General features: G+C 46.0%; 2 protein-coding genes, 2 long non-coding RNA genes, 1 other non-coding gene and 1 pseudogene across 18 annotated transcripts in view; 2 read left to right on the top strand and 4 right to left on the bottom strand.

Annotated features, from left to right (window-relative positions):
* The window catches only part of AP3B2 (adaptor related protein complex 3 subunit beta 2), a 50,544-nt gene extending 797 nt beyond the window's left edge, over positions 1 to 49,747 (bottom strand). Inside the window, exons 1-25 of one of the 4 annotated variants that reach the window (XM_024232511.3) lie at positions 49,421 to 49,747; positions 29,378 to 29,453; positions 29,158 to 29,232; positions 28,735 to 28,830; positions 21,403 to 21,563; positions 21,095 to 21,161; positions 20,820 to 21,002; positions 20,455 to 20,738; positions 20,009 to 20,063; positions 19,563 to 19,634; positions 17,921 to 17,983; positions 17,486 to 17,618; positions 17,087 to 17,196; positions 16,274 to 16,450; positions 6,671 to 6,857; positions 5,381 to 5,499; positions 5,173 to 5,229; positions 4,761 to 4,869; positions 4,293 to 4,416; positions 3,726 to 3,900; positions 3,485 to 3,545; positions 3,051 to 3,157; positions 2,618 to 2,846; positions 2,092 to 2,176; positions 1,745 to 1,842 (exon numbers count right to left, since the gene is read on the bottom strand). In XM_024232511.3, coding sequence (XP_024088279.1) covers positions 1,745 to 1,842; positions 2,092 to 2,176; positions 2,618 to 2,846; positions 3,051 to 3,157; positions 3,485 to 3,545; positions 3,726 to 3,900; positions 4,293 to 4,416; positions 4,761 to 4,869; positions 5,173 to 5,229; positions 5,381 to 5,499; positions 6,671 to 6,857; positions 16,274 to 16,450; positions 17,087 to 17,196; positions 17,486 to 17,618; positions 17,921 to 17,983; positions 19,563 to 19,634; positions 20,009 to 20,063; positions 20,455 to 20,738; positions 20,820 to 21,002; positions 21,095 to 21,161; positions 21,403 to 21,563; positions 28,735 to 28,830; positions 29,158 to 29,232; positions 29,378 to 29,453; positions 49,421 to 49,533 — 3,016 coding nt within the window. In that variant the 5' untranslated portion in view covers positions 49,534 to 49,747. Of the gene's footprint in view, positions 1 to 1,744; positions 1,843 to 2,091; positions 2,177 to 2,617; positions 2,847 to 3,050; positions 3,220 to 3,484; positions 3,546 to 3,725; positions 3,901 to 4,292; positions 4,417 to 4,760; positions 4,870 to 5,172; positions 5,230 to 5,380; positions 5,500 to 6,670; positions 6,858 to 16,273; positions 16,451 to 17,086; positions 17,197 to 17,485; positions 17,619 to 17,920; positions 17,984 to 19,562; positions 19,635 to 20,008; positions 20,064 to 20,454; positions 20,739 to 20,819; positions 21,003 to 21,094; positions 21,162 to 21,402; positions 21,564 to 28,734; positions 28,831 to 29,157; positions 29,233 to 29,377; positions 29,454 to 39,597; positions 41,347 to 49,420 lie in introns of those variants that run through there. The other 3 variants (XM_024232512.3, XM_054531767.1, XM_054531770.1) reach the window with 3 other exon arrangements.
* Positions 31,731 to 32,344, bottom strand: LOC100454203 (serine/arginine-rich splicing factor 9-like; annotated as a pseudogene).
* A 25,506-nt stretch (positions 49,748 to 75,253) lies between the features above and the next one.
* LOC112129072 (uncharacterized) lies at positions 75,254 to 89,847 on the bottom strand. Its single transcript, XR_002911493.3, has 3 exons — positions 89,737 to 89,847; positions 77,861 to 78,002; positions 75,254 to 76,986 (listed from the first exon to the last, which is right to left on the bottom strand). It is a non-coding gene; the product is annotated as an uncharacterized LOC112129072 (long non-coding RNA).
* Positions 89,848 to 89,851: 4 nt separating this feature from the next.
* Positions 89,852 to 137,228, top strand: LOC103892573 (uncharacterized). Of its 11 annotated transcripts, XR_008513727.1 has the most exons (7): positions 89,907 to 90,222; positions 93,970 to 96,121; positions 96,239 to 96,274; positions 121,523 to 121,713; positions 131,407 to 131,503; positions 132,754 to 132,806; positions 136,822 to 137,228. It is a non-coding gene; the product is annotated as an uncharacterized LOC103892573 (long non-coding RNA). The 11 variants fall into 11 exon arrangements; XR_008513725.2 differs by lacking the exons at positions 131,407 to 131,503; positions 136,822 to 137,228 and adding an exon at positions 127,314 to 127,752 and having other exon boundaries at positions 89,902 to 90,222; positions 132,754 to 135,367; XR_008513728.2 differs by lacking the exons at positions 131,407 to 131,503; positions 136,822 to 137,228 and having other exon boundaries at positions 89,908 to 90,222; positions 132,754 to 135,365.
* On the top strand, positions 95,287 to 95,413 carry LOC112129268 (small Cajal body-specific RNA 15). Its single transcript, XR_002911675.1, has one exon. It is a non-coding gene; the product is annotated as a small Cajal body-specific RNA 15 (non-coding RNA).
* FSD2 (fibronectin type III and SPRY domain containing 2) lies at positions 98,024 to 128,114 on the bottom strand. The gene is made up of 12 exons (XM_054531778.2): positions 127,400 to 128,114; positions 127,159 to 127,254; positions 123,429 to 123,659; positions 120,904 to 120,926; positions 119,421 to 119,542; positions 112,726 to 112,881; positions 110,403 to 110,537; positions 109,518 to 109,668; positions 106,544 to 106,677; positions 105,812 to 105,944; positions 101,409 to 101,585; positions 98,024 to 98,923 (listed from the first exon to the last, which is right to left on the bottom strand). Exons 1-12 carry the CDS (start codon positions 128,039 to 128,041, stop codon positions 98,671 to 98,673), a joined length of 2,253 nt encoding a protein of 750 aa, XP_054387753.1. The 5' UTR covers positions 128,042 to 128,114; the 3' UTR covers positions 98,024 to 98,670.
* Positions 137,229 to 142,689: the final 5,461 nt, after the last annotated feature.

Below are 142,689 nucleotides of genomic sequence, written 5' to 3'. Positions count from 1 at the left end.
AAGGTATCATGCAAAGGGCAGGTCAGAATTTAAATCATCAGTCTTGAGGAGAGGGTACTTCCCTCTCAGACTGGGCCCTCCCTCAGGAAGCCTTTGTCAGCCTCTCTACCCCTCCCACCCAGGCCGTTATCCATGTTGTTACCAAAGACTGATTTGGCGCTTCCTCCATCAGACATCTGGGCTACCAGCCCCTTGAGAGTGGCCAGTCAGTTCTTAAGAGGTTCGCCCATCCTGAACCTCACACCCTTTGATCTTTCCCGGGGGGCCCTCCAACCCACATTCAACTCCCACTCAGCTCCTGGAGGCTAAGCCCTCGCAAAAAGATCACAGGTGGCTGCTGTGATCTCTCAGCCAGGATCCAGTAGTCACATGCAGCATTCACAGGTACATTTTTAATTGCACCTCTGCAGTAGCAGCTCCAGATCTAGCCAGGGCTCCTGAAGCCCCCAAACCTTCACAGCACCCCCAGAACTCCTCATTCTGCAGGGCTGACTTCTCTCCACTCACATGATCTAGGCCCCCCATGGGAGCTCCTCCATCTGCTCTCCTGCACACCAGCAGTCTTCTCTTCAGCCTCTTTCCTCCCTCCACTGCTTCCCCCATTCTTTACCTCCTTTTAGAAACTGACATCCCTCTCCTGTTTCTTCCATCCCCTTCATTCCTGATTAATAACATTTTCTTGTCTTTGTTCCTTCAATCTGTTCATGTTCAAGTGTCCCCGTCTCCAAAAAATCCTTTCCAGAAGCGAGATCTTTCATCGTGCCAATGCCCTGTCTCCCTCATTCATGGCTAAAGTCCTCCAAAGAGGACTCCATTTACTTGAGCCGTGGTCTCCCTCAGTGCACTGCAATTGGCCTCTGTCCCTCCTTTAGCAATGACCCTCTCTCCCTCAGGTTGGCAGTAGCCTTTTATATGCTGACTCTGAAGGTCTTAGGTAACTGTGGTTTGCAGACATCTTCTGCCTTGTTGTCTCTCCTGGTTCTCCTCCCACCTCTCCCTGTGCTCCTTCTCTTATCCCTCCCCTCCTCTTTCTTCTGCAGAATTCAGGTTTTCCCCCAAGGTTCTGTCCTTGGCCTTCCTATTTTCTCCCACCTCCCAGAGTGATCTCATTCATATTCACAGCTTCCATTACCACCTCTGTGCTCGTGACTCCAGCTTCCAAGTGTTTCCTGGGCATAGACCCATATTTTCAGTTGCGTACTAAATAGCTCCTCCTGAATTTCCCAAATGCATTTCAAAATCAGCTTATCCAAAACTAACCATGGTCTTCCCTCCTCCCTCGCCCAAGCCACTCTTCTTTCTTCTAGGCCAGAGGTTTTGCAAATTACAGCCTCCAGACCAAATCCAGCCCACCACCTATATGGCCCACAATGTTTTTAATATTTTTTAAGTGTTGGGGGAGCAATCAAAAGATTAATATTTCATGACACATGAAAATTACATGAAATTTAAACTTCAGTATCTATAAATATAAATGGAAATTTCTTGGAACACAGCCATACTCATTCATTTACATACTGTCTGTGGATGTTTCTATGTTTCAACAGCCACAGTCGTGTTGTAACTGCAACAGAGACCACATGATTCTCTAAGCCTAAAACATTTATCTTTGGCCCATTACAGAAAAAGTCTGCTGACCCCTGGTCTAGATGAAAGACACCACCATTGTCCCTACCATCCAAGCTGGACATTCTGGAGTCAGTTTCTATACTTCCCTCTCTGCCCACTCCCAGGGAGCACTCACCCTGTTCCTTCTTAAACTCATTTTCACTCATAAACACAGGGGCCATCAGCTCCCCAACAGGTGGCTGAATGGAGACGTAGAACTGTCGGGTCTGGGTGCTGGGAAGGGTGGGAGGAAACAGAGGGAGAAGAATTAAGGCCATCATCTCTCCCCTCATCTCCCACCCTGTGTAGAGGCATAGCTTGGAGGCAGTGAGAGAGTGAGGTCAGGAATGAGGGTCTGAGATGGCTTCCAGACCCACCCAATCATGATGTATCCCCACTAAGCACCACCTCCATTTCCAGTTCATTGTTACCCTGTCCCTTTCCAGCCCATCCTCTCACCCCCACCTCGAGTTGGGCACATACCACAGCTGGAAGTTGGCTGCCTGGGTTGAGTCACAGAAATTAATGCCCATTACAGCAGTGGCAGATTCTCCAGGTGCCAGGGACTCTGAAGTGGTATAAGGCAGTGAAGGGGAGACGGAGGGCCACCATCACCTGATAGGTCTAGAACCCAGCCTAGCCCTACTCTACCTTCCACTGTCACAGCTGACCAGCCCTCTATAGAATCTTGGCTTTCTTGGCTCCTGGAGACTATTCCTGGTTTCCTCCTGAACTCTAAGCACCCTTTCCCCGACTCACCCTCACCACATTTAAGTTAGTCCTGAAACAACCAAGGCCCAAATCTGCTGCTGCAAGCACCTCCCGCCCTGATGTGAACTTGCTTATTTCATAATCTGTCTTGTCCACCAGAGTGTTGATCATGTTAGATGCTATCTCTGTGCCCCTACAGCTTGGCCCCTGGCCTGGCACAAGGAGGGTATCAGCAACCACAGAAAGACTGACTCTGCCCAGGAGCCTCCTCCTCCACCCCTTCCAAAGCCCTTCGCACCAATTTCGGGAAATTCTTGGATGCTGATGCCAGCAGGCAGTTTGGGAGTGCCCACATGCAGGCCCTTGATGGGGGTATCAGAGCTGTTGGAGAAGTGGATGTGCACAGACACCATGTGGGGGTCCCCGGAGAAAGGTTGGCGGCTGAAGGTGTAGTCCACAGCCAGCCCCTCGCCAGCTACCCGGTGCAGCAGCTCCTGCCGCCCAATACCCGACACTGGACTCAGAAGCTAGAGTGGAGGGGTAAGGAAGGACAGAACTGAGCAAGATGGAGAGAGCGTGTCCCAGCATTGTCCCCTAGGGCCATCCAGCAGCTAGGACTCAAAGCTATCACATCCTCCATCACACCCACCCCCCACACACATCCACACCATAGGATGCAGCACAGGGATGTGTCCCTGCCCCAGCCCGGTCCCCTCCTCCATCCCACTCACCGACGGTACCAGGGTGGAGTCTGTGAGTGTCAGGCCCTCCAGGTCAGCAGCCAGACTGGTAGACACAATTGCTGGGGGAGACACAGGCTGGACACTGGGAGGGGTGACTGTGGGAGTAGATAAGACTATGAGGAGGCAAAGTGGAGGTGGCTTGGGTTGAGCAGGGAGCCTAGGGATCAAGGAGCACGCATTTCAGCACCATGGACAGCGGGGGCACATGGCTGCCTGGAGGCTCTCGCAAAATACCCATCCCTAGACCTCAACCCCAGACCTGGGGAGGTCAGCCCTGCTGCCCTCTCAGGCCTGAAGATATGTTCTGTCTGCTCCCCTGCTCCCACAAGACCTGAGGAACCCTATCCAGAGTCCCTATGGGGCGTTCTAATTCATGCTCCCCAGGCCTCCTTTCCCCTGTGACTTTCACCACCCAAACTCACAGTCCTCTAGATCAAGCAGGGAGATCTCCTTGGTTGCAGGGGCACTTTTGCTGCTGGGAGGCTGAAAGAGAAAAATGGGATGTGGGTGTGGGGAAGGGGAGCACCTTGGCATGTTCTGGGTTGGGTAGAAGATGTCATGTTCTGTTCTGGATGGTAGGGAGATAGATGTCTGGGCCTGGCCTGGAAGTTGGGGAGGGCCCTGGCCCATGAGCACACCCTGACTCTGCCCCAAGGCTCTCACTGTTTTCCTCCTCCAAGAGGCAGGTTCCAACTGCTCCTCCTCGGACTCCGATGTCATCTCGGACTCTGATGAGCTACTGCTGGAATCGCTGCCCTCATCAGAGGATGACGCTTCTCCTTTTCCCTCTGGCACCTTCTTCTTTGTCTTCCTCTTATCATCCTCCTCACTCTGTTCACTGAAGGAGTGGGAAAGGTGGGCTCAGGCCTGGCCTGGACATTCCCTCCTTGCTTCACAGAAGCAGGAGAAATGCTGAAAAGCTGGAGTGGTGTGGGGAGCCTGAGCCAGAAGGGTTCACACCTGAGGTCCTATAGCAGGGACCCCGTGAGAGCTTGAAGCCAGCTTGTGCCAACTCAGGCTCCAGGACCCTGGTTGCTTCTCCACACCAGCCCATGAGGCCTCAGAGATCTCCTGCAGCCAGCCAAAGTAGTCATCACGTGAGCTGACAGCCCCAGCCAGCTCACGAGGGGCTCAGGGGCTCTTAGGAGACTGGTTAAAGCTCAATGCTAGCCCTTCGTTCCAGGAAAGCCCCCTGAACCCCACCAGCCATCTGGCTAGCTCCCTTCTCACCTCTCACTGCCTCTCCCTTTCTCCTCATCCTCATCCTGGTCTTCATTGTCGGACTCACTGCTGGACTCCCCAGAGCCGCTCTCGCTGCTGCTCTTACTGTCCGATTCACTCTCAGACTCAGGGTCTGTGGAGGAACAATATGAGGCCTCCTCCCTCATACGTAGGCCTCCTTGGGTCTGGAGCATACACCTGGGTTCCACCTTCACATTCAGTACTGAACCCTCAAACCTCTCTGACCTGCCCCCAGCCCTACATGCCAGCTAGAACTGACAGAAACACAGGTGGACTCCATGGATAGAAACCTGCACAAGCACACACACCTGGAACATGAATCCCTCAGGTGCACAAACAATTCACAAGCAGGTGCACACCCCTAGACACACAACCATATACATATACCCCTCATATAGTCAGTCACACAGATGCATGGGCGGAGCACAGAGGACCCCAGCTCTGCCATCTGCTCACCACTGTCTGCGGACTCCGTGGGGCCTGACTCCCCCTCAGAGTCTGAGTAGAAGGGTTTTTCCTTCTCCTTTCTCTTCTCCCGATTTGAGCACTTGGTCCATTCAGGTACCTGGAGATGGGGGTAGGGTGCAGGGTCATTTCATCATGGTTGGGGAGAAGGAAGGCAGGCACAATCCCTTACCCTTTATTCCACCTCTTCGTGAGACCCTACCTGGTCTGTCCCACAAAGGGAATAACAGAGGAGGAAGAAAGGGGCACTGTCCATGGAGGGGAGGGAATGCTGCTCACAGAGGGGCACTGCCAAACCAAGGTGGAAACAGAGTATGGGAAGGCCCAGGAGCACAGCACACAGGGGAAGCAGAGGGACACAGACAGGGCAGGGGAGAGAGCACACGGCACACGAAGGTGGGACCTCAGTGTATTCGCCCAACAGGCCCACGTGAGTCTCAATAAGGGAGAGATCTTCTTCCTGTGTGTGTGGGGGAGGGTGTTAGGAGGGCTGGGCCGGAACTGCCAGGGCTCCCTACTGTCTGCCCCCACCAACACACACACACGCGCGCGCGCACACACACACACACACACACACACACACACTCTCTTCAACCCTCCACCTCGCTGACCTCCACGTTGCGCACAGATGGGTCTGGGGCTTCCTCCGGCCAGTCTGGGAGCTCCTGGTAGCCTGTGGCCTTGGCATTGAGCAGGTGGGACAGTGAACCCAGCTGGAAGTGGTCCCGGTCTAGGGATAGGTTTAGAGGTCAGGCAGGTAGCAGCAGTGAGGGAAAGCTCTGGGAGCTGTTTCCCAGGTGGGGCTGGGTTGTGATTCTGGTCGGGACTTCCCAGGTGGGTAGGGGAAGGAGATGGATGTGTGCGCTAATGGCTCTTCCACTCTGACTGCACCTTTAGGCCCACATGCTGGAAGAAAAGGCTGTCTGGCCAGGCCAGAGCAGGGACTGAGGGCCAGGGAAAGGCAGCCTACAGAGGTGGGCAGGAGGAGACTCTGGGCCCACAGATGCTGCCGGCCTGTCTGCTCAGGAAGCACGTCTAGTCAGGCTCTGGACTCAGCAGGGAGGGATGAACAGTCAGAGCATGAGTGTGTGGAAGTCTGGGTCAGAGGTGAGGCACCGCTGGAGGAGGGCAGCACAGGCATGTGAGTGAGGATGGTGTCAGGGAGAAAGGGACTGTTGCCTTCTTCCTGGGAGAATTTCAAAGCTGTGCCCACCCTCAGAATCTCCCCATTCATGAGGTCCTGGCAAGAGAAAAAGAACGAAAAGATACCCAGAAGAACTGAGCTTTGTGAAGGAGGCTCCCTTCTGTGTAGGTTCCTGGCTTCCACTCCTGGGGTCCGGAGAAGCAGCGGGAGGACCCTTCCCTCCCAGGCCCATCTCAGGGCCATTGTCTTGGGAAAAGAGGCCTTAAGGGCCAAGCCCAGAAACAGAGGCAAGGCTGAAGCCCTGGGGCCTGGGATTTGGACTGACTGTAGTGACTAAGCTCACAGGATGCAGGCAACTGCTTTCTCAGGACCTTTATAAAAATATACACCTCTCCTTTGTGTGTTGTTTTGCTTTCTGCCTTCCTGGGTCCTTGGTATTTAAGATCTTGGTATGTATTCCAAAGCCTAGTGTCTGTTCAGGGAGGGAGATGGAAAAGGGAGCCTGAGAGGAAAGGAGGCAGGAGTCCATCCTGGCCAGGAAGGCAGACCCTCAGCTGAGATGATGCTGGCAGTGGTTGTGGGCAGGTGAAAGAGTAATTTCTGGTGCCACAGGAGGGACAAAAGGAGTGAACCAGGGAGCAGGACTGCCCACAGAAGCCTGGTGCCTGGCTAGGGGCCTCAGGAAGGTCTGGGACAGAGACTCTGGCCAGTTCCTTTCCATTTCCCTAGGAAGGTTACCCTTGATTTCAGCTCCCACCTTTGAAGGATGACTCCAAGACTGGAGCTGGTTTGGGTGCCAGGAAGAGCTTCTTGGCATGGCGGCTGAGGGCCCCACCCTGCTCGGAAGGGACGATGAGCTGCCGGGTGAAGCGCGCCCGGTCGCGAATATCATAGTTCTGGTCATATTTGGCTAGACTCAGCACATACTGGGTCAGCAGCTTGGTCTGGAGGAACAGGAAGAGGTGGGTCAGCTGATGGGGGGGTGGGGACACAGGAGGCTCAGAAACAGATTCTTTAAGCCGACACTTGCAGGCAGAACATCTCCTCTTCCTGCTTAGGACCAGCTGCTTCCACCCAGCTGTCCCTCCCCACCTGCCCTTGTTCTGGGCTCAGAATTTTCTCTCATCTCTCTGGCCATGCCTCCTGATGATCCCAACTTTGACAACTGCCTTGGGCCAACAAAAGAGGTTTTCCTTTTGGACCTTCCCCACTCCTGGCTCTGGACTCCATTCTTCCCTAGGTTTGTAGTCCCTACCACTCCAGGCCTGTCCAGCCTCTTTACTCTAGGGCAGCAGGGTATGTGGAAGTCTGGAATGCTCTGCTGGACCTCACAGTTTCCAGGCTCCACCACCAAGGGGGAATTAGACAACAAAAAGACAGGGCGGATAAACAGGGGTCCCTTTGGCAGGGGCCACCCTCATGCCCTATCCACCCACTTAGTAGATTCTGAGCAGCCCAGGGGTCTCAGAGGTCTTTATCCTTCCCTGGAAGCTTCTAATGACATCAGGGCAAACTGCAGCTGCCCATGCATTTGCCAAGGTCATGTAGGGTTCACAGTCTACAGTCAGGGAAGCTACAACTGCAGACCTAAAATCTCTCCATTTCTGCCATGATCTTGGCCTAATCTAACCTGCCTTAACATGGCAACAGTGGTAGCAGCCATCACTTATCAAGTGCCTTCTGGCACCAACTCTGTGCTAGGTGCTCCACACTAGCTCATCTAATCTCCCCAAGCCTTCTGAGAGGTAGGCATTATTGCCCCCATTTTACAGAAAAGAAGCAGGATCATTAAGGGGCTTTTCCCAGGCCAAGGAGCCCATCAGTACTGCACCTAGGCCTGCATCTGCTGGAGCTGCACCCCATCTGCTTCCCTTCACTGCCTACCTGCTGACATAAGGAGCCTGCCGTGGCCCAGGTCTCCATGTTTCCATCGCTTGTGACCAAGATCAAAACCACTAAGTAGTCAACAACCAGAATGCCCAAGGGCATCAGGGGCCGGCAGGAGGGAGCCTGGAACTGACTCTGTTGTTCTTGAGGTTTATGGTGACATACTGTTACATGTAGCCTTGGACATGGTTAACCCAGCTAATCTGGCAGGGACATCAAGCAGATGTCCATAAGGGGCAAAGCCCCTCAGATGCTGACCCAGAGTCGGAGCAGCTGCTTTGGCAGAATTGCCCCACACCACTCTAGAGGGCCACTGTGATTCCACATTCCTACCTCCAATCTGGCCCACAGGCCCTCTTCAGCTCAGTCCCTTCCAGCAAAGCAGCACCTCCGATACTGTTATAGTCACAGATAAGCAATCCCAATCCCATGCACCCCTAATAGAATAGACTTAAAAATATGAAAATAAGATGCCGTCACAACAGATTTCATCACCAACCTGCCCCTCTCTTGGCCAGACACCATCTAAATGGCCAGGGCTAGTGGATGCCCTTACCAACATGGTCGATTATCAAGAGGCTGCTGATGCCTGTTTTGGTTTGGACAATGTCTTCCTCCACAGATTTCCCAGCTGGCTGATCACAGACTCCCTCCTTCAAGTCCTTGCCTAGTTCTAGAAAGAACTGTTTGATATTTGGATCCATCTGTCCACAGCCTTAACTGCATGTTAACAACCAACGCAAGAAGGGGCTGGCCCACCACCTCAACACTGCAGGATTTGCCTATAATCATTCATTACCCTTCTCCACCCCAAGGGGCCATTCCTTGTGGATTGTGGCATCCTGTGTGCACCACCAAGACCCTCACCTCATCTAGCCAGGATGTGCAGGAATTACAGTCTGTTCAAGAAGGCCTCTGAGATACACTCCAGTATGCCAAGAACAGAACAAGGCTCCCCCCTCACCAACAGGCTGCAGTTCTCAGGGAGGAATTTTAAGTGGGAAACACTGACTCCCTTTCCATAACCTATGCCAACGTACATGCTACCTTGCAGCTGCCTGCTAATCATGCTTAGAAAACTGGCTATTAAAAAAAATTGAAATATATCCTCAATTCACACATTACACATGAGTAAGTTTAAGCTCTACATGGATGTGGCAGACAGATTCTAAGGTGTTCCCCACCAGTAGCTGCCTCCTGGTGTTCATGCCTTTGTGCAATCCCTCACCTTGGGTATGGGCAAAACCTGAGACTTGCTTCTAACCAACAGGATATGGCAAAGGTGGTATATGACTATATATGATCCTATGATTATGTTTTATTAAAAAGACTCTGTATTGGAAGTTCTAACTAGAGCAATCAGACAGGAGAAAGAAATAAAGGTATCCAAATTGGAAAAGAATTCAAATTATCCTTGTTTGCAGATGATATGATCTTATATTTAAAAAATCTAAGGATTCCACTAAAAAACTATTAGAACTAATAAACAAATTCAGTAAAGTCGCAGGATACAAAATCCACATAAAAATCATTGGCTGGGTGTGGTGGCTGATGCCTGTAATCCCAGCACTTTGGGAGGCCGAGGCAGGCGGATCGTGAGATCAAGAGATTGAGACCATCGTGGCCAACATGGTGAAATCCTGTCTCTACTAAAAATACAAAAATTAGCTGGATGTGGTGATGCACACCTGTAGTTCCAGCTACTCAGGAGGCTGAGGCAGGAGAATCGCTTGAACCTGGGAGGTGAAGGTTGCAGTGAGCCAAGATGGCGCCACTGCACTCCAGCCTGGCAACAGAGCGAGACTCCGTCTCAAAAAACAAACAAACAAAATCAGTAGCATTGGCCAGGCACAGTGGCTCACACCTGTAATCCTAGCAAGCACTTTGGGAGGCCGAGGCAGGCAGAATACCTGAGGTCAGGAGTTCGAGACCAGTCTGACCAACATGGAGAAACCCTGTCTCTACTAAAAATACAAAATTAGCTGGGCATGGTGGCGCATGCCTGTAATCCCAGCTACCCGGGAGGCTGAGGCAGGAGAATTGCTTGAACCCGGGAGGCAGAGGTTGTGGTGAGCGGAGATCGCATCACTGCAGTCCAGAGCCTGGGCAACAGAGTGAGAACTCCATCTCAAAAAAAAAAAGCCATTGCACTCCAGCCTGGGCAACAAGAGCAAAACTCCGTCTCCAAAAAAAAAAAAAAAAAAAAAGTCAGTAGCATTTACTTTTTTTGGGGGGGGGACGAAGATGAAGTCTTGCTCTTGTCCCCCAGGCTGGAGTGCAATGGCACGATCTTGGCTCGCTGTAACCCAACATGGGTTTCGCCATGTTGGCCAGGCTGGTCTTGAACTCCTGACTTCAGGTGATCCACCAGCCTCGGCCTCCCAAGATGCTAGGATTACAGGCATGAGCCACCACGCCTGGCTGTGAATTCATTTTTGGCAAAGGTATCAAGAACATACATTAGGGAAAGGAGAGTCTCTTCAATGAACGGTGCTGGGAAAACAGGATATCCACATGCAGAACAATAAAACCAGACCCCTATCTCTCACCATATGCAAAAATCAAATCATAATGGATTAAAAACTTAAATCTAACACTTCAAACTATGAAACTACTAAAAGAAAACATTAGAGAAATTCTCCAGGACATTGTACTGGGCAAAGATTTCTTGAGTAATACCCCACAAGCACGGGCAACCAAAGCAAAAGTAGACAAATGGGATCACATCAAGTTACAAAGGTTCTGCACAGCAAAGGAATCAACAAAGAGACAAGCCACAAAATAGGAGAAAAAAATTTGCAAACTACCCATCTGACAAGGGATTAATAACCAGAATATGTAAGGAGACCAAATAACTCAATAGGAAAAAAAATTCAATAATCCAATTTAAAAATGGGCAAAAGATCTGAATAGACATTTCTCAAAAGAAGACATACAGACAGCAAACACATATATGAAAAGGTGATCAACATCATTGAGCATCAGAGAAATGCAAATCAAAACTACAATGAAAGGCCAGGCATAGTGGCTCATGCCTGTAATCCCGTACTTTGGGAGGCTGAGGCAGGCAGATCACCTGAAATCAGGAGTTGAGACCAGCCTGACCAACATGGCAAAACCCCATCTTTACTAAAAATACAGAAATTAACAGGGCGTGGTGGCGCACGCCTGTAGTCGCAGCTACTCAGGAGGCTGAGGCAGGAGAATCACTTGAACCACAGAGGCAGAGGTTGCAGTGAGCCAAGATCGCACCACTGCACACTCCAGCCTGGGTGACAGAGCAAGACTCTGTCTCAAAAAACAAAACGAAACAATACAAAAAAAAATGATATATCATCTCACCCCAAGTAGGCTTATATCCAAAAGATAGGCAATAACAAATGCTGACAAGAACATGGAGAAAAGGCAACCCTTGTACACTGTTAGCGGGAATGTCTATGGAGAACAGTTTGGAGGTTCCTTAAAAAACTAAAAATAGGCTGGGCACTGTGGCTCACGCCTGTAATCCCAGCACTTTGGGAGGCCGAGGTGGGCGGATCACGAGGTCAAGAGATCAAGACCATCCTGGCCAACATGGTGAAACCCTGTCTCTACTAAAAATACAAAAAATTAGCCGGGCGTGGTGGCAGGCACCTGTAATCCCAGCTACTTGGGAGGCTGAGGCAGAAGAAGAATCACTTGCACCCAGGAGGCAGAGGTTGCAGTGAGCCGAGATCACGTCATTGCACTCCAGCCTGGGAAAAAAGAGTGAAACACCGTCTCCAAAAAAAAAAAAAAAAAAATACTACAAATAGGCCAGGTGCAGTGGCTCACGCCTATAATCCCAGCACTTTGGGAGGCCGAGTCAGGCGGATCACTTGCGGCCAGGAGTTCGAGACCAGCCTGGCCAACATGGTGAAACCCCATCTCTACTAAAAATATGAAAATTAGCCAGACGTGGTGGCGGGCACCTGTAATCCCAGCTACTTGGGAGGCTGAGGCAGGAGAATCGTTTGAACCTGGGAGGCAGAGGTTGCAGCGAGCTGAGGTCGTGCCATTGCACTACAGCCTGGGCGACAGTGCAAGACTCCATCTCAAACAAACAAACAAAAAAAACTAAAAATAGTGCTACCATATGATCCAGCAATCCCAATGCTATGTATATAGCCAAAAGTAAGGAAATCAACATATTGAAGTTATATCTGCACTCCTACGTGTATTGCAGCACTGTTCACCATAGCCAAGATTTGAAAGCAACTTAAGTGTCTATCAACAGACAACTAGATAAAGAAAATATGGTACATATGCACAATGCAGTACTATAAAAAAAGAATAAAAAAGAATGAGATCCTGTCATTTGCAACAACATGGATAGAACTAGAGGTCATTAAGTGAAATAAGCCAAGCACAGAAAAACAAACTTCACATGTTCTCACTTATTTGTGAGGGCTAAAAATTAAAAAAATTGAGCTCATGGAGTTGGAGAGTAGAATAATGGTTACCAGAGGCTGAGAAGGGTAGTGGGTGGGGGGAAGTGGGGATGGTTAATGGGTACAAAATTATAGTTAGATAGAATGCATAAGATCTAGTATTTGACAGCACAACAGGGTGACTACAGTCAACAATAATTTATTATACATTTAAAAATAACTAAGAGAGTGTAATTTGTTTGTAACACAAAGAAAAGATAAATGCTTGAAAGGATGGATACCCCATTCCCTGATGTGATTGTTATGCATTGTATGCCTGTATCAAAATATCTCACGTACCTCATAAATACATACACCTACTATGTACCAATAAAAATTAAAAAATAAAAAGAAGACGGTCTTGCTAGCAGACTGGCTCTAGAGACTTTCTCCTTTGTGGCTTTGGAGAAATTAAGCATCCGTGTTGGGAGGCCCATATGGCAATGAGCTAAGGACGGCCTCTAGAAGGCAAGGGCAGTCCCCAACTGACAGCCAGCAAGAAGCCAGGGCCACAATCCTACAGCTGCAAGGAAGTTTGGCACCATGTGACTTGGAAGTGGACCTTTCCCCAGTACAGCCTCCAGATAAAAACTCAGCCTTGGCTGACACCTCAGTTGTAGCCTTGCATAAGATCTAACTAAGCCATACCTGAATTCTCGACCCATAGACACTGAGAAAATAAACGTGTGTTGTTTGAAGCCACCAAATTTATAGTCATTTATTATGTAGCAGAAAACTAATACAATTGATTTAAAAATGTGAAAGTAGAAAAAAATTTGGAGAAAATTCTTTTTAATTTTTTTTTATTTTTGAGATGGATCTTGCTCTGTGGCCCAGGCTGGAGTGTGGTGGTGCCATCTCAGCTCACTGTAACCTCCACCTCCTGGGTTCAAGCAATTCTCTTGCCTCAACCTCCCAAGTAGCTGAGATTTCAGCGCACCACCACACCCAGCTAATTTTTTTGTACTTTTAGTAGAGACAGAGTTTTGCCATGTTGGTCAGGCTGGTCTTGAATTCATGACCTCAAATGACCCACCCACCTTGGGCTCCCAAAGTGCTGGGATTACAGGTGTGAGCCACTGAACCCAGCCTGGAGAAAATTCTAAGTGAAAATTTTAATTGAAATGTGAATGAGAAAAAAAAGTATTAAATATGAAAGCATTGAAAAGAAGCAGAAAAGTTTAAAATATTGGACAATAGACAAATGTACAACTTCTGAATGACTATATATAGGAATAAAAAATAAGGAAATATAAAATTAACGGTGGTCTTCTAAGTGGTGGACTTATTAATAGTTTAAACTTATAATTTTCTGAGTTTTCCAAATGTTCTATGATAAGCATGGATTACCTTTAGAATATTAAAAAAAGTTTACGTTTTTAAAAGCAATTCTGCAAAATTTGTCAGAATCTTCCATTCACTGTAAAGGCAGTCACATGGGAGGGTTGTAGATCCCACTGTGCCCCTGGCAGACCCTCCTGCCACACATCTCACCTGACATATAAAAGCAAACTAACCTGCTAGGCAGTTTCCCCGGGTTCTATATCCAGGTGGATGTAATAGCCACTTTGACTACCAACCCCCCCATCCCCCGCCACCTGCTTAAGCCTGCGTGTTATGCCTTTGTGGCCTCTGGTCTAGAATCTGATTATCTGCTGATCAATAGCAGGGCAGAGGCCTCATCTTGGTCATTTCCTTGGCCTCATCCTGGGCCAGGATCTGGCATGCAGTGGGGCCATGTCCAAATTGGAGAGAATGACTGAGATTACTGTGGCCTTTTAGCTGGGCAGATTGCCACCCATGGTCCCAGGATGGGAAGCATCACTACTGTTCTGCAAGCATGGTCATGTGCGCATCCAAACCACCTCCCTCCTAGTACACCAAGGACTCCCCCTTCTTTACCACTCCCAGAAGAGGCTGGGAAGAAAGGAGAAAGAAAGGGAGGACCAAAATCTTTATTGAATCAAATAACCATTCTAAGGGGCCTGCAAAAACTCACTTTCAGGTGAAGGGCGCCCTGGAGGTGAGTGTCCATTTGCCTGAACAGCCTACTCTGGGTTCCCTGACAGGGGTCCTTCCTAGGGGAGGGTTCAGCTGTATATACCCACAGCTCGCTGTGCCAACCCTGATGACAGCTTTTACTGCTGTGTTTAAAATGTTTATTTTTGTCCTGTTTCTCCTACTTGGCTGTGAGTATCTGGAGACCTGTAAATGTGTCTCACTCATTGTCATATCCCCAGAACGCAGCACAGTACCAGGCAAATAGTAGGCCTATATGTTAAATAAATGAACAAATGCACATGTAGCTCACAGTAACAACTTGGGGAAATGCCATGCGGACAGGCCCAGGCTTATGAAAACATGCCAACTTCACCATCCTGGGGTTTAGGACTCTGGCTCAGTGCTGAGCATGTCAGACTCCCACCTACGTATATGTTAAATAAATGAACAAATGCACATGTAGCTCACAGTGACAACTTGGGGAAATGCCATGTGGACAGGCCCAGGCTTATGAAAACATGCCAACCTCACCATCCTGGGGTTTAGGACTCTGGCTCAGTGCTGAGCATGTCAGACTCCCACCTACCTGGGTGGCTCCCCACCCAGGCTGCGTCATCTTTTCAAACATTCCTCCCACTTGCTCCTTCCTCCCACCCGAACAAAGGAACTACACAAATATTTGTTCAACGATTGAATGCTTCCCCATGGTGCTCTCTCTCCCCAATCTGCTTTGCCCACAACACTGATAACAAGGTCAGGGTCACAGGGTCCAGTGTCTCTCCTCCTTCCACCTGAAGACCTAAGCTTTGGAAGTTACTTTTGATAAGGCTAGCATATTTAATTATACAGATTCAGTTGCCTCCACATGTAGCTGCTGTCCTTTCTGACTCCTGATTAGAGTCCCAGCACTTGGTGGCCCTGCCTACCTCAGCTTGAGCCTCTGGGGCTCACTCTGGCCACAATGGATCAAAGAAGCCACTGAAAAAGACAAGTGCCACCATCCAAAGACTCCCATGCACAGTGGACATGGCAGGGATGCTACAGTCTCCAGGGGATATCCCTGCTATAAATCTGTAGACCCCAGCCACCTAGCCAGAGGTTTTGCTTCAAGGATTGGCAGAGTCTTTTTATAAAAGGGCCAGAGAATAACTGTTCTAGGCTTTGTGGGCAATACAGTCTGTTGCAACTAGTTAACCCTGCTGTTGTAGCACAAAAGCAGCCATAGGTAATTTGTAAATGAATGAGCAGGGCTGTGTTCCAACAAAACTTTACTACAAAAACAGGAATAGGCCAAATTCAGCCTATGGGCAGTAGTTTGCCAATCCCTGTCCTGCTTAACTGAGTGGGAGAGTGTGGAAATTGTCATGGTGTTTGATGTCCCTGACACCTTGAAAAGCTCAGCACATTATGCTTCATTTTAGGAGAATCTCCTGGAAGCATCTCAGGAGATGCCAGACAGCTAGGAGGCTCTGAACACCCTGATACTACAACTTAGTTGAGCCTCATCCTTGGCTATGTATCTCTTATAACCTTTCACCTTGGGAATGACAGTGGCCACCAGCACCACCCAAGCCCAAGCAGAGACTCACCCCCTTATCTTTGGCACAGACTGGCCAAGCATTGTCAAGCTTTGGGAAGAAGCACAGACCACATCTGGGATGCATGTTCTCCCATCAATACCTGCCACTGTTGGGCCCTTCCCTTATCCCAATCAACTGTGGTTCTTCACAGCCCCAGCGTTCCAAGGTGGCAGACAGGACTCTTGTACTAGCAGACTGGAGGTCACAGCTTCATAGAAGAGTCTCTTCAACAGTGACCACCAGCACTACAAGGTCTTTGAGTCCCCAGAATAGCTGTGGGCACTGGGGTAGCATTGGTTATGTGCGCAGACCAGCCACCTTCCCTGATTCTTCTTTTCCAAAATAGGAGCTAGAGTTCAGCCCTGCCTAGGGAGGGCCAAAAGAATACTGTCTAGGGAGTTTCTGGGGACCAGAGTATCTGGGGGGTCTTCTCTTAATCTTTACCTGTTTAGAGTTGGTCAGGTAGAGCTTGGCTGCCAGGTTGATGACCTGCAGCTTGACAATATCCTCCTCTGCTGTGAATGACTTGGCCATTTTTCTTAAGACATCGGGTGCAATCCTGGGGACATGCTCACAGTACTCTCCGATGAGCCACAGGATGCTGGCTCGGGCCATGGGCACCTGTAGTTGTGGGAGAGGAGTGAAGATGGGTAAATGTGGGAAAGTGGGGGGGTAGGATTGTGAACTTCCAGGGAAACAGCACTCCTCATCTGTGCTGGCCTATTGTATTATGGGTTCTCTGGAAATGGGAGTTGGGGGTGGTGGGAGAGAGAGAGGTTAAAAGGTAGACATTTCCTGGACAGCATTTCCCCTCTTCCCTAGGGCTTCATTAGCATAGAGCTTTCAAGACCCTAAGTCAGTCATGATGTAAAAGATTGACTTTCTGGATTCATTGTACCCCCAGTGCTTTATTTCCATGTTACTCTCCAGAATCTTTGGGAATGCCTTGTTTAGATGTTTCAGCTTAGCAGTGCAATAGTAAAACACAAGATTTGTCACTCAACCATGGTTGGCTAGAGCTTTAGAGAGAAAGCAAGAGTAGTAGTAAAGTCCATGGTGCTCACTGAGGGTCTCCAAAGGGAAAGCAAATCAGGGGTAACAAGGTCAGGGTCACATGGTCCAGTGTCTCTCCTCCTTCCACCTGAAGACCTAAGGTTTGGAAGTTACTTTTGATAAGGCTAGCATATTTAATTATACAGTCTTGAAATCATGGGGAGGACCTTGAAGTGGGGAGTGAAAATATGGCTTCTCCCTCACCTGGATGTTGTCTGTAAGCTTTGCCAAGTGTTTGATGATCTCTCCATGTTGTGCTGGCTGCATCTGTAGCAATTTCTTAATGACGACCACTGACTCTGCAACCACAAGCTCTACGGAACAAAAATGAGTGTGTGGACCCCAAGACAGTCAGATGGCCACACTCAGGTGGACAGACACACACCTGCAATGCCCCAGGCCCTTGGCTCTTTCTCTCAACCCCCTTCAGTTCTCTAGCAGCCCTCAGAGGTGTAGGAACACTTGGGCCCTGATCAAGACAGACAGACCAATGGATACACATTGTGTCTAGGCAGACTGGTGGATATCCACTGGCCAGCAGAGTCAGACCTGCAGGCAGACACCCTCTGATCATCACGGTTAGACACTCAGGGAAACACTGACCATCACGGTTGGACAGCAGCTGCACCAGGCCATTGAGGCAGGTGTCACGGACTCGGCCGATGTTAGTTGCACAGCGTCCAATGGCCTGGATTGTGGCTGCCACGAAGTCCTTGTCCATGCTGCGAATATAGGTCTGTGGGATATAACAAAGCAATCTCTCAGTGACTCTGCAGGCTTGAGGGTGACCTTCAAGAAGGCTGTGACCCTTCATTTTATGGCTTATCATGCCGGTGACTAAGACCTGGGAAAGGGGGCAACAACTCCACCCCCAATCCAGTGATTCCTTGGCCCAAAGCCAGCCAAACACATTGGAACGGGAATGTAAGATAATAGTTTCTCCAGCCTTGGGCTCATAAGAGGAGGTTTGACCCACCAGGGCACAAGGATCTGATGGGCCCCTCTCCCAGGCCCTTCTGGCTGGGAGCTGGCCTGTACCTGGAATTCCCGTAGGACAGTAGGAATGTTGGTCTCATTAGCCAGGTTGGTCAGCACTTCCAGCTGCAGGGAGGGGTGGAGAGGCAGAAAATGGGTGGGGTGGCCAGTGGGCTTTCTGTGCTTTCATTCCAAATACACTTCACAGACCAGAAAACAATCCTCATGACAGCCCTGCATCATCCTCAGACTGATGAGAGAATTGACAGGTTATGAAACTTGTCTAAAAAGTAAGAGGACCAGTTTGCCTCTTAAGTGGATTCCCTACACAGTATGCTTACAGTATGACGATGTCACCTCCCCACTGCATTGAAAACGTAAAGCTTCCTATTGCTTTCAGGATGGAGACCATCATATTCACCATGGTCTGTAAGTCCCTGAATGATCTGCTTGCTGTCTACCTCCCATCTCCCATCACTGTCCCCCTTGTCTTCCAGGCCCCAATCCCACTCCACTTCCTAACCCAGGGTCTTCGCAGATGCTGTTTCCTCTGCGTGGAGCAGTTCTTCCCATTTCTGTCCCCGCATAATTCATGTTCATCTCTCAGGCTTCAGCTCAAGTTTCATATCCTCCAGGAAAACTTCCCTGGCACCAGACTAGATGAGGTCTCCCTATTTTATGCCCTTATAGCTCTCCACACTTTCTCCCATATTTTGTAAATGGACTTTTACATTTGCCTTGTGATTAACTGCTTAATGTCTCCTCCTCCCCACATCTGTAAGCTCCACAAAGGCAGATTAGAAACTGTCCCTGATTAGTTTGCTCTATCATGTACCCCTAGAACATAGTGGATGTTCACAAGGGTTAGGAGGATTAACAGTTGCTGAAGGAAATCACTCAATAATGAGGCAGCAGAGCAGGAATCAAATGGAGGTATGGGCTCCCGCCACTTTCCTTGTCCGTGAATGTTTGCAGGAGAGCCTGAGGGGGCAGGTGTGTGGGGGCCATAACACTGTGGGTGGGAGAGAAAAGTGTGAACCTTGGAGTCAGCAGAATTATGTGACCTGGGGCAGTTACCTCCCAGAGTCTTTTTTTTTTTTTTTCTTTTGAGATGGAGTTTCGCTCTTGTCACCCAGGCTGGAGTGCAATGGCACAATCTCAGCTCACTGCAACCTCTGTCTCCCAGGTTCAGGCGATTCTCCAGCCTCAGCCTCTCGAGTAGCTGGGATTACAGGCACCTGCCACCACGCCTGGCTAATTTTTGTATTTTTAGTTGAGACAAGGTTTTGCCATGTTGGCCAGGCTGGTCTTGAACTCCTGACCTCAGGCGATCTGCCTGTCTCGGCCTCCCAAAGTGCTGGGATTAGGCGTGAGCCACTGTGCCCAGCCAGAGTCTATATTTTTATAAAAGGAATATAATGTACACATCCTGGGATTATTATGAGGTGATATCAGGTTACTTCAGTTATGAGGAGTAGCAGGTGTATACCAGGTACTAGGCAAAGAGCAGTTCCCTTCTCCCCCTTCTCCCCCTGACCCTCCTTAGCCCAGCTCCCTGAACAAACAGCTCCAGCTGGGGCAATCATGGGCTCCTGGGCTCAGCCCCAGAAATAGGCAGGCACCAGGGGGGCCACTGTGAGTTATTTGAGTAGGTACATGGGGTGGGGAGGGCTGGGAGGCACATGCACTTCTGTCCCTCACTCACCTTCAGGATCTTGATCTGGGTGGGGTCGGTAGACCTGATGTAGAAGCTCTTCAGGTAGGGCTCAAACATACCCTGGCACAAGAGAGGCAGCCAGGGAGCTCCACCGAAGCCCCAGGCCTGCCTCACTGCCCAGAGACACCCCTCCTATCCTGACCCAGCGCCCAGGATCCTTCCCTCCTCACCACTGCCCTCCACTCCTCAAGTCTTCCCTCGTCCATCTCAGATCTGACCAGCTCTTTTTCCACTGGACATCCCCTCAGCGGCCCCTCAGGATCCAGGCCCTGCTCCCTATCTATATTAGGAGCCTCCCCTGCCCTATCCTCTGCACAGCCAGGGTATTCCTCCATCTTTCCTTTCCCCGGCCCCGGTCCCAGCCCCGACGACGCCTCCAGTGCCTGCAGAAGCGGCCCTCGGACAGCGAGGACAGGCCGCGGTCGCAGGCTCACCCGGCGCTTGATGGACATGGTGGCCACGTTCTGGAGCACAACGTACTGCACCTCACTGCGGAGAGGACGAGTCAGAGCACCCCGGGACCCTCGGTTGGGGCAAGGGTCAGCGGACGAGGAGAAAAGGTGGGGCAAGTCGTTGCGGGGAGAGGACCAGTGCGGAGGGCAGGACTACGGTCAGTGTGGAGCGGGTGGGCAGAGGTGGAAGCGGCTGGTGAGCGTGAGGGGGCGGAGCCTGGAAGCCCGTGGGGCGGGGCGTGAGGCGAGGGAGGGGGCGGGGCGTGAGGCGAGGGAGGGGGCGGGGCGTGAGGCGAGGGAGGGGGCGGGGCGTGAGGCGAGGGAGGGGGCGGGGCGTGAGGCGAGGGGGAGGGGGAGGGGGAGGGGGAGGGGGAGGGGAGGGGGAAGGGAGGGGGAGGGGAGGGGGAGGGGGCGGGGGCGGGGCGCACCTGTGGCTGCGCAGCAGGCGCACTAGCGCCTTGGCGATGACGCCCACCTCCGCCTTGGGCGCCAGGTGGAAGTAGAGCTGCGCCACCGCCATGACCACCGCGGCGCTGCGGCTCTGCAGCAGGGGTTTGGTGTTGCGCAGCAGCAGCCGGTGGTCGGGGTCCATGACATAGGGCTTTCGGGCGGGGAGGGCCGCGGCGGCCGTCTCCTCAGACCCCGCGCCCTTGGCCTCGTCCTCCTCTGAGCCGTAGAAGGCTTTTTCCGCGTTCTCCTCTAGCAGGGATTCCTGGACGGGGAGACCGACGGGTCTGTGGGCGCCTCCCCGGGACACACTTCCGCCCGCTCTGCCTGGGCTGGGCCCACTCACGTTCTGGGTGGGGCTCAGGAACTGCGTGCGGGCGTAGCGGGTGAGCATGCTGATGATGACCACCTGGCCCCACTCCTCCACGTCGATCAGCAGGTTACAGAGTTTCCGGTAGTTTTTGTGAATCAGGTCGATGCGCTCCGGGCAGACCTCCTCGAAGGCCATCACCACGCTGCCCGCCACCAGCTGGGGAAAAAACAAAGACGAGAGTGTGAACGCGAAGGGTGGAAGGCCGGCTGCCGGTCACCACCCCTCCCGGAGCGCTCCTATACACGCACCGTGGTCTTGTCAGCCAGAAGCTTCTCAATGACTTCTATCAGCTGATCCTTCTGGTCAGAGTCCAAACTGAGGGAGAAATCGGTGAGGGGAATTTGCCACTCTCAGCCCCAGCCTTCCCAATATCTGTCCAAGCCATGCTCACCTCCTGCACCCCAACATTATTGTTCTCCTCCATCTCTGTCAGTACCCCAAACTACCCTCCTCAAACCCTCTGAAAAGCAGCAGGCAAGACTTAGGAAAGGCCATGGGTGGGTTGGGAACTTAGGAACCAGCCTCCTGGGGAGCGTGGGACAGGGCTGGGGCATACCTGTAGAGTTTAGGGATGGCGTGGGCAGCTGTTTTCCGCACATAGGGTGACATGTCCGAGGCGGCTTCCTTGATAGCTAGCATCATGATGGGCACTATGATGGGCACACGGATGCTAGAGAGGACACGGAGGGCACTGGCACGAATCAGCTGGTTGGGGTCCTAAAGGCAGAGGTGGAGGCAGAGCTAGGAAGGGGCACCAGGTGCCCTGATGGGGGGAGGCCACACCTTTGTAAGTCACTGTCCCCAGCGACCACCAGCTCTTGCTTCCCTGCCCCTTGACTGGAGCCTGGATGGTGTGCCAGTGATGGGTATCTGGGGGACACTTAATTTTGGCTCTGGTTGCAGAAATCTGACACCTGAACAGGTGTTGCAATGGGTAGCTTCACTTCCAGAAAGATTGAAAAACTTTCAGAATACCTAAAATTGCTGAAACACTTGAAACATTTCCTGTTCCTTGTAAGGGTTTTTTTGGAGGTGTCTGTTTTAATGCCTGAGGTGACCGCCCAGCAGATGCAAGCTGGTCTCCCTTCTGGAGTTCAACCTTACACTCCTTTCTCCCAGAAATCATTGCAAAAGCTGCTGTTCTTCCACAGTGTTTAAAACAAAATAGGGGTGTAGGCCCTTCCTTTTTTTTTTTTTTTTTTTTTTTATTGAGAGGGAGTCTGGCTCTGTCGCCAGGCTGGAGTGCGGTGGTGCAATCTCGGCTCACTGCAACCTCCGCCTCCTGGGTTCAAGCGATTCTTCTGCCTCAGCCTCCCGAGTAGCTGGGACTACAGGCGCGCACCACCATACCCAGCTAATTTTTTGTATTTTTAGTAGAGATTAGGTTTCGCCACGTTTGCCAGGCTGGTCTCGAACTCCTGGCCGCAAGTGATCCGCCCACCTCGGCCTCCCAAAGTACTGGGATTACAGACGTGAGCCACCACGCCCGGCCCCAAGCCCTTCCTCTTTATTCCTATTGCATCCTATACAGAACGTATAAAAGCATTCATTACACTGTATTGTGATCATGGGGCTTAGGACTGTCTTCCCACTATCAGCAGCAGCAGCTATATATTACAGGCATACCTCGGAGATATTGTGGGTTTGATTCTAGACCTCAACAATAAAGCAAATATCGCACTAAAACGAGTCACATAAATTTTTTGTTTCCTGGTGCATACAAGTTATGCTTATAGTTACAGCTGCTTGGGAAGCTGAGGTGGGAGAATCACTTGAGCCCAGGGAGTTGGAGGCTGAAGTGAGCTACATATGTTCATGCCACTGCACTCCAGACTGAGCAACAGAGTGAGATCCTATCTCCAAAAAAAAAAAAAAAAAAAAAAAAAAAGTTATGTTTACAATATACTGTAGTCTACTAAGCAGGCAATAGCATTATGTCTTAAAAAAACAATGTAGGCTGGGCGTGATGGCTTGTGCCTGTAATCCCAACACTTTGGGAGGCTGAGGCAGGAGGATTGCTTGAGCCTAGGAGTTCAAGACCAGCCTGGGCAACATAGGGAGACCCCAGTCTCTACAAAAAAAAAAAAAATTGAAGTCAGTCCTCTTAAACTCTGCCTCTGCTTTATCAACTAAGTTTATGTAATATTCTAAATCCTTTGTTGTCATTTCAACAATGTTCACAGCATCTGCACCAGGAGTAGATTTTTTTTTTTTTTTTTTTTGTGACGGAGTCTCGCTCTGTCGCCCAGGCTGGAGTGCAGTGGCGAGATCTCGGCTCACTGCAAGCTCCACCTCCCAGGTTCACGCCATTCTCCTGCCTCAGCCTCCCGAGTAGCTGGGACTACAGGCGCCTGCCACCACGCCCAGCTAATTTTTTCTGTTTTTAGTAGAGACGGGGTTTCACTGTGTTAGCCAGGATGGTCTCGATCTCCTGACCTCGTGATCCACCCGCCTCGGCCTCCCAAAGTGCTGGGATTACAGGCGTGAGCCACCACACCCGGCAGATTCCATTCTAAGAAAGGACTTTCTTTGTTCATTCTTAAGAAGCAAGTCCTCATCCATTCAAGTTTTATCATGAGATTGCAGCAATTCAGTCACATCTTCAGGCTCCACTTTTAATTCTACTTCTACTTCTAAGTAGAATTCCACCACATATGTAGTTACTTCCTCCACTTTAGTAGTGAACCCCTCAAAGTCATCCATGGAGTTTAGAATCAACTTCTTCCAAACTCCTGTTCATGTTAATATTTTGACCTCCTCCCATGAATCATGAATGTTCCTAATGGCATCTATAATGGTGAATCCTTTCCAGAAGGTTTTCAATTTACTTTGTCCAGATCAATGAGAGGAATCACTATCTATGGCAGCTCTAGCCTTATGAGATGTATTTCTTAAATAATAAGACTTGAAAGTCAAAATTACTCATTGATCCATAGGCTGCAGAACTGATCTCGTGTTAGCAGGCATGAAATCATTAATCTCCTTGTACCTCTCCATCAGAGCTCGAGTGAACAAATGCATGGTCAATGAGCAGTAATATTATGAAAGGAATCTTTAAGCGGTAGGTATCAACAATGGGCTTAAAAAATTCAGTAAACCATAACTGCAAACAGATGTGCTGTCATGGCACTGTTGTTCCATTAATAGAGCACAGGCAGAGGAGATCTGCCATAATTCTTAAGGACCCCAGGATTTTCAGAATGGTCAATGAGCACTGGCCTCAACTTAAAGTCACTAGCTGCATTGGCCCCTAACAGGAACCAGCCTGTTTTTTAAAGCCAGGCATTGACTTCTCCTCTCTAGGTAGGAAAGTGCTAGATGGCATCTTCTTCCAGTAAGAGGCTGTTTCATTTACATTGAGCATCTCTTGTTGAACACAGTCACTTTCATCAATGATCTTAGCTAGATTTTCTGGACAACTTGCTGCAGCTTCTCCATCAGCACTTTTGCTTCACCTTGCATTTTTTTGTTATGGAGATGGCTTCTGTACTTAAACTTCATGAACCAACCTCCACTAGCTTCCGTCTTTTCTTCTGTAGCTTCCTCACCTCTCTTAGCCATCATAGAATTGGAGAGATTTAAGACCTGCCTATGAATTAGGCTTTGGCTTAAGGAAATATGGTAGCTGGTTTGATCGTCTATCCAGACCACTTAAATTTTCCTATATCAGCAATAATCCTTTCTTGCTTTCTTTATCATTCATGTGTTTACCGGAGGAGTACCTCAAACTTCTGGGTTCAAGTGATCCTCCCACCTCAGCCTCCCAAGTAGCTAAGACTACAGGTGCGTACCACCACATCAGGCTAATTTAAAAAAAAATTTTTGTAGATGGTCTTGCTCTGTTGCCCAGGATGGTCTTGAACCCCTGGTCTCAAGTGATCCTCCTGCCTCAGCCTCCCAAAGTGCTGGGATTACAGGTGTGAGCCACCGCGCCCAGCCTGGAGTAGCACTTTTAATTTCCTTCAAGAACTTTTACTTTGCATTCACAACTTGGCTAAATGTTTGGAGCAAGTGGCCTAGCTTTCAGCCTATCACGGCTTTTAACATGCCTTCCTCACTAAGCCTAACCATTTCTAGCTTTTGATTTAAAGTGAGAGATGTGTGGTTCTTCCTTTCACTTGAACACTTAGAGGCCATTGTAGGGTTATTAGTTGATCTAATTTCAATATTGTTGTGTCTCAGGGAATAAAGAGGCCCAAGGTGAAGGAGATGGGGGAACAGTCAGAACACACACAACATTTATTGATCAATTTCACTTTCATCTCTGAGCATGGTTTGTGGCACCCCAAAACAATTACAATAGTAACATCAAAGATCACTGATCACCGTAACATATAATAATCATTAAAAAGTTTGGAATATTGTGAGAATTACCAGAATGTGACAGAGGCACAATGTGAGCACATACTGTTGGAAAAATGGCACTGATAGACTTGATTGATGTAGGGTTGCCACAAACCCTCAACTTGTAAAAAGTGCAATATCTGGCAATATCTGCAAAGTGCAATAAAATGAGGTGTGCCTATACTATTAATCTTAGAGAATGACGGGAATAGGAACACTAGAGAAGGGTAGATATTACCCTGACTTTCTGAAATGGAAAAAGATAAGACAAGATCCTCACAATTGCAGGTAAAATTGATGCTCATTCCTGACAAAATTCTGGAATTGACTTTTAAACAGATGGGTTAGAAACATTTATTGAAAAGGAAGGAGTCTCTGTTTTCTTAGAGACAAATAGTTACATCAACTGCTGAAACCTGTTTTCCTTTTTTGTGTGTGAATATTTTATTTGGGAAATGATTATAGATTCACAGAAAGTTATCAAAAAAAATGTGTTTTCCTTTTTGATGGGGTAACTAGGCTGGTCGATATTAGTACTTTGTATCTTGATTTCAGTGATATGTTTGTGGAAGTCTCATAGCATTTCCTGCATTGCTATTTTTTAGGTAGGCCTTTTGTTTCACCTAATAGCCAAGCATTTTTAAGAGCAGAATTCACATCTGTTTTATCTCTGTGTCACCCACAACCCTTTGCACATGAAAGGTGTTATTTATTTATTTATTTATTGCTATTGAATAAGATCCTTCCTAACAAGATAGAAAAATGCCAGCTGTCTGTACAGTCAGGTGGGTCTACAACTTGGTGAAATATACTTGGAGAAGGTTTATTAACAGATCAATGTCAACCTGGAAACATGCTATGCCTCAGTCTTTTGCCCTGGTCCAAATAGCTTATCAGTATCTTGAAAGAAGACACAAAATCAGGAGGGACATAATTAAGATTCAGAATCACCCTGGTTTGGACCCTGTGCTAAACTGATAAAATGAAATAGAGTAGGGTTTCATAGGGGGTTCAAGGGACCAACTGTACAAAGACAGGATGTAGGGAGACCTGGATTATCTGCTTGCCAGTCAGAGGTTTGATTCCATGAGGGATCTCCTAAGAAAGTGAACATGGCCCTAGCCTGGGCTAGGATTGAAAGAAGGGAGAAAGCTGGATTGAAATGATTGGTTCCAACATGCAGGAGAGACCAAAAGCCAGTGACAACAAAAAAGAAAACAAGTTTTAAAGGAATACATATATAGTATGATGACACCATTTACAAAACATTTTATATTGCTTAACAATATGCAAATTACTAGCACAGGAATAAATACATACCTATGAATGATAAACAAGAGAAGATATATAGGAGGCTTTGGCTATTCGAGAAATGTGTCATTTCTTATGGATATTCATTATATTATTCTTTATGCCTTTTGTGAACCTGTAGTAAATTTTATTTTATTGTTTAGATACAGGGTCTCCCTATGTTGCCCAGGCTGGAGTACAGTGGCTATTCACAGGCGCAGCCATAATGCATTACAGCCTGAAATCAATTTTTTTTTTTTTTTGAGATGGAGTCTTACACCGTCACCTGGGCTGGACTGCAGTGGCACGTTCTCGGCTCATTGCAACCTCTGCCTCCCGGGTTCAAGCCATTCTCCTGCCTCAGCCTCCTGAGTAGCTGGGATTATGGGCACCCGCCACCATGCCCAGCTAATTTTTTGTATTTTTAGTAGAGATGGGGTTTCACCATGTTGGCCAGGCTGGTCTTGAACTCTTGACCTTGTGATTTGCCTGCTTCGGCCTCCCAATGTGCTGGGATTACAGGCATGAGCCACCGCACCCAGCCTGAAATCAATTTTTAAAAATTATAGTTGTGGAGGTTTCAACAAAATAGAATGGTTTAAAAAACACCCCAACTAGTGGTAGTTGTCTTGAGATGGAGCAAGTTGCCTTATGAAGGAGTGAGGTCCTTATCAGAAAAGATGACCTGTTAGATATGTTCTAGAGTAAAGGCTGGCATGCTACAGCCCTTGGATAAAATCTATCTATTGCCTGTTTTTTATATAGATTTATTGGAACACGGCCACGCCCACTTGTTTATGGCTGCATTTGAACCATAAGGGCAAAATTGAGTAGTTGCATAGTTGAGACTATAAGGCCTACAAAACCTAAAATACTATTTGGTACTTTGCAGAAAGAAATTATCACACTGAGTTGGACTAAATGAGCTCTGGTTTTCTAAAAGGGGGACAGGGTCAGTTGGTAGAGACTATAGGTGAAAATCTGTACAACAATTTCATATTAGTTTTTATACTTAACCCTTACTCAAACCGAAAGATTACTTGCCAATCTAAGATGGATTCCATGGTTTTGACTTATAAAAAGAAATCTAGCACAATGTGTGGCATAGAGACACCCAAGTATTTGCTAAATGAATGAACTGTATATTCAAGTGACCATGCTTTCTACCCTCACCCCAAAGAAGCCGACTGTCAACTCCTCTTGCTGGCCATAGCAGATTGGACAAGGGGTGGACCCTGGATTTGAGCAGCAATCCTATCTACCCAGCAACCTACAGAACTTCTGGATATGAAAAGATGAGCTGGACCTTTCACAATCTCTCTCACAGAAATTTGAACTAAAAGTATCCAGGCCAGAAGTACTGGCTCATGCCTGTAATCCCAGCACTTTGGGAAGCTGAGGTCACTTGAGCCCAAGAGTCCAAGACCAGCCTGGGCAACATGGTGAAAACCCATCTCTACAAAAACTACAAAAAAATTAGCCGAGCATGGGGATGCACGCTGAGTAGTCGCAGCTACTCAGGAGACAGAGGTGGGAGAATCACCTGAGCTCAGGGAGGTCGAGGCTCCAGTGAGCCATGATTGCACCACTGCACTCCAGCCTGGGCAACAGAGTGAGAACCTGTCTCATAAATAAATAAATAAAGGTATGCAAAAATAGGGGACTTAATGGTTGTAATCAGAGCTGAAAAATCCAATATGGAGAGAGAATGGCCTTGAAATGGCTGTCTTTACCCTCAAGATGTCTTAGACTAACCAGAAAAGCCCTTAGGGGAGACTTATACATGCACCTAACATATGTAAATCCAACTAGAGGCCTTGGGCAAAATGAAACAAAAGGTGAGAATGGTGTGGGGGATTCAGGCCACTGCTAAAGGTTGAATTCTACCTGGCTGTGGACCACAATTCACACCTTTACACAAAGGGGGGTGAGGGTTGAGGGTTCTCCATTGCTAGAGACTCTCCACTCCCCAGGGGCTCAAGTGGTTCATACTAGAAGCAGCCATTACCACAGGCTCCTGGGAAGAGAGACAGGGGCCCTGGGTACCCACTTCATCTCTTATGCCCCTTCTGAGCCCAGCTTCCACTCTCTGAGTGTCTGGCTGGCCTCTCCTGACTGTGACCCTCCCACCTTTAGGCAGGTAGGAAGGGGTCTGCAGAGCCCGGTCCCATGCTCATGGCCTCTCCCTGGGCCTACTCCTCCGACACAGCGCCAACGAGGCCCAGGCCCTGGTAGGCAAACTGAGACCCCTGACCTTTAGGCCACGTTGGAAGGTGGAGATGGACAGCAGGGCCAGGTCTTGCTGCTCCTCAGCGTAGCGTACCAGGTACACGTAGACAAGCTTCTTCACCTTGGGGAGAGCAGGTTTCTCAGCAGAACGCTTCTCAGCAGGGACCTGTGCCCGCCCCCCTACCCCTGGGATGTCATCTCCCCAGCCAGCTGTGGTCCATGGGGACAAATTCTCCCAGTGGGGGAGAGCACCCCTGAGTGTATCCGGGTCCTTTACCTTTGATCCACTTCCAGTTCAGGGACATGGAGACAGTGTCTTCTCCTGGCTCAGAGACATTTCTCAGCAGGTTGGGGCCCCAGGGGCTAAATCATTTCCTTCCTCACCCCAAGCTTGAGTTTGGTCCTGGGGGAGGTGGGGACAAGCGATCCCTCACTGGGTAGTGCTCACCTCTATGTTCTTACAGGCCACGTTCTTCACCACCGCGGGAAACAGGTCTGAAGCATTCTTTCCTCGGGCAATCATCTGGGTGGTGGGGTCAAGATAGGGGAAGAGGGACAAAGCGAGAGGCACAGCACTAACTAGAGGGAAGGTCTACAAGGAGCTAAGGAGAGCTGCTCTTGGCCACCCAGGCCCCGCCCCGAGGGAGGCCTCCTCCTTCCCCTCTTACCGCCACAATCCTCTTCATGGCCTCCAGCTTGAGCGAATCCTTGTTGGTGTCCAACATCTCCTTCAGGTCATCATGCCTGGTGGGAGGTACAAGAGGTCAGCTGAGGGCACAAGGGTGGGGATGGGGTATTAATCAGGAGGGTCCAGGCACAAAGAAGGGACATGGCCAGGGGAGGCTCAGGCAGGACCTGACCCGAAGAGGGACCAGAGCCAGGGGCAGCAAGTAAAGTACAGATCAGGGGAAACATGTGGCCAGCTAATATTATGGGTTGAACTGTGTCCTTCCTAAAAAGGATATGTTTAATTCTTAACCCCTACTACCTCAGAATGTAACCTTATTTGGAAACAGAGTTGTTGCAGATGTAACTAGTTAAATGCAATCCTACTTTAGTAGAGTGGGTCTCTAATCCCATATGCCTGGTTTCCTATAAGGAGACAGCCATGTGGGCTGGGTGTGGCGGCTCACGCCTGTAATCCCAGCACTTTGGGAAGCTGAGACGGGAGGGTCACTTGAGCCCTGGAGTTTGAGACCAGCCTGGCAACATGGTGAAACAATGTGTCTACAAAAAATAAATTAAATTGAAATTAAAAAAAAAAAAGAAGACAGCCACTTAAAGAAACAGACACAGGGAGACTGCCATGTGAAGGCAGAGGATTGGAAAGATGCGTCTACAAGCCAGGGAATGCCAGAGATTGCCAGCAAACAACCAGAAGCTAGAAGGGGCAAGGAAGGATTCCCCTATGGGTTTCAGAGGGAGCATGGTCCTGCCGACACCTTGAGTTCGGACTTTTGGCCTCCAGAGCTGTGAGACAATTCATTTCTGTTGTTCCAAGAAACCCAATCGTGGTACTTTTTTTTTTTCAATTACTAAACTTTTTTTTTTTTTTTTAATTATACTTTAAGTTCTAGGGTACATGTGCACAACATGCAGGTTTGTTACATATGTATACATGTGCCATGTTGGTGTGCTGCACCCATTAACTCATCATTTACATTAGGTATTCCTCCTAATGCTATCCCTCCCTCCTCCCCCCACCCCACAACCAGCCCTGGTGTGTGATGTTCCCCACCCTGTGTCCAAGTGTTCTCATTGTTCAATTCCCACCTATAAGTGAGAACCTGCAGTGTTTGGTTTTCTGTCCTTGCAGTAGTTTGCTCAGAATGATGGTTTCCAGCTTCATCCATGTCCCTACAAAGGACACGAACTCATCCTTTTTTATGGCTGCATAGTATTCCATGGTGCGTATGTGCCACATTTTTTCTTTCTTTTTTTTTTTTTGTGAGATGGAGTCTCGCTCTGTCGCCCAGGCTGGAGTGCAGTGGCGCGAACTCGGCTCACTGCAAGCTCCGCCTCCTGGGTTCACGCCATTCTCCTGCCTCAGCCTACTGAGTAGCTGGGACTACAGGTACCCGCCACCACCACACCCAGCTAATTGTTTGTATTTTTAGTAGAGACCGGGTTTCACCATGTTAGCCAGGATGGTCTCGATCTCCTGACCTCGTGATCTGCCTGCCTTGGCCTCCCAAAGTGCTGGGATTACAGGTGTGAGCCACCGTGCCCAGCCATGACACATTTTCTTAATCCAGTCTATCACTGATGGACATTTGGGTTGGTTCCAAGTCTTTGCTATTGTGAATAGTGCTGCAATAAACATACATGTGCATGTATCTTTATAGTAGAATGATTTACAATCCTTTGGGTATATACCCAATAATGGGATCACTGGGTCAAATGGTATTTCTAGTTCTAGATCCTTGAGGGATCGCCACACTGTCTTCCACAATGGTTGAACTAGTTTACACTCCCACCAACAGCATAAAAGTGTTCCTATTTCTCCACATCCTCTCCAGCACCTGTTGTTTCCTGACTTTTTAATGATCACCATTCTAACTGGTGTGAGATGGTATCTCATTGTGGTTTTGATTTGCATTTCTCTGATGGCCAGTGATGATGAGCATTTTTCTAAACGTTTAAAATATATTTCTAAGCAGAATGGGCCAACTCAGTCACTGTAACTGTTGATCTCCACAGCAGAGCAACCCACAAAAACAGAACTGATTTTTTACCCATAATCAGGAATGAAAAATATACAACTTGTTTCTGAAGCAAAACCACAATTTCTGCAGTTTAAAATGTTTCACTGCTAATATGGCCCTGGTAGAAAGTTTGTAGTCTTTTTTCTTCTTTAAAAAAAAAAAAATTAAAACAATTTCCTAAGACGCTAAATCCTCAATCTGGAATGTAGATTCTGAGCACAAAGCAGCTCAGTTAACCTAAAAAATAAAGAAAAAATTCCCATCACCTGTCTCAGTAGCGCCTGAAAGGAGAGAAGTGGTGTGGGGAACCCCTGCTTTAGTATTCAGAGTCATGGCCCCTTGACCCAGACCGAGACCGTGAGTAGCCATAGCTGGTGCTTCTCTCAGGATAAACTCGGATGTAGGAAGTTTCACTATCATGAGAGAGGAATTTGGTGTCATCCAAGTTAGGCAGGGCATATTCCATGTCTTCTTTTCTGAGATACTCAACCATCCCCGCACCGTCCTTCTGCACATCGGCATAACAGACATCCCCAACTTCTCGCATGTGATCCTTCAGGTCCTGCCAGCTGCCTGATGGAGGAAGTCCTGAAACAAGAACTCGGAAATCAGATCTTCTTGCAGAAGGCCCATCCCTCCCACCACGGGGCCACCCACCCCGACTTCGGAAGTCCTGGAGAACTCCACACGAAGCCGACACTGGCCATAATCATAACTATTTCTTCCATAAATAGCATCCTCTGCATCTGGGGAGTCCTCAAAGCGCACGAAGGCGAAGGGCACAAGGCAGTGCCCATTCTTAAACTCGATCTCGCGGATGCGGCCGTACTTGTAGAAAAGGTCTTCCACGTCCTTCTCGCGCACTTTGGTCGGAAGGTTTACCACGTAGATGCGCTCGTCTGCCCAGCCCGACATCCGCACCGCCCAACGCCCCCTCCCCCCACCACCAGCCCCGCGCAGAGTCCCCGCGGGCTCTGAGGCGCTCAGCCGCACTGCATTGTGGGAACGAGGAGCAATTGTGGTACTTCTGTTACAGCAGTGTAGGAAATGAATGTGGCCAGGAACAGCCAGCCAGGAAAGAGGAGGAAGGGTTTGGGGTGGGAAAGTATGGACCCGGCTCAAGGAAAAGGACTAGTTGGATGGATAAGAAGGACCAGCGGAAAAGAGGCAGATGCCAAAACAAGAGCAGGGTGCCCTTGCCCTGCCTCCAATATGTTTCCAAGTCCTGACCTCTCAGACCAAACTGATTCCAGGGACTGGAAGGGTCCCAGAGACTCCATAGATGGCCTCACAACAAAAGCCAGACCTGTCACTGAACATTGAACAGCCATTCAAGGAAGTTATTAAACTCTAGTGGGATGAATAAAGATTTGAGTAAGTGATCCCTTGCACTTGGCTGAGAGGAATAAGGGTAGTGCTAAGCCAATAGACAGGTTTCTTTCTTTTTTTAGATCTCATACTTCATTTCAAAAAATTGAAATTTCAAAGGGAACATTTTGTCAAACTTAAGTGACAGCAAAATTCATCTGGAAAAAAAAAATCAGTAGGTAAGAACTCCAAAGAATATTTTGGGAAAAGGAGGAAACAATGATAGACAACTCACCCTCTTGGACTTCAAAACATAAAACCACGAGACGATGATAAAAGCTGTTTGGTACCAGGTTAAAAACCGAAGGTCAAAGGTCACGGGGGGAATTTCATAAAAGGTCTAACTTGATAAATTATGAACCAATAAGAATCTCCCCCCCGCCCCTGCCCCCTCCCCTCACCGCCCCACTTAAATAAATGCTATTGGGACAACTGCTTTGCAGCACTTTTTTTTTGTTTTTGTTTTTTTTTAGATGGAATTTTGCTCTCGTTGCCCAGGCTGGAGTGCAATGGCGCGATCTCGGGTCACTGGAACCTCTGCCTCCCGGGTTCAAGTGATTCTCCTGCCTCAGCCTCCCAAGTAGCTGGGATTACAGACATGCACCACCACGCTCGGGTAATTTTTGTATTTTTAGTAGAGACAGGGTTTCACCATGTTGGTCAGGCTGGTCTCAAACTCCTGACCTCAGGTGATCTCCCCGCCTCATACTCCCAAAGTGCTGAGATTACAGGTGTGAGCCACCGCACCTGGCCAGCAGCAAATAATTTAACTTGTATACATATTTCACCCCAAAATAAATCCCACATTTGCTTAACAGTTAAATTATTTTTAAATACAAAAGAAGGAAGGGAAGATTTTATTAAGGTCATAAAATTATTAGCAACAATATGGCTAGGTTTAATTTTTATTTGTTTTTGTTTTTCTTTTTTTGAGACGGAGTTTCGTTCTTGTTGCCCAGGCTGGAGTGCAATGGCGCGATCTCAGCTCACCGCAACCTCCACCTCCCACGTTCAAGCGATTCTCCTGCCTCAGCCTCTCGAATAGCTGGGATTACAGGCATGCACCACCATGCCCAGCTAATTTTTGTATTTTTAGTAGAGACGAGGTTTCTCCATGTTGGTCAGGCTGGTCTCAAACTCCCGACCTCAGTTGATCCGCCCACCTCAGCCTCCCAAAGTGCTGGGATTACAGGTGTGAGCCACTGCGCCCAGGCCTTTTTTTGTTTTTTTGTTTGAGACGAAGTCTCGCTCTGTTGCCCAGGCTGGAGTGCAGTGGCGCAATCTCGGCTCACTGCAGCCTCGACCTCCTGGGTTGAAGTGATTCTCGTGCCTCAGCCTCCCAAATAGCTGAGATTACAGGTGTGCATCTCCATGCCTGGCAAATTTTTTGTATTTTTAGTAGAGATGGGGTTTCGCCATGTTGACCAGGCTGGTCTCAAACTCCTGGACTCAAGTGATTTGCCTGCTTCGGCCTCCCAAAGTGCTGGGATTACAAGTGTGAGCCACTGTGCCAGGCCTAGGTTTAATTTTTAAACTTTGGTTAGAAACTAAATTTATGAGGAAAATAAGGCAACTATACTAGCTTCCTAGAACCACCATAACAAAGAACCACAGGCCAGGCATGGTGGCTCACACTTGTAATCCCAGCACTTTGAGAGACCGAGGCAGAAGGATTGCTTGAGCTCAGGAGTTGGGACCAGCCTGGGCAACATAGTCAGACCCTGTTTCTACAAAAATAAAAAAAATTAGCCAGGCATGGTGGCACGTGCCTGTAGTCACAGCTACTTAGGAGGCTGAAGTGGGAGGATCGCTTGCACCAAGATGTTGGAGGCTACAGTGAACTATGATTGTGCTACTGCACTCCAGCCTAGGCAACAGAGCAAGAACCTGTCTCTAAAAAAAAACAACCAAGAAGTACTACAGATGGTGGCTTAAACAACATAAATTTATTTGCTCACAGTTCTGGAGGCTGGAAGGCTGAGATTAAAGTGTCAGCAGGGTTGGTTTCTTCTATAGCCTCTTTCTTTGGCTCGTAGATGGTTCTTGTGATATTGTAAAGAAATATATATTTGGTCTCTACATCCCATTTCTGAGACAGAGCTCCTAAAACTCTTGATGACAGGGATGCTAGGAGAACTTCTGCTCTAATATGTGGTCTTCCACCCAGTTCCTCACACAGAGATCCTAAGACCTTTATAACTTCCTGAGTGAGAGGAACATCTGACATGGAAATCCCTTGGAATTTCCTGGGTGATAGAAGCATCTTTTGTTATCAGATGGTTGGAACTTTTTTCTTTTTTTCTTTTTTTTTTTTTTTGACACTGAGTCTTGTTCTGTTGCCCAGGCTGGAGTGATGCAGTGGGGGCAATCTCGGCTCACTGCAGCCTCCGCCTTCTGGGTTGAAGCAATTCTCCTGCCTCAGCCTTCCAAGTAGCTGGGACTACAGATGCCCACCACCACACCTGGCAAATTTTTGTATTTTTAATAGAGATGGGTTTCATCATGTTGGCCAGGCTGGTCTCGAACTCCTGACCTCAAGTGATCCACCCGCCTTGGCCTCCAAAAGTGCTGGGATTATAGGCGTGAGCTGCTGTGCCCAGCTGAGGGTTGAAACTTTCAATCCCAGTATTTGACCTCTGGGGAATGGGGAGTGGGGCTGATGGCTGAGTTGATCACATGGCCAAAGATGCGATCAATCATGAAGCCTTCATAAAAATCTAAGAGGACAGGGTTTGGAGAGCTTCCAGACTGTGGAACATGTGAAGGTGCCTGGAGGGTGCGGTGCCTGGAGAGGGCATGGGAGCTCTGCACCCCTCCTTCCATACCTCTCCCTATGCATCTCTTCATCTGGTGTTTGTCTCTATCCTTTATAATAAATGGGTAAATATAACTAAAGTTTCCCTGAGTTCTGTGAGCCACTCACAGAGTTGAACCCAAGGAGGGGGGCATGGGAACCCCTGATTTATAGCCAGTTGGTCAGAAGTATAGGTGACAACTTACCACTTGGAATTGGCATCTGAAGCAGAAGGCAGTCTTGTGGCACTGAGCCCTTAACCTAAAAAATCTAACACTAGATTGACTTGAATTAGAGAACACCCAGTTAGTGTCCGCTGGAGAACAGGTTGTTGGTGGGGAGAAATCTCCACCCATTTTTGTGGCCAGAGGTGAAGCACTCTCTGGTGAGTGGTGTGTATGAGAGTAGGAGAAACACACTTTGGGTTTTTCTGTCTCTTACAACCATCTTCTCTGTCTTCACATGGTCTTCCTTCTGCGTGCCTATATCCAAATTTCCTCTTCTTATAAAGAAATCAGTCACATTGGATTAGGGCCCCCCTTAATAACCTCATTTTAACTTAATCACCTCAAAGGTAACATTCTGAGGTACTGGGGGCTAGAACTTCAACATATGCATTTTGGAGGGACACAATTCAGCCCATAATAGCAACAAAAGGAAAAATATTTGGGATATGGTAAATTAAAGTTTAATATTCGAAATAGAGGCCAGGCGTGGTGGCTCACACTTGTAATTCCAGCACTTTTGGAGGCCAAGGTGGGCAGATCACTTAAGGTCAGGAGTTCGAGATTAGCCTGGCCAACATGGTGAAACCCCATCTCTACTAAAATTACAAAAATTAGCCGGGCATGGTGGCACACACCTGTAATCTCAGCTACTCAGGAGGCTGAGGCATGAGAATCGCTTGAACCCAGGAGGCGGAGGTTGCAGTGAGCCGAGATTGCGCCACTGCACTCCAGCCTGGGTGACAGAATGAGACTCCATCTCAAAAAAATAAAAAAAAGGAACGGATATACATGTATAAGGTCTCTCTCCAGCATTCACTGTCAGGGCTGCTACAAGCCCATCTGCCATCTGCATGCCCCTCCAGGTAGACACAGCCCTGAGCTCTTGCTCCCCGTTCCGTGCATGGAGCATGGGCTGGTATTCCTTGGCCAGATGCCCTTGTGCAGTGAACAATGTGGCTAACCATACTCAGAGGATGCAGAACTGGTGATCAAGAAGTGATCAGAGAATTGTTAATAAACCCATGAAAAAAATGTGTCTATAAATAGCTGATAGAGTTGTGTGAAACTGATGCACTCATATGTTGCCAAGACAATTCCAAAATGTGGTGAGCAGCTGTGTGTGGGGACTCGCACACACTAATTTCCCAGATGACACTCTGATAACCCACAGCTTTGACCCAGGCCCAAGAACCCAGCTTGAGAAATATCACAGTGATAAAAATTAAAAATCAGGCCAGGCACGGTGGCTCTCGCCTGTAATCCCAGCACTTTGGGAGGCTGAGGCCGGCGGATCACAAGGCCAGGAGATCGAGACCATCCTGGCTAACATGGTGAAACCCTGTCTCTACTAAAAAATAAAAATAAAAATTAGCCGAGTGTGGTGGCGGGTGCCTGTAGTCCTAGCTACTCGGTAGGCTGAGGCAGGAGAATGGCATGAACCTAGGAGGCGGAGCTTGCAGTGAGCCAAGATCACGCCACTGCACTCCAGCCTGGGCAACAGATCGAGACTCCGTCTAAAAAAATAAAAATCAGTATGTGCAAAGTTAGTCACAGACATGCAACATTTAGAAATGACAGAAAATCAGAAATTGGGGATAGCACTGTTAGGAGAGGAAAGGGCATGATAACAGTCATAAAGAGGCAAATGACTGCTGCTAATGCTGAGAAATGAGTGACGAATGCTGAGAGGAAGAGAAGAACCCGACAGAACACGTGCCTTAGTCACAGGGCTGCAGAAATGCGTGAGTACCTGACGTCAAACAAGAAGAGGAGCACTAAGAAAGTCACTATCCCAAGAATGGTAGAAACTGCTTTCCTAAAGAGATTTTTGATGGAAAGCAAAATAGAAAGATGATGCCTTCCAGCATTATCTGAGGCCCTCGCTATCTGTCATGTGAAGACAGAAGAAAATATCCAGCCCCATCATGTTATCTGAAACTCCCCCACCTGGGGGGATGCCCCCCAAATCAGAGGACACCTTCTACTCTCCCAGGGTCAGGCCAGGGCCAGAAGACATCACCCTCTTACCCTCCCAAACACAGACCAGACTGTGAGTTTCTTAGTGGGTAGGAGGCTGAGCTCAGGACACCTGGGGCGTGGGCATAGGTACAGACCATTGAGCTGGGTAGGCCTGGGCAGCACCGAGGGCCTAGGAACAATGACAGAGCTGGGCACCAGCTTCCCTGAGATATGAATGCACAACACTGCACACCAGGATCCTCAGTACGCACACCCCACAGACAACTACACATTGATACCACCCACATATACCTCAGACACTCCCATGTCCCCCGACAGACATACCTACACCTCACAGACAGCTCATACAAACATACCTACAGGCCTCGCAGACACCAGTAGAATCCATACATAAACCCACACACACCCACAACATCCTGCCTACACAACACCCAGAGAAACATACTCCCCCACATACAGACACCTCCCATAGAAAAACTCTACACACATAAACCACCCACACAACTCACCTACACACCTACAAACCCCCCAGACATATACCACCAGAAGACCTCTCCCCACTCTCCCACACCTTCATATAGACACACATATCCCATAATGTCCCCCACAGACATATATCACAAGACCTCTCCCCGCTCCCCCACACCCTCATAGAGACACACACACCCCACACATGTCCTGCCACACACACACACACACATGCCACATCACATCTAATACACAGACAACTTGGACCAAACTTGGCCTCTCCAGTCTCATTCACCAAAATGGTCAGTGGACTCCTATTTGAGATTTTTGATGATAAATGTAGGCTTCTAAGATCAAATATATCCAGCCCCAAAGGTCCTCTGATCTCCTTCTGAGGAGTCACCCTGGGACAGCTTTTCCCTGGGCTTCCGCGGAAGGAGGGCCAAGTTTGCCCAATCTCCTTTACCTCTGGGTATTCCCTTCCTCACCACACCCACAAATGCCACACACACCTGTCAAATGCACACACCCCAGGGCATCCTCCCCACCCAGCCTAGTGAGTACATTCCAGGCCCCTGAAGGAGAAGGGGAATGAAAGAGGGCAGGACCACTGGACCTAAAGCAGCCAGCACAGGCAAGACTGATTGTCGAATATACACTGACACAGACGCAGCCACCACCTGAGGTGAGACCGCCCTGGGCCTCTCGTCCTCACTCCCACCAGCTTCCGTTCCCAAGAGGCAGAGGCAGGGACTAAGGCACAACACCCTAAGGCCATGAAACTTTATCTCCCATAGTCAGATCCCCTTACGCTTCTGCGCTCACTCTGGCCTGACCCCTAGTCTGACCTAGCCTAAGGGACTCTTCTGGGGGTGGCTGGAGCCAGCCAGGGGGTCCGGCATGGCACTGGGGGTCAGTCATGCTCACCTCCCCTGATATATACCTCCCTGCCACCTCTTACCACCTAAGCTCCAGTCCACTGGCAGGCAGTGGCTGGCCAAACCCTGTCTGTGCTTTATCCTGTCCCCAAACCTCATCCAGAGCCCACTCCAGTGGGGGCCTGTGGGGAGAAAAGGTCAAGGTGGGACCTCAACCCTCAAATATTTCACTGTCCTCCTCCCCTCAGAGCCTCCAGGGAGTTAAGCCCCTCATCTCTCCTCACTCATACCCTCAGCCCCCATACCGTGTCCCTGACCACCTCCCTCCGCCCAGCCTGGACCCTAAATGCCAGCCTAAGCCTCCATCAGAGGAGGTGGGACCTGAAGGGGTCTGGGCTGAGATTGCAACTGCCCATCCCTGGCCTTCCTGGCTGTGTGGGTAGGGGGTTCCTGTGGGTTCCTCTATACCGTAGTGGCTGGCTCTGGCTCTGGCTGGCCTCTGGGCAAGGTCCTTCCAGAGATGCTTCTGGGGTCGTGTCTTCCTCCTGGGCCTGCAGCCACCGAAGCTCCTCAGGCTCCAAGGCCTGGTACCAGGGCGGGGGCCCACCTTCGGGAGCCAGCACAGGGCTAGCAGCCTCTTGATCAGCTCCACAGGCCCCTCTGACCCCGGGCCTCACCACAGCCCCCGGGAGCTGCAGGAATCGCTCCATCAGGTCCTTCTCCAGGAAGGGACTGAGCTGGCCAGGGCGCTGGGGCTCCTGTCACAGTCACCAGACGGCCCGCCCCCAAAACTTGGTAACCGGACACTGGCAGGGAGGGAGGCTCCGGTTTCCTCTTCACTGCTCAGAGACAAGGCCTCCAGAGGGAAAGAAGGGCAGGAACAGGAGACCAAGCCTACCCCTAGTTTCTGGACAAGTGACTACAGGGTCAGTGGAGTTGATAGAGAGATGAGAGATGCCCTCTTCAGCTCCAATTCCACCGCCACAATTAGACTTCAGCCTCCTGAGAAATCTTATATAACCTCTTCTCACTGACCCTAGGCATCTTAATCCTCACCTGCCTTTCCAGAGCCAATACTTGATTTATTCCTTCCCATCGACTTTCTCTTATCTCTACTTCCTCCTAGCACCCTCCCCCCCCGCAACCCCTGTGTCTATCCCTCCAACTGCTCTCACATCCTTGGCCCTCTTGTCCCACTGGTCTCCAATGCCACTGGCCTGCCAGTGGTGGGTGGCTTTTTTTTTTTTTTTTGAGATGGAGTTTCACTCTTATTGCCCAGGCTGGAGTGTAATGGCATGATCTCGGCTCACTGCAACCTCCGTCTCCTGGGTTCAAGCAATTCTCCTGCCTCAGCCTCCCAAGTAGCTGGGATTACAGGCATACACCACCACACTCAGCTAATTTTTGTATTTTTAGTAGAGATGGGATTTCTCCATGTTGGTCATACTGGTCTCAAATTCTCAACCTTAGGTGATATGCCTGCCTCAGCCTCCCAAAGTGCTGGGATTACAGGCGTGAGCCACCGCGCCCAGCCTGGTTGGCTTTATTCATTGTATTTGAAACCTCTTTGACCCTCAAGTCCCCATTCCCAGCCTTGCCCTTATGGCTTCTCTACCTGGTTCCCAAAAAAGGGAAAGGCTTTAGATGAAATCCCCTGCAGTTCCCTGCCCCAGACTCCCATCCATCTGCATTTATTTACTTATTTATTTATTTAGAGATGGAGTCTCACTCTGTTGCCCAGGCTGGAGTACAGTGGTGCCATCTTGGCTCACTGTAATCTCCACCTCCCGGGTTCAAGTGATTCTCCTGCCTCAGCCTCCTGAGTAGCTGGGATTATAGGCATGCGTTACCACAACTGGCTAATTTTTGTATTTTTAGTAGAGACGGGGTTTTGACATGTTGGCCGGGTTAGTCTCGAACTCTTGATCTCAAGTGATCTGCCCACCTTGGCCTCCCAAAGTGCTGGGATTACAGGCATGAGCCACTATACCCAGTCTCCATCCGCATTTATACTCTCCTCTCCTCCTGCCCTCTTCCCTCTGGGCAGAGCTGGTCCTCCCTGCTCCCAGGCTAGTCCTCCCACCCAGCTCAGTAAGCCTCCCCTCCCATCGCTCAACGTTCTGTACTTCTTCTCTTCTTTTCAGCCTCTCTCCCAACAATCGCTCCTTCCCATCAGCAGTTAAACTTGCTCTAGGCTCTCCCGCCTAATATCAATAATAAACAAAAATATGGAGTCTTACATTTTAGGAAACAACAAAAAAAAATCCAAAATAACAAAATAGACAAACTTCCTTGAACTGAGGTTCTCCTCTAGCAACTTTCTCTTTTACAGTCAAATTTCTTGAAAGCAAAATTCCCATTCACTGTTTTATCTACTTACCTCCTGTGTGCTCCTTTATTCATTTTAATCTGGCTTTAGATGCCGATTTAGAATTTGGGGTTGAAGGGTCATGATCTCTGCAACTTAACATGGTTCAACCAAAAAAGTATACGAATAGATGGTTAGATAAAGCAAATATGGTACGATGTCAATGACAGTTGAATCTAGATGGATGATATACATGTGTTCATTGTATTATTCATTTTATTTTTCTATATGTTTTAAATCATCCACAACAGAATGCTGGGAAAGAAATAATCTAGCTCGTGTTCTCCTTACTTTGCCAGAATTTGTCTCCCAGGGAAGGAGGTGGGGAATAGAGTAGAAAGGAATTGAGCTCTTCTTTGTCAACCAATGGTCATGATTTTTTTCCTTGTTTGATTTGACCTTAATGGGCATTGAAATTACTGACCACTCCCTCCTTCTTGAAATTACATTGTTTTCCTTCAGCCTTTAGTTCACCTCTTGGGTACCTTGAAACACTTTCCACTGTTCTCTGGTCACCTCTAATGTTGGTGTCTTCAGGGTTCAGACTTGTGCAGTGTCTGAACTCATTTTATACCTCCTCCCTGAGTTATCTTCACTTCTGTGGCTTTAATTGACATACATATGTTAATAATTCCCTAATCTCTCTCCTGGAACCCAAATCGTAATATCCAGCTACCTAATAGGGTAATATGTCCCTCAGAGTTTACAATCTCAATATGTCCAAAGCTGGGCTCAACATTAATTTTCCACAAATTTGCTTGTAGCATCTTTATTTCCAATTACACTGAATAACACCATCATCCATCCAGTTGCAGGAACTAGTAACCTGAGTAACATCCTTGTCAGGCCTGAGCCCAAGCTAAACCATCATATCCCCTGTGACCTGCATGTATATATCCAGATGGCCTGAAGTAACTGAAGAATCACAAAAGAAGTGAAAATGGCCTGTTCCTGCCTTAACTGATGACATTACCTTGTGAAATTTCTTCTCCTGGCTCATCCTGGCTCAAAAGCTCCCCCACTGAGCACCTTGTGTCCCCCTCCCCTGCCCGCCAAAGAACACCCCCTTTGACGGTAATTTTCCACTACCTACCCAAATCCTATAAAACAGCCCCACCCCTATCTCCTTTCGTTGGCTCTTTTTTCAGACTCAGCCGGCCTGCACCCAGGTGATTAAAAAGCTTTATTGCTCACACAAAGCCTGTTTGGTGGTCTCTTCATACGGACGTGCGTGAAATTTGGTGCCATGACTCGGATCAGGGGACCTCCCTTGGGAGATCAATCCCGTCCTCCTGCTCTTTGCTCCATGATAAAGACCCACCTAATGACCTCAGGTCCTCAGACCAACCAGCCCAAGGAACATCTCACCAATTTTAAATCAGGTAAGCGGCCTCTTTTTACTCTCTTCTCCAACCTCTCTCACTATCCCTCAACCTTTTTCTCCTTTCATTCTTGGTGCCATCTTTCAATCTCTCCCTTCTCTTAATCTCGGTTCCTTTTCTTTTCTGGTAGAGACAGGAAACGCATTTTATCTGTGAACCCAAAACTCCGGTGCCGATCACCGACTCAGGAAGACAGTCTTCCCTTGGTGTTTAATCACTGCGGGGATGCCTGCTTGATTATTCGCCCACGTTTCAGAGTTGTCTGATCACCGCAAGGACGACTGCCTTGATCCTTCACCCTTAGTGGCAAACACCACTTTTTGGGGGGGCAAGTACCCCCCACCCCTTCTCTCTGTGTCTCTACCCTCTCTTTTCTCTCCACTTTCCTGGGGGGCAAAGCACCCCCCACCCCTTCTCTCCGTGTCTCTATCCTCTCTTTTCTCTTCACTTTCCTGGGAGGCAAGCACCCCCCACCCCTTCTCTCCATGTCTCTATCCTCTCTTTTCTCTACCACTTTCCTGGGGGGCAAGCACCCCCCACCCCTTCTCTCTGTGTCTCTACCCTCTCTTTTCTCTGGGCTTGCCTCCTTCACTGTGGGCAACATTTCACCCTCCATTCCTCCTTCTTCTCTCTTTGCCTGTGTTCTCAAGAACTTAAAACCTCTTCAACTCACACCCGATCTAAAACCTAAATGCCTTATTTTCTTTGCAATGCCGCTTAACCCCGATACAAACTCGACAATGGTTCCAAATAGCCAGAAAACAGTACTTTTGATTTTTCCATCCTACAAGATCTAGATAATTCTTGTCGTAAAATGGGCAAACAGTCTGAGGTGCCTGATGTCCAGGCATTCTTTTACACATCGGTCCCTCCCTAGTCTGTGTTCCCAATGCGACTCATCCCAAATCCTCCTTCTTTCCCTCCCGCCTGTCCCCTCAGTCCCAACCCCAAGCGTCGCTGAGTCTTTTCAATCTTCCAATCTTCCTTTTCTACCGACACATCTGACCTCTCACCTAATCCCCAGAATGCTCCTCAGGTCGCTCCCCACCAGGCTGAATCAGACTCCAATTCTTCCTCAGCTTCTGCTCCTCCACCCTATAATCCTTCTATCACCTCCTCTCCCCACACCCTGTCTGGCTTACAGTTTTGTTCTGCGACTAGCCCTCCCCCACCTGCCCAACAATTTCCTCTTAAAGAGGTGGCTGGAGCTAAAGGCATAGTCAAGGTTAATGCTCCTTTTCCTTTATCCGACCTCTCCCAAATCAGTTAGCATTTAGGCTCTTTTTCATCAAATACAAAAACCCAGCCCAGTTCATGGCTCGTTTGGCAGCAACCCTGAGATGCTTTACAGCCCTAGACCCTAAAAGGTCAAAAGGCAGTCTTATTCTCAATATACATTTTATTACCCAATCCACTCCCAACATTAAATAAAACTCCAAAAATTAAATTCTGGCCCTCAAACCCCATAACAGGACTTAATTAACCTCGCCTTCAATGTGTACAATAATAGAGTAGAGGCAGCCAAGTAGCAATGTATTTCTGAATTGTAATTCCTTGCCTCCAATGTGAGAGAAACCCCAGCCACATCTCCAGCACACAAGAACTTCAAAATGCCTAAGCTGCAGCAGTCAAGCATTCCTACAGGACCTTCTCCATCAGGATCTTGCTTCAAGTGCCAGAAATCTGGCCACTGGGCCAAGGAATGCCTGCAGCCCAGGATTCCTCCTATGCCTTGTCCCATCTGTGCGGAACCCCACTGGAAATCGGACTGTCCAACTCACCCGGCAGCCACTCCCAGAGCCCCTGGAACTCTGGCCCAAGGCTGTCTGACTGACTCCTTCCCAAATCTTCTTGGCTTAGCAGCTGACGACTGACACTGCCCAATTGCCTTGGAAGCTTCCTGGACCATCACAGACGCTTTGGGTAACTCTTACAGTGGAGGGTAAGTCCATCCCCTTCTTAATCAATATGGAGACTACCAACTCCACATTACCTTCGTTTCAAGGGCCTGTTTCCCTTGCCTCCATAACTGTTGTGGGTATTGACGGCCAGGGCCAGGCTTCTAAACCTCTTAAAACTCCCCAACTCTGGTGCCAACTTGGACAATACTCTTTTATGCACTCCTTTTCAGTTATCCCCACCTGCCCAGTTCCCTTATTAGGCCGAGACACTTTAACTAAATTATCTGCTTCCCTGACTATTCCTAGGCTACAGCCACACCTCATTGCCACCTTTTCCCCCAGTTCAAAGCCTCCTTCACATCCTCCCCTTTCATCTCCCCACCTTAATCCTCAAGTATAGGACACCTCTATTCCCTCCTTGGCGACTGATCATGCACCCCTTACCATCCCATTAAAACCTAATCACCCTTACCGTGCTCAATGTCAATATCCCATCCCACAGCAGGCTTTAAAAGGATTAAAGCCTGTTATCACTCACCTGTTACATCATGGCCTTTTAAAGCCTATAAACTCTCCTTACAATTGCCCCATTTTACCTGTTCAAAAACCAGACAAGTCTTACAATTAGTTCAGGATCTGCGCCTTATCAACCAAATTGTTTTGCCTATCCACCCCGTGGTGCCAAACTCATATACTCTCCTCCTCAATACCTCCCTCCACAACCCCTCCACAACCCATTATTCTGTTCTGGATCTCAAACATGCTTTCTTTACTATTCATTTGCACCCTTCATCCCAGCCTCTCTTCGCTTTCACTTGGACCGACCCTGACACCCATCAGGCTCAGCAAATTACCTAGGCTGTACTGCCACAAGGCTTCATGGACAGCCCCCATTACTTCAGTCAAGCCCAAATTTCTTCCTCATCCATTATCTATCTTGGCATAATTCTTATAAAAATACACGTGCTCTCCCTGCTGATCATGTCCGGCTAATCTCCCAAACCCCAATCCCTTCTACAAAGCAACAACTCCTTTCCTTCCTAGGCATGGTTAGGTACTTCCACCTTTGGATACCTAGTTTTACCATCCTGACTAAGCCATTATATAAACTCACAAAAGCAAACCTAGCTGACCCCACAGATCCTAAATCCTTTTGCCACTCCTTTCCATTCCTTAAAAACAGCCCTAGAAGCTGCTCTCACACTAGCTCTCCCTAACTCATCCCAACCCTTTTTCATCACACACAGCCAAAGTGCAGGGCTGTGCGGTCAGAATTCTTACACAAGAGCCGGGACCACGCCCTGTAGCCTTTCTGTCCAAACAACTTGACCTTACTGTTTTGGCCTAGCCCTCATGTCTGCGTGCGGCGGCTGCCGCTGCTTTAATACTTTCAGAGGCCCTCAAAATCACAAACTATGCTCAACTCACTCTCTATAGTTCTCATAACTTCCAAAATCTATTTTCTTCCTCACACCTGACGCATATACTTTCTGCCCCCCTCCACTACCTCTCAGAAAGCCGAACTCATTGCCTTAACTCCAGCCCTCAGTCTTGCAAAAGGACTGTGTGTCAATATTTATACTGACTCTAAATATGCCTTCCATATCCTGTACCACCATGCTATTATATGGGCAAAAAGAGGTTTCCTCACTACACAAGGGTCCTCCATCATTAATTCCTCTTTAATAAAAACTCTTCTCAAGGCTACTTTACTTCCAAAGGAAGCTGGAGTCATTCGCTGCAAGGGCCATCAAAAGGCATCAGATCCCATCGCTCAGGGCAACACTTATGCTGATAACGTAGCTAAAAAAGCAGCTAGCATTCCAACTTCTGTCCCTCATGGCCAGTTTTTCTCCTTCTCATCAGTCACTCCCACCTACTTCCCCAGTGAAACTTACACCTACGAATCTCTTCCCACACAAGGCAAATGGTTCTTACACCAAGGAAAATATCTCCTTCTAGCCTCACAGGCCCATTCTATTCTTTCGTCATTTCATAACCTCTTCCATGTAGGTTACAAGCCACTAGCCTGCCTCTTAGAACCTCTCATTTCCCTTCCATCGTGGAAATCTATCCTCAAGGAAATCACTTCTCAGTGTTCCATCTGCTATTCTACTACTTCTCAGGGATTGCTCAGGCCCCCTCCCTTCCCTACACATCAAGCCTGGGGATTTGCCTCTGCCCAGGACTGGCAAATTGACTTTACTCACATGCCCCGAGTCAGGAAACTAAAATACCTCTTGGTCTGGGTAGATACTTTCACTGGATGGGTAGAGGCCCTTCCCACAGGGTCTGAGAAGGCCACTGCAGTCATTTCTTCCTTTCTGTCAGACATAATTCCTCAGTTTGGCATTCCCACCTCTATACAGTCCAATAACAGACCAGCCTTTACTGGTCAAATCACCCAAGCAGTTTCTCAGGCTCTTGATATTCAGTGAAATCTTCATACCCCTTACCATCCTCAATCTTCAGAAAAGGTAGAACAGACTAATGGTCTTTTAAAAACACACCTCACCAAGCTCAGCCATCAACTTAAAAAGGACTGGACAATACTTTTACCACTTGCCCTTCTCAGAATTTGGGGCTGTCCTTGGAATGCTGCAGGGTACAGCCCATTGGAGCTCCTGTATGCACGCTCCTTTTTATTAGGCCCCAGTCTCATTCCAGACACCAGACCAACTTGGACTGTGCCCCAAAAAATTTGTCATTCCTACTACCTTCTGACTAGTGATGCTCCTACTCACCATTCTCAACTACTCATACATGCCCTGCTCTTGTTTACACTACTGGTTTACACTGTTTCTCCAAACCATTACAGCTGACATATCCTGGTGCTATCCCCAAACTGCCAGTCTTAACGCCCTCTTAAAGTAAATAAATAATCTTTGCTGGCAGGGCTATGCTGAACCTCCTTGGGCACTCTCTAATTGGATGTCCTGGGTCCTCCCAATTCTTAGTCCTTTAACACCTGTTTTTCTCCTTCTCTTATTCCATTTAGTTTTTCAATTCATATAAAACCGTATCCAGGCCATCACCAATAATTGTATACGACAAATGTTTCTTGTAACAACCCCACAATATCACCCCTTACCACAAAATCTTCCTTAAGCTTAATCTCTCCCACTCTAGATTCCCATGCCACCCCTAATCCCGCTCGAAGCAGCCCTTCAAGGCTATGGAGAAGCAGTATCTGTCCATACCCCCCCCCCCCCCGCCAAAATGTTTGCTGCCCCAACGCTTCAACATTATTTTATTTTTCATATTAATAGAAGAAGACAGGAATGGCAGGCCTCTGAGCCCAAGCTAAGCCATCATATCCCCTGTGACCTGCACCTATACATCAAGATGGCCTGAAGTAACTGAAGAGTGAAAATAGCCTGTTCCTGCCCTAACTGATGACATTACCTTGTGAAATTCCTTCTCCTGGCTCATCCTGGCTCAAAAGCTCCCCCACTGAGCACCTTGTGTCCCCTGTCCTCTAAACCCCCACCCAATATCCAATTAATCATCAGGTCTGAGGCTTCCACCTCTTCCACAGCCTCCAATCTTCTGCCTCTCCCCGGTCTCAGCCACAATCACGCCAGGCCTGTGAACCTCAGGACCCACCTCGCTTGTCTCTTGCTCAATCTGGCCCACCTCCAATCTCTTCTCCACAATGCAGCAGCCTGACGTCTTTCTAAAATATAAATCTGATTATGTCGCCTGCTTAGAATCCTTCAGGAGTCCTCCCCACCCTCTTTTCTGGTCAGTCCAGTGGCTCACACAGATTGTGGCCTGGCTCTCAACCTTCCCGAAAGCCCTTTCCTCTGCCTGGAACATACCTCACGCTCCTGTCTCCCTTCTCTCCGGCGCCAGAGACTAGGTCCTCTTCCTGCTCCCACTGCCCCCATTACACTCGACTATCCCTGACAGCTTCTTCATCTGTGCTCCCCTCTAGAGCAACCTGAGCAAGGAGGGTCTCATGTTCACAGTTGTATTCCGTGACTAGTTCAGGACTCGACAGTTGGCTTTTCATAAATGTTTGTTGCAGAATTTACGAATAAACAAATGAAGAACCAAACGAACGAATCAAAGGTGGGGGAGGGTGTGAAGGTGGAGCTGAACTACAGGTGCAATGCCAGGAGCCAGGAATGTGAGGGTCAGATGGAGATGGGGACCAGAGGGAGGTGAAATGAATTTGCAGCAGGGCCAGGCTGGGAGGCTGTGCAGGCACTTCCAGGGACCGCCTTCCTGAAGAGGCCCCAGGCTCAAACTCAAGTTCGCTGACTCAGACCCCTCCCCCACATTTTTGGGAAGCCAACCCGCCTAGCACGAAAAAGGAAGGGAACCCGTAACGCAACGCCACAAACCGGAGAAACACCTGGAACCACAGGGTTTCTCCTCTCCAAACCGAGCTGGCCCATCCCCCGCCAGCCCCTATCTGCCCCTCGCCGCGTCCTAGGCCGGCCCCTGGGGCCGGGGTGCCAGCGCTGCCCGCGCTGGGCCGGGGCTCCACGCCGCAGGCGGGGGCCGGGCGGGCTTCCGGTCGGCGCGACCGGGGCGGGGCCGGCGCTGGGGCCGGGCGCTGTCCATGGTGCCCGCGCGCCTCGCCCCGGCCCCGGCCCCAGCCCTCCCGCGAGCCTCCTGGCCGGCTCCCTCACCGCTTGTAGTCGGAGGAGAAGATGCCGCCGCTCGCGGGGTCGTGGCCGTACTCGGGCTCCCCGGGGCCAGCGGAGCCGCCCTTGTCTTCGCTGTAGGCGGGGGCGGCCGACATGGGGCGGCCAGGGAGACTTCGCCGAGGAGGAGGTTGCGGGGCCGGAGGCCGGCTGGAGCCGAGGAAGGGAACGCGGGCCGGGCCGGTCCGGGCTGGCGAGGGCGGCGGCGCGGCACGGGTTCAGCAGAGGCCGCAGTGTGCAGCGGCGGAGGCTGCGCGCGGATTTCTCAATCAGGGCCGCGCGCTGAGGTCTTAAAGGCACCGGCGCCAGCCGAGTGGAGGGCGTGTCCGCGAGGAGGCGACAGGGGCGGTGCGGCAGGGCCTGGCCCCGCCCATCCCTAGGAAATGCCCTCTCTTCAGGCCGTCTTCTGCCCTTTAAAGCGACTTGGCTCATTTCCAGATCTGAAGGTGGGCGAGGCTGCTGGACGGACGCTGGGACCGTCTTGCAGGGGATGTGGAACACCTGCCCCCACCCCCGACCACCTGGCCTCGGCGGGACAGGCTTCTGGGGCTCCGCTCTCCCCAGACGCACGCGCGGATGCTCACCCACGCCGTGGAGGGAAAGCGGGATATGGAAAGAAGGCTGTGCCCGCAGGCTGGGGGTTCTAGAGCGGGAAGGGGTCACCGCACCCGAGGACTGGCCTCAGATACCTAAGGACGCTCCCTTTCCCGCCACCTTTCCTACAAAATCTGGCTTGGCAGCAGGAAGCCGAGGAGCTTCCTGGAGGTGGTGGAATTTAAAGAATTAAGGTCAGGGAGCTCCGAGGAGCCCTTAGGGGCTTAGAGAGATGGGGAACAGGATACAGAGGACGGTGAACATCTAATTAAGCCTTGGAAAGTAGTTTAATGAATCTTTCTGAAGCCTCCACGTCCACCCAGGAGGGCCAAGGTCATGCCTAATCCGGGGACACGTCCACGTCCACTGACACCTGAAAAGGAAGAGAAAGGGTCTGGTGTGACCACCAGCACTCCTGAGTAATGTGAGCCCTCCAGTTCAGCTCCCTAGCCCGAGGGACCCCTAGGCCCAAGGAAGGAGGGCTTGGATCAGATGGAAAGTAGTGAACTGGCCTGGGGGAAGAGGTAGGATCCAGTTGGGCCCGAGTTTGGGGCATCAGTTTAGGTGGCTGGAGTCTCTTAGCTGGGCATGGGGACTGGAGGAGTTCCTAAGGCCTGAGTCTTGGTCTGTAACTAGCATCCCGAAGTCTCATGGCCAGAATTGGCGGGCCTACCTGGGAAGGAGTGGGGCCCAGAAAGGTGGAGCTTGGCTCAGTAGAAAAGTTCTATTGGGGGTAATTCTACTGGGGTAAGGTTCTATTGGGGTAATGGGAAGGTTCTGTTGGGATAACCTAGACAAGTGGGTGGGTCTGCTTGGTTCTGGTGGCTTTGTGCCTGCCAGAGAAAAGTGGATCTTGAGTTTGGAGAAAACTGGCCTGGGTGGGGAGTCGGGAGAGAAGGGCCTGGATTTTGCAGTTGCGCGTTTGTAAGGCGCTTTGGCTAGTCTGCTCAGGAGGTGGGATGGGTCCTGTGCAGGTAGCTGGGCCACGTTCACCGAGCTGCTGGAGCTCCCATCTATTTGCCGGGGGTCCAGGCTGGGACCTGGGGCGAGCAGACGCAGTGCAAAGTGCACACAGTTGCTGCGCGTGGAGTGATAGGATGGTGGGTCCGCGTCCATCGCTTCGCTCACTCTGCGCAGCACGCGCCAGCGGGAGCGTAGCAGCGGGCGCTGCCCCTGTTTGGATACGATGCCTTTCCAGGAGCCCAGAAACTTCCCAGGAGCCCACAGCCTCCTGAGTTCTTGCCTGTGGGGATCGCAGAGGGGTGCGGATCACAGCCAGCTTAGGTCCTATGCCCTGTGATCCCGCACCCCCATTTCCCGAGACCTCAGGGACCCTGAGTGCCCAAACCCTATTTTCAGAGACACGTACCCCCAACCTGGGACTTCAGTCTTTATCCCCGAGTAGCCAGCTCACTGGTGGGGCGTGGCTTGGCTGGGCAGCCTCTCTGCAGACTTAGGCCTGTGTTTCTGCTGGAGGCACTCACCCTCAAAGTGGATGATCTCTCCATGGCCACAGTATACGCCCACGTGGGCCCCGCACCAGCGTCAGGTGGGGGACATCAGCCTGAACAGGAAGAGGTCTCCTGGCTCAGGCTCCCTGCCCTCCAACTACACAGCCTCGAAGTGTTGACCCAGGAAAGCCTCAGAGAGGAAGCACTTAATGGTGCTGACTGCCCCAGTCAGGGCCTGCATGGAGAAAGGGACCTGACTTCCTGGCATTTACAAGGCCCGGGATAGGGAGGAGGTGGGTCCTTCCACTGACCATAGGTCGGATGGTCTGCCCAGGGCTCAGGGAGACCTATCTTGGGCTTGGGCCCAAGGCAGAATGTCTTCACTGCCACACACTTTCCTGCTTGTGCTTAAGGGACTCCTGAGGTCCAGATATCACAGATACATCCTGCCTCGAGCCCCTACTGAGAACCCTTCAGTTCCAGCAAATGGTACCTCCTCCCCATCCGTCTTCTCATCTCAAAATCCAGCCATTCCATTCTCTCCTCCTCCCCCCTGCTCTAGGATCCGCTTCCCCAAGCAGCTCCCATCTTGCCACTGCTCCTGAAGGCAACACCAGGGACTGGGTGGGTGTCAGCTGGTACCTGAGTTGAGCAGACCTGAAAAAATCGGGAAACCTGGATGAGATCTGGACCTAGGACAAGCATCTCCTCCCAAGTCTGTGTGGAGAAGGACCTCTCCAGCAACCTCTGTAGAGCGGCTGCTCATTTGATCCTTAATACAATCACGAGATAGGAACAATGTCCCCATTTTCAGGATAAGGAAACAGGTTTACAGAGGCTATACATCACTGGAGTGCACGCAGCTAATGTATTCCTGCATGACTCTGTGCCCGGTACCCTTTGTACTAAAATCAGTCACCTCTGTTAGCTCTTCTTCCTCCATAAGGAAGTGAGAAAACCTGCTTAGTTCAGGCTTCTCCCATCTCTACTGGAAACAGAAGGCTTTTGGGACTTGGGAGGATGGCCCCATTGCCTGCACTGAGCCTGAGGTTTGATCTCAGAGCCTGGGAAAGTGGGTGAAGGTAAGACCTGTGGGCATGGAGCTCTCCAGGGGTGTTAGAGGAGCTGGGAGCAGGAAGTAACACACTACCACCAGGTGTCTGGGCATCTTTGTTGGAAGGGAGCAGAATTGGCTCCAGCAGATTTGCATATGGGTGGGAAAGACCCATATGCAAATGAAGAGCCAGGCTGCCCAGGCCCACCATGCAGAATGCCAGCTACTGTGTGGCTCACTGTGTCTCTCCCATCCCTGATCCTTCCTTTTTCTCCTGGCCCACTCCATAGTATCTTCTGCATTTTTTTTTAAGATGGAGTCTTGCTCTGTCTTCAGGCTGGAGTGCAGTGGCACGATCTCGGCTCACTGCAACCTCCGCCTCCTGGGTTCAAGTGATTTTCCTGCCTCAGCCTCCCGAGTAGCTGGGACTACAGGCACCCACCACCACTCCCGGCTAATTTTTGTATCTTTAGTAGAGATGGGGTTTCACCATGTTGGCCAGGCTGGTCTCGAACTCCTGACCTTGTGATCTGCCTGCCTCGGCCTCCCAAAGTGCTGGGATTACAGGCATGAGCCACCTCGCCCAGCCAAATCTTCTGCTTATTACTGGGTGAGTCTCATTTTCTCAGGCTGGGAGCTGTGGAAGACTCAGGTGACTAACTCATCCCAGTCTGCCTACAACTTCCCATGTGTTAAAATTGGAAACCTTGCATCTCAGGAACCCAGGAAAACCTGAATATTGGGTTCCCCTAGGATCTGGTCTCCCCCTTTCCATCTCCCACAATCTCAGAAGGCCACAGGGAGAACCCAGTCATGTAAACAGCTCTTTGGCTTTTGGTCATGCTCTCCTACCGTCTACTAGGTAGTGAGGGCACCTTGAGCCCTACTCCCCTCTACCCTCACTCCTGCTGGGCCAAGCAGAGGTTTACAGCTATGGAAGAGGGCAGACTGTTCTGGCCCCTGTTGAGGCAGTGGGCACCCCACCTGTGGAGAGGACAAGACAAGCTGAAGACTTCTCCAGTTACCTGAGATGTGAAGCTCATCTAGGGAGGAAAAAAAAAAAAAAAAAAAACCCAGCCATCACCACGTGGCCACTGAGGAGGTGAGGACAGAGGCTGTCTAGCCTCTGTCCTCTCCCCCTCTGGTTGTGCACTCCTCCTGTGGAGCTGTTTGTCTGTCAGTGCATGGTTGTGCATTTGATGTGCATGTGAGTCTGCACTAAAATGCTGGACATGACACGGGACTGGGATACCCAGCCCTGGCTGTGCCACCTCTCTATATGCGACATCAAACCAGCCCCTTCCTCTCTCTGGGCCTCAACTTCCTGTGAACTAGGGACAACAAGCTCGAAGGGCTGGACATCACAGGGCCGTTGTGAGGCAGTAAGAGCTCTCTGTGAGCTGGGTAAGGCTAGCCGGCAAGCTTTATTTATCTAAAGTCTGCCGCTAAGCATGCAGATGTGGGTGTGGAGAGGAAGGGTGGGGAGAATACATCTTTCCCAAGAACAATGGGCCCTCAGAGGCTGGCGGCCTCCCTGTGACCCCTGCCCCAGAGCTCTCAGGGAATCACCTAGATGGAAAGGCCCTGGGGAGCAGGGCCCCACCCCGACTCTCCCTCTGAAAGTTCCCCAGTGCTGGTGGGGGTGGGGAGGCACCTCAGCCACCATCAGCTGGGCGCTAGACTTTGAGTCAAGGTCTGATGAGGACATGCTCCTTCAGATAGGGGATGTAGGTCCACACATGGTGCTCCATCCATAATGATTTATTGCCAAAAGCTGTGCTAAAGCATCATTTAGCCCTAACAATAATGACTTGAAGTAGATGATGTTATACTTCCCATTTTACAGATGGGGAAACTGAGGCTTGGAGAGGTTACAAGCTGGTAAGTGGCACAACCAGGATTCAGGCCAAGTGGTCTGTCTCCAGTGCCCGTGTCCTTCACCACTGTACAGTATCATCTTTCTCACGCTGCTGGCATGTGAGGTCCCCCTTCCCCAGACTCAACTGCCAGGAAGTGCTGACCCCCGTATCCTTCCTGACCTGGAGAAACAGCTACCCTTCTCCTTAGTTTTCGCTGAGTCAAGCCACCGTGTTCTTTGTAAGAAAGAAAAGGGGGCAAGACCCTGGAGCTCTAAGAGCCCAGGGAACAGAGACTCCCACTCCTGGGGCACCTGGCCTGATCATGCCACCCACCCCATGGGGATTTCTTGCTGGGGGCCTGAGCTCTTCCTCCCCTCACCCTGACTGAGGCTTTCAACAGAGCAAAGTAATGAGGGTGGTCCTGCAGCTGGGCGTGAGGGTGACAGGCAGTCTTTCTGAAGCCCAGGGCTCTGCCTTTCCCCAGAACTGGGCCCCTGCACGACCCGAACCAGTGGGGTCAACCCAATTTAGTGACAACCCTAAATTGTCAGTTCCTCTCCTCACCTTTCCATTTAACCTTGGACAAAGCGTCCCTCTGTGGAAGGCAGGGCTTTGGGATCACTGCTCCTAGCCGCCCACCTTCAGCGGGAACAAGCATCAGGGAGTAGGCAGTTCCCTAGCACACCTTGCTTCAGCCCTTCTTCCTTCCCATACAGAGCCTTTGGTTATCCCTTCCCTCTTGGCACAGAGCAATCCCACTTGAATCTGAGCCCCCAGCCCAATTAGCTCACCTTGCAGTGGCCACGCTCACACCTTGCTAGATGTTCTTCTTCTGTGGCTAGAGAAGGAAGGACAAGCTGGCCATCCTTCAGGCAGATAAAGGGACCAAGAGGGAAGCCCTGGGGCCCTGTTCGTCATCACTGCCTAGGCCAGTCTGACAGCAGCACTCCTTCCTCCTAGCAGCTCTGAGGCTGGGATCCAGGTGGGTAATTGGTGCCCCCACCACCCCCTCTTCAATCCTCCTGGTGTTTAGTCCTACCCAGACCTGCTTGTGCCTCCTCTCTGACCTGGCTCTTCTCCTTCCACTGACCTCCAGTGTGCTCAGATGCCTGCCACATCCCCAGACTGTGGTCAGAGAACAGTGAATGGTTTAAATCCCTTTAAATTTATTGAGGCTTGCTTTATGGAGTAACATATGGTCTACTCTCGTGAACATACCATATGTAATTGAAAATGTTTATTTTGCAGATTAGGGTATAGTATTCTATAAATATCAATTAGGTCACAGTAGTTGATAATGTTCAGATCATCTATGACTTCACTGATTTTTTGTACAGTTTCTCTGTCAGTTGTTAAGAGAGGGATGTTGGCCGGGTGCCATGGCTCACGCCTGTAATCCCAGCACTTTGGGAGGCCAAGGCGGGTGGATCACGAGGTCAGGAGTTCAAGATCAGCCTGGCCAAGATGGTGAAACCCTATCTCTACTAAAAATACAAAAATTAGCTGGGCATGGTGGCAGGTGCCTGTAATCCCAGCTACTCAGCAAGCTGAGGCAGAGAATTGCTAGAACCCGGGAGGCGGAGGTTGCAGTGAGCTGAGATTGCGCCACTGCACTCCAGCCTGGGCAACAGAGCAAGACTCCTTTGTTGCGGGAAGTCAGGGACCCTGAACTGAGGGACCGGCTGAAGCCATGGCAGAAGAATGTGGATTGTGAAGATTTCATGGACATTTATTAGTTCCCCAAATTAATAATTTTCTAATTTCTTATGCCTGTCTTTACTGCAATCTCTGAACATAAATTGTGAAGATTTCATGGATACTTATCACTTCCCCAGTCAATACCCTTGTGATTTCCTATGCCTGTCTTTAATCTCTTAATCCTATCATCTCGTAAGCTGAGGAGGATGTATGTCACCTCAGGACCCTGTGATGATTGCGTTAACTGCACAAATTGTTTGTAGAGCATGTGTGTTTGAACAATATGAAATCTGGGCACCTTGAAAAAAGAACAGGATAACAGCAATGTTCAGGGAACAAGAGAGATAACCTTAAACTCTGACCGCCAGTGAGCCAGGCGCAACAGAGCCATATTTCTCTTCTTTCAAAAGCAAATGGGAGAAATATCGCTGAATTCTTTTTCTCAGCAAGGAACATCCCTGAGAAAGAGAATGCGTCCCTGAGGGTAGGCCTCTGAAATGGCTGCTTCGGAGGGTGGCCGTCTTTTACGGTCGAAGCTGTAGGGATGAAATAAGCCCCAGTCTCCCATAGCGCTCCCAGGCTTATTAGGACAAGGAAATTCCCGCCTAATAAATTTTGGTCAGACCGGTTGTCTGCTCTCAAACTCTGTCTCCTGATAAGATGTTATCAATGACAATGTGTGCCCAAAACTTCGTTAGCAATTTTAATTTCACCCTGGTCCTGTGGTCCTGTGATCTTGCCCTGCCTCCATGTGCCTTGTGATATTCTATTACCTTGTGAAGCACATGGTCTCTGTGACCCACACCCTATTCGTACACTCCTCCCCTTTGAAAATCACTAATACAAACTTGCTGGTTTACAGCTCAGGGGGCATCACGGAACCTGCCAACATGTGATGTCTCCCCCAGACATCCAGCTTTAAAATTTCTCTCTTTTGTACTCTGTCCCTTTATTTCTCAGACCGGCTGACACTTAGGGAACATAGAAAAGAACCTACGTGAAATATCAGGGGTGAATTTCACCTGATATCTGGCTGAATTTCCCCAGATACCCCTTCTCAAAAATAAAATAAAATAAAAAATACAAAAATACAAAAATTAGCCGGGTATGGTGGCAGGCAACTGTAATCACAGCTACTCAGGAGGCTGAAGCAGAGAATTGCTTGAACTCGGGAGACGGAGGTTGCAGTGAGCCGAGATCATGCCACTGCACTCCAGCCTAGGCAACAGAGCAAGACTCCATCTTAAAAAAAAAAAAAAGAGAGGGATGTTAAGACTTCCAAATATGATCGTGGCATCGTCTATTTCTCCCATTAATTCTGTCAAATTTTGCTCTGTGGATTTTGAGATTAAATTGTTACATTAATTTTTTTTTTTTTTTTTTGAGATGGAGTCTCACTCTGTCACCCAGGCTGGAGTGCAGTGGCCCAATCTCGGCTCACTGCAAGCTCCGCCTCCGGGGTTCATGCCATTCTCCTGCCTCAGCCTCCTGAGTAGCTGGGACTACAGGAGCATGCCACCACGCCCAGCTAATTTTTCTGTATTTTCAGTAGAGGCGGAGTTTCACCGTGTTAGTCAGGATGGTCTCGATCTCCTGACTTTGTGATCCGCCTGCCTCGGCCTCCCAAAGTGCTAGGATTACAGGCGTGAGCCAACGCACCCGGCCTTAAATATTCTATGATTGTTGTCTTTTATCATTATGAATGTTCCTCTGTATCTCTGCTAACACTTTTCGCTTTGAAGTCTATTTTGTCTGATATTATGCTCACTATTTGCATCTATATCTTTTACCATCCATTTACTGTCAATCTATTTATGTCTTTATGTTTAAAATGTATCTCTTGCTTTTTTCATTTTGTTAATGTCTGTTTTTTGTTTGTTTGTTTGTTTTTGTTTTTTTAACAGAGAGTTTTTTGCTCTGTCACCCAGGCTAGTGTGTGCAGTGGCATGATCATAACGCACTGCAGCCTCAAATTCCTGGGCTCAACTGATCCTGCCACCTCAGCCTCCCAAGCAGCTGGGACTACAGGCAAATGCCACCATGCCCAGCTAATTTTTTCATTTTTTTATTTTTAGTAGAGATGGGGTCTTGCTATGCTACCCAGGCTAGACTTGAACTCCTGGGCTAAAGCAATCCTCCTGCCTCAGCCTCCCAAAGTGCTGGGATTATATGCATGAGCCACTGCACCCTGCCAATCTCTGCCTTTTAATTGGGCTGTGTAGTCCATAGATATTTAATGTAATAATTGATATGGTTGAATTTAGGTCTATCATTATTTATTTGTTTTCAGTTTTTGCCTTCTGATATTTGTTTCTTGGTTCTTCCTTTCTTGTCTTCTTTTGGCATATTTGAATTTTTTAAAAAAGAATTCTGGCTGGGTATGGTGGTTCATGCTTATAATCCCAGGACTTTGGGAGGTGGAACAGGGAGGATCACTTGAGCTCAGGAGTTGGAGACCAGCCTGGGCAACATGGTGAGACCCCACCTTGACAAAAAATTTCAAAAATTAGCCAAGTGTGGTGGCACACACCTATCATCTCAGCTACTTGGGAGGCTGAGGTGAGAGGATCACTTGAGCCCAGGATGTTGAGGCTGCAGTTAGCCACGTCAGGTTCCTGCCACTACACTCCAGCCTGGGCAACTGACAGAGATCCTGTCTCAAAAAAAAAAGAAAAAAAGAATTCCATTTTAATTATCTATTGACATTTAGCTCTACCTCTTTGTCTTATATTAGTGGTTTCTCTAGAGATTGTGATATAACTTTTCACAGTCTACTTAGAGATATTATTGTATGACTTCACATAAAACATAAAAGCCTTGCAACTGTATAGGTCCACTTACCACCATCTCCTGCCCCATCTTTTATGCTGTATTTGTCATATGTACTATAACTACATACATTATAAACCCCAGAAATGTTAACACTTTTTGCTTTAAGCTGTCCTCTGCATTTTAAAGAGAGTGAGAATAAAAAAGTATTTTGCTTTTCCTCACGTATTTACCATTTCTGATCCTCTTCATTCATTCTCGAATCTAAGATTTCATTCATTCTTGAAGGTCTAAGATTTTCTCTGATAGCATTTCTCCTTAGCCTGGAAAATTTCCTTCAGCAGTTCTTGTGGTGTAGATCTGCTGGCAATGAATTTTCTTAGTTTTACCTGAAAACACCTTTATTTTACATTTATCATCCTATTGGACATAGAACTCTGTATTAACTGTCCTTTTTCTTTCAGCACTTTTAAAGATTTTTCTCCAGTATATCTGTACTTCATAGTTTCAGGTGAGAAGTCAATGATCCTTCAAGTTGCTGTTCTCCAGATTGTCATGTGTTATCTTTGGCTGCTTTCAAAATTTTCTCTTTATCTTTGTTTTCAGTAGTTTCATTATGATGTGAATAGGAGTGGTTTCCTTCATATTTATCTGTGGTTCCCTGAGATTTTTGAATCCGTAAATTTATCTCTTACTAAATTTGAGTATTTGGGGCCATTATTTCATTAAAGTTTTTTTCTGCCCCATTTTCTTTCCCATCTCCTTCTAGAACTCCAATAAATACCACTACTTTAGTATTGTTCAATAGGTCAATTTTTTTCAGAGAAAGATGTGTCTCAATATTTCTTTGATTTCACTGACCCATTCTTCCGACACCTCCAATTTGCTTGTTAAGCTCACACATTGAATATATTATTTTATTTATTTTTAGGTCTAGAATTTCTATGTTTTCAAATTTTGTTTTCTCTGCTAAAACTCTCTATCCATGTATTCATTATCACTATCTTCTTTAAAGTCTTTTGTAAATATCCATATCTGCCTCAAAGTTTTTTTCCCCAACTTTGGGTGATCTTGGTATCTATTTCCATTGACATTTTTATTGTTGAATTACATTTTCTTTCTTTTTTCTTTTTCTTCTATTTTGAGACAGAGTCTCCCTCTGTCAACCAGGCTGGAGTGCAATGGCGTGATCTCGGCTCACTGCAACCTTGGCCTCCCGGGCTCAAGTGATTCTCATGCCTCAGCCTCCCAAGTAGCTAGAATTACAGGTATGAGCTATCATGCCCAGCTAATTTTTGTATTTTTAGTAGAGACGGGATTTTGCCATGTTGGCCTGGCTGGTCTCGAACTCATGGCCTCAAGTGATCCACCCACCTTGGCCTCCCAAAATATTGGGATTACAGTTGTGAGCCACTACACCCAGCCTACATTTTCTTTCTTTCTGTTTTTATCTTTTTTTCCTCTTCCTCTTCCTCTTCCTCTTCTTCTTCTTCTTCTTCTTTCTTCTTGCCTAGGATTTAAAAAAAATTGTGGCCAGGTGAGATGGCTCTCACCTGTAATCCCAGCAATTTGGGAGGCCGAGGCAGGTGGATCTCAAGGTCAGCAGTTTAGGACCAGCATGGCCAGCATGGTGAAACCCCATCCATACTAAAAATATAAAAGTTTGCTAGGCATGGTGGCACACGCATGTAATCCTAGCTACTCGGGAGGCAGAGGTAGGAGAATCGTTTGATCCCGGGAGGTGGAGGCTGCAGTGACCCAAGAGCACGCCACTGCACTCCAGCCCCCCATCCCCCACCAAAAAATGGTATAATGAACATTGAGTATGATACAGTGTAGAGATTCTGGATTCTTTTAGCTTCCCCTGAAGAATGTTTATTTTTGTAATAGCAGACCTCAAACTTGTGGAATCCTAATTTAACTCTTTTTTATGATGATTCTATTAAAAGTTTTACCCCCATTATTATGATGAATTCCTTCATCCTGGGATATAGTCTTTTAAGGTGTGACTCCTGTGGGATTTCAGTAGACAGTCCAAGGCATTTGCCAAGCCCCTTTAAATTTCTGAAAATTGAACCACAAATTCTGCCTCCCTTGGAGTATGCAGCAACTGAAATATCTGCCCTTTTCCTTCTGCCTTTCAACTACTGCTTTCTACTGAGCTCCTTGGAGTTTCACTTCATGGATGTGTAGCAAGGGGTTATCCAAGAATTTGAAGACATTTCATGCATTGATCTTGGGAATCTTGTCTCTGAAGATTCCTCCTTTCAGGGATATCCTCCATCAATTTGCAGTTGCTCTAGAAACCCTGAACTTTCTCCACCAATATCTTTTTTTTTTTTTTTTTTTTTTTTTTGAGATGGAGTCTCACTCTGTCACCCAGGCTGGAGTGTAGTGGTGCGGTCTCGGTTCACTGCAAGCTCCACCTCCCAGGTTCACGCCATTCTCCTGCCTCAGCCTCCCGAGCAGCTGGGACTACAGAAGCCTGCCTCCACGCCTGGCTAATTTTTTGTATTTTTAGTGGAGACGGGGTTTCACCGTGTTATCCAGAATGGTCTCCATCTCCTGACCTCGTGATCCACCCGCCTGGGACTCCCAAAGTGCTGGGATTACAGGTGTGAGCCACTGCGCCCAGCCATATATCTATATATATATATATTTTTTTTTTTTTTTTTTTTTTTTTTTGACGGAGTCTCGCTCTGTAGCCAGGCTGGAGTGCAGTGGCGTGATCTTGGCTCACTGCAACCTCCGCCTCCCGGGTTCAAGCAATTCCGTTGCCTCAGCCTCCCGAGTAGCTGGGACTACAGGCATGTGCCACCACGCCCAGCTAATTTTTGTATTTTTAGTAGAGACGAGATTTCACCACGTTGGCCAGGATAGTCTCAATCTCTTGACCTCGTGATCCACCCACCTCGGCCTTCCAAAGTGCTGAGATTACAAGCATGAGCCACCGTGCCTGGCCTCTCCACCAATATCTTAAGCTGAGAAGTCTATAGCTTTGTGCATGAGTTCTAGCATCTCACAGTGTGTAAACTGGAGTGTCCCTAAGAAGAAAACTTTGGCCGGGCGTGGTGGCTCATACCTGTAATCCCAGCACTTTGGGAGGCCAAGGTGGGTGGATCATGAGGTCAGGAGATCCAGACCATCCTGGCTAACATGGTGAAACCCCATCTATACTAAAAATACAAAAAATTAGCTGGGCGTGGTGGCACACGCCTATAGTCCCAGCTACTCGGGAGGCTGAAGCAGGAGAATCGCTTGAACCCAGGAGGCAGAGCTTGCAGTGAGCCGAGGTTGGGCCACTGCACTCCAGCCTGGGTGACAGAGCAAGACTCCATCTCAATAAATAAAAAAAAGAAAAAGAAGAAGAAGAAGAAAACTTTGGAAACATGGATCTCATTCAGTGCAATTCTTTTTTCTGGGGTCAAATCTCCAGGTTCTACGGGCTCTTGAATTCTTTCTAGTTCCTCCATGTCGTTTTTTAAATTTTATTTTTTTAATTGACATTCAGTAAATGTCAATTGTACATTTCTATGAATTTTAACATATGTATAGATGCATCACAAGATACAGAATAGTTCTACCATCCCCCAAAACTAACTCTTTTCAACATCTCATGCTAGTATGGTCCACATGTCTCAATTGGTGAACCAATGTTAATACATTATTATTAACTAAGGTCCATACATTATTCAGCTTCCCTTTTTGGCTATAGTCCTTTTCTTGTTCCAGGATTCCATCCCAGCACCATATTACATTTAGTCATCATGTCTCTTTGGGTTCCTCTTGTCACCATGGTTTTAATTTGCATTTCCCTAATTAATGTTAAACATATTTTATGTGCTTATCTGCCATCTATATAATCTCTTTGGTGAAGTATCTGTTCAAATCTTTTGCTATTTGTATTGAAATATAGTTTACATGCCATAAAATTCATCATTTTATTTATATATTTATTTAATTTTTTTTTTTTTTTTGAGATAGAATCTCTCTCTGTAGCCCAGGCTGGAGTGCAGTGGCGCAATCTTGGCTCACTGCAACATCCGCCTCCCAGATTCAAGTGATTCTCTTGCCTCAGCCTCCCGAGTAGCTGGGATTACAGGCATGCACCACCACCGGCTAATTTTTGTATTTTTAGTAGACAGGGTTTCACCATGTTGGCCAGGCTGGTCTCAAACTCCTGACTTCAAGTGATCCACCCACCTTGGCCTCCCAAAGTGCTGGGATTATAGGTGTCAGCCACCGCGCCTGGCCAAATTCACCATTTAAAAATGTACAATTCATTTGGGGTTTTAAAAAGTATGTTTACAAGGTTGCATAACCATCACTACTATCTTTTTTTTTTTTTTTTGAGACAGAGTCTCACTTTGTTGCCCAGGCTGAAGTGCAGTGGCACAATCTCGGCTCACTTCAACCTCTACCTCTTGGGTTCAAGTGATTCTCTTGCCTCAGTCTCCCAAGTAGCTGGGATTACAGGTGTGCACCACTGCGCGCAGCTAATTTTTGTATTTTTAATAGAGACTGAGTTTCACCATGTTGGCCAGGCTGGTCTTGAACTCCTGACCTCAGGTGGTCCACCTACCTTGGCCTCCTAAAGTGCTGGGATTACAGGCATAAGCCACCTCGCCTGGCCCCATCGCTACTATCTAATTCCAGAACATTTTCATCACCCTCCAAAAATATCTCATATTCATTAGGCAGTCACTCCCCTATTCTCTCCTCCCCTAATAACCACAAATCTGCTTTTTGTCTCTACGAATTTATCTATTATGGACACTTTGTATAAATGGAATTATAGAATGTGTGGCCTTTTGTGACTGGCTTCTTTCATTGAGCACGTTTTCAAGATTCATCCATGTTGTACCATGTACCAGTACTTCATTCCTTTTTTCTCTTTTTTGAGACAGGGTCTTGCTGTTGCCCAGGCTGGAGTGCAGTGGCATGATCACATCTCACTGCAGCCTTGACATCCCAGGCTCACACAATCCTCCCACCTCAGCCTCCCAAGTAGCTAGGATCACAGGCACATGCCACCATACCCAGCTTTTTTTTTTTTTTTTTAATAGAGACAGGGTCTCACTGTGTTAGCCAGGCTGGTCTCAAACTCCTGGCTCAAACATTCCTCTCACCTCACCCTCCCAAAATACTGGGATTACAGGCATGAACCACTACGCCTTGCCTTCATTCCTTTTAATGAATATATAATACTCCATTTTATGTATATACATTTTGTTTATCCATTCATCAGTTGATAGGCATTTGGATTGTTTCCACTGTTTGAATATTATAAATAATGGTACTATGACCATTCATGTACAAGTTTTTGTTTGAACATATGTTTTCACTTCTCTTGAGTATATGCCTAAGAGTGCAGTTGCTGGGTCATATGAAAATTCTGCTTAACTTTTTAAAGAAACACCCAACTGCTTGCCAAAGCAACTGCACCATTTTACATTTCCAGGAGCAATGTTTCAGTTTCTCTACATCCTCACCAATTCTTGTTTTTATCTGTATTTTTTATTATGGCCATTCTAGCAACTGTGAAGTAATATTTCATTGTGGTTTGGGTTTGCATTTCCCTGATGAGTAATGATGTTGAGTATCTTTTCATGTGCCTATTGGCCATTTGTAGATCTTTCTTTTTTTTTTTTAGACGAAATCTCACTCTGTCGCCCAGGCTGGAGTGCAGTGGCGCAATCTTGGCTCACTGCAACCTCCACTTCCCGGTTCAAGCGATTCTTGTGCGTCAGCCTCCTGAGTAGCTGAGACTACGGCCACCACGCCCAACTAATTTTTGTATTTTTAATAGAGACAGGGTTTCACCATGTTGGCCAGGTTGGTCTCAAACTCCTGACTTCAAGTGATTCACCTGCTTTGGCCTCCCAAAATGCTGGGATTACAGGGGTGAGCCACCACGCCCCACCAATGCTTTGCTTTTGATGTTATATTTGAGAAACTTGCCTACTTTAAAGTCACAAAGATGTATACCTACGTTTTCTACTAAGAGCTTCTAGTTTTAGTTCTTACTTTTAGGCCTTTGATCTACTTTGAGTTAATTTTTTACGTGGTGTGAGGTAGGCATCCAACTTCATTCTTTTGCATGTAGATATCCAGTTGTCCTAGCATCATTTATAGAAATGGTCTTTTCCCCCACTGAATTATCTTGGGATTGTTGTTAAAAATAGATTAGCCACAGAAAAAAAAAGAAAACCAAAATTTGTTGTCATCTCTTAAAGAATTAAGAATTGTGCATAAAAACCTTACATCAATTAAAACAATGAATACATTTACAGTGTAAATGCAAACTTCTTCCAACTCAAGGCAAGTAACAGCCTACTGGTGTCCTGGCAGGAAAACATCAGGAAAGAAAGGAAACTGGGTCCTAAGGTTTGGACTTCTCCAACCCCGACAGACGGGCAAGACAGAAATGACAACTGGGGCTCCGGCCAGTCTCTAGACGAATTCTGGAACACTGAGCTCTGACACATTAGTACCCTGCACAGATGGAGAGACTGCAGGTCAGGCAGAATCACCAAGCCATGGACTTCTCTTCCACAAGCATGTTCTCACCTCTGCCATGAAGTGACTGAACCACATGTACTAAGGGTTGAAATCAAAGATAAGTACAAGGTATTAAATACTAAGGAAACATTTAACTTCAATACAAGGTCAAAATCAGCAACAAATCCTACAGTCCAGTGCTGACATCAGATCCAAGCTTCAAGGACAAATTTCTTTTCTTTTCTTTTTTTTTTTTTTTTTTGAGATGGAGTTTCACTCTTGTTGCCCAGGCTGGAGTGCAATGACGCGATCTCAGCTCACCTCCGCCTCCCAGGTTTAAGCGATTCTCCTGCCTCAGCCTCCCGAGTAGCTGGGATCACAGGCATGTGCCACCATGCTCGGCTAATTTTGTATTTTTAGTAGAGACGGGGTTTCTCCATGTTGGTCAGGCTGGTCTCAAACTCCCAACTTCAGGTGATCCGCCCGCCTGGGCCTCCAAAAGTGCTGGGATTACAGGCATGAACCACCGCACCCAGCCTGACAAATTTCTTTTCAAAGGCTTATTCCAGTTTCCTAAGGCTAGCATGAGATGTATACATTTTCCAGGGACAAATTTGTACTTCTGAATTCACTCAGGCAGCACAGGCTACATATCTCATCACAGTCCATTTAGAAGCATTTGCGGTGAACAGTGGAGGGGCCTGACTGGTGGCACCCCCGCTTGCTGATCCACATTGGCTGGAAGGTGGACAGTGAGGCCAGGATGGAGCTGCTGATCCACATGGAATACTTGTGCTCAGAGACAGCCATGATCTTGATCTTCATGGTCCTGGTGCCGGGGCAGTGATCTCCTTCTACATCCTGTGTGTGACGCTTGGGTGCATGGCAATGCTGCCAGACAGCACCACATTGGTGTACAGGTCCTTGCAGATATCCACATCACACTTCATGATGGAGCTCAAGGTGGTCTCCTGGATGCAGCAAGATTCCATGCCCAGGAAGGAGGGCTGAGACAGCGCCTCTGGACACCAGAACCACTCATTGCTGATGGTGACCACCAGGCTGTGGGACAGCTCGTAGCTCTTCTCCAGGAAGGAAGAGGACACGGCAGTGGGATCTCCTGCTGCAAGTCCAAGGCAACACAGCACAGCTTTTCCTGGATGTCACGCACAATCCCCCAGTTCACTGTGGTGATTAAGCTGTAGCAGGCCCCACGAGGATCTTCACCACGTAGCCGGCCAGGTCCCGGCCAGCCAGGGCCAAACACAGGATGACTGGGGGAGGGTGGCGGTATCCTTGGAGATGGGCAAGTGTGGGTGACCCCATCACCTGAGTCCCCCATGGTGCCAATGGCACTGACAGAGGCATGCAGGGACAGGGTGACCTGAATGGCCCTGTAGTTGACTGGGGTGTTGAAGGCCCCAAACATGATCTGAATCATCTTCTCTCTGTTGGCCTTGGGGCTCAGGGGCCTCGGTCAGCAGCACCAGTTGCTCCTTAGGGGCCATGTGCAGCCCGTTGCGGAAGGTATCGTGCTAGATCTTCCCCATGTGGTCCCAGTTGGTGACGAGCCCTGCTCCATGGGGTGCTTCAGGGTCAGCATGCTGCTTGCTCTGGGCCTCATCGCCCACATAGGAGTCGTAGCCCCTGCCCACCATCATGCCCTGGTGCCAGGGGTGCCTGACAATGGAGAGGAACATGACTTGAGGGCATTGTCCCCAGCAAAGGCAGACTTGCACATGGCAAAGCTATTGTCAACAATGAGCAAGGTGATTTCTGCTTCCATTGTGATCTGTCGGGGGAATGATGAGACAACGTCGAGTGTGGTCTGGCACCAGCCAGGGAGAAACTTAAATAATTTTTACCTAAAACTGTAATACATTATTCTATTTTGGTATAAATAAAATAGTTAAATAACATTGTGAGTTTTAATACACTTTTCAGTTTTTCTATTTTTTCAACCACTTTAGCATTCTGAAAAAAGCAACCATTTAAGAATATATTACAAAGTGTATGGGGCACACATTTTTTTATTTGCCTCAGGAGCCAATATGTCGAGACATGGCATTGTTGATTCAGCTGTGTGGGGCTTAACTATTGGAAAAGAGATTTTTATTTTTACTCTGTGAGTTTGAGTGTAGTGTGGAAAATCATCTGCTAAAAGTATCCCCATTTTACAGATGAAGACCCTATTAAGAAAGGCTAAGCAACTGCCCAAGGTCCCCAGCTCTGCTAGGTAGTTACCCTAGAGCTTGTGTTATTGGCCTCCATTCATGATATTTATAGACTTGATTAGCTAATAATCAGGTATTGTTTCTTGTATGTGGCTTTGTCTCTATTGATTGCATCCATTATATGTTAATACTTGATTCTTACAGAACATTTAATAAGGTTGAAATCTGAGTGGAAGGGACTTTATATACCACGGAGATAACTTAATCCATCCTGCAGTTCCCTAAGGAGCCAATAAAGGTGTCTAAGCCATAGAAATTGTTTAATTAAATATATATATTTTGTTTGTTTGTTTGTTTTGTTTTTGTTTTTGTTTTTGTTTTGAGATGGAGTCTCAACTCTGTCGCCCAGGCTGGAGTGCAATGGCACAATCTCGGCTCACTGCAACCTCCAGCTCCCAGGTTCAAGCGATCCTCCTGCCTCAGCCTCCCGAGTAACTGGGATTACAGGCACCCACCATCATGGCCAGCTAATTTTTTTGTATTTTTGTAGAGACCATGTTGGCCAGGCTGGTCTCAAACTCCTAACCTCAGGTGATCCGCCCACCTTGGCCTCCCAAAGTGCTAAGATTACAGGCATGAGCCACTGCGCCTGGCCTAGATATGTTTGAAAGAATAACGAGGGGCCAGTATAAAAGATAAACTGGAAATAGAGAAAGCAAGTTTTTTTAGGGTTGCTGGATGAGGGCAAATGCATAATTAAATGATGAATGTGTTCATTAAGGCAGTGGTGGGAAGAACAAAAAGAAGAGGACATAAAAGAGTGATTGAGGTGACTGACAAAAGAAGGGACATAAAAGAGTGATTGACCCTTGAGTATCCTTTGAGTTGGGTTGTTCCTAGCCATCCTTTCCGATCTCCCTTCCTAACTTAAGTAGGTTAAGGATTAAGGTTTCTTCCACTCTAGTTCTTGATTCACGTTCACTGGTAAATAACACCATTTTAGACTCTTTCAAAGTGCTATAATATTGATTTATTTGATCCTCTCAAAAGAAGAGCACAGACAACCATTTTAGAATGACTGTTAAGGGTCTTAACTTTAAGGTTCAAAGGGCACACAACTCAGCTGTTCTGCAGTTGAACCCTGTGGGTAACAACACAGAGGAACTTCAGTCTGTTTGGCTGATGGGGCTGTGGAGAGAGCAGGACACACGTCTTCATGAAGTTTCAGTCCTGACAGGTTCTCATAAAGCCTCATTTCTTACCTCTCTTTAGGACCATTCTGAGAGAATACATGTAGAGGTCTTCAAATCAGGAAGGTCATCACCACTATCTTTCTTGCCATTATCATATCAATCTTCCCCAATAGTAACACAGGACTTCTCTCATAGCATCCAGACAAAACTGTGGTTTTTCACTTACTGATGCTTCCTAGAGCCTAGGAAAAGCATAGAGGACCTACCTGTCTATCCCTCTGTTCTTGACTGTTGATTCCATAGTTGATTCCTGCCTCCAGGGGAATGCTGCAGATGACTCCCTTCCCAACCAAGCAACAGGGACTAAGCAATTAAGAACAAATTTTCCTCTAAAGTTGCATCGTATCACAGATTATTACCATCATCTGGCCTCTTCAAAAGAGAATGCATTTTCCTTTGTATGTAACCATGAATGTATATATGTCCAAATGGATTTGTTCATCTGTGTTGAACTTGGGAGAACCTTTAGTGATCTTCTATGGAATTCCCACATGTGCTTTTATTTGTGGGTTTGAGGTCCCAACGGGAAAAATAGAGAACTGATCACTATCCTGGATCTTCTCACACAAGTATGGGAACATCTGAACACTCACATTTATAATGTTTGGGGATTTGAGTGGAAAAGGTATTGTTACTGGATAGAGTTGTTGAGGTTCTTGGTGTGTTGAACAAAGAATTGAACAAGGCTGGGCACAGTGACTCACACCTGTAATCCCAGCACTTTGGGAGGCCGAGGTGGGTGGATCATCTGAGGTCAGGAGTTTGAGACCAGCCTGGCCAACATGATGAAACCCCATCTCTACTAAAAATACAAAAATTAGCCAGGCATGGTGGCGTGCGCCTGTAATCCCAGCTACCCAGGAGGCTGAGGCAGGAGAATCGCTGGAACCTTAGGGGGCAGAAGCTGCAGTGAGCCAAGATCGTGCCACTGCACTCCAGCCCAGGTGACAGAGCAAGACTCCGTCTCAAAAAAAAAAAAAAAAAAAGAATTGAACAAAGTAACAAAAGAACGGAGCAAGGAAAGAGCAAAAGCACAGGTTTATTAAAGACAATTCGCAGAGTGGGAGTGGGCTCCAGCAAGTGGCTCAAGAGCCTCCTCAATTAGGGTTTTTATTAAGCTAAAGGAACCTAGCAACACCCCTTGGTGCCCTGTAGAGGCCTCCAATTGGCTACACCGTGAAGGATTGGCTGGAACCGAGACCTGACCAGCAGTCAATCGGGGGCTGAAGTGGCTTGTTATCATGGGAGTGAGGATGTGGCCTATATGCTGCACCTGCTGTTCTCCTGCCAAATGATAACAACCCTATGTTTAAAAACAGCTGGCCAGGTGCGGTGGCTCACACCTGTAATCCCAACACTTTGGGAGGCCAAGGCAGGTGGATCATGAGGTCAGGAGTTCAAGACCAATCTGGCCAACATAGTGAAAGCCTGTCACTACTAAAAATATAAAAATTAGCCGGGTGTGGTGGCGGGCGCCTGTAAAGCTACTAGGGAGGCTGAGGCAGGAGAACTGCTTGAACCGGGGAGGCGTCAGCCACTGTGCCCGGCCAGGAACTTGATAGATTCTAACATGCAAATAAAAGAGCAAAGGGCCAAGAGTGGCCAAGACACTCTTGAAGAGTAAGGTGGGAGGATTTATTCTATCAACTATCCAGTCTTATTGAAACAGCCTTGTTGTCTGGAGTAACACCCAAGGTTCGTTGTCCCACGGCCACAGAGAACAAGAACAAGGACACACAAAGAATGAGGTTAAGAGTGGAAGTTTAATAGGCGAAAGAAAGAGAAGAGCTCTCTGCTGCAGAGAGGGGTCCTGGTAAAATAGGTTCCAGTTCTGCGGTGAAATGCAGGGGGTTTTATAGATGAGCTGGTGAATAGGCGGTGTCTGATTTACGTAGGGTGCAAAAAACTGGTTATACCAGGTGTGCCATTTGCATAGGGCACGAATTTCTGGTAGCCCCCACCCTAATCTTCTATTATGCTGGCTGGTTCTCTGCCTAAGCTGTGCCATGTTGCCCATTTATCTATTACTGTACACATGGTAACAAAAAAAAGGGAAGATGGAACCTCGATGGTGGACACGCCTGGCCCCCAGGTAGCCCTTTTCTATTGGCACAACTGTAGGCATTCCTCCATGCAAGCCTCTAGCTTCCTTATTTATGTTTGCAGCTTGATTTGTCAGGCTGCTCTTTGTTAGGAAAAAAATGATTCTTGGCTGGGCGCGGTGGCTCACGCCTGTAATCCCAGCACTTTGGGAGGCCAAGGCGGGTGGATCACGAGATCAGGAGATTGAGACCATCCTGACTAACAAGGAGAAACCCCGTCTCTACTAAATATACAAAAATTAGCCAGGCGTGGTGGTGGGCGCCTGTAGTCCCAGCTACTCAGGAGGCTTAGGCAGGAGAATGGCGTGAACCCAGCAGGTGGAGCTTGCAGTGAGCCAAGATTGCGCCACTGCACTCCAGCCTGGGCGACAGAGCGAGACTCCGTCTCAAAAAAAAAAAAAAAAAAAAAAAGATTCTTGGGCTTTTTGTTAGACTGGAAGCTCTGCTGAAGACTCTGTTGACCTCACTATCTGCCTAAGTAATTTCTTTCTACCTCCTGTATCATTATGACAAAGCTATAGTAATTATGATACTCTGGTATTGGTTCAAAATTAAACAAAATGATTGATAGAACAAATTAGAGGTCCTAGAAACAGATTCACACATATGCAAGCTTGATATGACAGAGGGGGCACTGGAGATCAGAGGGGAAAGGAATAGTCATTTAATGACTAGATCTGAGACTACTGATTATCAGATCAAAGTGAAAAATAAAACTGGGTCCCTATCTCACACCACATAAAGGTCCCTATCTCACATCACACAAAATTCTACAGATAATTAAAACTAAATTTAAAAAAATAATATCTCCTAGAGAAGTTTTTGTTTTGTTTTTTTGTTTTTTTGGATTAGAGGTGCCTGCCATCACACCCGGCTAATTTTTGTATTTTAGTAGAGACGGTGTTTCACCATCTTGGCCAGGCTGGTCTCGAACTCCTGACCTTAAGTGATCCACCTACCTTGGCCTCCCAAAGTGCTGGGATTACAGGGGTGAGCCACTGTGCCTGGCCTAATTTTTGTATGTGGACTATCATGTTCTTATAAAACTATGCTTTCCTTGGTGTTTTTATTAACCTCTTTATTTGAGAAAATGAAACATACTCTGTTACCTTTTTTGGTGATGATCATCTAGCTTCTTAATCTTAACTATTTGTTAACTGGAATCTACTTTTTGTTTCAATGCATTTGCTGACCCTCTGGAATCCTGCTCAAATGAGGATCCATTATTTCCTAGGCTTCCTGCAAAGATAACATCCTGGAATTTCTTTTCATTGCATTCCTAGGTTGGGTCGTTTCACGTTTCATTCTCTCCAATGTATATCCTTAAATTTTTTTTCAGAAAAATGTAGACGTGAAATAAATGTGAGTTCTTGCATCTCTGAAATATCTATTTTACTCTTTCATGTATTTGTCTGGTATAGAATTATAGATTCAAACAACTTTCTGTTCTGACTTTGAAGGTACTGCTTCAATATCTTCTTGAGTACCTTTTTGCTGATGACAAAACAGATGCCAATCCAATTCTCATTCTTGTTTAGGTAACCTCTGTTTTCCTTCTCTGGAAAATTTTAGGCTCTTCCTTTAATCTTTATTATTCCAAAATCTTGAAGGATTTGTCATAGGCATTTGAACCAGAGCAACTCCATCTTGAATAGGTGCTGAGACCTACTGGGCTGCACTTCCAGGAGGTTAGGCATTCTAAGTCACAGGATGAGACAGGAGGTCAGCAAAGATACTGGTCATAAAGACCTTGCTGATAAAACAAGTTGCAGTAAAGAAGCTGACTAAACCCACCAAAACCAAGATGGTGACGAGAGTGACCTCTGGTCGTCCTCACAGTTCATATTAACATGCTTGGAGACACTCCCACCAGCACCATGACAGTTTACAAATATCATGCCAATGTCAGGGAGTTACCCTATATGGTCTAAAAGGGGGAGGAACGCTTACTTCTGGGAAACTAACTTTCTAAAGTTAGTTTTAGTGCTTTCTAAAGTACTGAATTCCTTTCCTGGAAAACTTGTGAATAATCTGCCCCTTGTTTAGCATATAATGAAGACGTAACTGTAAGTATCCTTAGTGGGGCAGCCCAAGCTGCTGCTCTGCCTCTGGAGTAGCCAACTTTTATTCCTTTGCTTCTTAATAAACTCACTTTCACTTTACTCTATGGACTGGTCCTGAATTCTTTCTTGGGCAAGATCCAAGAACCCACTCTTGGGGTCTGGATCAGGACTCCTTTCCGGTAACAGGTTTCTGTGTATGTACGTGTGTGTGTGTGTAAATTTGCTGTGTGTACAGATATGTGTGTATATATATGTGTTTAAAATTTACTATGCTTGGTACATTTTCAATGTAAAGACATGTATCTCTAAGTTACCGGAACTATTTGTTCTCCTAGTATTTCTTTGCTTCCATTTTTTTCCTGATTTTTTTTCTTAACTTCTATTAGGTAGTTAGCAGATATCCTAGACTAACATAATTTTTTCCAATTATCTTTTGGGGAAGGATATTTTTGTTTCTTATCCCAATACTATTAAATTTTTATTTTGACAATTGTTTTTAATTTCTAAGAGTTCTCTTATTTGCATTGTTCCTTTTCCATAGCAACCTATTCTTGACTTATGATGCAATATCCTCAAATCTCTTCATAGATACTAATTTTTTTAGTATACATAGTTACATAAATTTTTTTCCAAAGTTTTCTCTATTTCTTGTATAAGTTGTAATCCCTGGGAACAGCTCTCTTTGTTCAGTAAGGCCCTTTTATTACTTGCTGTTAGTTTTCTTCAAATGTCTAGTAAATCTGGGTTGAACATTTACGAAGATTTGCATAAAAACAAAGGACTAGGGCCAGGCGCAATGGCTCATGCCTGTAATCTTAACACTTCGACAGGCCCAGTTAGGAGGATTGCTTGAGGCCAAGAGTTTGAGACCAGCCTGGCCAACATAGTGAGACCTCGTCTCAACAAATAAATTAGCTGGGGCCAGGCGCAGTGGCTCATGCCTGTAATCCCAACACTCTGGGAGGCTGAGGTGGGTGGATGACCTGAGGTCAGGAGTTTGAGACCAGCCTGGCCAACATGGTGAAACCTTGCCTCTGCTAAAAATACAAAAATTAGCTGGGTGTGATGGCATGTGCCTGTAATCCCAGCTACTCAGGAGGCTGAGACAGGAGAATCGCCTGAACCTGGGAGGCAGAGGTTGCAGTGAGGCGGGATTGTGCCACTGCACTCCAGCCTGGGTGACAGAGGGAGTCTCTGTCTTTAAAAAAAAAAAAAAAAAATTAGCTGGGCATGGTGGTACGCACCTATAGTCCCAGCTACTCAGCAGGCTGAGGCAGGAGGATTGCTCGAGCCCAGGAGTTTGAGGCTGCAGTGAGCTATGATCATGCTACTGTGTTCTAGCCTGCGTGACAGAACGAAACCCCGTCTCTAAAAATAAATAAATAAATGACTAGGTAGCTGCTGGAGTTTCATCTGCTGCTGTGGGTTCAATTTTCATAGCTGACTTCTCTCTGGAATAGGAGGGATCATGTGAACTTTGTATATATATGGTGGATGTGTCACCTGGGAGGCTTCTTTTTAGGGTACATAGGCAGAAGGCAGAAAGGAGGGCCCTTCTAACTGCCAAAATGAGAAGAGCTTACCTACACTGGAAACTGGATTGTTCCCAAGGCAGATCATTTTCTTTAGGGAAGAGTGACTCCTTCAATTTTGGTTTTTAGTTTAGTTTTCCTTTAATACTGCTGCAGCTAGCCACTTTATATATAAGATTGGAGTAGGGAGAGTCACAGCATCAACTGGCACAAAGTGGTTTGATAGACTGTCTTTCAATTACCCCTTTGATATCAGTCCTGTTTCCACTCTGCTTCTGCTCTTAGTCTGGAGCCTCTTAAAGGCATTCTTGGGAAAGAAGATCTCACATTTGCTAAATTCTCATTTGCACACGTTCCAGGTGATAATTTTCTTTAGTCTATCTGCTAATAAGTTCCCACCCCATTGCTACTGTGGGAAAAACAATCAGCCCAGGATCCAGTTAAGAATCCCAGTGCAGGCCAGATGCGGTGGCTTATGCCTGTAATCCCTGCACTTTGGGAGGCCAAGGCGGGCAGATCACTTGAGGCCAGGAGTTCAAGACCAGCCTGGCCAACATGGTGAAACCCTGTCTCTACTAAAAATACAAAAAATTAGCCAGGGATGGTGGTGCATGCCTGTAGTCCCAGACACTCAGGAGGCTGAGGCAGGAGAATCGTTTGAACCCAGGAGGCAGAGGTTGCAGTGAGGTGAGATCGCACCACTGCACTCCAGCCTGGGTGACAAAGAAAGACTCCTGTCTCAAAAAAAAAAAAAAAAAAGAATACCAAGGTAGGCCAGATGTGGTGGCTCATGCCTGTAATCCCAGTATGAGAGGCTGAGGTAGGAGGATTGCTTGAGCCCAGGAGTTTGAGACCAGCCTCAACAACATAGTGAGACCCACCCCTCCATCTCCACAAAAAACATAAAAAATAAAATTAGCCTGGTGTGGTGGTACATATCTGTGGTCCTAGCTGCTCAGGAGGCTGAGGTGGGAGGGTTACTTGAACCAGAGAGGTTGAGGCTGCAGTGTACTATGATCATGCCACTGCACTCCAGCCTGGGTGACAGAGACCCTGTCTCAGTACAAAAGAATCCCAGGGCACATCTCAGAGAGCAGAGGGATAGGGTACCTCCAGAAATAACTCTGATCAATAGTCTTCATAGCAGGTTAATTTGTATGTTAAAGTTACTGATGGTCTGTGTTAAAAATGATTTAACTCCTTCCCTGGGTTATAAGTGAACGGTCATCTAGTTACCCAAAGTTCCAAGTAGATTTTCTTTGCAGAGGAAAATGAATCCATTAAGATGTTCAAATACTAGGCCAGGCACAGTGGCTCATGCCTGTAATCCTAGCACTTTGGGAGGCTGAGGGGGCGGATCACAAGGTCAGGAGATTGAGACCATCCTGGCTAACAGGGTTAAACCCCGTCTCTACTACAAACACACAAAAAATTAGCTGGGCGTGGTGGTGGGCGCCTGTAGTCTCAGCTACTTGGGAGACTGAGGCAGGAGAATGGCATGAACCCGGGAGGCGGAGCTTGCAGTGAGCCGAGATCATGCCACTGCACTCCAGCCCGGGCGAAAGAGCGAGACCCCATCTCAAAAAGAAAAAAAAGTTCAAATACTAATATTTGTCAACTAAAAATTAAATTTAAAAAAGATGTTCATATATTCCAAATCTCCTCTCCCTTCTAGTTATATTTATTAATAACTTATTTCATTTATATTCTAGAAGTTTCAAGCCTTTCTTGTCAAATTGGTTAATTTAAATCAATGTATCAAAATAAAATATCTAAATACTACAAATCTTGAGCTTCTTAACCTAAAAATGCTGAAGGCTGGACCTCATCTTTTGGTAGATAAACTACCTGCTCTGTTGGGCACTGGTTTGAGAGGTCTGCCTGGCATTCACTAGCCACACAAGTTATGTCAGAGATATGACATGTGCACTTATTATGTGCCTGTCAGAGACAGTGGGGTTCTATGGAATATTACATGAGTATTACAAGTGAGTAGCAATATTAAAATAAGTTTTAAAAATAATGTTGAATGAATAAACAAGTGAATAAAATTGTTCACGTATAAAATGAACAGATGAACCTTAAAGTAGTTGGTGTTAACTTAATGGTGTTGTGGGTAGAAAATTTTATAATACTTTAATTCTGATTTAGTAACAAAGGAGTATTTTTACACAAAAGGAAAACTCTACAAACCAGCAAGTCTTCTTGGAAAGATAAGAAAAACTTATGCCAGGTGCGGTGGCTCACGCCTGTAATCCCAGCACTTTAGGAGGCTGAGATGGGTGGATCACTCGACATCGGGAGTTTGAGACCAGCCTGACCAACATGGAGAAACCCCATCTCTACTAAAAATACAAAATTAGCCGGGTGTGGTGGCGTGCGCCTGTAATCCCAAGACTCAGGAAGACTGAGGCAGGAGAATCGCTTGAACTCGGGAGGCCGAGGTTGCGGTGAGCTGAGATCGTGCCATGTACTCCAGCCTGGGCAACAAGAGTGAAACTCTGTCTCAAAAAAAAAATAAAAAGAAAAGAAAAACTTACATTATAATGATTATAGTGAAGATAAAAAATTTCCTCAGAATTCCAATAGAAAAAATGAATCATTTAGAATTCAACTTTTACAAAATACATACAGATTCCAGCTTTCTCATCCATTAGGTGAATCCCTACACAGTAAATAGCATCTAGAAGGAAAGCCACAGAATACATAGTTCAGGACCGGCCGGGAGCGGTGGCTCACGCCTGTCATCCCAGCACGTTGGGAGGCTGAGGCGGGCGGCTCACGTGGTCAGGAGATTGAGGCCATCCTGGCTAACGTGGTGAAACCCCGTCTCTACTAAACATACAAAAACAAAATTAGCCGGGTGTGGTGGCAGGTGCCTGTAGTCCCAGCTACTCAGGAGGCTGAGGCGGGAGAATGGTGTGAACCCGGCAGGCGGATCTTGCAGTGATCTGAGATCATGCCACTGCACTCCAGCCTGGGAGACAGAGCAAGACTCCGTCTCAAAAAAAAAAAAAAAAAAAGAATACATACTCCAGGACCTCCATTTTACAGTCAGGATGACTCAGCCTCATATAGAAACCTCACTCCATAATCTTCTGCAAAATTAGCACCAAATTCAGGCAGACCAGGTTTTTGTTGCTAGGGAGAACAGTTGCCAGAGAAACACGCTAGAGGGCAAACACCGATAGATATATAAAAAGCATCGATGTCAGTCACTCTGTATTTATTACTTTCACCTGCATTTCTAACCCATCTGTCATGGTCTATTATTATTACCCCCTTTTTATTTCTCATAAGACTCTCAGGCCCCACGAAGAATGCTAATAACAAAATTGTACATCTTAGTTAGCTTAGACTGCTATAACAAAGTACCATGTACTGGGTGTCTTAAATGACAGACATTCATTTCTCACTGTTCTGGAGGCTGAGAAGTTCAAGATCAAGGTGCTGGCAGATGTGGTTCCTGGTGAGGGTCCTCTTCCCAGTTTGCTGATGGACTCCTTCTTGCTGTGTGCTTGCATGGCAGGGAGAGAGAGAGAGAAGCAAGTTTTCTGGTGTCTCTTAAGGGCACTAAAACTATTATGAGACCCCACCTTTATGATCTCATCTAACCATAATGACCTCCCAAAGGTTTCATCTTCATATACCATCATATTGGGGCTTAGGGCTTCGACACATGAATTTGGGGGGTCACAATTCATTGCATAGCATTGCACCTATTCAGCAGTATCCCTTTGAGAGTTATGTCCCAGCACTGTGTCATGTTTTTATATGCAGAGGTTGACTTAGTCCTCATTATATAGCTGAGGGAACTGGGTCTAGTTCATTAACTACACTAAGGTTATAATCAGTAAGTTGTCACAGAGCTAGGATTTGAGCCCAGGCAGTCTGACTGTAAATCCCCAAATCCTAATTCCCTCCCTATATTGTCTCAACCACAGGAAAAATCACTTTGAAACCTGATTAACTGAGTTCAGGAGTTGTCACACTTTTATGGACTGGGTATAGAAGTACTTCAAATATTAATTAAACTGATTCTTTTGATAACTGCTTATAAGAAGATAAACCAGACAGACAATAAATGTTCACAATAGAAAGAGCTAAAAACAAAACTTTGGAGAACATGGACAGCCAGTTTGAAAGGAGTAATTTCTTGAATGCTGATCACATGAGACATGACTCGTCAGAAGCAACCACAGGTGTTAACTGATCAAACTGGCTAAGGATTTAAAAAGTTCCAGTGGGGGCCTAGGGAAGTGGCATTGTCCAACACTGCTGGTAAATACGTATTTGCACTTCTTCTGAAGAGGAAATTTGAAAATAGGTATGTAAAGTTTCAAAAAAATTTATTCTTTTAACTAAATAAACTAAACCTGGGTACTAATTCTAAGGAAGTCAAGATGTATGCAAAATTGTATGTACAAGGCTAGTCATTATATTACTTCAACAATAGATTTATATATATTCTGATTATTAAAAACATGCTACTTATAAAAGAGTCAAGAAGACACAGACATGTCGATAGAAGTAAAAACAAAGAACTTAGGATTTCATCTCTTAGAACTTGCCATTGTTACAACTGGACCCCCCTAACCCTTAGTCATGTATATATATCTAATTTGTATTTTTATAACTCATTGGTTTTAAAAATGCACTTCTCTTACCTAGTTATTGATGCTAAAAATACAAATACATGCTTCCATCTTTTTTATTTTTGAGATGGAGTTTCACTCTTGTTGCCCAGGCTGGAGTGCAATGGCGTGATCTCAGCTCACCACAACCTCTGCCTCCTGGGTTCAAGCAATTTTCCTGCCTTGGCCTCCCAAGTAGCTGGGATTACAGGTGTGCGCCACCATGCCTGGCTAATTTTTTGTATTTTTAGTAGGGATGGGGTTTCTCCATGTTGGCCAGGCTGGTCTCAAACTCCTGACCTCAAGTGATCTGCCCACCTCAGCCTCCCAAAGTGCTGGGATTACAGATGTGAGCCACCGCGCCCGGCCTTTTTTTTTTTTTTTTTGAGAGGGAGTCTTGCTCTGTCACCCAGGCTGGAGTGCAATGGCGTGACCTCGGCTCACTGCAACCTCTGCTTCCCGGGTTCAAGCAAGTCTCCCATCTCAGCCTCCTAAGTAGCTAGGATTACAGATGCACAACGCCACACCCGGCTAATTTTTGGTATTTTTAGTAGATACCAGGTTTCACCATGTTCCCTAGAGTGGTCTCGAACTTCTGAGCTCAGGCAATCCACCTGCCTTGGCCTCCCAAAGTGCTAGGATTACAGGTGTGAGCCACTGTGCCCGGCTGCTCGCATCATTTTATTTTATTTATTTTTTTGAGACAGAGTTTCACTTTTGTTGCCCAGGCTAGAGTGCAATGGCACAATCTCGGCTCACTGCAACCTCTGCGTCCGGGGTTCAAGCAATTCTCCTGCCTCAGCCTCCCGAGTAGCTGGGATTACAGGCATGCGTCACCACCCCTGGCTAATTTTGTATTTTTAGTAGAGATGGCGTTTCTCCATGTTGGTCAGGCTGGTCTCGAACTCCTGACCTCTGGTGATCCACCTGCCTCAGCCTCCCAAAGTGCTGGGATTACAGGTGTGAGCCTCTGCGCCCGGCCTGCTTGCATCATTTTAAATGAATGCCTAGTATTCTACTGTATGAATAGACCATAATTTAATCAGTGAACTCTTTTTTTTTTTTTTTTTTTTTGATAGTCTCACTCTGACACCCAGGCTGGAGCGCAGTGGTGCGATCTAGGCTCACTGCAACCTCCACCTCCTGGGTTCAAGTATTCTCCCTGCCTCAGCCTCCCGAGTAGCTGGGATTACAGGCGCCCAACACCACATGTGGCTAATTTTTGTATTTTTAGTAGAGATGGGGTTTCACCATCTTGGCCAGGCTGGTCTTGAACTCCTGAGCTCAGGCAATCTGCCCTACCTCGGCCTCCCAAAGTGCTGGGATCACAGGCATGAGCCACCACGCCTAGCTAATTTTTGTATTTTTAGTAGAGATGGGGTTTCACCATGCGGGCCAGGCTGGTCTCGAACTACTGAGCTCAGGCAATCTGCCCTACCTCGGCCTCCCAAAGTGCTGAGATTACAGGTGTGAGCCACAGCGCCCAACTAGTGAATGCCTAATGAGCTTGCTTTTGCCTTGTTAGAACTGAAAACTTGATTTATCATCTCATCCTCCTACGATTTCATTAAAATCATACTTAAGAAATAAAAAGAGACATAAAGATATAAATAAGAGAATGGGAAAAGAAACATAAATATCTAAACAAGAGAATCGGGAAAAGATCATTAGTAGATCAGAGATTTCAAAGAAATTTTGGAAGATAGCTGATGAAGGAATGATAACTGATGGGGGGGGAAGCAGAAGAAACTGCGGAGGGTGGGAGATAAAGCCCAGGAAAAAACAATTCACACTACGGAATGCTAGGAGGGTCCAGAACCAGGAAATATCAGAGACAACTGAGTACAGGAATGAGATATAAGGCCAAGATTCCACATATGAAACAGTTTTCCTTCCCTTCCACTTCTGCATACAGAATGCCTTACAGCCAAGAATCTACCCCCAGGGTGAGGGTGTGATAGGAGGAACAGAGACCATCCAGAACTTCCCATACATTCACACATCACACTGAAACGTTATTCTGTAAATAAATCTAAGGGCTCCATAGAAAACCTCCTGCATTCTACCCATTACAGTAAAATGTCAGCATTCCTGTCCCATCATCTTGGCCAGCAGACAAGTTCCACACAATCCACTTATTCATAATCCACTTATTACTTCATTAAAAAATATAAACAGTCAAGACCCCCCCCCCACTTCAAACATTTGAGGAATACATCCAATGTGAAATAAAGATGGGTAAGATCACACCACTGCACTCCACCCTGGGCAACAGAGCAAGACTTTGTCTCAAAAAAAAAAAAAAAGAAAGAAAGAAAGAAAAGCTTAACGAACTGACATAATTTTTCTTAAATCCAAAAGAAAAGTGAGGTCACAGGGCAAACCACTATCCCCAACATTGGAGAGGCAGACAGATATGTACAAAAGTCACAAGCTACCCAGAGCAGAAATCTCCAAAGGAACCAATGCCAGGGCAGAAAAATATGAACTGTAATTGAATTGCCAGAGGCTAGGTGTAGACAAGTCTGAGAGTCAAAAATTTCAGGAGAAACCAGAAACAGGGGAGGGAGAACCCAAGCTTCTGTGAGTTTTACCTCCAAGAGTTTGACCAGGTTCTCACAATAAATATTAGAGAAAAATCTTGTCATACTTCTAGCAGGAGAAGAAGAAAAAGAACCATTTTGAAACATGCCAAAGCATGCTGTTCTTAACAAAGTCTGCCCTCAGGAGAAATATTTAATCAGAGCCTAAATTGCTGGAGTTTTATCAGAGCCTAACTGGCCTGGGAGAAGGGAAAAATGCCCAACTCCAGCCCACTCTGGCCATCTTGTCCCACCTAAGGGGGAAGAAAAAAACTGAGAAGCACTTGTAAAGTTCACATTCCAGAAGCACATGCTCACTAAAAGACTGAGACCTAATCATAGGGTTCATAGAGGAATACTTTCCCTCTCCCCACACCTTACCCCCACATTACTAAAGGCCTATTTGCAGCAGTTCCTTTCACCCGGTACATCCTGTCCAGCTATGAAGAAAAAATTACAAGGCAAACTAAAAGGCAAAACATACATTTTGAAAAGACAGAGCAAGCATCAGAACCAGACATAGCAGGAATGTTGGAATTATTAGACAAGAAATTTTAAACAACTTTGATTAATATACTAACAGCTTTAATGGGTAAAGTAGACAGCATGCAAGAACAGATGGTCAGTGTAAACAGAGAGATGGAAATCCTAAGATAGAACCAAAAAGACGCTGGGAGCAGTGGCTTACACCTATAATCCTAACACTTTGGGAGGCTGAAGTGGGGCAGATTGCCTGAGCTCAGGAGTTCGAGACCAGCCCGGGCAACATGGCGAAACCCTGTCTCTACTAAAAATACAAAAAAATTAGCTGGGGGTGGTGGTGCGTGCCTATAGTCCCAGCTTCTTGTGAGGCTGAGGCACGAGAATCTCTTGAACCCAGACCCAGGAAACAGGTTGCAGTGAGCCAAGATCATGCCACTGCATTCCAGCCTGGGTAACAGAATGAGGTTCTATCTCCAAAATAAATAAATAAACAAAATAAAATAAAAACAAAAAAATGCAAGAGATAAAAAACACTGTGAATAGAAAATGAAGAATGTCTTCGATGGGCTAATAGACTGGACATGGTGAGGAAAGATATGATATATGATGATATATCAACAGAAACCTTTTTTTTTTTGAGATGGAGTCTCACTTCATTGCCTGGGCTGGAGTGAAGTGGCGTGATCTCAGTTCACTGCAACCTCCACCTCCCAGGTTCAAGCAATTCTCCTGCCTCAGCTTCCCGAGTAGCCGGGACTACAGGCGCATGATGCCACGCCCGGCTAATTTTTTGTATTTTTAGTAGAGATGGGGTTTCACCATGTTGCCCAGGCTGGGACTACAGGCATACACCGCCACTCCCGGTTAATTTTTTGTATTTTAGTAAAGACGGGATTTCACCGTGTTGCCCAGGCTGGTCTTGAACTCCTGAGCTCAGGCAATCCACCTGCCTTGGCCTCTCAAAGTGTTGGGATTACAGGCGTAAGCCACCATGTCCAGCCAATAGGAAGCTTTCAAACTGGCAATAAAAGAGAACAAAGACAAAAAAACAAAAAACAAAAAACAAAACAAAACAAAAAAACAGAAGAGACTATCCAAAAACTATGGAACAACTACAGAAGATATAACATATGTATATTATGAATACCAGAAGGAGAAAAAAGAAAGGAATAGATTAAATTATTCATATTGTTTGAAAGAATAATGACTTGAGAGTTTCTCCAAATTAATGTCAGATACCAAACTACAGATCCAGGAAGCTCAGAGAACACTAAGCAGATAAATATAAAAAACAAAAACAGAAAACTGCAACCAGGCATATAATTTTCAAACTACAGGAAATCAAAGATAAAGAAAAAAATCCTGAAAGAAACTAGAGGGGGCCAGGTGCAGTGGCTCACGCCTGTAATCTTAGCACTTTGGGAGGCCGAGGCCGGTGGATCATCTGAGGTCAGGAGTTCAAGACCAGCCTGGCCAACATGCTGAAACCCCGTCTCTATTAAAAATACGAAAAATGAGCCAGGCATGGTGGCAGGCGCCTGTAATCCAAACCACCTAGGAGGCTGAGGCAGGAGAATCGCTTGAACCTGGGAGGTGGAGGTTGCAGTGAGCCAAGACCGCGCCACTGCCCTCTAGACCCTGGGCGACAGAGTGAGACTCCATCTCAAAAAAAAAAAAAAAAAAAAAAAAAAGGCCGGGCGCGGTGGCTCATGCCTGTAATCCCAGCACTTTGGGAGGCCGAGACAGGCGGATCACGAGGTCAGGAGATCAAGACCATCCTATCCTAGCTAACACGGTGAAACCCCGCCTCTACTGAAAATACAAAAAAAAAGTAGCCAGGCGTGGTGGTGGGCACCTGTAATCCCAGCTACTCCGGAGGCTGAGGCAGGAGAATAGCGTGAACCCGGGAGGCGGAGCTTGCAGTGAGCTGAGATCGCGCCACTGCACTCCAGCCTGCGCGACAGAGAGAGACTCCGTCTCAAAAAAAAAAAAAAAAGAATTCTTTAGAGGTTGGGCATGGTGGCTCACGCCTGTAATCCCAACACTTTGGGAGGCCAACTGGGGCAGATCACCATAGGTCAAGAATTCAAGACCGGCCTGGCCAACATGGTGAAACCCCGTCTCTACTAAAAATACAAAAAAATTAGCCAGGCGTGGTGGCTCATGCCTGTAATCCCAGTTACTCGGCAGGCTGAGGCAGGAGAATTGCTTGAACCTGGGAGGCGGAGGTTCCAGTAAGCTGAAATCATGCCACTGCGCTCCAGCCTGGGTGACGGAGACTCCATCTCAAAAAAAAAAAAAAAAAAAAAAAAAAAAAATTTATTTAGAGAGAAGGAAAATAACACAGGTCAGAAACTCGGATCCACATAAAGAAAGGGCACCAAAGAAGTAGTAAGTGAAAGTAAAATAAAAACTTTTTCTTATTTTTAATTGATCTAACAGATAATAGTTTGTGCAAAATAATATTAACAAATATATTTGCTTATGTGTGCTTATATATGTATGGTTATGTATGCTTACATATTGTAAGTGATACAAATGACAGCAATGATACAAGGATGGGAAGAAAGAATTAGGATTATTTCATTATTATAAGGAACACTGTTCAAGAAGTGGTATAGTGTTATTTGAAATTGGGCTTGGATTAGCTGTAAATGTACATTGCAAACTCTAGGGCGACTTCTTTAAAAAGTAAAAAAAGTACACCTGTAATCCCAGCACTTTGGGAGGCCGAGGCGAGCGGCTCACGAGGTCAGGAGATCGAGACCATCCTGGCTAACACGGTGAAACCCCATCTCTACTAAAAATACAAAAAATTAGCCAGGCGTGGTGGTGGGTGCCTGTAGTCCCAGCTACTCAGGAGGCTGAGGCAGGAGAATGGCATGAACCCGGTAGATGGAGCTTGCAGTGAGCTGAGATTGCACCACTGCACTCCAGCCTGGGTGACAGAGCAAGACTCCGTCTCAAAAAAAAAAAAAAAAAAAAAGTAAAAAAAGAAGTATAAGTGATATGGTAACAAGTGAATAAAAATGGGATTCCATACAAGGCTCAGTTAAAGCCACAAAAGGGGCCAGGCATGGTGGTTCACGCCCATAATCCCAGCACTTTGGGAGGCCAAGGCAGGTGGATCATCTGAGGTCAGGAGTTTGAGACTAGTCTGGCCAACATGACGAAACCCTGTCTCCACTAAACATACAAAAATTAGCCGGGTGTCATGGTGTGTGCCTGTAGTCCTAGCTACTTGGGAGGCTGAGGCAGGAGAATCACTTGAACCTGGGAGGTGGAGATTGCGGTGAGCCAAGATTGGGCCACTGCACTCCAGCCTGGGCGACAGAGCAAGACTCTGTCTCAAAAAAAAAAAAAAAAAAAAAGCCACGAAAGGCAGAAAAAAAGTAGAAGACAAAAATAGTTATAAAGAACAAGGGCAGCCAGGCATGGTGGCTCACACCTATAATCCCAGCACTTTGGGAGGCTGAGGTGGGTGGATCACCTGAGGTTAGGAGTTCGAGACCAGCGTGGACAACATGGCGAAACCCCATCTCTACTAAAAATACAAAAATTAGCGAGGCGTGGTGGTGCGTGCCTGTAATCCCAGCTATTCGGGAGGCTGAGACAGGAGAATTGCTTGAACCCAGGAGGTGGAGGTTGCAGTGAGCCAAGATCATGTCACCGCACTGCAGTCTGGGCGACAGAGCTAGACTCCATCTCAAAAAAAAAAAAAAAAAGAACAAGGGCAACAAATAGAACACAGTAACAAATATGACAGATATTAATTCAACTATATCACTGTGAGGCCAGGCATGGTGGCTCATGCCTGTAATCTCAGCACTTTGGGAGGCTAAGGCAAGTGGATCACTTGAGCCCAGGAGTTTGAGACCAGCCTGGACCACATGGCAAAACCCTGTCTCTACTAAATAAATACAAAAAATTAGTGGGACTTAGTGTGCCTGTAGTCCCAGCTATTTGGGAGGCTGAGGTGGCAATCACCTGAGCCCAGGAAGTCAAAGGTACAGGGAGCCAAGATCATATCACTGCACTCCAGCCTGGGCAATGGGAGTGAGACACTGTCTCAAAAAAGAATAATAATAACCACATTGAATATCAGTGGTTTAAATGCACCTAAAAGACAAAGATTGTCAGAGTAAATTAAAAAAAAAAAAAGATCCACCTATACATTGTGTACAAAATAACACACTTTAAAGACAAATATAGATTAAGAGGAAATGTGTAAAAAAGAGAAAGATATACCATGTTAACACTCATCAAAAGAAAGCAGTGGGATGTTCAGGCAGTCCATGTCAAGTAAAAAAAATAAATAAATAAATAAAAAAAAGAGGCCAGGTGCGGTGGCTCACGCCTTGTAATCCCAGCACTTTGGGAGGCCGAGGCGGGCAGATCACGAGGTCAGGAGATCGAGACCATCCTGGCTAACACGGTGAAACCCCATCTCTACTAAAAATACAAAAAATTAGCCAGGCGTGGTGGTGGGTGCCTGTAGTCCCAGCTACTCAGGAGGCTGAGGCAGGAGAATGGCGTGAACCTGGGAGGCGGAGCTTGCAGTGAGCCGAGATTGTGCCACTGCACTTCAGCCTGGGTGACAGAGCAAGACTCCGTCTCAAAAAAAAAAAAAAAGAAAGAAAGAAAGAAAGCAGGAATAGCTATATTAATTTCAGACAGAGCAGACAGAATTCAATGAAGGAAAAGTTATCAGGGATAGGTCGGCCACAGTGGGTCAGGCCTGTCATCTCAGCACTTTGGGAAGACAAGGCAGGTGAGTCACTTGAGCTCAGGAGTTCAAGACCAGCCTGGGCAACATGACAAAACCCTGTCTCTACTAAAAATACAAAAATTAGCCGAGCATGGTGGTGCACGCCTGTGGTGCCAGCTACTTGGGAGGCTGAGGTAGGGGGATCACCAGACCCCAGAAGTCAAGGCTGTAGTGAGCCATGAGCTGTGATTGCACTACTGCATTGCAGCCTGAGCCTGAACAATAGAGTAAGACACTATCAAACAAAAAAAAAAAAAAAAAAAGAGGAGTTATCAGGGATAAAGAAAAGCATTATGTAATGATTAATAAGTTATTTCTCCAAGAAGACATAACAGTCCTTAAAGTGTATGTGACTAGCAACATAATATCAAAATATGTGAGGTAAAAACTGATAGAACTGCAAAGAAAAACAGATGAATCCATTGTCATAGTTGGAGATTTCAACATATCGCTATCAGAAATAGATCCAGCCCGAAGAAAATCAGTAAAGACACAGTTGAACTCAACACCATCAATCAACTGAATAATATTGACATCTGTAAACGACTTCATTTAACAACAGCAAAATACACATTTTTCTTAAGCTCATAGGGAACATTCACCAGGAGAGACTACATTTTGGGCCATAAAATACACTTTAACCCACTTAGGAGAATAGAAATTATATAATGCCTGCTCTCAGACAACAATGGAATTTAACTAGAAATCAATAATGGAAAAATAACTTAGAAATCCCAAAATATTTGAAGATTAAACAATATACTTCTAATTTACATATGAGCCAAAGAAGAAATTTCAAGAGAAATTTAAAAATATTTTGAATTAAATGAAAGTGAAAATATAATCAAAATTTGTGGGAAGCAGTTAAAACAGTGATTAGAGGGAAATTAACACCATTGAATGCACATATTAGAAAAAACGAAAGATCTAAAATCAATTTTAGCTTTCACTTTAGGAAAACAGAAAAAGAAGAGTTAATTAAATACAAAGTAAGTAGAAGAAAACAAATAATAAAAATTAGAGCAGAAATCAATGAAATTTAAAACAGCAAATAGAGAAAAATCATTGAAAACAAAAAGCTTGTTCTTGAAAAAGAGCAATAAAAGCAAAACACTTCTAGTAATCTAACTACAAAAAAAATTGAGAAGGCATAAATTACTAATATTAGAAATCAAAGAGGGGAACATCACTACAGATCCCGTGAAGATTAAAAGGGTGATAAAAACTCTATGCCCAAAAACAAAAACAGGAAAAAAACTCTACGCTCATAAATTTGATAGCCTAAATGAAATGGACCAATTTCTTGAAAGACACAATCTGGCAAAACTCACACAAGAAGAAACAATCTGAATAGGCCTATATTTATTTTTAAAATGGAATCAATAATTGATAACTTTCAGAAACACAAAGTACCAGGTCCAGATGGTCTAACTGGTGAATTCTATGAAACATTAAGGAAGAAATTATGCAAAGTATCTATAGTCTCTTTCAAAAGATAGAAGTAGAGAGAATCTTTCGTAACTAATTTTTTTTTTTTTTGAGATGGATTTTCGCTCTTGTCACCCAGGTTGGAGTGCAATGGTGCCATCTCAGCTCACTGCAATCTCCACCTCCTGGGATCAAGCGATTCTCCTGCCTCAGCCTCCCAAGTAGCTGGGACTACAGGCACCTGTCACCCCGCTCGGCTAATTTTTGTATTTTTAGTAGAGGCAGGGTCTCGCCACGTTGGCCAGGTTGGGCACAAACTCCTGACCTCAACTGATCCGCCCACCTCGGCCTCCCAAAGTGCTGGGACTACAGGCGTGAGCCACCACGCCCGGCCCCTACCCATCCTTTAAAGGGATACCCCGAATGTCTATGAACACTCAGATAAAACTGAACTAAATTTGAATCCACTTGTACTACATTTATTTGTCAACTCTTCGTTTGTCTACTTCTTGAGAACTTTAACAGCTGTACTGGGTTGGTTAGTGTCGCCCCCAAAATTCATTTCCTGGAACCTCAAAATGTGACCTTATTTGGAAAGAGTGTCATTGCAGATGTGATTAGTCATGATCAGGTCATACTGGATTAAGGTGAGCCTTTTACCTAACAGGACTGGTGTCCTTATAAAAGACACAGAGACAGAGACACACAGGGAGTATACCATTTGATAACAAAGGAAGAGAATGGAGTAATGCAGCTACAAGCGAAAGAACACCAATGATTGCTGGCTCCCACTAGAAGCTAGGAAGAGGCAGGAAGAAGGATTCTATCCAGAGTCTCAGAAGAAGCAAGGCCCCACTGACATCTTGATTTCTGACTTCCAGACTCCAGAAAGCGAGAAAATATATCTGTTGTTTTAAGCTATCCAGTGTGAGGTACTTGGTTATGGCAGCTTCAGAAAACTAATATAACGGCAATTTCAATTTCTACTTTATCTTCCTAGCCCCAAGAGTACCATGTGGATATTAGAGTACAGGATTATGTAGGCTCTCAAATCCCTTCCGTGGTAAAAGAATGATTGGGCTTCTAGCAGTGGCCAAGAATTGCCAGACGCTTATGAGCGCCTGCTGCGAGATGCTCAATAAAGTGGTGGCCATTATAACCGCAAGCAATGGGGCTACATAAATAGTAAGAAACCAAATACAACAAGGGGCAGCGGGAGCAAAGACAGAAACAAGGGCAGCTGAGGAAGGAAGCCTCAATTCCCCGGAGGACATCCGCGGGGGGAGGAGATGTGAATCTGCAAGTCGTTCTCCCAGACCCCGCTGAACGATTCCCGGCCCTCTCTCCACTCCCTACCGCCCTCGGACCCAGCAACAACCGGATCCTGTGCAGGCCTTCCCTGAGTCCAATGCGACTCTCTTCGATAACGTCAACCAGCTGAGCTGTTCTGAACCTGCGCGAAGCTCCTCGGCGCATCCAGTAATATCACGCTGGTGCGTGGGGCGGGACTTCCTCTCACGCGCAGGAAACGAGAAGGGCTTTTCCGCCGGAAGGAGAGTGGATTTACTAGGAAGGTGGGACGTTGGAGGGGCGGCCGCATGGAGTAAGTGCTGTCTCTGGCCACCCAGCAGAGCCAGTGACAGTAGCGTCCTGGTAGGCAGGCAGGCGTATCAGGTTTCAGAGGATGCGGCTGGGAACGGGAGTAGAGGTGAGGGGACGTTGCATCTGTCGCGGTGTGTATCTTTTGGGGGTTCAGCGCCACCAGCGACCTGGGCCTCATTCATCGCGCTTACATTTCTCCACCTCATTTGAAGAACGAGCTTGGTAGCCCACGGAGCTGAGGTTAGTATAAATGCGGAAGGGAGAAGTATGCACTCACCAGACTAAAGTTTACAGTTTTAACATAGGTTGTGCTGTCCTGTGTCCCACAAGGGCCTGCGAGAACCCAGACATTCTGAATCGGTGACGCCTGCTGGAGGCAGCAGCACCTGTTGCATTAATTTTAGAACACACACACGAAGTTGGTAATTCTTAAGCTTCCTGGATCTGCTGGCAGTCATTTGGTGTCAGAAGCAGAGCAAAGCTTGGTCATCTCCCTCCTTTTAGCTTAAACCGAAGCATGATGAGGGGAGATAGGCCGAAAGTTACACAGCTTGTTGATAACAGAGCCGAGAGTGAAAGCGCGATTTCTTCATTTTCAGCCCGGAATTATTTCTTCTACACCATACTGTTTCTTTGCATTGCTAGACAATTCGTCTTTTTTTACGAGGTTGACGGGGAGTTGCAAGGAGGAGTGAAAAGGGTGGTAATGTACGTCTACATACAGTATAAATCCATGAAAGGCAAAATCCGTGTGTGTTAGGAGTTAGAACTGTGTCAGTCATCTACATCTTCCATAGTTTATAGATGGAGATGAGTCTGTCACGTCGCTTCTGTCATTTCCCTTTTAGGAACAGATGTGTAGTAACAATATGTGAAGAAGGAACTTTCATTGCCTGTTACATAAATTTACACAGAGCGGCCTGGGGTTCACTGAACAAGCTATGTGCTCACCCTAGAAAACTGATTCTGTAGAGTGCACTGCAGTCAAACCTCAGCTGTTTTAAGTAATCTTACATTTGGTGCTTGTGTGGCTTAAGTGTCTTGTGCATTATTGCAGTCATCTCTCTCATGTTATGAAATGGAAATGTGTTGTAGGAAAGTGGCAAGCCTGTGAAGAAAGTAAGTGAGCCCGAGGCCCAGAAAACCATACATTAGCAAATATTGAAAAACTGTTCACATCACATAGGGGGTATCTGAAGTACTGAGGAGCTCATTCAACCAGATATTCATTGTGGGGAAGCCACGAATAGCCTCCCTTTCCTGGGTTCAAGCGATTTTCCTGCCTCAGCCTTCCGAGTAGCTGGGATTACAGGTCCGTGCCACCATGCGCGGCTAATTTTTGTATTTTTAGTAGAGACAGGGGTCTCACCATGTTGGCCAGGCTGATCTCAAACTCCTGACCTCAGGTGATCCTCCCACCTTGGCCTCCCAAAGTGCTGGTATTACAGGTGTGAGCCACCGTGCCTGGCTCCTATATAAACAATTTTCAAACTTGTTGGTCTCAAGAGCCACTTAACAGTTATTGAGGACTCCAAAGAGCTTTTGTTCATATGAAAATAGTTTTGACTTCACTAACCCCCAGAAGGGCTTTCAGAAGCCCCCACAGAAACCAGCTTTTAAGAACTACTTTATGCAGATGTTTCAAAGAAGTTTTAGATTATGTAGAGGAATGATTGCTGTTGTGATTGTGACATAAGCAGAAGTATCACCTTAAAAATGCAACAAGCACAGTAGCTTTTATTTCCAGTAGCTGTGTAATTCCAGGCACAGAGAACACAAACAGATGTCCATTTTTAATTCTTTTCTTGTTTTTTTGAGACAAGACCTCACTGTCACCCAGGCTGGAGTGCAGTAGTGCAATCACAGCTCACTGGCAGCCTTGACCTCCTGAGCTCAAGAGCTCCTCCACCTCAGCCTCCTGAGTAGCTGGGGCCACAAGTGTGTGCTACCACCCTGGCTAATTAAAAAAAAAAAATGTTTTGTAGAGACGGAGTCTCTCTGTGTTGCTCAGACTGATCTCAAACTCCTGAGCTCAAGCCATCCTCCCACCTTGGCCTCCCGAAGTGTTGGAATTACAGGCATCAGCCACTGCGCCTGGCCTGTGATATTTTTCTATGCTTGGAAAGTTTATTAATCAGCTAGGATACTTCTCTACAAAAATACACATATATAACTTGAGATTTAAACTTAGCCAGCTGTGGTGGTTCACACCTGTAATCTCAGCACTTTGGGAGGACGAGGTGGGTGGATCGCTTGCGCTTAGGAGTTTGAGACCAGCCTGGGCAACAGGGCAAAACCCCATCTCTACAAAACTGCACCCAGCCATTTTATATTCTTTTTATCTCATTGCTTTTTTTTTTTTTTTTTTTTTTAGTGGTTTCAGACAGTGGTTCAGACCAGCTGCTAGAGAATCAAGGGCTAAGAAGAGAAGACTACCAATTTAGTAGATTTGGACATGGACAAGCCACAGGCAGTTTCTCTTCTCACTCTCTTGGCCAGTCATCTCTTGCTCACCTTCCCCTGCCAGTAGCCAGTAGCATGTGACAGCCTCTATATTCCATCTCCCTTTTCTCCCTCTTCCAGAACTAAGATGAGTTTTCAATGGATAACTGTTTAGAAACATACCCACTGCTGAGTTTATAATAAATAGGTAAATGGTGTTTAAAATGCCTTATGTAGGAATCCTTGGTAGATAGTTATATGTGGTTATTTTTTGGGAAGTTGGCTTGAGGTTCTTTGAAGGGCTGGGAACATGTGTTTCTTTTGTGTGTTCCTGTGTGTGTCAAAGTTTTATATGTTCATTGGTGCTCTACACGTTCAGAGAAACGTTTCCAATAACGAACCATAGAATGATCCCTGGAGCATAGGATCCCACTGTTTGAAAATTCTAGCCATCGATCACTTTATAAGAAAAGGATGAAATTTCAAACAAGGGGTTTGTTTATCTGATTTCCACCCTACAGATAATATATAAATTTGGCCAAAGTTGTTTGGGGGAGAGGGGCTGTTGTTAGGTACTGAGCTATAATACTTTGTTGCTTTGTATCACTTTTAAAAGTGACTTTTAAAGATACTTGACATTTGAAAAGGAATCACCTTTGATCTTTCTAAGTCCCTAATTTGACATTACCTTTATAGCATATAATTTATTCCGTAAAGTCTTAGATCCTGAAACTAGCAGAAAGCCAAATACTCATGTTGTGCTATAAATATAGGATTGACAGTTAAGCTTACTCAGTAGTCAAGGGGGCAGCTTTCACTCAACAGCCTCCAGGGCATATGAACCAAATTTATGATTCAGAACATTTAAAATATACATTTTGAAGGTCTTTGGGCTCTCTTACGTATAGTCTAACTATAATAAATATTAAATGTGTCAAAAGTCTCTTGCAGTGATGGGAAGAGCATTCTAAACCACATACATCTTTCCCATCCCGATTGTTCTGTGCCCCTCCCACTCTTCCCAGATGAGAAGTCACCATGGAGCACTGTTACTAATGGGACTGTGTATCAGATCTTTAAAGTATATTGGGACAGAAGAAAGGTTGATATTTTGGGGTTGTTTTTTTTTTTTTGAGACGGAGTTTTCACTCTTGTTGCTAAGGCTGGAGTGCTATGGCGCGATCTTGGCTCACTACAATCTCCGCCTCCCTGGTTCAAGCGATTCTCCTGCGTCAGCCTCCTGAGTAGCTGGGATTACACGCGCCCGCCACCATGCCCGGCTAATTTTTGTATTTTTAGTAGAGACGGGGGTTTCATCATGTTGGCTAGGCTGGTCTCGAACTCCTGACCTCAGGTGATCTGCCCGTCTTGGCCTCCCAAAGTGTTGGGATTACAGGCGTGAGCCACCATGCCCGGCAGGTTCATATTTTTAATGTTTCCTTCTACTCCCGAAGCACACACAAATTTGAAAGCTGCTTTGCTTTCTAATAAAGAGGCTTTTCCTTTGATTTGGAAGATAATTTGATGTCTCTTTTCTCTTTGCAGGTATATGAGCTCCCTGAAAGCACAAAGCAGTTATTTCAATCTTCAGATCATTCAGAGATTATGAAGGCACAAACCCTGCCTTCAATTTGCTTATAGTCAAGTGGAGCAGACACAAGTCAATGATTGCAGTATAGCCACTTAAGTAATCTAAAAGAGGTGAGTCTGGCACTTAACCTTTCCTGGGAGGGGGAGGAATAAGGCAGTGTTTCCAAGAGGTGATTTTGGAGCTATACAGGCATTAGGTAGACAAGGAAGGGGAGGTCCATTCTGGGTGCCTAGGACTCTGTGGCTGATTTATAAATTCTAAATGGTACAAAAAACAGTGTTGAGTATCTTTTACCTTTCTCCAGAGTACTGTTCTTACTTTTGGATAGTGCTTCTTGTTTTTTCCTTCCCTCTCCCTGTCCCTGTCACCTTTAAATTAAATGAATGTTTGGAAGGAAGTAGGAGGGTAAGAATCTTTCTGGGTGGCAGAATAATAGATGGGTCTACCAAGAGCAATGTATATACCCAGTAAAGCCATCTCTAAAACTGTGTTTCTGGATTGTTACAGTGCATAGTTGGGAAATCTCAGTTTTGTTGGCTGTGTACTTTCCCAGTGAATGGATTATATTCCTTTCTGTGATCCAGTCTGTTTGAATTTAAGGGCATCTCTTAAATTCCTTTCAAGCAAGAGACCTAACATTTAGACTTAGGAATGAGAGTAGGAGAGACAGCAAGATTAGAATCCAAGTTCATACTACCAAAACATTTTTGTTGGCTGTGTTTGAGTGACTACATGTTGTTTGAATCAGCTGCAGGCTAATTTGTAACATTTCAAATAAATGATAGTTTAATTCCTCCAGTATTTGAGTAAGGTGAAAATAGAGCTAAAAACCATGATTCTGTCACAGTCTGGGAAAATGAAAAAGCAATCAATTAGTGAGTTGGGCTTAATTTTTTTTTTTTTCTGGAACTGGTAATAGCAGAAAACAAGCAGTAAAGTAGTCAGACATGATATACTTGACAAGAACCACCACCTGTTCAGTAGCAACTCTAAAATAAGTACTAACTTAGGGGCAGTTGTTGTGCCCAGGTCATAGTCATACTCCTTCCGGGGGACTTCCTGATGACAGAAAAGATGCTGACCAGCTGGGGTCTTCTTTCCAAATAACAAACTTCTCTCTTGCATTTAGATTAATTAACCATTGGTTACAGTGAAACAAGCATATATGTACAGAGTTAATCTCTTATAGCTTGAAGTTATAAATGATCTTTATTTGAGTATCTTGACATTTTAAAGGACAGTGTTTTAAAGCTGGATTTGGTTATGTTCTTCTGGAGACTAAGAAAATAGAGTCCTTGAAATCAAGCTGACTCTGCTTTTAGCCTCCTAAATGAAAAGGTAGATAGAACAGGTCTTGTTTGCAAAATAAATTCAAGACCTACTTATCTACCAACAGCAATTATACACTTTCCATTGTCTTTCTATAGAAAATAGGAGTAGTACACTTATAGATGAGAAAACTGGAGAAAGACATAATGAACATGTGAGAATCTTGCTCTACCAATTGATAGGAAGGTGACTAGAAATTGGAGAAGTTGTCTTGGTAAGTTGAGGAGAGGACTTTTCTTATAGTGCAGTCTGGTAGCTGAACCTCCTTGCATCAAGACCAATATAGTCTTATTTATAGAATGCCACATCACAGTGAATTGTGCTGTGGACAGCTTCCAGTGTGTGACTTGTGGAAGATGATGATTTTAACAGATTTTGGAAGATGAGAAGTATTAAGAAAAAGGCCCCACTGCCCATGCATTTGCTCTGCTTTTTACTTTTGACCACTTATACACTTCAGAAATATCTTATTGGAGGTATACAAGTGATTGTGTGTCATTTGAACCAGCAGGAAGTAATTTATTAAACACACTTTTCTAAATAAAAGTCATTTAATTTTATCAGAAATCAGTGTCATTTTAGATTGCAAGTCTCAAACCAACTTTCCACTTCTGACTTGTAAGGGTGCCTTAAATTCTGAATACTCTGAATTACTAAACCCATGTTAGTTTACACCAAGATTCTGTGGTGGTTTTACATATTCTTTTTCCCCTTTGTTAAGGTGGGGAGGCCACAGCTCATGTGAATGACTTTCTCAGGAGTTATAAAGTGATACAGGTAAAGCTAAGAAAAGAACAGATTTAGATATCTTTTGTTTTAACTGTCCAATGTTAGGGATTGTGGCTACAGTGGTCTAATTTTTAAAAACTCTTTTTTTGCTTTGTTTTTTAACAGACTTATCAGCAGGTTGCAGGTGAACATGGCCTTGAGGTAAATCTGTCCCTTGCTGAATACAGTTTCAGTAGATTGTTTATAGTAGTTTCAGGAATTGAGATTTTTTACAAAAATACAAAAGTTTTGCTTGGTTCTGTTCTAGATGTTTTTCTTCTAAATAAATGAGAAAGATGTTTCAACAAAGGCTCTTTATGCTGAATAATTGTGATGCTTGAAGTTGCTAATCTGCTTTAAGTGGATTTTAAATGTCAGACAATTCTAGACAGTTTTTTCTTGGTCAAATAAAAATTTAATTAAAACTTTATAGGTGTTGAGTTTTTAATCCATTTATCCGTGTTCATATTAACGTGTAGTATTCCATAAAACCTATTAGAACCCTGAATTCAAACTTGCCTTCTCTGTGATATCCTGTTTTTTACTTGGTAGTTTCTGTTTCAGTAGCTGAGAACTTTTTTTTTTTTTTTTGAGATGGAGTCTTGATCTGTGAGGCATCGTGGCTCACTGCAAGCTCCACCTCCCAGGTTCACGCCATTCTCCTGCCTCAGCCTCCCAAGTAGCTGGGACTACAGGCGCCCGCCACCAGGCCCAGCTAATTTTTTGTATTTTTAGTAGAGATGGGGTTTCACCGTATTAGCCAGGATGGTCTCGATCTCCTGACCTTGTGATCCACCCGCCTCGGCCTCCCAAAGTGCTGGGATTACAGGCGTGAGCCACCGCGCCCAGCCGAGAACATTTTTAAATATACATAATATGTATCTTTTAATTGTTTATAACTGAAACTATTTCTGTGGTTACATCTGCTGTCCCTTGCTTCAGAGTAGACAGTCAAGCTTGGCAGGATAGGTGTGTGTGTGTATAACGAGTTATTAAATTGTCAGTGTGAATTGTTAATTCAGGAACCTGAGCTGCCATTTATACCAGTAGGCAGAGTTTAGTAGGAGATGAGAGTCTTTCAGTTTGTCAGACTTTGCATGTGCTGGAAAACATCAGAGGTTTTTTGTTTGTTTGTTTTTGAGACAGAGTTTCGCTCTTGTTGCCAAGGCTGGAGTGCAGTGGCACAATCTCGGCTCACTGCAGCCTCTGCCCCCCGGGTTCAAGCAATTCTCCTGCCTCAGCCTCCTGAGTAGCTGGGATTACAGGCGCCCACCACCATGCCCGGCTAATTTTTTGTATTTTTAGTAGAGATGGGGTTTCGCCAGAAAACATAAAAGTGGACTTTTTTTTTTAAACACAAAACCTTAAATGATGAGATTAGGGCATATCTGGGTTTAGAGGCATCTGTGGGACATGATACTGAATTGTAATTGCTTCACAAACGGAATTATTCTGCAGCTTCACTCACAAGCTTTGAAAATGCTATGTGTGCAGAGCTTAAGTGGCAACTGGAAACTTGAACGGGAGAACCAGGAATGTAGCTGGTGGAGTTGGGCATTGAGCCCACAGAATGGCCTGGGGGCAGTGAGGCAGGATGCCTGAAAGCTGCCTAGCTAGAGACCAGTCTTCCTTCCCATGCTCAGCTTTGCCCTTTGGTGGGCTGTTAATTTCTTTTAAAAAAATTGTCGCGCATTTGCTAATATGCCACAGATGCCCGTCTGTTCTTTCACGCTGCCTCCATTCTAGGTTTTTTCCCATTTCTTGGCTGTAGGTCCTTTGCTATAGTTTTGAAAGGGCCCTGCCATCCTTCACATGGAGAGCAGTAAGAGGCCAAAGAGCAGTGGCTGAAGAAGATACTAATTTATTCAACAAATACTTGGTGACAGCTGTTAGGTGTTAGCCCTTGGTGATCTAGCAATGAACAAAACAGGCACTGTCCCTCCGTTCATGGAATTAGGCATTATAGAGGTAATTTCAAAATTAGAGAGTGGTGCATACTGTGTAGGAGTGGAACAGGGTATTATATAGAGTACACAGTGGAAGGGACCTCACCACAGTGCTGCTTACTATTGGGAAAACGAGGGTAGAAGACATTGAGAAGGGCACACAGCTTCCCTGGTTCTCTACAGACAGCCTCTTGCCTTCTCAAGTGTATTCTTGGCTGACTCATGAAATGCATGGGTGTACTGGTGCTGCTGGAGCCATTAAGACTACCCTCCTCCTCTCCCAAGCTCTCTAGGTCTTGGAAACTCAAGATATTTTGCATATACACAAATACAGTTTGACAGCTTTAAAGACTTTTGAGTTCGTTTAGTCTGAGCCTTTATTTTACAGCTGGGCCTGGTAGTGACTATCCTAGCAGCACACAGGTAGCAGCACACAGGACTAGAATCCAGGTTGGGTGAAATGAGCGCCAGCACACCAGTCTGTCAGATAATAGCATGAGCCATAAATCGTGCTGGGCACATGGTGCTTAAATGCCAGGTTCAGCCAGCTAAGGCGTGAGTGGCTGCAAGAGGGGTAGGCATGGAAGACAGGAAACTGGACATCAGAATGTTCTAATAGAAAGTGACATGTTTTGGCATTGAAATGCCATTATGTACCTTTAGACACCCAGGCTTTTCCAAAGAAAAACAGGGATGCACAAATTCGTGAAGCTGACAACTAAATGTATATAGATGCTGAGAAAGGTCCGCATTGAAAAATGACAACTTTGAATTTTCATAGTCTAATAGAATGCCAATCTTCTTTGGTGGAACTGTTATTCTTATATCTGGAGTTGTTCTGTTGTGCAGAAATTCATACTTATGCCTGAAAATTAAATTTGACATAATAAAGTTTCAGTAATTCTATAGATTGATTATTTATAGAACATTTCATACTAATTTTATTCGTAGTCCTATGATTTTGCTATTTTCTAGTATTAAATGACTACCAAAGTGACAAGCCATTTGTAAAATTATATTCTCTAAACTATCTCTTTTCTAAAATTTGCCCTAAGATTCTTTTTTTTTTTTTAGACGGAGTCTCACTCTGTTACCCAAGCTGGTGTGCAGTGGCGCAATCTCGGCTCACTGTAACCTTGGCCTCCTGGGTTCAAGCGATTCTCCTGCCTTAGCCTCCTGAGTAGCTGGGATTACAGGCATGCACCACCAAGCCTGGCTAATTTTTGTATTTTTAGTAGAGACAGGGTTTCACTGTGTTGCCCAGGCTGGTCTTGAACTCCTGAGCTCAGGCAGTCCGCCCGCCTTGGCCTCCCAAAGTGCTGGGATTACAGGTGTGAGCCACTGCTCCTGGCCAAAACATTTTTCAAACATCATTTTTTCTCTAGCAACCTCTTAACCTAAGAAATTTACCCATAGCATCCTGAACTCTCTTGCATCTAAACTAGCATAGGAATAGAACATGTTTTTAAAATTTGGATTAGACATTTGAAACAGGGAACCTTGTGATTTTCCATGTGATAAAATGGGCCTCTTGGTATAAGCTCTTCTATGCACAGTTACTCCAGTTCTTAAACTTTCAAATTGAGTGGGGAGCCAGTGGGCCTGTTACCAATCAATATTATATCACTATCCATGCTCTGCATCCTGTGTACTTTGAAAAATGGCAGAAATCAAAACCTGTCACAGGAATTTCCTAACCCTGCTACCTACAGATATTTGAAGAGCTCTTTGTGTCAACAGGCTAGTTTAGGCTACTGTGATAAACACTTGGAATATGATCTAAACGTGTCAGAGGAAGCCTGCCTGTCTCTAGCCCATTTCACCTTATTTTAACTAAGCAGCTGCCAGAAGCTATATGAGTCCTTTCCTCTACTTTCTCTGCTACCACCAATAGAGTCTAATACTATGAGCCAAAAGTGCAAGTCTGCTAGGAGACCTTATCCTAGGATACCTTACCTTCATTCTCCACTTGTAATGTGTGTGCACACGTGCATGCGCACACACACACACACACACACACACACACCTACATCTGTAAGGAATTGGCTTGGCTCTAGCACTTGGCTTGTAGCTTTTGCCCTTCCTTTGTCATTCTTCAGTTTCCACCTCTCTTCTATTCTGTCTTCTTACCCCCCTTATTCCTCCCCCTACACACGGACTTCTAGGCTTTCTTTATGTTCCCTTAGTTTTACTCTGCCCCTTGTTCTTGCCTTTCTAAAGAAGAGACTTTGATCTTTAGTCTTACTTCAGGCAGAATCCCCAAATAAAGTATCTGCCTCAGTGTATAGTAATTCTTGGATTCCCCAAACTGGGTGTGAGGTTTAGTAGATTTCATTAGAGTCTTCATCTGTTATCGGGGGGAAGTTGGTCTTCTCACTTATGCTTGGGCATGACACATAATGTGTAAATAACCATGATAGAGGATCATGGGCAGAGAACATTGGATGAACATTAATAGGATTCATCAAACCAAGGAGGGTCAGAGGCCCCATTTTACAAGGTGTGATAGGAAAGCAGTGTGGGGTCTTGTTTTTCAGTTTTTGAGGTGAAGGAAGGTTGTAACCATGGCCTTCTAAGTCTGAAAGTTTATTCATTGGCCTGGGCTTCATGAGACTTTCTTTCCCACTATGTGGAACTACTCCATGTGTAAAGACAGAGTGCCCAGCAGCAGGAGCAAACCAGAATTAGCCATAAGTACTAAGCCTCTTGCCCGCATTTACTTAAAAAGATGGAACTGGGGCTTCAAAGCGAACTGTATTGGCTTAATACTAAAGGTGAACAGAAATGAAAAATCTATCACTTAAGTGATTAGGAATGAAATCTTTGGAGCCAGACTGCTTGAGTTTGAATCCAAGTTCCAAATCCATGTCGTTTGGATTATCTAATTGCTGTGAGGTGTGGTCTTCTTATTTTTATTCTTTTATTTTTGTTTTTTGTTTTTTTTTTAGAGATGGGGTCTTGCTATGTTGCCCAAGCTGGCCTTGAAGTCCAGGGCTCAAACAACACTCCCACCTCACTCTCCTGAGTAGCTGGGACTACAGGTGCACACCACTGTACCCCGCATTCGGATTTTTAAAATGAGATAACACAATTGTAAGAAGTAAATGAGATAATGCATGTAAGAGTACTTGGCACATAATTCTTCATAAATTTTAGCTATTTTTAGCTCAGAGAAAAGCTGTTCTTTTTCCTCTTACTTGGACTTTAGGGAAAGTGGCTGGCAGCAACTCCTGAAATATCTTAGAATATTTGTAAAACATAACGTATGTCTTAATTATTGCTAGTGAAAAGATCTTGCTGTAATCTTTCAAAAGCAAATTTTAATTGTCAGTATCCAGATTTTACTTTACCTTGATGATGCAAATGTGTGCCTCATGCACCAGGAGAGGCAATTTGCTCCCAGATCCTCCTGTTTAGGGACATCTTCAAAGGCCACACCAACTGTGTAGTCCAAATGCTCATCCACCTCCACCTCCCAGTAATGGTGCCCTCGGACTGGAATTAGGTTTCCCATGACAGCAACACACCTGGTTTTAGAAAGTGGAAGCATGTGTGATCTGGGGTGCCCCAAGCCTGGCTGTGCAGGTCAGTGACGCCAGCTGCTGGGATCAGTCAGTCAGTGGTCTACGAATGTGGTGGTAGGTGCTTCTGGACACTTAACTTGTAAAGCACCCTTAGCTCTCAAAGCTCTGTGGGCTGATGCTGAAGATTAGAGATTATGATACTGCTTGGTAATGGGAGAGGAGGAGGCACTAAACAACAGAACAAGTTTTGTTTGCTTTTTAAAATGGTTGGGGCTTTTATAGAAAAAGGTTTGGTTCACTTGTTCATAAAAAAAGAAAAGGATTGAAAATACACAACACAGCATGGTTAAGGGAACCGTAAGCTTGAAGTTCACCATCATTGCTTATGGTACTAAATGAACATGGAAGGCCTTTGAGGTAGCCATCATGTTAGGGATGACTCCTGGTGGAAGACAAGAATTCAGAGGCCAGTCCAAGAAGAACAAGATAGCAGATTCTTCACAGATCATTAAAATCTGCCTCCAAGGTTGCACTGGGAACAATTATACTGACAAAGATTAGGGTTATGTTTTGTTCTACATCAGCAAAGTATCAACAGAGGAAGGTTTTCAGTGAAAATCAAATTATATTGGTATCTCCAAAGTGAATGTTCTACCTTCTTCAGAAGACTCCTACATTAACCAAAATATATATATAGCCCTCAACATCCCTAGAAAGATTTGTTCAGTTTAAAATTTTCTCTCTACTTTCAAAACCCCAAGTTCTTACTGCTCAAGCAAAGCTTTGGGAAAGAGGTTGCATGTTGGTTAACTTCTACCTCGGTTACCTCACCTATAAAATGAGGCCATCTCTGCTTCAAGCTCCAGACTCACATTTCTACCTGTTGTTTCAAATTCAGAATGTCCCAAATGGAAATAGTCATATTCCCACCCCTCTTATCTACCAAAGTTTGAGGTGTAGTGGGGAGGGGTACATACTTCTCACATCTCCATTTTGGTTAATAGAGTCATTATCTACCTGGTAACCCCTTGGTGGAAAACTAAGATGGGAATAATGTAGTGGCTACAAGCTCACCTTCTAGTTTGATTCCTGCTTCAACCCTTAATAGCATTATACTCTTGGGCAAGTTACTTCTCTGTGTTTTAAGTTTTCTCATCCGTCAGCTGGGATTGATAATAGTACAGGGCTGTTAGGATGACTGCATGAGATGAAATACATTTAGCACTTGGTAAGCACTCTATAAATATGGCAATATGATAGTCCCTGACTCATCTCCCTCTCTGTTGCCCTTTAAACAGGTGAGCACCTAGCCTTGTTGGTTTTATGTGCTCAACAGCAGTTGACTCCCCTGGCTCCTCTCACCCACCCTACTGCATAGTCAAGCCCTCCATAGTCTCCTCTCTGGTCTCTTTGTTTCCCATCTGCCTTTGCCTTTCCCTCTCCCTCCCCAGCTCACATTCTACCATTTTTCTGAAATGTAATCTGATCTTGTTCCCCTGCTTTAAATCCTCCAATAATTCTCACCACATAGAGGATAAAATCCAAACTTTCTCCGACTTTCCTGCCTCATCTTCCACCTCTTCCCGTCATGGACCCTATACTGCAGACATACCAAATTCCTTATATTTCTCCAAACATGATCTTTCCGACTTCTTTCATACGTACATGTACAAAGCAATTATCTGCCTTGTTGGCCTAGAGAACTCCTATTTATCCTTCATGCTTTTGTCCAAGTCTTTGTCCTTGGGACTCCTACAATGCTTTGTCCATAAATCTACCTTACCTTTAATATGTGTGCCTTTTGCATGCACGTCTCCCCAACTTGAGATCTGAGTCTTAGGTGGGTAGGGACTGTATCTTCATCTCTTTATCTCCCAGGACAGCACAGTATTTCACCGGGCAACAGATATATTGGCAACAGGATATTAAAATGGGACTCTCTAACTCAGCTTGGCTGGATCCCCAAAAGCCAAGAATCAAACGATGGGTGTAAAGAACTCCTGTATCTCATGGTGAGATGTTAGAAATAGACACCCTAGGCAGAGGTTTAGAAAGAGAGAGCCAAAAACTGGGTTCACAGGTTTTCAGTGTAACAACAAAGGGTTGAAGTTGAAGATGCTTGAGGCTTTGTCTGCCCAGAGAGCTTTCTTATTCACAGAAAGGAAGAATGAAGTAGCAGTGGCCTCATCTAAGGTGTGTGTTTTTCCAGGACCAGGTGTGACTGGAAACCACCACAGGGATGCTGTTTTAGTGCTGTTTTTGAGGGGGTCCTGTCCAAGAGGGCTTCCTGTGAGGGTCAAGGAAACCTCAGCAGAAAGATGCTAGAGTTGTGTGGATGCAAAGGTTGAAGGGTAGCGAGGGGCCTCTGGAGGGAGGGGGACTGCCTGGGCCCACAGCTGCGGTCAGAGGGGCTTATGACAATGCCCATGAGAGTAGCTTTAAATGTTGCTTTGGTGCCAGTCAGGCAATACCTTTATTGTTCCTTACTCCTCTCTACACCCCCCAAACCTGGGTTGAAAGGGCAGAGGAGGAAAGGACAAAATTTTTTCCTCTGCACCTGCTGTTTCACACTGACACTTGGATACAGTAGGTGTTTAACCCATGTGCAGTAAAAAGGCTAGCAGGAAGCCAGGGTCAGAGGCAAAGCCAGGACCCAGCTAAGGAGGCTGGATAGTTTTCCATCAGTGGCCCTTCCAGCCCTAATAGGAGAGCCCCTTTGCTCCCTAGAAGATCCTCTTGACTCTAAAAATCAACCCACTAAGAAATATTTTTGCCCTGGATATCAGGAAGCTGAGAGGCCATATTTATATTTAATCTTAGAAACTGAATTAGCCCTTGAAGTTAACCTGTGTCCTTTCTTTTCTCCCATTGCTTTGATTTTTCTATTTCAGTGTTTTTATTTGCCCCTTATTTTCCCTGTTAAGTTTGGGAAGAAGTAAGGAATATGTAAGTAATTTCAACATGTGTTGTGTACCAAGCTCTAGAAATAGCTGGACCAGCCAGCCAGCCTCTTTGGTGGGCCACCCCGCCCACAGGGGTCATGCACCAGCACAATTATGGTTTTCCCCAACTTTGGAACAGACTCACTCCGTGGCCAGTTTTCCATCAGGAGTTTTGCTGTAAGGTACCACAGTGCAGGAGAGAGAGCACTGGGCTAACCGGTGGGAGACCTGGGTCCTTGTTTCTGTTCTCCCACTAGCCCACAGCATGACCCCTGTGAAGCAGGAGAACAGGGTCTGGGGGCAGGGAACCTAAGGACTTCTTAGAACTAAATTAAACGGAAAAACCCCAACCTTCTAAGTCCAAGTAAATAGCTTTGTATTTCAGCATGGTAGGAAACATCCTCTTCATTTGCATAGGGTGTATTTCCAGTAAATGACTTTGTAACTTCACTTTAGCCTCTTCATATACATAGGGTGTACACCTCTAGAGGATATTTAAACCCCAGAAAATTCTGTAACCCGGCCCTTGAGCCGCTTGCTTGGCCCACTCCCACCCTGTGGAGTGTGCTTTCGTTTTCAACAAATCTCTGCTCTTGTTGCTTCATTCTTTACTTGCTTTTTTTTTTTTTTTTTGAGAAGGAGTCTCACTCTGTTGCCCAGGCTGGAGTGTAGTGGCGCCATCTCCGCCCTGCGGGTTCAAGCAATTCTTCTGCCTCAGCCTCCCGAGTAGCTGGGATTACAGGCACCCACAACCACGCCCGGCTAATTTTTATATTTTTAGTAGAGATGGGGTTTCGGCATGTTGGCCAAGCTGGTCTCAAATTCCTGACCTCAGGTGATATGCCTGCCTCGGTCTCCCAAAGTGCTGTGATTACAGGCATGAGCCACTGTGCCTGGTCTCTTTCCTTGCTTTGTTTGTGCATTTTGTCCAATTCTTTGTTCAGAATGCCAAGAACTTAGACACCTTCCACTGGTAATTCCTGTCCCACCCTCATGACCTCTGGCTGCTCCAGCTCTGGCAGCCTAGGACCCGGGGACCATGCCCTCCCAGGGGACCGCACCCTCCCCTGACCTCACCATCCCAGGGGGCTCTTCTGCCTGCACCTGCCCGACCCCTCTTGCCCATACTCCTCTGGGTCCCCTCCCCATTAGGCTCCTCCCTCCTCACTCATTTCTAGGATTGCTTTTCCCTCGAGGCTGCCTCCGTGCCATATTCGTATTTGACCTGAATAACAGTACACCTTCGGGAGGTTCACAGAACACCCTTGTGAGCGGTTGACAAAGTACCTGGTGAAGCGAGTGTCACTGGGTGACAGCTCCCTGGCGGGGGTTCTCCTTTCACTTCGTACAGCCGTAAGTCCATCTTCAGAAATGGTCAGCCGGGGATGGCAGGTGTCCTTGTTTAGGCGAAAGTAGCTTCCTGTGGGAGGAGGAACACACAGAAGACCTGCAGCCAATCACTTGCTTTCTCCACGTGGGCGGTGGTCGCTGGCTTAGCTTCGTGTGGGATACACCTAAGCCTGGACCTGGCCTAGTAACAGGCGTCCAGTTAACAAGGATGGCAGTTAACACTCATCGAGCAGTGTTGTGTGCCTTGTACCCCCTTCAGTCCTCACGATGACCCTTAGAAACAGGTGTCACTATTTCCATTTTGTAGATGAGGAAACGGAGGCACAAGGTGGTTAAGAAATCAGCTGGCAAATGATAGAACTTAAACTTGAACCCCAAGCCCCTCTGATTCCAGAGGCTGTGCTCTTTACCTCTAGCTGTAATGCCTGTCTATGGATAAGAATTTCTAACCTATTTGCCAAGGGAAATAGGAATTGAGGGACTTCTTAATGATCCACTTGACTTGCAATTAGGGCAGTGTGGGACACCCCTGAGCTCCTTCTGGCCTGACTTGCCACGTGTCCACATCTGTGCATATTCATCAATTTCCCAGTGAAGTCATAGCAGCACTGGGTCTGCCACAGAGTGGCCACTTTGGGTCCCAGAGACTGTGTGGGCTGGGGCACAGACCTATGGTGTGGACTGTAGCTGGCTCGCTCCTCACGCTGGGGCCCCCCATGTTGAGTGCTCGCACATAGATAATGTAGCTCCGCCCCGGCTGCAGCTGCACCATGGACTCGCAGGTCGGGATGCCCACAACAGACCTGTACAAGGAAGCAGAGCTGCAGTCAGAATGGGGCTAGGACACCCGGGCCCAAGCACCAGGCATCCCTTTCAAAGCTGGAAGGTTTAACTCACTCTTGCGCTCCTGTCCTCTGACCCACACTTAACAGCAGCACAGCCAGGAGTGTTGGCTCCCCCTCTGCATTCCCTCCCACAGTCTTTGGTCTGCTTTTCTCACTTCGTTGCTACTTCTTGTGTTTGTGGCTGTCTCCTCTCCAAGTCTCTCATTCTGGTTTCCCAGGCACCTGGCACCGCGCTTGGCATATGGCTAACGCTGCATCATGGAGTGTGCATGCAGTAGAATCCAGTGTGTCTCTGTCCGTCTGTTAGGATCATAATGTCTCTGAGGTCAGGGGCTGAGTACCGCTATTCTTAGTACAGTACTGGGCCCATAGAAGGCCCTCAATTCAGCCAGGTGCAATGGCTCATGCCTGTAATTCCAGCACTCTGGGAGGCTGAGGCAGGTGGGTCACTTGAGGTCAGGAGTTCGAGATCAGCCTAGCCAACATGGTGAAACCCTGTCTCTACTAAAAATACAAAAATTATCTGAGTGTGGTGGCAGGTGCCTGTAATTCCAGCTACTCAGGAGGCTGAGGCAGGAGAATCGCTTGAACCTGGGAGTTGGAGGGTGCAGTGAACCGAGATCATCACGCCACTGCACTCCAGCCTGGGCGACAGAGTGAGACTCTGTCTCAAAAAAAAAAAAAAAAAGGTCCTTGATTCATGTTTATGAACAAACAATTCTGACTAGAGCTGAAAGGGTTAACTGCTGTTAACCCCCTGAGAACAGCTGCCTATTGGAAATAATCCAATGTATTTAAATTGTACTATACAGAAATACAAGCTCATAATTGCCACTGTCTATATTGCTGCGGTTGCCAATCCCATGTCAGTCCAGTGGGCAAGAGAAGTCTTTAGGATGATGCCCATTTACCAATACAACACCCTCACCCAGATGAGGCCAAGTTGTCCAGGTTATCTTCAGGCTGCAGCTCTGGGCCAGAGGGGCACTTTTACTTATGCATTCAATAAATATTAACTAAACTCCTTAGGTTCCAGGCACTGTATAGGGAGGCCCTCAGAAAAAACAAATGTAGTTCCTGCCCTCATAGAGCTTACAGTCTAGATGGGAAGAGCAGCATTCTTCAGGCAATCACTGGAAGGAATGTAAGATGGTAACCAAGACAAGTTGACAGTGTGCTATAGTGTATAATGGTGGGGGGAGGATGGCTTTTGAGCAGAGCTCTGAAGAATGCTGAGGAGGTAACTGGATGAAAAAGGGACAGAGGAGTCTCCTACATAGGAGAAGCATGTGCCAAGGCTGTGTGGCAGGAAGGAGCGTGAAAAGTAGGAGGAACTGAAGCATGACCAATGTGGTGGGAGCTTGAGAGGGAGGGGAGCTGGTGTGGGAGGAGCTGGAGAGGCAGGAAGGGGCCAGAGCCCGTGAAGGAGTTTTGCCTTTTCTTCAGCAATGGGTCGCCATGATTGGATTTGTACTGGAAGAATACGCACCAGCTCTCAGGTCATCTCTCAGGTTACTGACCAGCCCTCTGATGACCTCATCATTGTGAGTTGGCCCCAGGTGTCAAGTGCTCCTAAAGTATCAGCATAAATTGCAAAGGAAATCTGAACGATTAGGATGGCCAGAACCACTGGACACACTGCCCCACTCCTGAGTATCTCCAGAGTGGATTACCAAAGTCAGCCTCCATGTGGCCATGGACATACAGATTCCACCTGGAACAGATGGATGGGTGGCATATGGCCACGTTTCAAGCCTGGCATTTAGCATAGAAGAATCTGCTTCCCTAACATTTGACACCAACACCTCTTCATTTCTCCAGCTCCAGGTCAGTGCACCCCTGTGTTCCACAGCAGGGGAGCCCCTGGTCCTGGCGGCCGGTGCTGGCCTGCCTGGGTGGTTCATCCCCTTTCACAAACTTCTGTAAACCAGAGGTAAACCTATGCTTCCTCCATTGTAGGCTGCTGTAAACTCATAGGTTCTGCAAGCCCTTGTGGTCACTGAGTCCAACCCTTATCAATTCGTGAACCCCTCCAGCTCTCTGAGAATGAGGGGTGAACATGAGCTTCCAGACAGTCTTCTAGGATAGATGAAACATTCTTTGTACATTGAGCTGCAATCTCTTTTGTTTTCGCCTATGGCTTTCACCCTCTCCTCTCTGAATTCTAGCTAGGTGGGTCTTTTAGTTCCTCCAGCAGCTCACTCCTGCCCCAGGTCCTGTGTCCATGCAGCCCCCTCCCCACGAAGCACCCCTGCATTCACTGTTCTTGGGGCTCAGTCTTTCCCATCTGTTCAGGTCTCAGTTTAAACATCTTCTTTATCCAAAGTGGATCCTCACCTCCACCACCATTCTCTGTTTCATTACATTTCTTTTTCCTTCCTAGCACTGCATATTTTACACATTGGTTTGTTTTCTTGCCTTTTGTCTATTTCCCCACCAGACTGTCAGCCCCATTAGGGCAGGAAATTTGTCCATCTAGTTCCCAGTGCCTTGCACAGGACCTGACACCACCCAGGCACTCAATGCTTGTTGAATGAATGAATGAATGGGAAACCTTACTTGAGCTAAAACAACAACAACAACAAAACCTGAGGTTCAACCAACTTATTCATTCACTCATCATTCACCTTCAGTAATAGCATTCCAGCTACTTCTCATGAACACTAAGCAACCGAAAATTGAGATTCCTGTGTATCAAAAATGCCAACCTTCTCTTCAGACTCCATATATTTCCTAAGCCATGTCACTGTATCAGGTGTCAGGGCTTTCGTGCCCAGCAAATGCCCCTCATGACTCACTCAGTTACACCCGAGGCTTCTGGACTTTCAGCCTGGGTCAGCTCCACAGTGTACGAGTCCACAGGATTCAGGTTCCCAGACTCCCAGCAAATCAGCACAGCCTCTTCACAGCTCCTTATCTCTTTGGTTTTAATAATGGGGGGAGAAGGTGCTAAATGTGGGAGAAAAGGAGAGATGAACAACTGTTGTGTTCATTTCCAGCCATTTTGTTCAGAGCCACGGACAAACATCACAGCCACCTTCTTCCTCCCACAAAAGAGATTCAGTGCAATAAAAAGCAAACCAGGGAATCCCTTCCAGATGTTCCTGGAGTAGAAGATGGATGCAAGGTTTAAATGTCAATGTGACCGAGAGTAGCAGTTTTTTATATTTTGAGACCAACCATCAGAAAATGTCACTGTCACTGTCGGCCGAGTGCAGTGGCTCATGCCTGTGATCCCAGCACTTTGGGAGGCCGAGGCGGGTGGATCACTTGAGGTCAGGAGTTCGAGACCAACCTGGCCAACATGGCGAAACGCCATCTTCTAAAAATACAAAAAAAAAAAAAAAAATCATACGTGGTGGCAGACACCTGTAATCCCAGCTACTTGGGAGGATGAGACAGGAGAATCGCTTGAACCTGGGCGGCAGAGGTTGCAGTGAGCAGAGATCATGCCACTACACTCCAGCCTGGGTGGGACTCATCTCAAAAAAGAAAAGAAAAGAAAAGAAAATGTCACTGTCAAACTAGGCATGTAGATTTTGTGTGTTAAATAAAAGAAAAAAATGTACACAGTTCTTCCTACCCTTCTGAATGAAATCAAGAGCGCTGCCATGTCTAGAAACCCATGACTCCTGTGTCACCTTGAATGAAAGCCCTGCTATAGGAAATGAGCAGCCCATTACCTGTCATGTACACTGCACACTCGCTAGAGGGGCTGGGGCCAGCCCTGTTGTGAGCTGTGACCCAAAATTCATACTGGGTATTTGGCACAAGGTTTGTCACTGAGCAATATGTTTCTTTGACGGTCACTGTAAACTCTGGGGAAAAAAAAAGATAAGAATTCAACCCTAAAAACTGGCCAAGTGGCTCCAAATTCATTATGCCGAATCCCACAGTAGTGGATTACAAAACTAGCTGTAAATTCCTCCCATCCCTGTATGCACTCCCTCTGCAGCATGACTTTGCTGCTCCTTCAATTCAGAGCTTCCTTCCTTCTCTCTATTCCTTGAAACTGGGCTTAGCTATGTGACTAGCTTTGGTCAATGGGGCAATAGCAAACGATGCAAGCAGAGGCATGGGAAGTGCTGGTGCACAGGGGCTAGCCCTCTTGCTGCTGGGGATGCTTCTACTACCACGTGAGCAAGCCCAAACCAGCCTCCTGGAGGATGTGAGACCGCAGGGAGAGAGACCCCAGCTGCCCAAGTCCTCCCGGCTATCTTATCTGAGACGACAGTAAATGAGGCCATCCTAGACCAACCAGCCCTACCCAAGGTGGTTCAGAATAGAACTATTTGGCCAGCCCACAGAATTACAAGAAATAATAGGGCCGGGCGCAGTAGCTCATGCCTATAGTCCCAGCACTTTGGGAGGCTGAGGCAGGTGGATCACGAGGTCAGGAGATCGAGACCATCCTGGCTAACACAGTGAAACCTCATCTCTACTAAAAATAGAAAAAATTAGCTGGGCGTGGTGGCATTTGCCTGTAGTCCCAGCTACTTGGGAGGCTGAGGCAGGAGAATCACTTGAACCTGGGAAGTGGAGGTTGCAGTGAGCTGAGATTGTGCCACTGCACTCCAGCCTGAGCGACAGAGCAAGACTCCATCTCAAAAAATAATAATAATAAATAAATAATAAATGTTTGTTATTTTAAGCCACTAAGTTGTAGGGGGTGGGGAGGGGGTTTGGTTATGCAGCAAAAACTGACACAACTCCAGACTTCCCCAGAATCTTGAAAGGCAGTGATAACTCCTTAATTTACGTTCGGATATCAGTTCCTTTATAGTAAAATGGTCAGTTTGAAAGATCTTTATAGATTGCCATGACACAGCCCCAATACAATGACTTCTGTGTATCTGCAGGGGGTGCTGACAGGGTTGATTTGTGGCAAAAGCTGGGGTTAATCAAGTCTGACTTCTTAGTCCCCAACCCCCCTTTTCAAAGCTCCTCACCCCTCTCCATGTCCTCTTTAGTCCTTATTCTGACCACTCTCACCCTCCCTCATCATCACTTAAATTTACTCTTACTTTTCTCAAGAATTCCCCTTCTTTCCTGGGCAGAAACACCATCCTCAGCTTCTGGAACTCAGCCCTCCACCTGCATGGTCTGGTACAATGAGCAGAACTTTGGGCAGGACGCCTACACACCTGATTCACATCCTCGTTCTGCCATAACTCACTGTGTCCTCACAGACAGCTTCTTTCTCTCTGAGTCTCAGTTTCCTCATCCATAAAATGGAGATCTCTAAGTCTCTTTCCAGCAATCCCACTCCAACCCCACATGCCCAGGACAGGCGCTGTCAGGCTGGCCCTAATCCCTTGAAATCTTCAGATGTTCAGCTGGGGCTCTTCTGTTGTCTGACCCTCCCTCCTTAAGAAAGAATGGCTTATTGATTATTGTAGTGTGGGGGGCCCTACCCCAGCTGTAACCCCACACCAGCCAGTCCCATTTCCGGGGAAAAGGATGTTGGCCAAGAGCTGCCCAGAGTGGAGGCCGGGAGCCATCTCAGGAGTTGTCTCCTCCTGGGAATGTGGAGCTGATCACCAGCAGCCCTTCCAGGCTGCAGAGGCCCCATCACCCCCATGGGGTCTGCAGATGAATCCTCCAGCTTCTCCTGCAGCACAAGGCTGCTGTGAGAGGAGCACCAGCCTGACCCTCAGATGCCAGGACAAGCTAGAACCCAGCCAGCCCAGCAGGGCCTCTTTGACAAGGGGCACCCCTGGCCCCTCCTGCACACAGGGCAGCCAGAGACTGGTCCCAGGGACAACTCTGACCCAATGGCTGTAGATATGCTCCAGACCCCTTTGCCTGGCCTTGCTGTCCTCCCCAGTCAGGCCCCAGCGTGCCTTGCTAGCCCTTTCTGCCCTGTTCACCTGCCTGCATCCAATCCTCTGCATGTGTAGACCCGTCCTGTCTCTACCATCCCAACTGCCAGGAAGACAGGGCCCAGGCCCCTGAGGGGCTTGAACCATTCCCATGAGCACGGGCATGTTCCTGGCAGAGCCTCACCTGCTTGGTCCTTCCCAGGTGAGCTGTCCTGCACTGGCCGGTAGGATAGCTGATAGCTCTCCACAGTGTCGTCGGAGTATAAGCTCCAGCACACTCGGACTGAGGAACCTGTGGCTGAGTTAGGGACCTGTGGATTTATGACTGGAGCAGAAGGAGCTACGAAAAGAAAAGAAAAAAAAGCGGAACCTCTAATAGAGGTGTGGGGTGAGAGTGGCCCCTTTCCCATGACCGTTGATCCCCCCAGTGAATCCACAGCCTTTGGGAATGGAAGACAAAGTCCAGAGTAGACAAGGATGGGGACACACAACCTCTCAACCATGAGTCTGCAAAATACAACCAGTATATCTATTCTTGCTTTGACAAGTGCAGATGAGCTCAGGGAGCAGGGGTCAGTGACAGGGACTCAGGCCAAGGCATAGATTGTGAGTCCTACTCCACGTTGTGGGTCCTCTGGCCCTTCCGTGGCACCTAAAGAGGCAGGACAACCAGGATCACAGCACTGCTGCCTCAGCAGAGAGAAAGAAGCCTTCAACAAGGAGGCTCTGCTTTCAATGATGGTGTGGGGAAAGGGGGCATCCAGGGAACAGCTCCCACATTAGTGAAAGAAGATTGGGGTGGCCCAATTGTGCTTTTCAGAACCAACTTCTTTAGAGTCCATCTACTAAGTTAATTCTTTTCTTCTCTGTAGGTGAATACTTATATCTCCCCCACCCCTATACCATCTCACACACACAACCAAGAATAAGAACAAGTGGTGTTTTTCCTCCATAATTCTTTTTTTTCTCTCTCTTTGAGACAAAGTCTTGCTCTGTCGCCCAGGCTGGAGTGCAGTGGCGTAATCTCGGCTCACTGCAGCCTCCACATCCCGATTCAAGTGATTCTTGTGCCTCAGCCTCCTGAGTAGCTGGGACTACAGGCGCACACCACCACGCCCAGGTAGTTTTTGTATTTTTAGTAGAGACAGGGTTTCGCCATGTTGGCCACGCTGGTCTCGAACTCCTGACCTCAAGTGATCTGCCTGACTCTGCCTCCCAAAGTGCTGGGATTACAGGTGTGAGCCACTTGTGCCCGGTCCTTTCCTCCATAATCCTTCTCCCATGGCAGCATCCCCATCCCAGACTTTTAATATCCTTAGTTTCAAAGGTTGAAATTGATCAACCCATGTAAGAGCACAGCTGAACTTAAAGGAGTTGACTTAGTTTTGGTTCATCCTTTGCTTTCTGGTCCGGGGCTGAAAGATCATAATGTGACAGAGGTGAGGAGGAAGACAAATAACTTATATCCCCAATGACAGAATCCAGGGTGCACAACAGATGCCCTGCTAGACACTGTCAAATACAGCTTCACCTGGAGATGCAGTGTAAGAAAATGGATGGTTCTGGGAGCTTTAAACCCCTCAGGAAGCACTAGATGCAGGCAGGAAGGTGATGATTTATGTGAGATCTGGACACAGAAAAGTGAAGAAAAATGTCTCTGCTTCTCAAGCCGGATTTGGGCAATAGTGCTTTTCCTTCCCAATGACTAATGATTATTTGGGCAGCACCATTCCTAGATGGGGAAAAGAACCATCCAGTGGACGTCATAGCTCTGTGAAATCTCTCCTTGACCCAGTGAGTCTAAGAATGGTCCCCAAGATCTATGATTAAAGATTTGCATTACAGTATGGTTTACAATGGTAAAAAAAAAATTAGAAACACCCCAGTATCCAACAATTGAGGGTTAAATAAACAAATGAAAATATGTAGGCACTAAAGTGATATTGTAAAAGAATTTATCAGGGTGAGAAAATATCTATCAAAATTGTTTTGCTAAAAAAACAGCAGATTTCAAAACAGAATGACTCAATTTTTATAACAAAAATACTGTGCAAGGAAAAAACCTAAAATGCTATACACAACATTGTCCACAATCATGTTGTTCAGTGTTGGTGAGAAAGGGAAAGCAAGCAGTTGAAAAATGAGGAATTACAGAGTATCCTTATGAATAATCACAATAATATTTTATTTCAATTTTTTGAGACAGGTTCTTACTCTTGTCACCCAGGCTGGAGTGCAGTGGGGCAATCATAGCTCACTGCAGCCTCACTCTTGGGCTCAAGCAATCCTCCCACTTCAGTCTCCCAAGTAGCTGGGGCTATAGGTGTACGCTGCCACACCAAACTAATTTTTAAGATTTTTTTTGTAGAGATAGGGTTTTGCTATTTTGCCTAGTCTGGTCTCAAACTCCTGGGCTCTAGCAATCTGCCCACCTCAGCCTCCCAAAGTGCTGGGATCACAGGCATGAGCCAGCACGCCTGGCCAACAATAATACTTTAAAGAGCTACTTGGCACCATGTAATATGTTGTACATAAGTTATCTCATTTAATTCTCACCATATTCCTAAGAGGTATTATGATGTCCATTTTTACAGATGAAGAAACCAAGACTCAGAGAGGTTAGGTGAATTGTCCAGAGTCACACTGCTAGGAAGTGGCAGAGTTGGGATTCTCACGAGCTCCATAGAATTCCAAAGCCCATCTCTTAACCACTATGCTAAAAACAGATACCCAGGAGGAACCTCAGAGAGGTCAGCCTCTGTACTCACTTATGAGCTAAAGACAAAAATAGGAAGTTAGAGGGAAAAAATACTTGTTTCTAAATCCTTTTTTTTTTTTTTTGAGACGGAGTCTCACTCTGTCACCAGTTTGGAGTGCAGTGGTGCGATCTCGGCTCACTGCAGTCTCCTCCTCCTGGGTTCAAGCCATTCTCCTGCCTCAGCCTCCCGAGTAGCTGGGATTACAGGCGTCCACCACCACAGCCAGCTAATTTTTGTATTTTTAGTAGAAACGGGGTTTCACCATGTCGGCCAGGATGGTCTCAATCTCCTGACCTCATGATCCACCCGCCTCGGCCATCCAAAGTGCTGGGATGACAGGCGTGAGCCACCGCGCCTGGCCTTGTTTCTAAATCTTTATGATTTTTTTCAGACATTGACGTTTCCTACTCAAAGCTCAGGGGGTCTTCAGGGTTTTCTACAATAAAATCATATAATCCAGCTGGCCATGGTGGCTCACGCCTATAATCCCAGCACTTTGGGAGGTCGAGGCAGGTGGGTCACGAGGTCAGGAGTTTGAGACCAGCCTGGCCAACATGGTGAAACCCCGTGTCTACTAAAAATGTAAAAAATTAGCCAGGCATGGTAGCGGGTGCCTGTAATCCCAGCTACTCGGGAGGCTGAGGCAGTAGAATCGCTTGAACCCAGGAGGCCGAGGTTTCAGTGAGCTGAAATCACACCATTGCACTCCAACCTGGGTGACAATGTGAGACTCTGTCTCAAAAAAAAAAAACAAACAAAACAAACATTCATATAATTTGCAAACAGAGGCAATTTCCCTTTTTCCTTTTCAGTTTGGATGCCTTTCTATCTTTCTCTTGCCTAATTGCTATGGCAAGGTCTTCTAGCACTACATTGAATTGGAGTGTTGAGAGTGGGCATCTTTGTCTTGTTCCTGATCTTAGAGGAAAAGCTTTCAACTTTTCACCACTGAGTATGATGTTAGCTGTGGGATGTCATATATGACATTTCTTATAATGTTTGCTCTAATCTTTATTATTTCCTTTCTTCTGCAAAATTTGGGCTTAGCTTGTTCTTTTTCTAGTTTCTAGAGGTGTAAAGTTAGGTTGTTTATATGAGCTCTTTCTTTTTAATGTAGGTGCTTATTGCTATAAATTTCCCTTGTAGTACTTCTTTTGCTGCATCCCATAAGTTTTGGTATGTTGTTTCATTTTCATTTATCTCAAGGTTTTTAAAATTCCCTTTTGATTTCTTCTTTGGCCCCTTGATTGCTCAGGAGTGTGCTGTGTAATTTCCACATATCTGTGAATTTTCCAGTTTTTTCTTGTTATTGATTTCTAGTTTCATACCACTGTGGTCATAAAAGATACTTGAGGCCAGGCAGAGTGACTCAGGCCTGTAATCTCAGCACTTTGGGAGGCTGAGGTAGGGGGATTACTTGACACCAGAAGTTCAAGAACAGCCTGGGCAACATAGTGAGACCTCATCTCTACAAAAACATTGAACAAATTGGCTGGGTATGGTGGCATGGGCCTGTAGTCCTAGCTACTTGGGAGGCTGAGGTGGGAGGATTTCTTGAGCCCAGGAGTTGGAGTTTGCAGTGAGCCATGATCACACCACTGTACTCCAGGCTGGGCAACAGAGCGAAACCCTATCTCAAAATAATAATGATAGTAACAATAAAAGATACTTGATATGATTTAATTCTTTTTAAATTTGTTAAGGCTTGTTTTGCAGCCTAACACGTGATCTAGCCTGGAGAATGTTACATGTGTGCTTGGGAAGAATGTGTATTCTGCTGTTGTTGGATGGAATGTTCTGTATATGTCCGTTAGGTCCATTTGATCTATAGTGTTAAAATGGATCAAAAAGAATAAAATACTTAGAAATAAACTTAACTGAGGAGGTGAAAGACTTGTTTACTGAAAACTATAAAACACTGATGAAAGAAATTGAAGCAGACACAAAAAAATGGAAAGGTATCCTGCATTCATAGATTGGAAGAATTAATATTATTAAAATGTCCATATTATGCCAAATGATCTACAGATTCAAGGCAATCCCTATCAAAATCCCAACAGCATTTTTTACAGAAATAAAAAAAAAATCCCCAAATGTATATGGAACCACAAAAGAACGCAAGTAGCTAAAGCCATCTTGGGAAAGACAAAGCTAGAGGTATCACACATTCTGATTTCAAAATATATTACAAAGCTACAGTAATTGAGACAGTATGGTACAGGCATAAGGACAGACACATAGACCAATGAAACAGAATTGAGAGCCCAGTAATAAACCCATCCAAATGATCTTTGCTAAGGGTGACAAGAACACACAATGGGGAAAGGATAGTCTCTTCAACAAATGGCATTCGGAAAACTATATCCACATGCAAAATAATGAAATTTGATCCCTATCTTACACTAGAACAAAAGTAAACTCAAAATAGATTATTAAAGACTTAAATGTAAAACCCTGAAACTGTATAACTTCTTAAAAGAAAACATAGGTGAATAGCTTCTTGACATTGGTCTTGGCAATGATTTCTTAGATTTGACACCAAAAGCACAAGCAACAAGACAAGAAATAGGCAAATGGCACTACATCATACTAAAATAGCCTTTGCATAGCAAAATAAACCATTAACAGAGTGAAGAAACAACCTACAGAATAGAAGAAAATATTTGCAAACTATCTGTTAAGAGACTAGTATACAAAAAAAAAAAAAAGAATCTTCTACAACTCAATAGCAAAAATCCAAACCAATTAAAAAATGGGCAAAGGACTTAAATAGATATTTCCCCAAAGAAGACATAGACATAGCCACCTTGTATATGAAAAGAGTGCTCAATCTCTCTAGTTATCAGGAAAATGCACATCAAAACCACAATGAGATATCACCTCATACCTGCTAGGATGATATTGTCAAAAAGCGAAAGGAGGCTGACCGCGGTGGCTCAGGCCTGTAATCCCAGCACTTTGGGAAGCTAAGGCAGTCGGATCACTTGAGGTCAAGAGTTTGAGACCAGCCTGGCCAACATGGTGAAACCCTGTCTCTACTGAAAATACAAAAAATTAGCGGAGCGTGGTGGCGGGTGCCTGTAATCCCAACTACTCGGGAGACTGAGACTGGAGAATCACTTGAACCTGGGAGGTGGAGGTTTCAGTGAGCCAAGATCATGCCACTGTACTACAGCTTGGGTGACAGAGCAAGACTCTGTCTCAATTAAAAAAAAAAAGTGAAAGGTAACAAATGGTGAGAATGTGGAGAACTGGAACCCTTACATACTGTTGGTGTGAATGTAAAATCATGCAGCCACCATGGAAAACAGTATGGTGGTTCCACAAAAAATTAAAAATAAGCTGGTTGTGGTGGTGTGTGCCTGTAGTCCTAACTACTCAGGAGGCTGAGGTGGGAAAATCATGTGAGTCCAGGAATTTGAGGCCAGCCTGGGCAACATAGCAATACCCTGTCTCTGGGGGGGAAAAAAAAATATATATATATATATATATATCTCTCTCTCTCTCTCAGAACTATTATATGATCTAGTAATACCACTCTGGGTATGTATTCACCAGAACTGAAATCAAGATCTCAAAGATACCTGTGTTCCATGTTCATTGCAGCATTATTCACAATAACCCAGACATGGAAACAACCTCAATGTCCATCAATAGATGGGTGGATTTTAAAAAGTATGTGTGTGTATACATATGGAATATTATTCAGCCTTAACAAAGAATGAAGTTTTACCATTTGTGACAACATAGATGAATCTTGAGGACATTATGCTAAGTGACATTAGCCAGTCACAGAAGGACAGATACTCCATGATTCCACTTACATGCGGTATACAAAACAGTCAAACTCTTAGAAGCAGAGAATGGAATGGTGGTTGCCTGGGGCTTGGGGGAAGGGGAAATGGGGAATTGTTGCTCAGTGGATACAAAGATTAGTTATACAAGATGGGTAAGTTCTAGAGGTATGCTGTACAACACAGTACCTGTACTTAACAATATTGTATTGTACACTTTAAAATTTGTTAAGAGGATAGATCTCATGTTAAGTGTTCTCATCACAAGAAAGAAAAAAGCTCTGGGTAGTCTGAGCCTGCAGTAAAGTACACACACAGGTGAGCACCTGGAATGGTGTTAATGGAGCCCATCAGCTGCTCCACATCAGAGAAGTCCAAGGTCTGGTCTTCAAACTCAGGCTGTGCAGAGATTTCCACGTCTGTTTTTGTTTTCAGGAATTTCCCGAGTCTGTTGGTATAAAAAGACACGCTGACTAGAATGGAGGGGTATTCTCCTTAGAGTATATCTATAGTGCTGAGTCACTGTCATAAATGAAGAAGGGCTCTTTGCTGAACTTTCATTTAGTTACAAACAGCTGCTGGCTGCCATCTTCCATCTTTTTTAGAGATTGACCTAGGGGTCATCAATGGGGATGGGTGGGATTGGTTTGTGCCTTTGAGGGAGAGGAGAAAGGGTAAGGCCATGTCAGAGGGTGGGTAGAGGGTGATCTGCCAACAAGATCCAGAACCACACCCTCTGGAAGATCTCTTAGGTGCTAACCTGGGAGTTCCCACTCTCAAGTCACTCCAGGCCCAAGAGGTACTGAGGGTCCAGACTCCCCGGGCTTCCTCTCCACATGGTCAAGTGCCCTCAAGTTGCTGATCATGGGACTCGGGGTCTCCTTGTATCTGCTTTCTGGCAGTCACAAGGTTTGTAAATGGCAGAGGCAGAATTTGAAACCAGGGCCAGTCATGATGGCTCACACCTGTAATCCCAGCACTTTGGGAGGCCAAGGCAGGCAAAGCATCTGAGGTCAGGAATTCGAGACCAGCCTGGCCAACATGGTGAAACTCCGTCTCTACTAAAAATACAAAAAAATTAGCCAGGATGGTGGGGGACACCTGTAATCCCAGCTATTTGGGAGGCTGAGGCAGGAGAATCACTTGAACCTGGGAGGCAGAGGTTGCAGTGAGCTGAGACCTCGCCATTGCACTCCAGCCTGGGCAACAAGAACGAAACTCTGTCTCAAAAAAAAAAAAAGAATTTGAAACCAGTTCCATCTTTGCCAGAATCCCTGCACTTAACCCTTACATTATGAAACTTCTATGTTCATGTTGCTTTATGGACATTTATTTGATTTGATTCTCACAAAGCTATCCTCATTTGTAGATAAGGTGGCTTCTAGACTGATTGGATTTGCCCAAGGTCATGAGGGTAGCAGGATTTGAGCTGCTATCTGTCTGACTCTAAAATGTGAACACTTTCTACAACCGGACAGTCTGGGTCCAGGCATAGCAGGGGGATGTTGGGGGTACTCCACAGATCTCAGTTCTTTCTGGTGAAATGAGGGGCTTGTGGAGGAGAGCTGCCCACAGGCTTGCTGACTGAGCCTCACCATACACGCTCCCTGCTAGCCCTGAGATCCTGAGATTCAATACTAGATGCTCCTAGTGACCGCACACCATCATTCCAAAGCCAGTGCTAATTTAATCAGGATTGACACAAAAGCTGAAACTGGAACCATATAACCAAATGGAACTGAGTCTATTTGGATAACTAAAGTTGAAAAAAGTAAAAGAAGGAAATACATATTAGAACAAATGTATTACCTGTCAGCCATAGCCACTGCATCCTAAAAAGGAAAAGGAGAAAATATTAAGTTGATTTTGGAAATAAATTTCTTTTTTCTTTTTCTTTCTTTCTTTCTTTTTGTTTTTTAAATGGAGTCTCGCTCTGTCGCCCAGGCTGGAGTGCAATGGCGCAATCTCGGCTCACTGCAACCTCTGCCTCCCAGGTTCAAGGGATTATCCTGCCTCAGCCTCCCAAGTAGCTGAGATTACAGGCGCACGCCACCACACCCAGCTAATTTTTGTATTTTTAGTAGAGACAGGGTTTTGCCATATTGGCCAGGCTGGTCTCGAACCCCTGACCTTGTGATTTGCCCACCTTAGCCTCCCAAAGTGCTAGGATTACAGGCGTGAGCCACCGTGCCTGGCTGGAAATAAATTTCTTTTACCAACATATTGTTATAAATATATAGATAGATATAACTATGTAATAATACATATATATGATAGTTTATATAATAATTGATATAACTATATAATATATATAATAACAGAAACGTAGAAGAAAACTTGGAAATTAGGAAAAAGTTAAAAAGCCCAGCTGTATCCCATACCGTAACAAAACCACCCTTATTTCTGTGCATTTTCTTCCATACCACAGTACTGCTTTTCTCCATCAACTTTGTCACGTGCCTGTGGTCCCAGCTCCTTGGGAGGCTAAGGCAGGAGGATCATCTGAGCCCAGGAGTTCAAGGCTGCATTGAGCTATGATCACACCACTGTCCTCCAGCCCAAGCAACAGAGCAAGACCCTGTCTCAAAAGAAAAACCAACAACAAAAAACCCACACTATGTAAGCACTTTCCATGTTGTAAATGGTCTTTTGGGCCATCAGCTTGAACACTTGTATAACAGTTAATTGTGAACAGTTAATGAATGGAAACACCATCATTTACTTGATGGTTCTTCTATTGTTGGACATTTTGTTGTTTCCAATTTTTCACCATCATACATAACAGTGAGAAGCCCACCTTCATGTTTATCACTTTCTCCATGTTCTGCATATGGTGGGCCCATTAGTGCAAGAGGTATGAGCATTGATGGTTCTTGCAGTGCCTGCCAAATTGCTCTCCAGCTTCATTCACTGGTCCCTCACCCCAGGCACAGCAGAAAGGAGGCATGGTTGGGCTTTGAGGGGCGACTGTATGCTTGGACAATGTGGGGGCCATATTTAGCAACCAGGAAGCTCTGGAGGCTGAAGGCCCCTCCCCCACACCCTGGACACCACATCTTCTCCCTACTCCTGTGGCACCTTGTGAAGAAAGGGGACCCTGGCTCTGACTGAGATTGAAATTCCCACAGCCTAGCCGTGTAGAGGGTTGGGTCAGATTTAATTTGTTTTCAAGAAAATTAGGAAATGGATTTTTTTTGCATGTCTGAGTTCGTGAAGTAAGATTTTTAATTGCTACACTTGTAACTGGGAAATTTAAGGTGCCTTTTCAGCCTTGACAACTTTCTCCCCAGAGCTCCAAGAGGCCATCTGAGGTGGCCGGAAAACTCTAAGCGCACTGTTGGCTGGGCACGGTGGCTCACGCCTGTAATCCCAGCACTTTGGGAGGCCGAGGCGGGTGGATCGTGAGGTCAGGGGTTCGAGACCAGCCTGACCAACATGGTGAAACCCCGTCTCTACTAAGAAAAAATACAAAAATTAGCTGGGCGTGGTGGCGGGCGCCTGTAATCCCAGCTACTCAGGAGGCTGAGGCAGGAGAATTGCTTGAACCCGGGAGGAAGAGGTTGCAGTGAGCCGAGATCGCGCCACTGCACTTCAGCCTGGGCGACAGAGCAAGACTCCATCTCAAAATAATAATAATAATAATAATAATAATAAAAAAACTCTTGGTGGGGCATGGTGGCTCACGCCTGTAATCCCAGCACTTTGGGAGGCCAAGGAGGGCAGATCATGAGGTCAGGAGATCAAGACCATCCTGGCTAACACAGTGAAACCCCGACTCTACTAAAAATACAAAAAAAATTAGCTGGGCTTGGTGGCGGGCGCCTGTAGTCCCAGCTACTTGGGAGGCTGAGGCAGGAGAATGGCTTGAACCCAGGAGGCGGAGCTGGCGGTGAGCCGAGATTGTGCCACTGCACTCCAGCCTGGGCGACAGAGTGAGACTCTGTCTCAAAAAAAACAAAACAAAACAACAACAACAACAAAAACTCTTAGAGCACGGTTTTTGCTCAGCTTAGCTCCAGGATGAGGGGACAGGTATCTGGGTGACCAGAACAGAGGAACAAAGACTGGTGCTGCCTCTGTGCTGGGGGAGGGAGAGAGTCTGCGCTGTGAGTCTGCCTGGCCACTCACGTGGAAGTCATGCAGAGAGATTGGGCCACAGCCTCCCCATCATGATCATCCAGTGGAATCAAATGGATACTGGCCATAAAAGTCGATTCCAATGCCTCCAGGAGGAAAGAGGACAACCTAGCTTACCTCAGCCATAACTGTCGTTTCCGTTTATAATTCCGTCTCTTTCCATTATGTTCATAATTTCATTTTGTTTCATTACTGACCTTTATGAAATCCACCTTCTCTTCGTGACACATCTCCTCTATTGTTTCCATCAGTTCTTTGCAAGTATCTAGGTTTTCTCCACAGCTGACCAGTTGTCCATATAAGGCTTCCAGCTTCTCTTTCTTTTTCTTCCCTAGAGCTTGTATTTTTTCCTCATATTTTTGAGCAAGTGTTTCCAAGATCTCATTGTAATGTGACTCAAAGTTTTGTTCTTGTTTTCCAAAATTCTCCTGCAAGACAGTTGATCTCAGTCATCATTTCAGCGCATGTAGTGTGTTGATTAGAGTCTTTTGTTTTTTGTTTTTGTTTTGTTTTTGTTTCTGAGACACAGTCTCGCAGTGTTGCCCAGGCTGGAGTACAGTAGTGTGATCTCAGCTCATTGCAACCTCCGCCCCCAAGGTTAAAGTGATTCTCCTGCTTCAGACTCCTGAGTAGCTGGGATTACAGGTGTGCATCACCATGCCCAGCTAATTTTTGTATTTTTAGTAGAGATGGGGTTTCACCATATTGGCCAGGTTGGTCTTGAACTCCTGACCTCAAGTGATCCGCCTGCCTCAGCCTCCCAAAGTGTTGGGATTATAGGCATGAGCCACCACGCCCAGCCTGATTAGAGTCATTAGAGAAATGAAAATGAATGCCTATCGGAACTATTTTAGTTCCTCTGCTTTGTCCTCTCATCTCTTGTCGGGAGTTGGAATGGAAGCTGGAGGTGCTGGAACATAGGCGTCTCCAGCCTAGACTCCAGGAATAATCTAAACAAAAGCACTGCTTTCTCTCCTGGCAGCATTTTGCAATCCATTTCCAGTTTCAACTACCTTTTATCACCATGACAAGTGACCAGGGAGATTATCAGTGATGATTCTGCCCGATATTGGACCTTAATGTGGAAATATTTTCCCCGAGAGATTCCCATCTATCATTCCCTCCTGAGCTCTTAACATCTCATGAGGCTCCTCTTCACTCCCTGGTGATTGGATCATACAAATATCAAGATTAAATCAACTAGGATCATATCAACTAGGGGAGAAATGAAGGCAAAGGAGGAACAAGGGTTGTGGTCTGGCAGCACTGCTTACAGATGAGAAGATGCAGGAGGGCAGAGGAAGGGTTCGGACAATATTAATCCAGGAGCACAGTAGATGAGAAATATTAATATTAATAGAGTATATATTGCTTATATTGTCCCCAGAGCTCTGCAAGCTCTGATGGATGTCATCCTCATCAGATGATGGGGACATTTCCAAGGAAGAGGATCTTATCAATCATTCAGGGAGTAATTACTGAACACCTGCTGTGTGCACAGGACTTGCTCAGAATGGTGGAAGAGAGAGAAAGGCAATAGATGAACTTCCCAGTGTTGAGTATGAAAGGATGGCCACTGAGGATGAAGGGACTTTGATCTGAGAGTAAGCTGGCAGAGCAGCATGTAAGAAGTTTTTTTTCTTTCTTTCTTTTTTTTTTTTTTGATGGAGCCTCATTTTGTCGCCCAGGTTGGAGTGCAGTAGAGTGATCTCAGCTCACTGCAACCTCTGCCTCCTGGGTTCAAGTGATTCTCCTGTCTCAGCCTCTCAAGTAGCTGGGATTATAGGCACCCACCACCACGCCCAACTAATTTTTTTTGTATTTTTAATAGAGATGGAGTTTCACTATCTTGGCTAGGCTGGTCTCGAACTCCTGACCTCAAGTGATCTGCCACCTTGGCCTCCCAAAGTGCTGAAATTACAGGCGTGAGCCACTGTGTCCGGCCAATGTAAGAAGTTTTGTCTTGGATATTGTACACTTACCCACTTCTACCACTACCCTATGCTTGGCAGTGGAAGGGTTTGCCCCTTCTCTGTATCTTCCATGGGGGATTAGTGCAATAGCTCTCCTCCCTTGTAAGACTGGGGCCGGAAAAGGTCTACCTTCATGGGAAATGGGCCTGGGGCTTCATTGATTAATATGAGATCCTCCTGTTGGTACCATCTGAGGCTGCATTAATGGAAGTAGAGCATCCGCATGAAGAGAAGAGAGAGGGCAAGTCCTGAGCTCCTCAGTCCTGGTTGACCTCATCTGGAAGGTTGGGTTGAGCTCTGGCATCACAGTGGTTACTATGTATCTACTAGGGCACACACAGGGGACTGTGGTATGTTTGGTGACAGGCATGGAAACTTATTCATCTTATGAGAAATAGATAACAGCTGAGGAAAGGCACACTTATCAAAAACGGGATGTGTATCCTGCAATGCCTTGTCAAGGCTGAACCATGAAAGAGGAGCTAGTCTTATTCCGTGTAGCTCTAGGGGCCAGTCTGACTAGTGGACAGAAGTTACAGAGCCACACCACACCTTCTAGCTCAGTCGTCTTGGCATCTGGAGCAAGGCTCACATTCTTACCCATGTCAAGATTGGTAGGGAGAGGGGCTGTCAAAGGATGGAAGCTCCTTTCCAATCCTAGAATTCTAAGCTTTTACTGATCTCTCAGAAAAGTCTGGAAATTGCTAACTAGACAAAGGCAATACATAAATTTATTTATTTATTTATTTATTTATTTATTTGAGATGGAGTCTCGCTGTGTTGCCCAGGCTGGAGTGCAGTGGTGTGATCTCGGCTCACTGCAACCTCTGCCTCCCGGGTTCCAGCAATTCTCCTGCCTCAGCCTTCCAAGTAGCTGGGACTACAGGCACATGCCACCACACCCAGCTAATTTTTTATTAGTAGTAGAAATGGGATTTCACCATGTTGGCCAGGCTGGTCTCGAACTCCTAACCTCAGGTGATCCGCCAGCCTCGGCCTCCCACAGTGCTGGGATTACAGGCGTTAGCCACCGTGCCCAGCCATAAATTTATTTTTTAAATGCATGCAGAGCTAAAAATATTCCTTTGTTTGAGTAGCGATCATTGGCAGAAGTGGGTATTTTGCCTCTTAGAACAACAAAAAAGTGTTTGACAGTCTACACCTGACTTTATATAGTCAACATTATAGGTACCCCCAAAAGCCTAAAATTAACAACTCCCAAAACCAACGAAACAACATGGAACTCCACTGTTTCTTGTTTCTCAGCCAGAAACTGAGCTGAGATAGCCAGGTTGCTATCACCAGATAGCAACCCGGGGATTCTCAGTAAGAACTTCTACCCCCAAAAATAGGTCCAAAACAAATAAACAAACCCAAAAAGACAAGGGCAAAAGAAAGGATGTCCCCTCTTCACCACCTGGGCTCAAATGAGGGAATTCACTGGATGATGCCACCGTGAAGTCATCTTTGTTAGAATAAGGGTCTATCAAGCTGAATGATGAAAACAGTATACATTAAAAAAAGAATTCGAATAAGGGTCTAAATCACATACAATTGGTGATTTGGGTAAAGGGGGATTAGGAGAAAATGAAGCCAGTGAAGGAGAGGGATTGTGATTGGGAAATTTCTATCTTATTTACTCATGCAACAAACATGTATAACATGCCTGCTCTGAAACATACCATGTAGTAGGACTAGGGATATTGAGACAGACGATCCAGCTTTCACACCAAGAGCTTATAGTTCAGCAGGGAATGCTGACAGGTAATCGGTTCCATGACAGCCACGCCCAGGTGCTATGGGAGGTCAGTGAAAGAAGGGAGGGGAGAGGGGGAGTGGTGACCCCTCACATTCTAAGAAAACAGATTCTCTGGCTCATACCAGAAACAGCTGCTTGACATAGCCATTGATGGAAGAAATGTGAGTCTGATGAGGTCTTCAAGTATGCTCTTACCTCCACAGTGATGAAAACCTCCTCCAAGTGATTTGCAAAGTTTTCCATCTCAATTATCTGCTTTTCCAATTTGTACATGTTTTTGTGAATTTCATCCTATCCAACAGAGGATCACAAAGAAGGTATTAATGTTACATCTTCTCTCACTCTTGTAGAAGGCATTTTAGATGTATTCCCTGCATATGTACTTGAGATACCAAAGCAATATCAAGACAGAGAAGAACCAAGGAGACCTATTTACCTTGGCACTTTCCAGTGCTTCATTGAGTGGGATCACTTCATGCTCCTTATGTTCATCAAAAACCTTCTGAAAAGCTCTTATTGGAGTCTTACAAGTGACACAGAAGACATCAGCAGCTTCTTCTTCATCCTCTTCCTCGGGGATGACATAGCATTCATACTCCTCGCTGGCACGGCCGTGTGTGTACCTATAGGCTTCCCGCAAGTCCTGGCATTGGCCTGCCGAGCCCCACCCTCCGAAGCCCAGGTCCTCGGCCTCCGCTGCCTCTCCACTAAGTCTCCAGTCTCTCTGCTCCCTGGCTGGGTCTCTCCTCTTCATCATATAAGGAGGATATTCTGAAACGCCTGTTCTGGGTATGTTTTCATCAACAAACTCATCCCCTAATTCATGATCATCTTCAAGTCCATATAAGTGGACAAGTTCATCCACTTCCTCTTGAAGGTCTCTTTGAGCCTTACCATCCCCTGCTCCTCTTGACTCATTGGCCATTTCAGCTTGGACTACTTCTTTCCTCATCCTAGTGTTCTCTTCTGAAAAGAGCTGCAGTCTGTCTTCAGAGTCATACAGGTCCATGTGGTAAAAGTGGAAATCCTTGGGAGTAGACCTGTCCAGCCCCAGTTCCTTCCCCGATTCCTCCTCCATTGTAACTCTGGAAGTCCTCAGAAGCACCGTTATATAAGAAAGATCCTTCCTGGACACTTAATAGTGAATATCTGGGCCCTGGAACACAAAAGGAGGAGGAAAATCAGTTCTGGAGTAGGGCATTGCAGTAGATGATCATTAGATTGGGCTCTACTCATATACAACTTTAAAAAAATTATCTGTGTAGTTCAGTCGTGGTTTCACTTTGAACCATCTGTAAAAAAAATTTGTTTTCTATGGGAGGATGGGCTTTCTAAGGTTCAAAGAGACAAAAGAAATTACAAAAGAAATGTCTAATAGATATGTCCAACAAAATACTTCCCTTATATATTAAAAAAAACTTAAAAGGCAAAATAATGGGAAGCATCTCAGACAATTATGATTATTATTATTATTAATTTATTTTTGAGATAGAGTCTCACTCTGTCACCCAGGCTGGAGTGCAGTGGCAAGATCTTGGCTGACTGTAGCCTCTGCCTCCAGGGTGCAAGCAATTTTGTGCCTCAACCTCCCAAGTAGCTGGGATTACAGGTATGTGCCATCATACCCAGCTAATTTTTGTATTTTTGGTAGAGATGGGTTTTCACCATGTTGGAACTCCCGACCTCGGGTGATTCACCCACCTCAGCCTCCCAAAGTGCTGGAATTACAGGCATGAACCACTGCACCCAGTCTATTATTTTTAAATTGTATAAATTAATTGAAAAAGTGGCATCTCAATAGATGAATGTGCACAGACAATTCACAAAACAATTACTTTTGTATATGATAGCACCTGCACAAAAACATTTGAAAAAAAACTGTACTTAAAAGTAACAGAACAGGCTTGGCATGGTGGCTCATGCCTGTAATCCCTGTACTTTGGGAGGCTGAGGCAGATGGATTGCTTGAGCTCAGGAGTTCGAGATCATCCTGGGCAACATGGCAAGACCCTGTCTCTACCAAAAATACAAAAAAAAAAAAAAAAAAAAAGCCAGGCATAGTGGTGTGCACCTGTGGTCCCAGCTACTTGGGAGGCTGAGGTGGGAGGATCGCTTGAGCCTGGGGGGGTGGAGGTTGCAGTGAACCTAAATCACACCACTGCACTCCAGCCTGGGTGACAGAGCAAGACCCTGTCTCAAAAAAAAAAAAAAAAAAAAAAAAAGTTACAGAACAAATAATTAGATGCTGTTTTGCCTTTTCAGTTAGAAAATATTTAAAAATATCAAAAGTGATAACCCCAGCTGGATAAGGGGAGAGTGAAGTGAGCACTCTCATATGCTGCCGGCTGGAATATAAACTGGCCCCATTTTTCTGAAGAGCAAGCTTGGCAACCTGGGTCAGGAACCTTAAAAATGTTTACACTCTCAGTGGGGTGTGGTGACTCATGCCTGTAATCCCAGCACTTTGGGAGGGCAAGGCAGGAGGATTGCTTGAGGCCAGGAGTTTGAGACCAGCCTAGGCAACATAGTGAAACCCCATATCTACAAAACATTTTAAGAATTTGCCAGGTGTGGTGGTGCATGCCTGTAGTCCCAGCTACTTGGGAGGCTGAGGCAGTGAGCCATGATTGCACCAATGTACTCCAGCCTGGGCGACAGAGCAAGACTCTGTCTAAAAAAAAAAAAAAAAATGTGTTCATACTCTAGCCTGTCCACACTCTCTCTAACCTAGTAATCCTCTTCTGGAACCTTGAGGAAAAATCCCAAATACAAGGAAAAAAATTATTTTATGTAAAAATACCCACTACAGAACTTTCTTAAGTAGCAAAAACTTTTTTTTTTGAAAAGGTTTAATGACTAGGAGAAGGGCTAAGTAAGCTCGGGTACGTTCACTACATCGAATACAAAGCAGCCTTCAAAATGTTTATGGAGAGCAAATGATAACTTGGAAAAAGACATACAATATGATGTTAAGCAAAATAAACAGAATGCCCATTATATGTAGAATATCGTGTCCACTATTTTAATGTACATAAAGTCTAGAAGGATATAATAATAACAATAATAGTAGTAGTAAATACAATATTAATAATAGCTACTACTTCTTGAACACTTATTGTATGCCTTTTCTGTGTTAGGCAGTTTATATATATATTATCCTCACATCGACCCTATGTGGCAGGCACTGCTATCATCCCCATTTTGTAGATGAGTCAACTGTGTCTCAGGGAGGGTATCTTGTGCAAGGCCACACAGTTAGTATATTGTTGAACTGGGATTTGAGCCTTAATCAGTGTGGCAGCTATGAGACTGTGCTTCACAGATATCCAACTACAGGGAGTGTAATTGACTGGAGGTTTCAGTTGCCCTCTGAAGTTCATTGCTGCATAGCATGCTTGCCACAAACATCTGCCATCCAGTGACAAGCACAGCCAGGGATTCTAAGGCAGATCCATTTCTGGTTGATACAGAACTCCTCTGACCCCTCCTCTAGTTCCAGTTACTCAGGAGGCTAAGGTGGGAGGATCACTTGAGCCCAGGAGTTCAAGACCAGCCTGAGCAACATAGCAAGACCCTGTCTCTTAAAATATAAACAGAAGGCTGGGTGCCTGTAATCCCAGCACTTTCGGAGGCCAAGGTGGGTGGATCATGAGGTCAGGAGTTCGAGACCAGCCTGACCAACGTGGTGAAACCCCGTCTCTACTAAATACACAAAAAATTAGCCAGTCGTGGTGGCAGGTGCCTGTAATCCCAGCTAATCAGGAGGCTGAGGCAGGAGAATTGCTTGAACCAGCGCGGCAGAGGTTGCAGTGAGCCGTGACTATGCCACTGCACTCCAGCCTGGACAACAGAGCGAGACTCCATCTCAAACAACAACAACAACAACAACGACAACGACAACAACAAACAAACAAACAAAAAAACAGTTCTCTGATGGCTAGAGGAGTTGGCTGGAGGAAAGCCTCACCAAGGCTTTCTTAGACTGCATGGTAGTCTAGGATACTTGCCTGAATCTTCCCTGAACCTTCCCTCTTGCTCTCCTTCAGCCAGGGTCAGACTTACATCATGGTCTGGCAGCTCTCCCAGCCTTTCCTAGCTGCCTCCCATTTTATCGCTCACACAGGTGTTTCCTCTAATAAAATTCTTTTCCATCTTATGCCTGCTTCTTGGAGAACCAGATTAACACAGTTGGTTGGACTTCAAAGTCCATGCTTTCTTCCTGGCACAGAGCTGCCATTTGTGTGTGTGTGTGCGCGCGTGTGTGTGTGTGTCTGAGACAGAGTCTCGCTCTGTTGCCCAGGCTGGCGTGCAGTGGCGCGATCTCGGCTCACTGCAACCTCTGCCTCCCGTGTTCACACCATTCTCCTGCCTCAGCCTCCCTAGTAGCTGGGACTATAGGCACCCGCCACCATGCCCAGCTAATTTCTTTTTTTGTATTTTTAGTAGAGACAGGGGTTTCACTGTGTTAGCCAGGATGGTCTCGATCTCCTGACCTCGTGATCCGCCCACCTCGGACTCCCAAAGTGCTGGGATTACAGAGGTGAGCCACCGCACCCTGCCCATTGTGTTTTATTAATTCTTTTTTGTAACAGTTTTATTGAGGTATAATTCATATACCATACCATTCACCTGTTAAAAGTGAATAATTTAGTGGTTTCGTTTTTTGTTTGTTTGTTTCGCTGTTTTTGTTTTTTTTTTTTTTTGAGACAGAGGCTCGCTTTGTCGCCCAGGCTGGAGTGCAGTGGCGCCATCTCAGCTCACTGCAAGCTCCGCCTCCCGGGTTCACGCCATTCTCCTGCCTCAGCCTCCCGAGTAGCTGGGACTACAGGCACCCGCCACCATGCCCAGCTAATTTTTTGTATTTTTAGTAGAGATGGGGTTTCTCCGTGTTAGCCAGGATGGTCTTGATCTCCTGACCTTGTGATCCGGCCGTCTCAGCCTCCCAAAGTGCTGGGATTACAGGCGTGAGCCACCGCGCCCGGCAATTCAGTGGTTTTTAGTATACTCACACATATGTGCAGTGATCACCACAGTCAATTTCACAGCATGTATTTTTAAATTTTTTAAATTTTTTTGAGACATAGTCTCCCTCTGTCACCCAGGCTGGAGTACAGTGGCACCATCTTGGCTCACTGCAACCTCTGCCTCCAGGGCTCAGGTGATCCTCCCACCTCAGCCTCCCAAGTAGCTGGGACTACAGGCACGTGCCGCCATGCCTGGCTAACTTTTGAGGGTTTTTTTAGAGACAGGGTCATGCCATGTTGCCCAGGATGGTCTTGAACTCCTGAGTTCAAGGGATTGCCCACCTCAGCCTCCCAAAGTGCTGGGATTACAGGAGTGAGCCAGTGTGCCCGGCTGTAATTTTAGAGCATTTTTATCACCTCAGAAAGAAGCACTGTACCCTTTAGTTATCACCACCAGCATTCCCCCATCTCCCCTATCCTAAGCAACAACTAATTTACTTTCTGTCTCTATTGATTTTCCTGTTTGGACATTTCCTATAAACGGAATCATATAGTATATGATCTTTTGTAACTGGCTTCTTTCACTGAGCATACTGTTTTCAAGGTTCATCCATGTCGTAGCATGTATCAGTATTTCATTCCCTTTTTAGGACCAGAAACTTATTCCGTTGTATGGATATGCCATATTTGGTTTGTCCATGCATCAGTTGATTCGGGTGGTTTCCCATTTCATTTGGGTTGTTTCTACCTTTTGGCTATTTAAAATAAGGCTGCTAAAGATATTTTTGTACAAGTTTTTGTGTGAATATGTTTTCATCTCTTGCAGGTATATACCTAGGAGTGAGTAAACACCTAAGAGTGGGATCACTGGGTCAAACGGTAACTTATGTTTAACTTTCTGAAAAACCATCAAACTATTTTCCAAGTTGTCTACACCATTTTACATTTCTGCCAGCAGTGTAGGAAAGCTCTAATTTTTCCACATTCTTGTCAGCACTTGTTATTATCTGACTGTTTGATTACAGTCATCCTAGTGGTTATGAAATGGTATCTCATTGTGGTTTTGATTTGCATGTCCCTGATGAATAATGATGTTAGTTATCTTTCATGTATTTATTGGCCATTTGTATACCTGCTTTGAAGAAATGCCTCTCCAAATCTTTTGCCCATTTTTAAATTGGGTTATTTGCCTTTTTGTTATTGAGCTCTAAGAGTTCTTTGTGTATTCTGGATTCTAGTCCACTGTCAGGTATGTAAATTACAAATATTTTTCTTCTATTCTGTGAGGTGTCCTTTTATTTTCTTGATGATGTCCCCTGAAGCACAAAAGTTTTTAATTTTGATGAAGTCTAGTTTATCTATTTTCTTGTTGTTGTTGCTGCTTGTGCTTTTGATGTCATGTCTAATAATCCATTGCCAAATTTGGGATAAATCCCACTTGGTCATAATGCTTAATATTTTTCTTTTTTGTTGTTGTTTTTTTAAGAGGGATTACAGGCATGAGCCACTGTGTCTGGCATAAGTTTTTGTCATATGTGACTAGATTCAGTTTGCTAGCATTTTGCTGAGGAATTTTGAATTCATATTCCTAACAAATACTGGCCTGTAGTTTTGGGGTTTTTTTCTTGTGATATCTTTCTCTGGTTTTGGTATCAGGGTAATATGTCTCATAGAATGAGTTGGGAAGTGTTCCTATTCTTCTATTTTTTTGGAACAGTATGTGAAGAATTGTTATTAATGCTTCTTTCAACGTTTGGTAGAATTCACCAGTGAAGCCACCTGGTCCTAGACTTTTCTTTGTGGGTGGTGTATTAATATTCTTATTATTATTAATTTTTTTTTGAGACAGGGTCTCACTCTGTCACCCAGGCTGGAGTGCAGTGGCACAATCTCGGCTCACTGCAACCTTCACCTCCCAGGTCCACGTGATTTTCCTGCCTCAGCATCCCAGGTAGCTGAGATTACAGGTACTTGCCACCACGCCTGGCTAGTTTTTGTATTTTTAGTAGAGGCGGGGTTTCACCATGTTCGCCAGGCTGCTTTTTTTTTTTTTTTTCACATCAAGAAATAACTTTATCCAAAAGGAATTCAAATGGAAGATATATTTAGCATCAATTCATGTATTAGTAACTTATACATGTTTTGTCAAGTATGACATCCATAAAAGCACAAAACAGTTTCTCACACGTTCCACCAAACTTCTGGCTTACTTTATGTGTCACTTCCATGACTACCAACCACACATACAGAAACTAGGAGAGACTTAGTGAAGATGGCTTTCCAGGAAGTTTACAAAATAAGAAAGGAAAGGTATGTCAAAATATAGCATAAGTAGCAATGGGGCCCTGAATTCACTTTGGAAAAAGCTAGTTTTCTAATTATTAATTTAATCTCTTTACTTAGGCCTATTTAGATTGCCTATTTCTTCTTGGGTCTGTTTTGGGACTTTGTGTCTTTCTAGGAAATGTATATTTCATTGAAATTATCTAATTTATTCAAATACAGTTGTTCATGGTATTTCTTTTTAATCTTTTTTTATTTCTGTATGCTTGGTAGTAATGCCCCCTTTTTCATTTCTGATTCTAGTAATTTGAGTTTTCTCTCATTTTCTCTTGGTCAAACCTCTGACTAGAGGTTTGTCAATTTTGCTGATTACTTCAAATAATCTGCTTTTGGTTTCTTTAATTTTCCCTATTGTTCTTCTATTATCTATTTCATTAATTTCCACTCTAATACTTGTTATTTCCTTCCTCTGCTTGTTTTGTTTAGTTTGCTCTTCTTTTTCCAGTTTTTTAATGTATTGATTTGAGATCTTTCTTCTTGTTAAATATAGGCATTTATAGCTATAAATTTTCCTCTAATCACTGCTTTTTCTGTACCCAACAAGTTTTCTTGTTATCTTCATGTCTATTCATCTCAAAGTATTTTCTAACTTCCACTTTGATTTCTTCTTTGACCCATTGGTTATTGAGGAGTGTGTTGTTTAATTTCCTTATATTTGTGAGTTTTCCAACTTTCTTTGTGTTATTGATTTCTATTTGCATTCCATTGCGACCAGAAAACATATTTTGTATTATTTCTGTCCTTTTAAATTTATTGAGGTTTGTTTTATGGGCTAGCTTATGGTCTATCTTAGAGAATGTTCCATAGGCATTTGGGAAGAATGTGTATTCTGCTTCTGCTATTGTTGAGTAGAGTGTTAATATAGATGTCTGTTAGGTCCATTTGGTTTATAGTATTATTTAAGTCTTCTGTTTCCTTGTTGATCTTCTGCTTAGTCATTCTATCCATTACTGAAAGCAGAGTATTGAAGTCTTTAACTATTATTGTTAGAGTTTCCATTTCTACCTTCATTTATGTCAGTTTTTGTTTCACATATTTTGGTATTCTGTAGTTAGGTGCATATACATATATAATTGTCATATCTTTCTGATGGATTGGCTCTTTTCTTTTTTTTTTTTGAGAAGGAGTCTCACTCTGTCACCCAGGTTGGAGTGCAGTGGCGCGATCTCAGCTTACTGCAAGCTCCGCCTCCCAGGTTCATGCCATTCTCCTGCCTCAGCCTCCCGAGTAGCTGGGACTACAGGCGCCCACCACCACGCTTGGCTAATTTTTTATATTTTTAGTAGAGACGGGGTTTCACCGTGTTAGCCATGATGGTCTCGAGCTCCTGACCTCGTGATCCGCCCACCTGGGCCTCCAAAGTGCTAGGATTACAGGTGTAAGCCACCGCGCCAGGCAGATTGGCTCTTTTCTAATGATAGCATATCCCTCTTTATCTCTACTAACACTTTTTTGTTTTAAATCCATTTTTTTCTGATGTCAGTACAGCCCCTCTAGCTTTCTGGTGGTTGCTGTTTACATGATTTATCTTTTTCTATCCTTTTAGTTTCAATCTATTTGTATTTCTGAATCTAACGTGTGTATCTTGTAGACAACATACAGTTGGCTATATTGTTATTAATTTTTAATTGATTCATTATGACAAGCTTCCTAAGAATTTCTAAATTACAACACTTTGTTGGAGGAGCTCAAGCTATGATGTTTTTTTTCCGTATAACAAAATGGCATTTCCTACGAAATAATATAACACGTCCCCAAAGAAAATCCTCCCCAGAACCTGAGAATGAACATTCCAATTCTCAACTTTCTAGTAGGATAATAAATCAGAGGTTAGAAGAAGATTATCATCTACAAGTCTATCAGAACTAAATATAGGCATTTATGGCTATATCAGAGGAAGACAGTTCACTCTAAAGGAGTATTATTCCAGGTATGGTGGCTCACGCCTGTAATCCCAACACTTTAGGAGGCTGAGGTGGGCAGATCATTTGAGCTCAGGAGTTTGAGACCAGCCTGGGCAATATGGTGAAAACCCATCTCTACCAAAATACAAAAAAATTAGCCAGGCGTGGTGGCACACGCCTGTAATCCCAGCTACTCAGGAGGCTGAGGCAGGAGGGTCTCTTGAGCCCAGGTTGCAGTGAGCTGAGATTGCCCTCCTTCACCTCAGCCTGGGTGATGGAGTAAGACTCCATCTCAAAAAAAAAAAAAGAGTATTAGATGATAGGAAAGTTATGATAGGAGAGTAATTATGAAGAGGACACTAAAGGATACTCTAAGACTGAGAGAAAAACTCTAACACAGGATAAACTTCACAGGGAGTTCAAATGTCATAGAAGAAGTTTTGATTTCCTTTTCTTTTTCTCTTTTTTTTTTTTTTTTGAGACGGAGTTTTGCTCTTGTTGCCCAGGCTGGAGTGTAGTGGCGCGATCTCTGCTCACTGCAATCTCCGCCTTCTGGTTTCAAATGATTCTCCTGACTCAGCCTCCCAAGTAGCTGGGATTACAGACACCCGCAACCACGCCCAGCTAATTTTTGTATTTTTTAGTAGAGACGGGGTTTCACCATGTTGGCCAGGCTGGTCTCAAACTCCTGACTTCGTGATCCACCTGCCTCGGCCTCCCAAAGTGCTGGGATTGGAGGCGTGAGCCACTGCGCCCGGGAGAAGTTGTGATTTCAACCCACATCATGGCAAATGGAATTGTCCTGGCCAGAGCTGGTCCCCAGTGGCTGTAAAAGCAAGAAAAACATATGGAAACACAGGTGAACCAAGGTTGGCTGGCAGGTGAGCCGAAGAAGTTGGCAGCATTGCTGTGGGCATAAGACGTATTAGGAGGACCAACGGAAAGTGGTCACCAGGCCTCATGAGAGACCCTGAGCCACAATCACCCAGACGAACTGTTCTCAGGTTCTTGACCCTCAGAAACCATTCAAGAGAATAAATATTTGTTGTTTTAAGCTGTCAAGTTTTGAAATAATTTGTTATGCCACAATAGATAACTAGTTCATTGTCCCAGACTAAAAATAAACTTTCCACCCAGCTTTCTCTGCTAGCTGCTATTCTCTCTTTCTCCCCTTTCCCTCTCCAGACTCTGTCAAAAGGTGGCATTCCCACCATCACTCTTCAGGCTATAGAATCTGTATGCGAAGACTTTCCAAGGGGTACATGGGTATAGATAGCTTCAAGGAGGATCAGCTCCCAGATGCTCAACTTCATATTTAATCTTTCCCACAGCTGCTCTGCCTGGGAAGGAACCAGCATTTGAGGCTTCATGTAGATTCTTTTTTCACAATAGTCCTTCTTCTCTTTATTACAAAAGTAAAACTATACCTCTCACTTATCCTGAATATTTCATTGCACTGTAAGATTTCATTGCTTAGGAATTAAAAAAAAAAAATAACCCTCCAGGGGACTAAATGGAAGGACAGTTTGAAGTATTGCTATCAATGGTGGAGGGTGAATGACATTAATGAATGCATAAGAAAAAATTTGTTTTCAAGCTGAGTGGTTTCCCGTTCTTTGCTTTCAATAAAGTTGAAGGAGGATCTAATCAAATTGTCAGCTAATATATGATTAAAAATAATTTTTCATGATAGATCACTATGTATTTTTTGAAACACATTTCAGAAAGAGTTCAAAAATGTGAGTGACATTGCTATAATAAAACACTTTCATTTCCATCAATGTTTGATTACATAGCTGAACAAGGTTGCTCCGTGCTTACATCAACAAAATGAAAAGTGGAAAGACAATTGACCCTAATTGCTGTTGCAGTCTAAAATATGTAATTTTCATCAATGGATACGCAAATCAACTTTTTTTAAAAAAGCTCCATCTACTTCATTAAGAGATGCATTTCCATTTTATTTTTCATTTAACAATTATTGGCCAGGCACGGTGGCTTATGCCTGTAATCCCAACACTTTGGGAGGCTAAGGCGGGCAGATCACGAGGTCAGGGGATCGAAACCATCCTGGCTAACACAGTGAAACCCCATCTCTACTAAAAATACAACAAATCAGCCAGATGTGGTGGTGGGCACCTGTAGTCCCAGCTACTTGGGAGGCTGAGGCAGGAGAATGGCGTAAACCTGGGAGGCGGAGGTTGCAGTGAGCCAAGATCATGCCACTGCACTCCAGCCTGGGCGACAGAGCAAGACTCTGTCTCAAAAATAATAATAATAATTATTATTATTTACCAAAATTTGTAATATATTTATGTTATTTTGCTTACATGTGACTAAAAGTTGTACTGGTAACTTCATCCAAAAGAAAAAAAGAATTTAATATTCAGAAATGTATGGTCCCAGGAGAATAAGAGAAAATCTTAAATCTCAAGTTATACATCTGTATTTTTATAGAGAAGTATCGTAGATGACCAACAAAAGACTTTCCAAGCACTGAAAAATATTACAGGTCAGGTACAGTGGCTGACACCTGTTATCCAAGCACTTTGGGAGGCAAAGGTGGGAGGACCACTTGAGCTTAGGAGTTCGCGACCAGCCTGGGCAACAGAAAGAAACCTCACCTCTATTTAAAAAACAAAAAACAAAACTAGCCCAGCGTGGTGGTGTGTGCCTGCAGTCCCAGCTACTCGGGATGCTAAGGTGGGAGGATCACTTTAGCTTGGAAGATTGAGGCTGCAGTGAGCTATTATCTTGCCACTGCACTCCAGCCTGGGTGACAGAGCAAGACCCTGTTGGAAGAAAGAAAGGAAGAAAGAACGAAAGGAAGAAAATTCATGTTTTAAGTGCACAATTCAATGATTTTTAGTAAATTCCCCAAATAGTGCAGCCATCGTCATAATCCAGTTCCTAATGCCTACCCCCATTAAAAAATTGTGGTAAATCTAATGTTTTTTTTTTTTAAAAAACTAATATTATTAAACTATTTTAACATGACATATATGTAATGTTTTGAGAAAAATAAGCAAAATATTTTAAGATATGGTTTAGCACTGTTTTTTCCTTATCCATCACTTTTATGGTCCAGTTTTCCTTAACTTCCATTTACGTGATCAAAGTTAGCAGCCAGCTGTTTGTCTGCCCTATTTGTTCCACCGTTGTACACAGAAAACAGAAGTCAACAAGTTCAGCGGCTTCCCCCATCAGCTCTGTTTAACTTTCTGCAGTGATGGACTGTCACTTCTGCTGATAGACTGTCCTTTTAATACCCACTTCCCAAAAAGGCATTAAGTTTTCTTTCCACTATCTCCACTGTTTTTTTTTTTTTGTTTTTTGTTTTTTGTTTTTTGTTTTTGAGACAAGGTCTTGCTCCGTTGCCCAGGTTGGAGTGCAGTGGTGAAATCTCAGCTCACTGCAGCCTTGACCTTCTGGGCTCAAGCAATCCTCCCACCTCAGCCTCCCGAGCAGATGGGATCACAGGCACGCACCACCATGCCTGGCTAATTTTTGTAATTTTTGTAGAGACGCGGTCTCACTATGTTGCCCAGGCTGGTCTCAAACTCCTGCTTAAGCAATCCTCCCACCTTAGTCTCCCAAAATGTTGGGATTACAGGTGTGAGCCAATGCGCCTGGCCTATCTCCGCTTTTGATTGCCCTTTTAATATAACATTTTCTCATGGCCTAATTGTGAAATCCATGGACCCTGTCTGGTGCTCTCCTGACTGCTCCATGCCATTCAATCCTATTGACCCTTCTGTCTGCCCCGGCTCAGCTGGGATTTCCCCTAGGCCACTGACTGCTGAAATCGCTGCCAAGTTCCTCCCCTTGGCTGCTCTTTATATGCAGGCATCCCCTCAACCTCCATTCTAGGCCGTCTTCCCACTCTCCACTTGCTCTAGGTGATCTCGTCCAGTCTCACAGCTTCTACATCCCCGTCTTTTCTGAGGGCTCCAAATCCATGTCTCTGGCCCTAACCTGTGCCCCATGCAGAGGCAGAGGCTCAGAGGCGCAGCTGCTGTCTTGAGCAGCCCCCTCCAGCAGCCCCCTCAAACTCAGCACCGCCAGATGGAGCTCATTGCCTCTCTCTTTCCCCAACTCACCATGTGGTGTGACGTCACCTCCACGGCAGCCCCTGCGTGCTGCCTGTTAGAGGGGTGTCCTCCCACCAGCCCTGCCAGAACTCCTCCTCTCAACAAGGTTTCTCAAACTTTCCTGCACACACGTCACCTTGGGGATCTGGTTAAACGTAGAGTCAGAAAGTCTAGAGTGAGGTCTGGAAAACTGCATTTCTAAGTCTCTAAATGGTGCCTATTCTGCTGGTCTACCTTGTAAGGTAGAAGACGCCTAGATGCCCAGCTGGCCCATGAGAGGTTGGGACAGTCTTCCAGAAAACCCACCTTCTTCAGCCTCTCTACACTCTGGCCATGAATGTCTGTGATGTCCTGAACTGACTGCCTGCCCTTCCCTCTGCCCTCCCTGGACATTCCTGCTGTAAGCCTCCAGTTTCGTCCCTCTTCCTCAGGCTTTATTTGTGGAGGCCAAGTTACCCATGGCCTCAGGAAGAAGAACTCTGCCCTGCATCCTCAGAGAAGAACTCTGCCCTGCATCCTCAGAGAAGAACTCTGCCTCTGGTCAGAGATGACACCTTGCCCTTGTGACCTGGACCTCCCCCTTCCTTCCTGGGGACAACCAGCCAGGCTCTGCTTACTGCCTGCCCCAGTGCCCTCCAAGTTTTGTCCTGCAAGCACAGGAAAAGGCTAGGAGTAGTGATGAGGAGAGAAGAGGTGCCAACACAGTTCTACATCTGGCCCATTTAGGAAGGATTTGAGACAGGCAGGCTAGTTAGGTTCCTATGTTAAGATGGTCTGGAGGAAAATGATAAAAGCCCCCTCAGTCGGCCCTGCACAGTGGCTCACACCTGTAATCTCAGCACTTTAGAAGGCTGAGGTGGGCGGATCACCTGAGGTCAGGAGTTCAAGACCAGCCTGGCCAACGTGGTGAAACCCCGTCTCTACTAAAAATACAAAAATTAGCTGGGCGTGGTGGTGGGTGTCTGTAATCCCAGTTACTCGGGAGGCTGAGGCATGAGAATCGCTTGAACCAGGGAGGCGAAGTTTGCAGCGAGCCAAGATCATGCCACTGCACTCCAGCCTGGGGGATAGAGCAAGACTCTGTCTCAAAAAATAAAATAAAATAAAATAAAATAAAAGCCCCTCAGTCAGTCTCTTGCTTATTTAACTCCCAGCCAATCAATAACAAAAGACCCAAGAAGCTATAACCGCTATAACCATAACCTCCTATTTCGGGGGTCTAGGGACTTCCTTGGAGCCCCAAATGTGCAGTTAGATTTAAACTCCAACCTATAGTTACCCCTTCTTCATTTTAATGCTAAAAATCACACCTGGGGTGGTGATTTAAAATGCTAATGCTACATAGAATGTATGAAGAAGCATGTTGAGCCTCTGTGCAAGCACTAGAAAAACTCTCCTACACATGCCCCAATGTAACCCTTCCCCATAGAAAGCCTTTATAAAACTAACCCACACACTACTGCCCTCAAGGGGCAGCCCATTCTTTTCTTCTTCAGTGCCAGCTTCCTTGTGCACAAGCTAAAATAAACTTTCTCTATGCTGCGGTGTCTGGTGATCTCTCTTGATTTCTATCCTGGGAGATTATAAGAACCCAGGATGCTGGAAACATTTTGATCCAAGAATAGGAGGTTCTGGATCACAGTGATGGAACCATGTCCTGCTCTTAACCTGGAGGGGCCCTTAGTCATTTCATCTGGGGCTCCGTACCAACTATCACTCCCCCAGTTAATCGTGGCTACACCCTGCCTTGGAAATCCCTCACATTTCCCTCCATGGGCTCACTCTGGCTCTTTCTGACAGCAAGACAAAAACACAAGAACCAACCAGGCTTCTCTGATGGTAGATGGGTTGGGGAGGTGGGATGTGGAAGTGTGACTACATGGACTCAGCTCTGGTGAGCCCCTGGGGACCTTCTCTCTTCTCCTCTTCACTCTGAAGTGTCCACGGGATGCTGTTTTTCTAGGTACACTATCAGCACCACACAGAGAGGTCGACTTCCAGCAGTCATTAGGTGACAAAGAGGCTGCTATCCTAACCCAATGCCATGTATGTTATTGGTTTCAGTTATCTAGATCCTCATAAGGAAACCTTACTCCGAGACTCTAAGACTTGGGAACATCACTCTTGGAGTTCTCTCACTCTCCAATGCTCCAAAACTCTTCACATGGAAGATAGTGGTAAATATCACTTCAGTAACACCTGCTGAGGCTGAGATACCATGACCATGCAGGATTAAGGCACACAAGGCACCAGCTCCACCATGTCTTGGTCCATGCCACCTGGGACCACAAACAGGATCAGGTCCACCCCTAGATGGAGAGAAGGATGAGTGGAGGTAGGTTTCCAGAGGCAGCATCGCAAAGCCAGTGGTTTCCAGGCACCAGGACCAGTGTTTTGCCTCCACAGCATCTATGATTTATGAAG

Source organism: Pongo abelii, chromosome 16, assembly GCF_028885655.2.
Source record: "Pongo abelii isolate AG06213 chromosome 16, NHGRI_mPonAbe1-v2.0_pri, whole genome shotgun sequence".
NCBI lineage: Eukaryota > Metazoa > Chordata > Mammalia > Primates > Hominidae > Pongo > Pongo abelii.
Note: the sequence above shows the minus strand (reverse complement) of the source record. Positions and strands in the feature narration are given on the sequence as shown.

Coding starts and splice junctions, on each gene's coding strand:
- FSD2 (XM_054531778.2), bottom strand. CDS start 128,041: ATGGAGGAGGAATCGGGGAAGGAACTGGGGCTGGACAGGTCTACTCCC. Junction 127,255..127,399: donor AAGCACTGGAAAGTGCCAAG/GTAAATAGGTCT, acceptor TCTGTTGGATAG/GATGAAATTCACAAAAACAT. Junction 112,882..119,420: donor CTCCATTAACACCATTCCAG/GTGCTCACCTGT, acceptor TTCTTTTCGTAG/CTCCTTCTGCTCCAGTCATA.